We start from the raw sequence: 144,179 nt of genomic DNA on the forward strand, positions 1-144,179 counted from the left end.
CACACGCAGTAACAGTAAGGTCTGTCCCACAGAGAGTTGAGCTCAGCTAATTCAAAAGCTGTATGGTACGGCAGAGGTTCTCAAACTTGAACGTCCATAAACATCCCCTGGGAAGCTTGTTAAAGCCCAGATTGCTGGGCACTAGCCCCAGAGATGCTGATTTCGTAAGTCTGGGATGGGGCCTGAGAATTTGCGTTTCTAAGCAGCTTCTGGGTGATGCTGATGCTGCCGTTCTGGGGACCAAGCTTTGCCTGGCGTAGAGCGGGGTGTGCCTTTGCTGTGAGTGAGAGGTGAAGAGGTTCCACATTTGAACATTAAAATCATTAGCTTCCTGAGACCAATGTCATGTCTGTGTTCCTGTCTCCAGCTTTGCCCTCCCCACCCTGTTCCTTTCCAGGCCCCACCCTGTAGCATATGGTCTTTCAAAAACAGGAGTCTGATTACATCACTCTCCTTCTTAAAAATGTCACTGGTTCCCTAGGCCTTAGCGTCGTAGGTGAAACCTTCCAGAGCCCTTCTTACCTCTTTAGTCCCTCCCGTTCTCCTTTATAGGACACCATATAGGTCCCTGAAACAAACCACATTGCCTTTGACCTACATCTGAAATGCCAATCTCCCTGGGCCCACCTCTCTTCATTTGGTTAAATTCCACTTCGCCTCCAAGTGTTATCCTCGAAATCAACTCCATGGGAAGGCCTTTTAAGACCTTGGGCAATGCCCCTCGAGGGCCTCTGTAAAGTGCTCTTGCACCGTATAGAAATGGTCTGGTGACAAGGCTGAGCTCTCCACTAATCTTGGGACTCCTTGAAGGCAGACACTGAGTCTTGGCACTTAGTGCATGAATAAACAAGTTGATAAATTACAATTGAACTAGTGTCATTTCAGACCCAGCAAGAATTAACCATCATACCTGTTCTTCCTGGGGTAAAGGATTATGTGCTTTCTTAGAGTCTGAGCTACCATGGGAAAAACTCACTCACAAATAGCATAAGGAAATGACAACATGCCATTAATAACCCAGAAGAAGCTGTATCTGTTTTAGGATTTTTCCATCTGGGCACTACAAACCAGAAAAGCAACTGTTTTGCCTCCACAAAGAATGTATTTTTTTTTTAACAGCACACTTTCCAAAAGGACACTCCTTCTGCTGCATTTTGATCTAACCTGATTTAATTTAAAGTTTGGAGATGGGGTCTGACATTATCTATCAGTGGCTGAGCCGTTGTCTCATGGAAATATGGTTTGAAATTCATTAATAGGGTAGCCTGTATATTGTAAGTTAGAAGCTCTGGGTTATCACTGATGCTTGCAATTGCTATGGAAACTGGGTTCATATGCACCTTTCAAAGAGTCTGCTTTAAAAAAAAAACGAAAAAGAAGGCTCCTTGCAAGAATAAGATATTATTACCCAGCATGCATAGGCAGGTTCAGTGATGCAAATATGCTCTGCCTACACAATGATAAAAACAATTTTTTATATTTTTAAGAGCTAATAATGTATAACTTTATATTAGAGAACTGTGTTTATACTGGTGAGAAAAAACGCCTAAGGCAGCTTTCCCCCCCTCAGCCCACCACCCCACACCCCTGCCACAAACACAGACACACACCAGCAATTTTCAGTTTTCCCCAGGCTTTTTGCAGCCTGTATCCTTAAATCTTCCAAAAGCCCCTGCACATGCAGCTTCAGCTGCTAAAGCCCAAGCGGTATGGACACTGGCAAAGAGCTCAGCCTCTTCTACCCCCATCCCATCGCCAACGAATGTGTATAAATGCTGCATCCTGTAGCTTATGGACTGACTTTTCTATCTTAAAATGGTAGCACTAATTTGATCAAGTTTCTTATCAAAGATTTCTGCGTGTATTCTTCCTTACATTTGGGTTTTGCAGGTTCCATCCCTCATCTCTCTCCTTGCCCACATTTCTCCCTAATAATCCTAATCATCGAAGTATGGTATTGTGTTGGGCAAACGATTGTGTGAGCAGTCATCAGAACCCCTGGGGGAAAGTGTAGGCTGCTACCTGAGACTGGGGGACAAGGAGGCACACAGAAGTGGTTCCTGGGGATTAGCAGATACACACTACTATATATAAAATAGATAAACAACAAAGACCTACTATATAGCATGGGGAGCTATATTCAATATCCTGTAATAAACCATAATGGAAAAGAATATATATATATATTTAATTGAAGTATAGTATATAGTTATATAACTGAATCACTTTGCTGTACACCAGAAACTAACACAGCATTGTAAATCAACTATACTTCAATTAAAAAGAAAAAAGAAGTGGCTCCTGAGTGGTGTGGTCCTACACGGGACATCACCTCACTCCCCTGTGACTCCTAAATCATCTTTCCAGCCACCTCATTTCGTCTGCATTTGCTCTTCCCCACTCCTGCCTTCTGTCTCCACTTGCCAGCCTCTCTCCAAGGGGGGCCCTCCCCAAAGACCTGATTTGTCACCAGGGTAGCAGAGGGGTGGCAGGACTCTTAGACCATTTGTAAAACAGACAGGAACTGGCTCAATGGCCCAAGAAAGCGACATAAAATTTTAACACAGTAGAAAAATCCAAGAGGTTTATGGTCTTGAATGCTGTCATTACTTTCTCAATATTTCCCTACACACCTGGAGTCTTTCGTCCCCTTTTTTCTTCCCATTCTCCTTTCCTTCTGTCACGCTCCAGCCTGACGTGCCTCTCCTGCTGCCACTCTCCTGGCCTTCCTCCACACCCCCTCCCCAGCCATCTGGAGGAATGAAGGGATGAGGATATGCACCTCTCTCCCCACAGCACATACCAGCACCCTCCCTGACCCACGGTTTCAACAATGGCCCCAGTGTTCCAGAAAAGGACAATACAGCTGCATAAAGCATGAGCCAACAAAAGGAAGCATGGTTTACAGTCCACATTTTACATAACTGCTTCGCTTCTGAGACAGAGTATCTATAGTTCCTCATTCCAATAAGATAAAAACAAAACTCTCAGCATTGTCTAGTGGAAAAGGATTCTTCAAGAATGCAATGCAGAACCCTTTGTTACTCCCCTCTATGTCCTCATCTTTCTCTGTTTACCTCCCCACATGTGAATCCTTCTATGGTTTGCCCCCAATCCCTTTTGTACTGCACTCCTCCCCAAGCCCAGCCAAGTGTGAGCTGGGCCTCCTCTACTCCTGAACCAGATCAGGTCTCAAGGGCTAGGCTCCCTCTGTCCTCACCTTCAGACAGGAGGACCTCACAAGAGACCAGAGCTCCTCTGAAGGCCGGTGCTCTCTCTGCAGGCGTTTGGAAATCACTTCTTTGCTTTCAAGCAGTTACATGATCTAAACCAGGACTCGTCCCTCTTTTAATACAGGCATCCTCTTCCTCATAAGGCTTCATAAATGATCATTTCAGAACCATACAGGTCTCCCCCACTAGACTCAGACCTCCTTAGGGGCAGAGGTTGTATTTCATTCATCTTTCTCTCCCTAGCCCCGGCTATTGCCTCTGACACATGGCCGTACTTGGTAAATGTTCGTTCACTTGAAAGCGCAATTGACAAATATGCTTTCACCCAGTGGCGTCTTTGTATGAGTGAATGTCTCAGGTTCCTGGCTGAGCACAGGCTCAGAATAGGGCATGGGAGGACCTGGGGCTCGGGGCAGTGTGTCAGAGGGCACGGGCAGTTCCTAGATTGGAGAACATTCTCCTTAGACTGGTTGTACTTCTCAGCTGTACAGGAAAGCAGCCCCTCCTACACTGTCAGGACAGACGTGTGTGCTTAGGGGAGGGTGAGGGGGGGCCTTCTATCACCATCAAGGACCTGCATTGAGCCAGTATTGTATGGTGGGGAAAAGACCATGCCTGAGTCAGCCAGACAGGCCTGGGTGTGAATCCTGATTCTACCACCTAGCAGCTATAGACTTGGGCCAATTACGTAATTTTAATTATTTGAAATTTTCTCATTTCTAAAACGGGCAAAATACTGTTTTAAAGGATCGTTGGCATCATTGAATTTGATAAGGCTTTCAAAGCCCTGGTACCGAGTCTGACACATTGCATATACTCAATAAATGGCAATTAGTAGTAGAGGCCATGGTAGTAGTATTGCTTTAATTATTTGGTTGGGTGGAGAAGAGAACTATTCTTTTCCTCATCATTTCTTCACTAAGATTTTGTGTCCTCTTGATGACAGTTCAGAGTTAATGACTCACTGAGAGCTAGTCCTGACTTTTAAAGCTAGTGAACTTAAACCTCCATTCTTTTTTTTTCCCCCCTCATTTTTTTTCTCCCCTCCCTTCCCAACTCTTCACTTCCGGGTACCTCTTTCTCTCCTTTCACTTTTATAATCCCCACCCCCAATCAATATGCATACCATGTTCTTCATTTACTCTAAGGTGTGAAGGGCTGATAAGTACTGCAGTGTTACTCCCAGGTGATATTTGCACACAAAGAACAAAATCCTTTAAGTGAAAATATTAAGACGCTTTGAGTTCAGTGTTTGTCAAATTGAGGTTGTAATTTAAAGGAACCAATTTAGTGGCTCTTACTATCATTTTTAAAAATAATATCGTGCCTTATTACAACATGTTATTTAGTGTACTAACGTAGAGGGAAAAAATGGAAACAATTTCAAAGTCTAGGGGGAAAATGCATTTGCTTTGACCTTCAAGTGGAAGTTACTTTTTTTTAGCAATCCATTTATACCATTTTCTGTCCCAGGTTTTAAATAGCCAGCCTGGCTGAATTTCATACTTAAAAATGAGTGAACAAATGGTAACATCAAAGGGGTTAAGCAGAGGAGGTGATGCTGATAAAAAGTTGAAACTGGAACTGAACATTTTCAGATTCCTTTTTCCAAAGGAAAATCGAACAAATAATAAAGGTCCATTTTCTATGCATCCGAATACCGTGCCACTTAATTAGGAAATCATGATGTGGAAAAAAATGTCTTTCTGGATTACATTTGACTAGGGTACCAAAAGCACTATGAATAAAAGGAAAAACTGATAAACTGAACCACATCAAAACTAAAAACTTTTGCTCTGCAAAAGTGTCTGTAAGAGGATAAGGTACAGATTGTGAAAAATTTGCAAATCAAAGAACTCTCAAAACTGAACAGTAAAATAATCAAAAAATGGGCAAAAGGCATTTCACAGAAGAGGATATACAGATTGCAAATAAGCACATGGAAAGATGTTCAACATCATTAGCTATTAGCGAAAGGCAAAGTAAGACATCAGGACACATTTATAAAAATGACTTGAATAAAAAATAGTGACAACACCAAATGCTGGTGAGGATGCAGAGAAACTGGAATGCTCACACATTGCTGGTGGGAATGTAAAATGGCACAGTCACTCTGAAAAACAGTTTGGCAGTTTCTTAAGAAACTGCAACTACCATGTGAGCCAGCAATTGCACTCCTGGGTATTTATCCCAGAAAAGTGAAAACTTAGTTCACACAAAAACCTGTACATGCATGCTCATAGGAGCTTCATTTGTAATACCAAAACCTGGAACTAGTCCATATGTCCTTCAGTGGGTGAAAGGGTGAAAAAAACTGGTACATCCCAGAAGGTTACATGCTATATGATTTCATTTATAGAACATTCTTGAAATGACAAAATTATAGAAATGGAGAACACATGTGGCTATAAAAGGGCAACATGAGGGATTCTTGTGGTGATGGAATGTTCTGTATCTTGATTGTATTGACATCAATATCCTGTTGTGACATTGTACTATCATTTTGCAATATGTTACCACTGGGGGAAACTGGATGAAGAGTACACAGGATCTCTGTGTATTATTTCTCACAACAGCATGTGAACCCACAATTATCTCAGTAAAAATTTCAATGAAAAAAAAATGGAAATACACACAAAACCTTTGGGCTGATGTCTGTCTGTGTACATTCAGGAACTATAATCATGTCACTGGTTGCACAGGAGTCAGTTGTGAAAAAAAAAACCTCACTTGTTCTCTAAAAGCTAATTAGGACAAATGATGAACCAATAATAGCAAATTATTTAGCAGGCTGTAAACCAAAAAGGTGTAGAAATGTAGCAGTTGGATTCTTTTTCCTGACTATAGCACTTCTGCTATTCAATCTATTTTCTCCACATATTAAAAGCCTGAAGAGGCCATGATGGTTGAAATAGAAGTGACATTACTGCAACAAATAAAAGAATATTTGAGAGAACGAAGAGTTTCTAATATTTTGACAATCTATGATACTCCATAAAGCCTTGTGCTGTGTATGCCCCAGGAGGACTGAGGAAACAAAGGGTGGAGAGGGTAAGACAGGTCTAAGGAACTACTTAGATGATATTAGACTTTTACAAATAATTGATATCAAATCTGCCCATCAAGTGCACAAAAACAAAATAGACGTTGGCACCATTTTAACCTGATAATCCATGGAAAAAGGACTATTTTTTTGTTGAGAAAACATTCAGTCATTTCCTTATAAACACACATATATGGAATCTAAGGAAAAAAAAAAGGCCATGAAGAACCTAGTGGCAAGACGGGAATAAAGACACAGACCTACTAGAGAATGGACTTGAGGATATGGGGAGGGGGAAGGGTAAGATGTGGCAAAGTGAGAGAGTGGCATAGACATATATACACTACCAAACGTAAAATAGATAGCTAGTGGGAAGCAACCGCATAGCACAGGGAGATCAGCTCTGTGCTTTGTGACCACCTAGAGGGGTGGGAGGGAGATGCAAGAGGGAAGAGATATGGGAACATATGTATATGTATAACTGATTCACTTTGTTATAAAGCAGAAACTAACACACCATTGTAAAGCAATTATACTCCAATAAAGATGTTAAAAAAAAACACTGAAAGCAAATAAAGGGAAAATTTAAAGGTAAAATGTAACAATAACTCTTATAATATATCCCCTCTCAATTAAACAGGCCAATCACCCTAAAGACAAGTATTTTCAGCCTGAATATTTATCAGACTACATAACCCACTGTACCAATTGCATTTAGATTTTGTAACAAAACCTATTCTATAAAAGTTAGTACAGCTAGAAGTGAATATAAATCAGTCCCCCTTTAAACATTTAACACATCAAAAGCTATATGCTATGTACATTAACCAACAGTTTTCTCAAAGTAATGGGGCATTAGACGAATATCAGAATCGGTATTTGTGGCAAAGAACCAGACAGAATAGCAAGCAGGGATTTTTCCAGTTAACCTATTATTTTCTAAGTTTACCGTTTAATTATCGCAGTACAATTTAACTGATAAGTATTTCAGTACTTGAAACATGAGCTCTACAGAACAAGAAGCCGTGGGTTATAGTAACAGGGTTTGGATCTGACAAACAATTGCAGCGTTGATCAAACGTTGTCTTCTCGTCGTAGAATGACTGGGTCTGCAGTTCCTCGTCGCTGGTGGGGCCTTCCTCTGATTCCTCCATGGTGGTAGTCTTGTCTTGGCTGGTGGCATGCCAACTTTCTTTGTTTTCATCCTCCTCGTCCTCACGTTGTAGATCTTTGGAAATCAACTGTCTGGCCAATTTGATGTTCAGTCCTTGGTTGTAGTGAAGCTTCCTTTTCATTTCGAACTGCCGCTGTTTCTCTTGTTTGTCCAGGAAGATTTTGTTGGTGTGCACCCCATCCTTCTCCGGCTCCTGCACTAGATAGTTGAGCTCCGAGGTATCAGTGGTGGCTAATTTATTAGCTAAGCTGTCGAGGGTCATGGCTTCTTTAGTTTCGAAATCACTCTTTGCACCTCCTTCCCGTCCTCCTCCAGACCAAGCTGGCGAGTGCTGGGCTCATTCATCTTCATGAAATCGTTGTCTCTGTACGCTGGGCGGTGGGTCGCCAGGATGTTCGACTAATCCCACTTCTGGGACTTCCCGGCCCCGGTGTCACAAAGTCGAACGCAGGTGATGCCACAGTGGTCCCCGCCGCCATCCGCGCCGCCGTCAACGCCTGGGGGGCGGGGAAGGGAGGCCAAGAGGACCCATGTTTTTGTTTGTTTGTTTGTTTGTTTAATAGTGTAAGATAGGAAATCTGCCTTCGTTGCACATGAAACGGAGAAGCACTGTCTTGTGAATTTCTCTATCCCGTCTGTGTGCGGGCGGACCGTGTAAAACGTATTTCTCCCTGGGGGTCACAGGCCAAAGTTTCAAAGCCACTCCTTGGGTTGGAAAGATTGGAGGCCTAGGGGCTAGAGGACCCTTCCTACCCTGCCCCTCGGTTAAAGGTCCCAATGCCCAGCCACTTACACTGGCTGGGAACTCCTCCCTCTGCCCCTCCCCAATCCTCCATGATCACATATTGTTTCTTCTCCTATCCAGCCCTTCGCTACTGGCTTAAATATTTCAAGAAACTCCAATTCTGCCGCCACCCTGATTCAAGTCACCACCATCTCTGGTCGGGGTCACCGTCACAGCCTCTGAACTAGCCCTCACCCCCATCACCCCTCCTGCTGCCTTCCGACCTCTCATTCACCCTCTATTCAGTGTGGTCTTTTAAAAAACACCGTCAAATCTTGTCACATCTCTTTCAAACCCTTTAACGGTGCCCATTTTCTTTCACATAAAGACCCAAATCCAGAAGAGGCAGAAAAGCAGCTCTAGGATGGGCTCCCCCCGCACCCCAATTCTCCGCACCCTGCCTCTAGCTTTCTCTGCTGGCCCTTCGGTTCCAGGAGCACTCGCCTCCCTTCCTGTCCCAGAGTTTTTCCCTGGGTTCTTCCCACAGCCTGCAATGCCCCTTCAGATTTCAGCTCAGTCATGACTGCCTTACAGGAGCCTGTTTCCTGACCTCCAAAGCAGATAGGCCTTCCTGTGCTTTCATGGCCTCTCTTATTGTCCTTGACAGCACTCGGAGTTGTGGCAATTATGTTTATTATCTGTGTACACTAGATGGTCAATTCCAAGACACAGGGGAAGGTGTCTGTTTTTCTCAGTATTGTCTTCAGCTTCACAACAGGACGCTGTAGCTGGCATATAGTAGGTATTACCACAATATTTATGGAAAGAAGAATAAATGATAGGTGACAGGTAATTGGAAGACTGAGATTTGTGAGTGGAGAAAAGGGGGCTCCAGAGTTTTCACTGTCAGTTACAATTTGTTCAGTCAGTCACGTGAGAAAAACACCCCACATGTGGAAGTTGGGGACCGTCCCAAAGAGTGACTTCGGAACATTCTGTCTTTCACAGGCCTCATATTTCATAGGCAGTGACATTCTTCTCAAAAACAAAAAGGAAATTAAGATCCAGTTTCACATTTTCCCCTCCAGGTAGCATTCACAAGAGGTTTTTTTTTTCCCCCTTCTGATAACATTTTGCTTCCTCCTCTCTCCCTCAACGTCTTTCTACATTTTAGAACACAAAAGCAAAAGCATGAAAGAACCATAAAACTTTTACAGGGGTCTTAAGTACCTTAAGTTCAAGTTGTCCTGTATTCTCCAAAGTCCTACTAACTTCAGGAGCTCTGCAATCACTTTAAAACTGTGTTATTCATCTCAGAAAAAGAATTTCCTGATACCAGTACTCTTTGAAAAAAGCTGTATTGTGTGGTAAGGGCTTTCAGGGATTCAAAAGCCGATCTTCAAGTCTATAGGAAAACCCTCCGGTATGTGAGGGGGAAAAAAACCCAACTTTCATTATTCAGAAATACTCCAGGCTACTCTTTTCAAAAACCTGCCTGAAAGGCAGCACAGACCCGCACAAACGCAATTGGTCCTGGCTGGTAGGCACAGTGGGTCTGTGCGTGTTTAGCTGTAAACAGGATGTTGAGGGAGACGCTGAAAATCCAAAAGCAAAATCCAGTGCATTGGGATTTTGCTTTTCTGTGTACACAGCACCCACCCCACATACTGTGATCTGAATATACAAGCTGTTCAAGATAGAATGAGTCAGCCCTCCCGAAGTTCTTGAGTTTTCTGAAGTGCAGTAACACATTGGCGGTTCATGCTAGGGCAAGAGTACCGTGATTGTGACCTTCTGACCTGGGCCACAGACAAAATCTTTTAAAGAAATCACCAGGTATTACAGATCTCAGTTGCACATTATTTAAAAGTAATCTCTTTCACCTACCATTGGCTAATTATCTGCTTCATGAAAGTTGCCCTAAGAAAAATCCAAATTTTGAGTTTTTGCCATCAAGCTAAAAGCTCTCAATCTAGTCAACATTACCACAAGCCGAAAAGTTAGAAAAGATCGGCACCCTTTCCAACATTCCTCTTTACACGATTCACTTGTTATTGCCCTAGGACAAGGGCTGAGCAGATAGGTCTGTGGTTCTACCACACACACACACGCGCACACACACACACACCCGAGACTGACAAAAACTTTCCCAGTCAATGACACGTTATATGAAATTTAGATACAGACCTAGAAAGCCCTTCTTTCAACAAATATTTAGTGTGACCATTGACTGTATGTCCAGAAGGAGAACCTTCATTCTGAATGCACAAAAGTGAGGTTGTGCTTCAGTGGTCTTCAATGGGTTAATATTTGACCAATACATCTAAATATGCATGCTGTTCTATCATCACAGTTTTAAAATACATTTAAAAAGTCACTGATATTTAAACTAACTGATTGTTAAGCCTGACGGTAGATCACTCCATGGTTTCGTTTCTTCCACTAAGAATCATTTCCCTTCCATGCAGCCCTTCTCCAAATGCGGTAAGTACAGGAATTGGTTCAAAAGGAGAGCTAAGCCAGGAACCAAGAAATTCTCAACCAAAGGTTGGAACACCTAAGAAACCAAAAGCTACCATAAACAAGGAAGGTATCCCAGATGTCCTACTGGGTGCCATTGGTGAGAAATTAGTAAAACAATGAGAAGCAGTCGGCTTTTTTGGGACCAATCATGCTGCCAGAAGTGGAGATTAATACTAGTTCAGCCGTGTAGCGTCTGAAGGTGTACATCAGTCCACCCAAGGATTGTCCACAGTACTTGGAGAATTATGTTGGATATTGTGTAATATAAAAATAAAAGTGCTATTTGGTTTTGAATCTATGTTTCTCTCTCTCATATTCCAAACCCAAATTTCTGATATTCTATTAAATATCCCTGCCTTAGATTGGGTTCCCTTAGAAGCTGACCCTGAGACAAGGACTCGAGTGCAAGTAGTTTACTCAGGAGGAGATTTGCCGAAAATACTGGTAGGGGATTGGGGAAGTGAGACAGAGAAGGGCAGGAGGCAAAGGATGCATTAGAAAAGCAGTTCCTACTGTAGGCAACTAGAGCTTAATGCTCCTGAGAAACTCTAGAAGTCAATGAAGAAGAGTTACCCCCATGGCCTACCTCCACCCCACTGGCGAAGGAGCTAGAGTATATTTATACATCAATTGCTGCCATCTTGACTTCAGGCCTGCTGGGAGAGGGGAGGGGCATGAATCCCTCACACTCTGGATTCCTGATGGAGCCTGGGGAGTGGATGGCCAACTTACTGATGCATGCAGACTCGTGTTGGCTTCTTTCCTTCCCTGTTTCACAAGCCCTGTCCTGCTATCCTGCTCCCTGGGATCACAGTCCCAAATGAAAGCCTTTTTCTCCAGCTCTGCTTTTGTAGGAGGAACCCAAACTAAGAGAAGGATTGTGTACTTCATCGTTAATTCCTAAACAGTCATTGGCGCATGTCCATATTCTGTGGCAGATGTCCATATTTCTGCAAAGTGGGTGAATGAACTGAGGGAGGTGAACAAAAATCTTTTGAAAGGAAGAGCCTAGAAATATGGGCAGATCTAGAGAGGTTCAGTGAGACAATGGTTTTCCATCTTTTTCATTGGAAGTTTTAAAGCAGTAAATTTTTTTTAAATTTTATTTATTTATTCATTTATTTTTGGCTGCATTAGGTCTTCATTGCTGTGCACGGGCTTTCTCTAGTTGTGGCGAGCGGGGGCTACTCTTTCGTTGTGGTGCGCAGGCTTCTCATTGTGGTGGCTTCTTTTGTTGTGGAGCACGGGCTCTAGGCTAGCAGGCTTCAGTAGTTGTGGCACGCGGGCTCAGTAGTTGTGGCACACGGGCTTAGTTGCTCTGTGGCATGTGGAATCTTCCCGGACCAGGGCTCGAACCCGTGTCCCCTGCATTGGCAGGCAGATTCTTAACCACTACGCCACCAGGGAAGCCCAGCAAACCTTGTTTTCCAAATTAAATATTACATGGAATTACAGAATAAAAATTAGTAAAATTGGAGCTAGGAAGCAATGGAGTTTGTCTGTGTGGAGGTAGGGACACCAGAATTCTCACTGCTTGGGATCTCAGAGGTGGCTCCTGAGGCATCACAGGGACTTGGGGAGGGGGCGTCAATTGGAAAATCACTGCAAGAGTCGTTGCCCAAAGCAATTTATCCCAAGGGTTGATTTTCTGAGTGATCACTTGTTTTGAGAATGGGGGTGAGGAGATTTTCTACTGTAGTGATTCAGACCAGCATATTCACTGAGTGCAGGTCACTAAGGAGACAGGACATCAATGAGAATTTCTGACGTTACATAGTAAACATCAACTTTGCCCCCTTCCAAGAGGATAATCTAGTTTGGGAATGTTCAGTGAAGAAAAATGTCATCAGTGGGAATGTCTGCCAGGAGTTATATAGAAAATAATGGCAAAGATATCAGAAGGCAGGCCTTGCAGAAATGGGCTGAAAAGAAAAAAGAAAAGAAACGGGCTGAAGAGTGTGTAGTATAGAAATGTTCTTCCTGCTCCCTAAAGGATACCAAGATGTTTCATGGTTAGGGAAATGAAAAGGTGCTCAACCTCTTGCTCTTGACCCTGCTTGGTCAGGGAAGGAGCTATTGATAAAACAGAACTCACACTTATCAACTATTTTTTTATTTTTTATTTTTATTTTTTTATTTTTTTTAACTCCACCACCCATCCAGTTACTTTTATTTATTTATTTTATTTTTGGCTGTGTTGGCCCTTTGTTTCTGTGCGAGGGCTTTCTCTAGTTGCGGCAAGCGGGGGCCACTCTTCATCGTGGTGCGTGGACCTCTCACTATCGCGGCCTCTCTTGTTGCAGGGCACAGGCTCCAGACGCGCAGGCTCAGTAGTTGTGGCTCACGGGCCTAGTTTCTCTGTGGCATGTGGGATCTTCCCAGACCAGGGCTCGAACCCGTGTCCCCTGCATTAGCAGGCAGATTCTCAACCACTGCGCCACCAGGGAAGCCCCAATCAACTATTTTTTTATTTTATATTTTAATTGAAGTATAGTTGATTTACAATGTTGTGTTAGTTTCAGGTGTACAGCAAAAGTGATTCAGTTATACACACATACACACACACACACACACACACACACACACACATATTCTTTTTCAGATTCTTTTCCCTTATAGGTTATTACAAAATATTGAATATAGTTCCCTCTGCTATACAGTAGGTCCTTGTTGTTTATTTTATATATAGTAGTGTATATATGTTAATCCCAAAGTCCTAACTTATCCCTCCCCCCCACCTACTTTCCCTTTTGGTAACCATAAGTTTGTTGTCTGTGTCTGTGAGTCTGTTTCTGTTTTGTAAATAAGTTCATTTGTATCATTTTTTTAGATCCCACATATAAGCAATATCATATGATATTTGTCTTTCTCTGTCTGGCTTACTTCACTTAGTATGAAAATCTCTAGGGACTTCCCTGGTGGCACAGTGGTTAAAAATCCGCCTGCCAATGCAGTGGACACAGGTTCAATCCCTGGTCTGGGAAGATCCCACATGCCATGGAACAACTAAGCCCATGTGCCACAACTACTGAGCCCGCATGCCACAACTACTGAAGCCCGCGAGCCTAGAGCCTGTGTTCCACAACAAGAGAAGCCACCGCAATGAGAAGCCTGTGCACCGCAACGCAGAGTAGCCTCCACTCGCCGCAACTAGAGAAAGCCCGTGCACAGCACCGAAGACCCAACACAGCCAAAAACAATCAATTAAAAAAAAAAAAGAAAGAAAATCTCTAGGTCCATCCATGTTGCTGCAAATGGCCTTATTTCATTCTTTTTATGGCTGAGTAATATTCCATTGTGTATATATATCACATCTTCTTTATTCATCTGTCAATGGACATTTAAGTTGCTTCCATGTCTTGGCTATTGTAAATAGTGCTGCTGTGAACATTGGGGTGCATGTATCTTTTTGAATTATGGTTTTCTCCAGATAGATTCGTTAAAAAACTAAAAATAGAGCTACCATATGATCCTTAAAAGCTTATCAACTATTTTTATTTATAAACATTATAAAATTAGAGTCCAGAAAGTATTATTAAGGCTTAGATGGAAATACTGAAAGTCAGATCATCCAAGCTCTTACTGCCTGGCTGTGAAAACTGAGGACCAGAAAGTTATGGTAACTTGCCCAGGGTCACACAGGTGGTTAGTGGCACAGCCAGCACTAAAAATCCAGATCCTCTGGGACTGCTCTGGCAGCGCACTTTCCTATTTGCTACCTGCCGCCTCTAGAAGTGGTAGGAGTCAGGGGTCCCAATGTGGGTCTTATATTCCAATCAGATATTGACATCCCTGTCTCCTTGGCCTGTGCCACTCTCCAGTAGCACCAGCACTTTAAAAGAAGAAAAGAAGGAGCAAAACGGCCATTCTCAGAAGTATTAAAAACCTGAAACTCGGGCCCTCTGAAGCTCAAGTTAAAACATGAGGGGCTAGCAAGTTCAGCTGGAGGCACAAGTGAAAAAGTTTTTGGGGCAAGGTATCAATAGGCCAGCTGACCAAGCTTTGTAGCTCTGGATAAGCCTTAGTCAAATTAGAAAAGCAATAATGTGATCTAGGGCAGCAGAATTCAATTTTGCCAACAACACTGAGGTTCCTTGAGGCAGCCCTTTAAAGACGACATTATAGCAGGATTATTTCCCATGTGTACAAATATGGCTGGGGAGAAAAACACACACACACAGATATAACCCAACGTGTGATCCATTCTCTTCTGGAAACAAATTTTCTTGTTATTATACATCTATTTTTTAGAAAGAGTATTATAAAAACAGCAAGAGAGTGTAATAGAAAAAGAAATTCTACACTGCAATTCTTTTTTATGATGTTTCACACACAAAAAGAAAAATAACTCCCAGAAACATCAGATTTCTTAGAAGATGCAGTAAGTATATTATTAGCATCCCCACGACTCACTAACAAGATGTTATGTGCAGGGAGGTGGGGCAGGAAAGCTGTCACCAAATTCCAGTCAATGATTTATAGTATTTGTGACTACCACATGCAAAGAGTGTCAGCTGGCAATTTATTCTGGCTGATGTAACCCGACAGAATCTTTGTTTCTGACAGCCGGTCCAGTAACTAAGGTTAACACATTTCAGCTCTAATCAACAGAAGTAAACCTAGCCGTGGAGTTTGGTGCTATCTTAGTCATGCCGACGTGTTGGTTGTCAAACTTCACTGAGCATCAGAACCCCCTGATTCAGTAGGGCTGGGGCAGGCCAAGTTCCGGAAGTTGTATTTTCTAGCAAGTTCCCAGGTGATGCTGATGGTGTTGGTCCAGGAGCTGCCATGAGAACTACTGGAGTAGAAGATATCCTGCCCCATCTGGCAAGTGACTCAGACAAGTCCAGATCCACAGCTGGAGGCAATACTCCCTATTCTCTAGAAAGCCAAGCAAGCACAAAATGGAGTGCAAAGGGAGAGAAGTTCATTCTGCCTGAGGGGGACCAAGAGAGCTTCGTATATAGGTCTCTTTTTATACTAGGCGCTGAGGTGAAGAGGGGCCAGGGAAGGTGACATCAGGCAGAGGATGGTGAAGGTGGCCCATCGCAGATGAGTACAAATGGTTTGGGGGACTGATCTGTAATATGCGGCAGCACTAGGATTGCTATACCCTTTATAACGATATACAAGAAGGGGCCCATCACTCTTTGTTTAATCAAACATTCACATTGACGACTTGTGGTGATTGCACGTGTAGAAAGAAAAGTAAAAGAAGGAATCGGCAGGGTGGGTTCTCTGGCATTCCCTCCAACTGATGCTCCGCTGTTGTCTGCACTTTCTCAGTACAAATCAGAATCGCATGAATAATTATTCTGCAAAGGCAGAGTAAATTTCTCTTAGCTGATAGCTTTCCCCCAGGGAATTGTCATTGTAACAGGTTGCATAGACCTATACATACTTAATAGGATGGCGGGTTGGTGGTATTTTAGGCATCTAAATAGCGGTTGCAGGATATGTTCTTTTGGACAATGCAACTTTCTTGACACCCCTGAAATCTCATCTCCCAGATGGTCCCCCACAGGTGAGACTGGCCATATTTGTCCAAGCATCAAACAGCCAATCTTTCAGTGGCTCTCATGGCTCACTTTTTACAAGGACTCCAAATAACAGTAGATGGAAAGTATGTAACATGTAGATATCACGTTTCTGATGTCCTATGTGTCCCCCGTAGCTGCTAATGCACACAGGAGGGGCTTGAGAAATGCTCTCATTAGTAAATAGCAGGGATCAATGCAGGTGGACCCATCAGACAGTCATTGTTTGGGGTTGTCCCAGCTGAGGGCTGCCTTAGCCTTAATAGAAAATCCTCCTACAGTGGATGGACTCAATTCTTCAAAGAGATTAGCCCCCATCCCACTGAAAAACGGTCACTTTCGATAATTGTGCTCAAAATGACATATTTTATCATCAGGTTTTTTGAGAAGTATACACTTAAAAAAAAAGACAAAGCAGAAAATTGCTTCAGGGCTCAGGCAATATATCTCTGTCTCTATTGTTTGTTGAAGTCTTATTAGGGTCAGTTGTGCCCTGAATTATTCCATTTCCTATTTCTCTGTGCCATTATACTCCCAAATATTTCAGAAATAAAGTCCCTTTTCTTTTTCATTTTACTTTTTCATGGGGAAGTATTGAATATGACAGAGCCTGCCATCATCTAATGAGAAATGGCTCTTGGGGAACTTATAACTATTATTAAGATGACATTTTCCCCTCTGAGTATCAACAAGAAACTGAGATGCATGGACTCTAAAAGAAAGCCATGAAGGACCAAAGAGAAGACAATAGCCAAAGAAAAATAGACGAATCAGGTTTACGAATTTAGGCTTGGTCTGGTAACATTTTCCAAGGTGTTTGGAAAATTTTTCCTGTAGAGAAAAACAGATTAAGGCAAAGAGACATGAGGGAAATGAGATTCAGTATATCGTGAGGTTTATTATTTTTCAGTAAGCTGCTTGTGTTAGTGACCCAATCTTCTTACAAAGAAAAAAAGAAATCCCTCCCTTTGTCTGTTCATCAAGGAACCTGTAGTAGAGAAAGTCTTTTCCAGATCAGTTCCAAACTACAAGATAAAAATCATTCGTATGACATGTGTATATATGTAATGCATTGCTACAAAACTGATACTGGGTATCACACTGGAGACACGAAGTCATGTATGAGAAAACCACCGTAAAGTACTGAATACTTATAAACACCGATTTTCTTTTTTGACAACATAATGAAAAGTTTCAAAGCACTCTTGTCTTTCAAATTATAGTACCATTTTGTTTTATGGTTTTATTTTCAGATCGATCTTTAGATATGTGCCAGTAGTCACGGGGGTGAGGGTGGGTATGAAGATGAAATCACAAACTCAAAACTGTTGCACCTAATGCTTCGAATCTTGAAAGTCAGAGCAGATGCTTGAGTTATGAATTGCAATTGTGTGTGGAAACAATCTGGCAGCAACTTAATGCTGAATAGCAGCTGTTCTCCAGAAAATAGTTTGTCTCCTTTGGTAGCATGGTTATGCTTGAAGGATGAAAGGTCATTTGAAATTTTGGAAGCATGGAAGCAGGCATATAGAGGGTTCGATTTTATTGCAGGGGCTGAGATCATATCTGATCCTGTCACTTTTACCTAGATTTCCCAAATCTCTGAGTTGGAAGGAACTCAACATTTATCTAGGCCAGTGCTTCTCAAACTTTAATGTGCTTGTGAATCATATAGAGATCTTGTTAAAATGCAAAGTTTGATTCAGCAGGCATGGAGGAGGGGCCTGAGATGCTGTAGGTCTAATAAGGTCCCAGGTAAGGCCAGTACTGCTGGTCTGTGGAGCACGTATTGAGCAGCAAGGTCTAAGACCATTTTTGTTTGTTTGTTTTACTTTCACTTCTCTGACATTCTAGTGTTTTGTAATTACGTCACAGGTAATTTGTTACCAACACTAGTGAAACCACAAAGGTTTTTTTTTCCCCACTGTATACAAGTAGCTGTATCTATTGCATATTTCTGTCTCTGTCTCTATTTACATCTGTATCTATGAATCAAAGTCATTTAAGGTTATCCTCATAATAATGTTATTCTCCTTGACATCTAGCTTCTGACACGCTATCCTTAGTAGGAGAGAAAAAGGTAGATTCCTGCCAGTGAATTACACATAGGTCTGGTTATGCCTTTGGGAATGTGTTATACATGTGAATGTCACCTGCCATGAGTGGAGAAATGATTGAGAATTGCCATTCTAGTTTAATCTCTCAAACGATGATTTGAAAATCAGGTCACATTAAATAAATCTGTATTGGATATCTTTAATTTACAAAAATAATGTACTTCCATTCAACAAATTTAAGCAGTGAATATCTGTGCAAAGGAAGAAGTAATCAATTCTATGTATTCCCTCCAACCCTCCCTTAACTGTTGTGTGTACTTCCTGATGGAGTTTTTCTATACTTATATAAACATACTTTTAATAAAGTATATCAATTTCTCTGCAAGTTGCTGTTCTTGTTTAATATTTTGGACACAACTATTGCAGGTCTATTAGAAAAATGCAACCAAGCATTCTTCTAATTTTCTCAAGTAATTTTCTTGAGCTTTAATTCCACTTTTGTGATCCATAACTAGTTTTATTAAGAGGAAGTTGAATACTAATCAAAGCGTTTTCCTAGGACAGTAGAATGTAAGTTCCATGAATGCCAAGATCTTTGTCTGGATCGGATGTATCCCAAGATCCAACAAAGGAGCCTGATACATAGTAAGTGCCTGATAAATATGTATTTAATAAATCAACGTCAACCAGACAGTATCAGGACAATTGGGAAGTGGGTGGGGGAATAGACTGTCAAGGGAAGGGGCTGAGGCATAACATATCTATTAAATGTTTGCCCTTGACAACATCCGGTAAGAATCAACACATTAGTTGGGTAAATTTTGTCTGTGTCTCAATTTTGTTTAAGGACTGGTCACATAACAAAATGGTTCTTCTTGATCCTAGAAATGTGATAAAGTAGATAGGCATTTTACTTGCCTTTTTAATGTACTAAACCTTTATATATATATATATATATATATATATATATATATATATATATATATATATATATATATGTTTTTGCCCCCAGTTCTTTCCAATTTTCAGAAAACATTCATTCATTCATTGGACAAATATTTCTATCCTTAGCACCAGGACCTAGGGGACATGTATATAGATCTTGGCAGTAGAATTAGAGAGTGAGGGCAGGATGGAAGAAATACCAAGAACCCTCATCCTTAGCACAGAATGCTGGAAATTTTCACAACCAGTCAGTAATTATCATGCTCAACCTCCAAGTAAGAGAAATCTGAGTATTCATTTTGTGAATTGGGAGAAAAAGAGGCTTGGCCATATTTTGTACTGTGCTGATAACCCTTAAATGCACTCTTCCATGGATGTTGGCTCCATCTGGGGACAAAAAATCATCAAGTGATGTGGTTTTCAGATGATCTAGGACATTCTAGAATTTTGAAGTTGCTATGCAAAGAGGAAAACAAAGACTCCTTGCTTCAGGGGAATTAGTTATAAAGATTTACTCAAGCTTTGAACTTGTTTGTATGCAATTCTACATCTTTTAAGATGCAAATCATTGGGACTACCCGGGTGGTGCAGCAGTTAAGAATCTGCCTGCCAATGCAGGGGACACGGGTTCAAGCCCTGGTCCGGGAAGATCCCACATGCCGCGGAGCAACTAAGCCCGTGCGCCACAACTACTGAGCCTGCGCTCTAGGGCCTGCGAGCCACAACTACTGAGCCGGTGTGCCTAGAGCCTGTGCTCCACAATAAGAGAAGACACCACAATAAGCCCGCGCGCCACAACGAAGAGCAGCCCCCGCTCATCGCAACTAGAGAAAGCCTGTGTGCAACAAAAAAGACCCAATGCAGCCATAAATAAATAAATAAATAAATTTATATTTTAAAAAAGGTAGGGAATCTTTAAAAAAAAAAGATGCAAATCATTCTGTCAGATAAACCAGAGGAGATCTGTTGAAAAACTATTGTGGACTTTGGCAGTTTAGTAAAAGGCCCATTTTCAAAACATTGCCTTGTGTAGTGTGGGTCATGTCAGGTGATCTCATTTTGATGCTACTTACAGTTAATGAAGGGGCAATAATTTCTGACAGTTGGTGTTGCAATTTAGTGAATGCAGGAAGGATGCAGGAGGCCAGGTTCTATCCTTAATTTCTGTAGCTTAGAATCTTTGTGAACCTAAGGAAATTATTTAACCATACTGAGCCTCTATTTCCGCATGTACACAAAGAATACCTGGTAATATCTTCTTGACAGGGTTGTAGAAAGGATCAACTGAGATATTGTGTGGAACGTTAGCGCAACACCTGGCGTGCAGTAAGTGGTCAACAAGGTTAACTAGTATTACTACTGATAAGAATAAAACAGGGGGGAGGGAGACATTAGGAATTTGGGATTAGCAGATACTATATACAAGATAGATAAACAACAAGGTCCTACTGCATAGCACAGGGAACTATATTCAGTATCTTGTAATAAACCATAATGAGAAAGAATATGAAAAAGAATATATATTTATTATATATATATAACTGAATCACTTTGCTGTACACCAGAAACTAACATGACATTGTAAATTAACTATACTTCAATTTAAAAAGAATAAAACATACATTTTAAGGATGAGAGTATTTGTACTAGTTTGTTTTACTGTAAATTCCTTATGCTTCCCTATTGGAAAAGGTCTAGCCAACATATGGGCTCAACTTCCTGCTATTCAGCCAGCACTATAGTTTACTTTTAAACTTTTATTTTGGCTGGAACTTGAGTGCCAGAAAACTTGAAGGAGAAGAACACAGGAAAAAGAATATTATTTTAAAATTACACTTTCTTGCAATCTACCCTTGAACCTATTTGGTCAGATCAGTCCAGTGGTGCTGAAGACATCTTTTGCCCTCTCACTGGCCTAAGAGCTGTCATGAATTGGTTTCCCCATTCCACTTTAACAAGCCCACTCTGAGTCATTATGGTTTCTTGGTTAAGCACTTCTGAAACACATATTCTTTAATTGACAGGTTATTTCAGCTCCTTCAGAGCCTTTATATTCAGAGCATCTATATGCTGAGCAACCTTAATATTCAACTGTCAGAGAAAGACAAATATCATATGATATTGATCTCATGTGGCTGTAGGGTGGCTGCGGCATGTGGCGGCTTGAAGCAGGATCTCAGTTCCCTGACCAGGGACCGAACCTGGGCCGCAGTGGTGAGAGCGCCGAATCCTAACCGCCAGACTACCAGAGACTGACTAGTGGCTAGAAGCAGGGCCCTGGCTCTTGTCTGCTTTGAAGAAAAAAATTCAGCAAAGAGACAAAAAGCAGTGAGACTAGTAAAAGTGTTTATTAGGAGAGAAGATATGTGTGGAGAAAGCATGGGCAGGCTCTGAGAGAGAGAGGGAGAGAGAGAGAGAGAGAGGGAGAGAGAGAGCCATGAGCTTTTGGGGTGGATTAAATCACTTATATGGGGGCAGTTCTTCCGGGTTCCCTCTGGCCAATCATCTTGCTTTGTCTGGCTTTGAGTCTGGATCTGGTCTGACTCAGGCCCTCCTCTGTGTGCGTGCACATCTTTTAGCCAAGATGGATTCAAGTGCAAGGGTCTCTGGGAAGTTGACAGGACATATTATGGTCTGGCGCCTCCTCCCCTGAGGATCCTTTCTGCACATGCATAGCTTGGGGGTCTCCTTGACCTCAAGAATGAGAAATATGTGGTCTCTTTATCTTTTATTCAAGCAGGACTCGGCCCCTCCTTGCTCCTGCCATTATCCTTATCTTGAAGTATCTGTTCACAGGGGACAGATTCTAGCTGCTCAGCCTAGGGCCCATCTATCTCCTGCCTCAAAACATGATACAAATGAAGTTATTTCCAAATAGAAACAGACTCACAGACATAGAAAACAAGCTTATGGTTACCAATTGGGATAGAGGGTGGTGGGGAGGGGAGGGATAAATTAGGAGTTTGGGATTAACATGTACCCCCTACTGCATATAAAATAGGTAAGCAACAAAGACCTACTGTGTAGCACAGGGAACTATACTCAATATCTTATAATAACCTTAATAACCTACAGTGGAAAATGATCTGAAAAAGAATATATATACATGTATATATATATATACACATATATAATATATATATGTATGTATATATATACGCATATAATATATATGTATGTATATATATACACATATAATATATATGTATGTATAATGGGATCACTTTGCTGTACACTTGAAACTAACACAACATGGTCAATTAACTATACTTCAATTAAAAATATTCAACTGGCATTAAATTAATATGTATACACATAGTACAAACTGATATGAAGAAAAATTACTGCACTAAGGCTTATCATAGAAGAGCAAATATTTCAAATCTATCATAGTATGACTGTGTGGTTTTAAGGAATGACATTTTTGATGGATGACTTAGTAGTCATAAGCTTGCATCTTCCTAAAATAACATAAATTGTTAGTCTTGTTATTGTCCCCCAAACATACATTAATCCCTTATTACTATTGGTACCGGAGGAAACGAATGAACTTTGCCTTCAGTTCATTTTCTCTAGTCTTTCCTGTTTGTTAGGTCTATGCAGCTAACCTGAAATAAACAAAGAAACAAAGAAGCAAATACAACTGTGTACAACAGAAATCAGACTACTTCTGTCCCTTCGAACACTCATTCACTAGGCAGGAGCCAGAGTGATTTTTTAAAAAAGGAAAATGGATCACGTTATTCCCTTGCTCAAAAGGTTTTATTGTCTTTCCACTGAATCTATAAAAAGAATCCAAATTCCTCCTTCAACAGGTGTATTATTTTGATCCTACCTCGTCCCTCTCTGGCCTCATGTTCCACTGTTTCCCCTTGATCACCATCTTGCTGTTCTTCTAAATGCACAGTTTGCTTCAGCCTTGGGGACTTTGCATTTGCTCTTTTCTCTGTTTAAAGTGCTCTGTCTCTAATCTTTTGTGTTGAAAAGCGTTTATGTCTCAGCCCAAAGACCACTTTCTCAGTGAGGCCTTCCTTGACCACCCTCACCCTCCACTCTCTACCCTTCTGTTTATTATTATTATTACTGTTATTATTTAACACAGCATTCAGCACCACCCAAAATTAGGTTTATCTCTATTTTCTCATTTGCTGTCTGTCTTTTCCCACTAGTATGAAGGCAGGATCTTATGCATCTTATTCCTTGGTATATCCTCAGTGCCTGAACCAGTACCAGACACAATAAATAAATAAATAAACCAGTACCAGGCACTCAATAAATATTTGGATGAATCATGTGGTGATGCCTCAGAGAGGTGGTATGTCTTTCTTTGGCGCCTGATAAAGTGTGTTATTATCCAAAGACAGGTTCTCCTTCAAGTTCTGCATTTATTTAGCCGTGTCATCTTAGACAAAGTATCCGCATTCTTGAGCTGTACTTGATTCATCATGAAAATGAGAAGGATATAGCAGGATCTTTCAAACTAGAACCAAAAAATTAATAATGGATACACTCTATTTTTAATATTTCAAGAAAGCTGATGAAAATCTGATATTTTATCCATATTATATTTGTAGAGAGCAAACATAATATCAATTTTTTTGGCTTTGTCTAGTATTCTGTTAGTTCACAATAATTAGCAGTTTGTGTCTTTTGTTTATAAAAAGGGTGAACAAGTCAAGGATAATTTTGTTTTCTAGTAAAAAATTTTCAAATGGGAAAATAAAAGAATGGGTTATTAGGGCTGAAAAGGCTTTGGAGAAAATGAGCTCTAAGTGTCTTATCAACTTCAAAATTCTGTGATTCTTCTTATATAATTCAGAATCCCTTGTTGTAAGCAACAGAGTCCATTCTAGCCAGTTACTACAGAAGCCAATTTAATAAAGAATGGCTGGTACCTCATAGAGTCTCCAAGGCAGCAAGTAGCATTGACTAAACACAGCTTGGGATTGCAAGATAGTACTACTCTATCACTGTCAGATTAAATTTTTACACAGAATTTCTTGGTTAAAGCATATACATTATTTATTTTGATAAGTAATACCAAATTTATACCCACAAATATATCTCCACAAGTCATATGACCAATAACGACGAGGAGAGGAAGCCCTTTTCCTCATATCCTTGTCAAGTGCCAAGGCATTGCTGGATTGTTGGCCATCAGTCTGTGTACACTTCATTCCTCTCTGCATGGCCCCTATATAACCATTTGCTCACCTCGACTTTGTGGTCACTCTGGGAATCCAAACAGACTTTTAGAGTATAAATCTCTTTGCCCTTTGGTCCTCCAGCTTCCCATTGGGTCTTTCCAACTCCCCAGAACACTAACCCAAAAAGAAGGGCCCAGAATTATTCCAGCCTCTGGCCTCAGTCTCCTTGCTTCCCCTCTGTCTCTCCTTCTTCCCCTCATCCCAAGAAATATTTTTCCAATCTGAGTAGAAGTGGTGCTTTACTGTCACTCACACAATTCTTCCAAACATTGTCTATGCCCCGGTCTACTTTAATTTCCCTAAAGCAGAAGTCACAATACGGTTGTCAAGAGGCCACATTTGACCACAGATTAGTTGTTTGCCTGGCTAGTATTTTTAAAAGAAATTAAATTTGAAAGATTTTAGATGGGTCAGATCATTTTTGACCCATAAAACATTTCATCACAGAAACAAATAAAAACCCTCCATAAATGTTTACAATTTTTTTCTCTACTTGTGCATTTTCTTTCACCAATTGGCAATTATTGGAACCTTCTTCAAAGCTCAGTGCTAGGTTCTTCTCTCTTTTCCTCTTTACTCTGTCCCTAAGTCATCTCATCCATGCTCAAGGCTCTAATCCCCATGTATATGCAGTGACTCTCTGCATATATTTACATCTCTGACCCAGATCTTGGATTTCCAGCTTCTTAGCTGTCATTTCTATTTCTATGTCTTAAATATTTTCAAACTCAACAATTTCAAAGCCAAATTCATGATCACTCCTCTCTGGCTTTCTTCTATTGTGCCCCATTTCAGTGAATAGTACCATAGTCCTCCTGGTAGTACAAAATCAAGCAAAAGCAAGGAACCAAACAAGCAACAAAGGCTGGAGTCACCCTTGACATCTTTGTTTTTTTCATCCCCTGTATCTTATCTATCATTCCTAACTGTTGCCAACTCCTTTATATTGTCACCTCCAAAATAAAATTAGTATGTCCACTCATCTCCATTTCTACTATGGCCTCTCCAGTCCAAGCTACCATTACCTCTTGCTTGGACAATCTCCTAAGTGATCTCCTTGCATCCATTTCTTTCCCTCTAATTAGTTCTCCACCAAGAGTCCTGATTGAGCTTGTCAAAATGCAATTCTGAGCATATTAGCCAAGCTTCTTCTTCCCTAATTACGTCAAATAGTAGAAAGACTTTCTGTAATTCTTAAGGTGAAGATCACAATCTTCACAAGGTCTACATACCCAGATGGCCTGGCTCCTAACTTTACTGTCTCATCTTGTGCCATGATGCTCCTAGATTTCCCTGTTTTAATCACACTGGCTATCTTTTGGGTCCATCCAGTAGTCATATTCTCTCCTATCTTAAGACCTTGGCAATCCTCCTCACTTCCAATCTCATTCCCAGGCTAGATAACTCCTATTTCTCCTTCATATCTCAGCTCAAGTATCTCTTCCTCAGGGAGACTTTCTCCAACTCCCCAGAGTTGGAATTAGAGTAGAGCACTTTAAACTTTCATTAACTAATCCTCCATAGAATAAGTGCACACTTAGCACTAACATTACTTAATATCAGCACTAATATGTAATGGGTATTCAATACATGATTTATATAAATTTAGGGCTATAAGGCAATTTGCCCTGAACTTTATTTCACAGAGAAGGAAACGGAGATCTAGGAAACAGAAAATGATTTGCGTAAGAGTAGACTATTAAAGAGAGGTCTAGTTGGGATTCAAACTGAAATTGTGTTCACTGCACCAAATGAGATTGTGTGATATACTGAGGTCCCTTGTATCATTTGCAAGTTGTGAGACTAGGAGAAAGTTACTTTTTCTTTCCATGCTTTAGTTAGACAGTCGATAAAATGAAGGCAATATTTGCCTTTAATATTTGTGATAAGGATTAAGTTATACAATGCATATATCTAAGACACCAGTAAATGTCACTGGCTCTTGCTCTTTCCTTAAATCTTTGATGGCATATTTAGGCATTCGAATGCATTTCTTATTTGTGACTTTCTTTCAAGAGCAATCACTAAACACAGAAAGAAAATTTCTATAAAAAGAGATTCCCAAGAAGAATGTAATGTAAGGAGGATTATGGATACTTTAGAATTCTTAAGAATAGATTTTTAGGACCTAACTGCTGACCGATTCTTAGTTGAATTGACTAGAACAGCTAATTTACCCTTAGAGCCCAAGTTGCAGAATAACTCAAAGCTAACAGACATAAAAGGTAAAGATTTAGCAGCTTGATTTTTACCCTTAAGTATTTGTCAAGAAAAGCATCTTAGGGAATTTAGTCCTATCTTTGTCCCTCGGGATAGGAAATTATAATTCTATAATACTGAGTAAATGTCATAGTGCAGAAATGAATCATAAAAATGATAGTTTAGAGATTTCTGTCAGCAGGCCCCTTAATCTTACTCAACACAACACAGAAGGAAAGAAAAGATCATGAACCCTGAGTGACATAACAAAACTTGTCATACTTACAGAAAGCTAAGACAGAGAAATAAGGAGGCCTTGGGGACATTCATCATAGGCAATGAATGAATGAATGAATGAATGAATAAATAGAAAAGTATTTTTTTGCAGAAAATTAGTCTCGGACACCAGCAGGCTTGTACAACGATGTTCACTGTTGCACTGTTTATAAAAGAAAACAAAAATTAGAGAAGAGTCTAACTATCCACTGATAGGTGAGTGATTGAATAAATTGTAGTGCATTTATGCTCTGAAATATGACATGGTAGTTAAATACAATGATGTGGGGTTCCTATGTGGATACTATAGAGAATACAGATATGTCCTTAAGTTGAAAAGCAAACTGCTATTTATGTTCAAACAAGACAAAACAGAAAATTATTTATTTCAGCTTTATTTATATAGAAAAACACCTAAAAGCCTGCACACAATAATGACAGAAGTGATTGATAACCTCTTTTATGTTTTGGAGGGAGACAGTTCTGTGATTGGATGCAGTGGACAAGAAGGGTTTTAACTTTATCCATATCGTGTGCTTTTTAAAAAATATAAAGCATATTCATGTTAATTATTAATTAATTATTATGATAATTTGGTTGGAATGGAATTCTACTTGAAAATCATTACTTAATGGTACTTTGAAAAGAGTGCTAGGCTTCCCTGGTGGCGCAGTGGTTAAGAATCTGCCTGCCAATGCAGGGGACACGGGTTCGAGCCCTGGTCTGGGAAGATCCCACATGCCACGGAGCAACTAAGCCCGTGAGCCACAACTACTGAGCCTGCGCTCTAGAGCCTGCAAGCCACAACTACTGAGCCCACATGCCACAACTACTGAAGCCTGTGCGCCTAGAGCCTGTGCTCCACAACAAGAGAAGCCACTGCAATGAGAAGCCCGCTCATGGCAACGAAGAGTAGCCCCTGCTCGCCGCAACTAGAGAAAGCCCGCGTGCAGCAACGAAGACCCAATGCAGCCAAAAATAAACAAATATATTTATTAAAAAAAGAGCGCTCCATTCTCTTCTGAAATCCAATGTAGATGATGGTGTTAGGGTTATGGTAATTCTCACTTTTATGGAAATCACCTATTTTTCTCTGGAAAATTAAAAAAAATTTTCTTTAGTCTCACTATTTTCAAATCCCCCAGTGTTTTTAAATTTCACATGGTGGGCCTTTAAATTAGACCTCCCAATTAAAGAATCACCTCTCTCCTCAGGTTTTGGAAAGTTTCTTATTTATTCACCAATGTTATCTTCTGTACTTTCTTTGGTATATATTTCTGAAATTTATAGGTGATTTCTACACCTCTAATTTTATTTTCATAATTTTTTTCACTTTGCCTTTTAGGGGTCAATAATCTGAACTTTACCTAACAACCTTTTTTTGAACTTCATACTCCAGTATTCATATTTTTAATTTCAAAGAGATCTTTATTAATCTTGGATCATTCCTTCACAATTGCATCCTCTTCTTGTTTTACATATGTATTAATGCCACAAATCTGTTTGTACACAGTGCTTTTCTCTCAAGTTTTCATATATGCCTAAAATTATCTCTCTTTCTCTAGACAGCTAGTTCTCTGTTTATTTTAATTTTTTTTTCATTCATGCGTAGGTGTCCCCCCAAATGTCTAAGACCCTTGGCTTTTTTTTTTTTAAATAAATTTATTTATTTATTTTTAGCTGTGTTGGGTCTTCGTTTCTGTGCGAGGGCTTTCTCTAGTTGCGGCGAGCGGGGGCCACTCTTCATTGCGGTGCGCGGGCCTCTCACTATCGCGGCCTCTCTTGTTGCGGAGCACAGGCTCCAGATGCGCAGGCTCAGTAGTTGTGGCTCACGGGCCTAGTTGCTCTGCGGCATGTGGGATCTTCCCAGACCAGGGCTCGAACCCGTGTCCCCTGCATTGGCAGGCAGATTCTCAACCACTGCGCCACCAGGGAAGCCCAGACCCTTGGCTTTTAATGCAAATACAAGAATTGGCATTTATAGGAAGGCAACTGTAATGGTTAATTTTATGTGTTAACTTGCCTGGGCAACTAGGCAAACATTATTCTGGTGTGTCTGTGAAGATGTTTCTAGATGAGATTAACATTTGAATCCTTAGACTGAGTAAAGCAGATTGACTTCCTGAATGTGGGTGGACCTCATCCAATCAGTTGAAGACCTGAGTAGAACAAAAAGGCTAAGTAAGAGGGAACTCCTCCTGCTTGACTGTTTGAGTTGGGACATTGTCTTTTTCCCAGCCCTCAAACTTAGACTGAAACATCAGCTTTTGGGCCTTGAGCCCACCAGCTTTTGATCTGGAACTTAAACCATCAGGTCTCCTGGTTCTCAGGCCTTTGAACTCAGACTAGAACTACATATTAGCCCTCCTGGGTCTCCAGCTTGCTGACTGTGGATATTGGGATTTCTCAGCCTCCATAAGTATTGATACATGAACCAGTTCCTTATAATAAATCTCTCTTTATATATAAGGGATCTATATATATATATATGTATGATATTATTAACAATTGGTTACTATATATAACAATAGGATGTCATAAATATATTTAATCCTCAATTTCTACCATTTCTTATTCATCAGATGCCAGGTGAGAAACTGCCCTGCTTACAATTGAAACCAGATTTCCAAACAAAATGAGACCTTGATTTATGTATGAAACAATGCCATGCTTCAAGACTTCTCTGGTCCCTTCTGGGCAAGGAAAATAAATGCCTTACCCTCAGTGGTCATGATCTGAGAGGTCAAAGTTAGCCTTTCTTTTCACATTTCATAGATTTCTTGAATTTTAGAGCTGAAAGGGCCCTTACAATACTCATTTCACAGATGAAAAAACTGAGACCCAGAGACATAGTAATTTACTCAAGGTCAAGTGTTTAGTTTGTCAAAGATCTGGGTCTACAACTATTACACTCAGTTCTTCTTTCATAATAATCAAAATAATGCTAACAGTAAACTACTATAGTTACCAAGTGCCAAGTTTACATTTGCACTTATGTCTCCAAGGTATGTACGACTATTATCATCCCCACTTGACAGATAAGAAAAATGAAGGAAAGAGATGTTAAATAACCTATCCAAGGTCTTACAGCTAGTAACTTGCAGACCTAGAATTCTAAGCCAAGCAATCTTTTTCCAGAGCCTATATGCTTTGCCATTACACTATTCTGCCTCTCTACATGGTGAGGCTCTCTTTTTTGGTGGTGGCTGTGTTTCTAAAATGAGGCTCTTCTCACTAATTTCCAGTGTGATAAATAGTATAAATAACACTCTAAGCACAGAAGTACTTCACCCGAGGCTTTGTCAATGATAAATTGGGCAGCAAAACCAAGAAACTTGGATAAGAAAATGACAGAGGAGAGAAATTAGGAAGACTTCCCATTTGAACACAGATGTAAGCTGAAGAGACACTGGAGCACAGCTGGGACATTGCCATTGGAAAATGAAATAATCAAACATGGACAGAGTTACCTAGAGTTGCAGAGCTTTTTGTATTCTCCTTTTCTCACTAGGCTTCTTGTCAGTTGCTCTTGAAAAAAGCAGGTCATGTCTTCTGCTGCACTTTCAGACTCTGTACATACTAACATAAACCGGAACTGGGAAACATTCATCATTGTAAAACTCTGCCTCGCAGGCTCAGATGAAAAACTTGGCTCCGACTCTCCTTGTAAATATAGGTCCATGCATGAGCCTGAGACTGTAAGTCCAAGCAGTTCAGTCTTGTAAGGGTAGCCAGCTCCCAGCCCCAGAAAACTTTACCAACAATAACTGTATCATTTATCTGTTGCTGCGTAGCACACCAGTACTTAAAGGCTTTAAACAACAAGCTATTACTTCTCATGATTCCATGGGTTGGTTGGGTGGGTCTTACGTTGGTTTTGCCTGGAATCACTTATGCCACTGTATTGAGCAGAAAGGGCTGATGGGGGCTGAGTTCTGTTAGAATAGCTGAGAGGACTGGACTTCTCTTCCCAGGTGGTTTTTCACTCCAGACTTTTTGCAGCATGATCGTCTTAGGTGTCCAAGAGAACAAAAGAAGAAGCTGTAAGACCTCATAGGTCCTTAGTCCAGAGCTGTGCAGAATCACTTCTTTCACATTCTATTGGCCCAAGTAAGTTATAAGGCCAACCTTCATTCAATGTTAGAGGAGGCTGTACAAGTCCACGAATTCATGGTGGTATGATTTATAGGGGGCTATTTTGTAGTAATCTAACACTTAGGCCTGTTTCAAGCCAAACCAGTCTTTCTCTTGTGTGATTGGCTGGGGGAGCAGAAACTTAAGGAAAAAGAGAAATAAGCATTCATTATTGAGGTCCCCTTACATTACAGAAAAAGGCATCATGCCAAGGGAAATGTAAGAAATATAGTTATTTATCGAGTCTTCCCTATTATAAATGATTCTCGTGGCATCTAAGTGACTCTGAAATGATCACAGCCATCAGAGGGTGGGTCAGTGTGGATTTCACCCCAGGATGTAATGGAGTATTTCTGGCTTAAAGTCGGTTAGAGCTGTGAGGACGGAAGGAAGTTGTGTAGAATACAGTGCTGCCACAGGGAGCAGGTCAGAGTCTGGTCATCAGGCTATTTCTGCTACATTTCTTGCTGATATCCATATCTGAAATATGTACCCAAGTTCAGGATATTCCATAGGCCCCTATTAAAAAAATGCTTGGTAACCATTTGTAGTAGTTCTACAACTTATCTCCTCTAAATGGAAGGTTCTTGAATGTTGGGAGTGGGAGAAGACATTTTCTGGAAGAAAATATCGTATATAAATTTCACTTCATTTGTATTGCCTATCAATCCACCTGAGATTAATCCCTAGACACAGAGGTGGCTCGGATCTGTCAAATGGATCTTGAGGCCCACTGTTCAGGGCTTCTTGCTTGAAAGAAGATAAATCAGTAATCTAACTAATGCAGTCCACATATTCTGTTGTCTGCCCAGGTAAGAGAGGCTCAAAAGTCAATAAGGAAAAGAAAAATCATACATGTTTTGCACAGTCTCAACAATACTTAGCAGAACAGTAACACTGATAGTATAGAGTTAGGAGTGAAGACAGAAGGGAAAAGAAGTAGATTGAAACACATCTTAGATTCAAAAGTTAATGTTTTTACTTTTCATTAAAATTTTAGTAATTTACCAGATAACTAAAATGACGAATTATGAACCTCCTCATGAAGTAATCCTGGATCCCTCCAGGCACAATTTCCTCCGTGCTTTTCTACTACTTCATACATGTCACTGCTACAGGACTGATTGCATTATTCATAAAGATTATGAGCTACTGGGATTCAGGAACCATGTCCCAGCACTTAGCACAGGGCTTGATGCATATGTTTAAAAAATACATTTGAATGAATTAGATAAATATAGTGCAATTTGTGAAGCTTCTATATTGCTATCTGAGATTAGTATGTAGTGATGAGATCTGGTAAGAATCAGAAGATAATTCATTATTTTAGAGTAAGAATAATTTGGTCAGATATCATTCAAAAAGATTATAAAATAACAGTTCCTTTAGTGAGAGAACTTACCAAAGGAGAAAGACAATAGTGGGATGATAAATGAGGATATTTTAACATTGATGCTATTTATCAACTTAGGAAAATATAATAGGAGAACTTTAATACTTATAGAAATACGACAAAGATCAAATAACGTATACATTCTTACAATCAAAAGATAAGATGACAGAACACAGTGGGAGCCCAGTTGAACAGCAGAAAATTTTATGTGAATGCTACCCTGTCCAAAACCCATGCTTTGTTGTCCTGGTTATGGCTCCTTTCCTCATGTTAGTAATGAGAAAAGCTGCATGTAATCAGGGCCAGAGTACCAGTGGTCTAGCTAGCTTCAATTTGGGGAAGGACTGGGGAGAAGTTTGGGAGAGCATTGTGTTGTATACAGAGGATTCTACCACAAGGGGAATTGGGTGGTAATAAAAGAGACTGCCAGATCTGTAGACTGGTGCCAAATTGAGGGAGAGAGTGTGATATTAACAGATGAAGGAGAAAGAAAAACTATTCAATTACCATTGTGTTGCCAACATCTTTCAGAGATTCCTCTTCAAGCAGGAAAAGTGCAGAGAAATGATCATTTAAAGGGAAACTGAGTCTAACATGTGTAAAGAGACAATAGACATTTAACTAATACTCCGGATCACAGGTAATTCACATTCACAAAAAAAGACACTAAACAATTATTTCTATTGAGTAGAAGCAAATGGGTAAATGAAAGAATGAATAAAAATAAATGAACAAGTGAATTTCATCCTGGGGTATTCAAAGAAACTGCATTGAATCCATAGATAGCTTTGGGTAGTATTGCTATCTTAAATTATTAAGTTAACATTATTAAGTCTTCAAATCCATGAACACAGAATGTCTTTCCATTTGTTTAGGTCCTCCTTCATTTCTTTCAGCAATGTTTTATAGTTTTAAGTGTAGAAGTCTTTCACCCACCTGCTTGGTTAAATTTATGCCTAAGTATTTTATTCTTTATGATGGTCTTGTAAATGGAATTTTTAAAAAATTTCTTTTTCAGACCGTTCATTTCTAGTGTATAGAAATACAATTGATTTTTGTGTGTTGATCTTGTACACAGAAACTTTGCTGAATTTGATTTTTAACTCTAATAGGTTTTTTTGTGGTTTCTTTAAGATGTTCTATACCTAAGATCGTATCATCTCTGAATAAAGATAAATTTGCTTCTTCTTTTCCAGATTAGATGCCTTTTATTTACTTCTTTTCTATTCGCCTTCCTCCTTCCCTCCCCTCTTTCTTTTTCTTCTTTGCCTAATTGCTCTGGCTAGAACTTCCAGTATGATGTTGAATAGAATGGCAAGAATAGACATCCTCGTATTGATTCTGATGTTATTAAGGAGAAAGCTTTCAGTCCTTTACCATTAATTATGATATTATCCGTGGGTTTTTCACAGATTCTCTTTTACAGGGTGAGGAAATTCCTTTTTATTTCTAGTTTGTTCAGAGTTTTCATCATGAAAGGGTGTTGGATTTTTTCCAAATACATTTTATTTTTTGCATATTGAGATGGTGATTTCTTTAATGACCTTAATTCTATTAGTATTGTGTAGTACACTGGTTAATTTGTGGATATTAAACCAATCATGCATTTCTGGAATAAATTCCATTGGTCATGTTGTAAAATCTTTTTCTATGTTACTGGATTTGGTTTGCTAATATTTTGTCGAGGATTTTTGTGTCCATATTCATGAAATATTAATCTGTAGTTTCTCGTAATTTCTTAATCTGCTTTCTTGTGTTTTCTTAATCTGATTTCATTTGATTACTGTGTCTGGACTCAATATCAGGGTAATTCTGGCCTTATAAAATGATTTGGAAAGTGTTCTCTCCCCTTGAATTTTTTGGAAGAGTTTGTGAAGGATTGGTGTTAATTTTTTATTAAATGTTTGGTAGAATTCACCAGTGAAGTCATCTGTTGCCGGGCTTTTTCTGTGAGAAATTTAATTACTAATTCAATCTCTTTAGTTGTTATACATCTATTCATATTTTCTAATTCTTCTTGAGTCAGTTTCAGCAGTTTGTGTCTTTCTAGGAATTTGTTCATTTCTGCTAAGTTATTTAATTTGTTGGCATGCAGTAGTTCATAGTATTCTCTTATAATATTTTTATTTCTATAAGGTCAGTAGTAATATCTCCTCTTTCATGCCTGATTTTAATAATTTGAGTTTTCCCTCTTCTTATCTTGCTCAGTATAGCTAGTTTGTAAATTTTATTGATCTTTTCAAAGAATCAACTATGGTTTTATTGATTTTCTCTATTTTTTTATTCCAATCAAATCTGTTCTAATCTTTATTTCTTCCTTCCTTCTACTTGCTTTGGGCTTAATTTTCTCTTCTTGTTATAGTTTCTTAATGTGAAAAGTTAGGTTATTGATTTAAGATATTCTTTTTTAATATAAGTGTGTATATATATATATATATATATATATATATAAGTGTATAGATATACACATATATTTCCCTCTAAGCATTGTTTTTGACGTTTTAGTACGTTGGCTCTTCATTTTTGGTCATCTCAAATTATTAGATCATTTTCTTTGCAATTTCTTGGTTATTGGTTATTTAGGAGTGTATTGGTTAATTTCCACATATCTTTATTTTTCAAAATTCCTTCTATTATTGATTTCTAATTTACTTCATTGTTGTTGGAGAACATATTTTGTATGATTTCAATCCTTTAAAATGTATTAAGTCTTCTTTTATACTCATCACTCCAATCTTTTTTTGGATTAGGGCCCATTCTAATCCAGTATGATCTTATTTTAACTTGATTACATCTGAAAAGACCTTATTTCCAAATCAGGTCACATTCTGAGGTTCCAGGTAGACGTGAATTTTGGGGAGATACTATTCAGCCTAGTACAGCAGTTAAGTCACGAAATGTAAGAAACCATCACTGATGCTCACAGCTTTCTGTAGCAGCTTGGCAAAAATGTGAGCCAAGAATATTCTATCCAATCAAATTGTGTTTAAAGTACAAAAGGATAAAGACAAATAGCTTTGAACGTGCAAGAGCTCAGGGAATATCATTGCCGTGAACACTTCCTGAGAAAATTAATGGAGGACAAATTTAAGACATAAAGAGATTAACAAAGAAATTATGGAGAAAGAATTCACAATGAATTTTTAATATATTTAACAGTAGAAACAAGCCTAAAACACATGTGAGGAAGAAAGCACAAAACAGAATGTAAAAGTTTTATATAATAATAATGGAGAAATGATGTAATATGTAGGGGGACTCTATTAGTGTCCCATTTATATCACTGCAGCTTTACCACTTCAGCTTGTCCTAGCTGATTCCATTTAACAATATATGTGTCTTTTTCCTAATGGCCACATAAAAGAAGTACCAAGGAATTAAAATCCCCCCAGGAGAAGCCCTCAACAAAGGATTGATAGAATTTGGTGAATACATACTCCAGATCTCGGAGAGACAACTCTGAGACGTGTATTACAATCTTTCCCAGAAATTCGTCACAATATTAGGCTTTAGTCACCCACAGAAATAACTGGCATAATAATTCTTTTATTGGTTGCTTTCCCTCTCCTGTGTACTTCCTTACTTCCCTACTGGCATTTCTTATTCTTCACAAATAAAGAAGTTACACTTGAATCATTGTCTCATGGTCTGCCTCTGAAGGAACCCAAATTAAGACAATATAACTAGTCAAAATAGATTGAGGGGGGGAGAAAGAAACTATACTATTGCACATATCTGCTTCATCTGTAATTGCTGGAAATCCAAGGAGATAATTTAAAGTTGCAAATAAAGTCATAGAAGCATAAGCATAGTTAACTATGAATGATAAACAGAAATATAGTATAATTAACTAAAATTGAGTGGTAGAAGTGAAGCAAGGAAATAAGAGGAAAAAAGAATATCCTAAGCTTATCATAGCTCAGATAATAGATACTGCTTAAGAAATGGAAGATTAAGGGTATTATGTAAATTCATAGTTATAAAGTAAAAATGGCAAAGTAAGGCCTCCAAAAATTCTCTCCATAAAAGCAATGAGAAAACTGGCAAAATTGATCAGAATCAGCTTTTTTAATACTCTGGAAATTAACTAAATGCTTGTAACAACTCACGGAATGTTTATTAAAGAGAAACAGTTGGAAAATCTTGGTGAAAACAGCAAGCTTTGGAGCATTTTAACTTTTCCTGGTCCCATTCTCTGCTTTCCAGAAACACAGTGGCCTTAAAATATAACAACCCACATTGATGGTGAAGATTGGCAACTATGGGAGAGCAGAATGGGGCTGGAGCTCTTTCAAAGCATCATTCCCCAAAATTGTCAATTTGTGACCTGCCTGGTGGTCCCCTAGAAGACCATATTTGCAAGCTGTCTGTATCTTACCTGACTTGCCCAGTGTGAAAAGCCTTATCATCCAGGAACATTTATCAAAAAGCAATTACAGACCATTGTTGAATTTCATGGCTGCCTGTGGCATGGGATAACAGTTGAGGCAAACAATACACTAACCTAAAAACTTGAAAGCAAAAGCTGGGGAATGAAATTCCATAGGGGCTTTCAAAATCTCTGATATATTCCCGGAAATCTATAAATCCTGGCACATGCCTAAGGCTGTTTGCACACCGAAGGCTATGCACATTCACATGAAGGATCTAAGGAGGCCTTAAGCTCTCACCTCTGGCTGACTTTGAGAGTCTGTGCAGGTAGGAAGTGAAGGCTAAGGCAAAGTTTTAAACTGCCCTGCATGAGTATTGAAGGCATACCCGAACACATGCACAGAGCCCCTCAGCAAAGACTGGGAGAGATTTACTCGTCCCAGACATTTAAGAAAATCTCTGTCCAATCATTAGCTGAGTACTCATCTAACCAAGTAAAATCTTCAGTGGCCACATATGACAAAGATACAGGCTTTACAGAATTAGTTCAGAAAACTTACTAAAAAACAAACAGCAAAAACTACAAGTAAACAACAACATAGGGAGAGGAAATAATTTGATTTTCAGAGTGAGCATATTATATTACTTCAAATGTCCAGTTTTCAACAAAAAAAAATAAATTATGAGACATGCAAAGAAACAAGAAAACATGATCCATACACAGGAAAAAAAAAATCAATCCATAGAAAGTGTCCCTGAGGAAGACCAGACACTGGACTTACTAAATAAGGAACCAAACAGAACCCTGCAGGGGCCCCTCAAGTAAAAAGGCCCCTCTTTGTCCCCTGCCTCTTGTTTGTAGAAAAGCTGAAGTCTACAGGCCTCCCAGAGTCACAAAAGAGCAGGCTCAAGCAGTTAATGATGAGGATGATAGAGTCACAAACTCAGTGTCTGATGCACACTCCTGAGTTGTTTTACAGATACTATAACTGCCACCAGAGAGAAAAGGCCAACTGCATGGTGACTAGACTGTAGCCATGACATAAGCTACTCCATCTTGAGCAGTGCTGAATCTATGGCTAGCACAGTTCCAAGAACTGGCCTCAAGAGAATGGGATTAACAATATTGCTCATAATAATCTATATATTTGTGGGCATCAAAATAATTGTAGCTTATTCTGCCGATATATGTAATCAGGCAACTAAAACTGTCAGCAAAGAGATGCTACAGACCCATGTCAACATCTTCCACTCTAAGAATACAGCACCCTATGTCAGCATGAAGAAGTTACAGAAGACAGAGCTTCGCCCCTAATATCATAGATATGGAATGATGCCTGACAAGTGGGGATTTGTAAGGAGCTCTTTTGCCTCTTTCCTGTTTGCCTATTTCTGTTCCCCTTAAACCTTGATTATAAAAATGAGATCATTAAGGAATGTTTAACCTAACTCCTGACTTATGCTCTACTAAATGCACACAATACCTAGCCTAACCTGTTGATTCTTTCCCTAGATTAAAAGAAGAAGGAATGAAGAATTAAGTAGTTAAAGAATGAGTAGCTCTCTACCCCCAACGGCCCCCTTAGCAATCCTGCAGGCAGACCACTTGGGCAATATAACATCTGAAGAAATATCATGAGGGGTCAGCCAGCCTGCGTGCAATGGAAAATGATGTGAACCTAACCTTCTACCTCAATGATTAACTGAGATTACTTCCCCTTTTTCCATTTAAAAACTGTCACGGTTGAAAGGAATCTTAGGCGTTGGTTTTGGGGCACATGAGTCCACCTTCTCCCCAGATTGCTGGCTTTCTGATTAAAGCAACTTTCCTTTCTACCAACATTTGCCTCTTGAGTATTGGTTTTTGAATAGTGAGCAGCCAAACCTGAGTTCGGTAAACAAACAAAAGACTCTAAATTAGCTATTTTAAATATGTCCAAAGAGCTAAAGGAAACCATGTCTAAAGAATTAAATGAAAGTTCAAAAATGATGTCTCACCAAGTAGAGACTATCAATAAAGAGACAGAAATTGTAGGAAGGAACCAAGTAGAAATTCTGGAATTGAAAAGTACAATTACTGAAATTAAAAATTCATTAGAGGGGCTTAACAGCAGATTTGAACAATCAGAGGAAAGAATCAGCCAACTTGAAAGTAGGTCAATTGAGATTATCCAATCTGAGGTATAGAAAGAAAAAAATGATGAAGGAAAATAGAGCCCCAGAGACCTGTGGGATACTATCAAGCATACCAACATACAGATAATCAGAGTCCCAGAAGGAGAGAATACAAAGGGGCAGAAAGAATATTTATTTGAAGAAATAACAGCCCAAACTTTCCAAACATGATGAGAAAATATGAATCTACATATCCAAGAAGCTCAACAAGCTCCAAGTAGGATAAACTCAAGCAGGATTAACTCAAAGAGATTCACAGTAAGACATATCATAATCAAACCAACTAAAGCCAAAGAGAGAGACTCTATCAGTAGAAAGCAGCAAGAGAGACGTGACTCATCATCATCACATACAAGAAATTCTCAATAAGATAAACAGAGAGAGTATTTTAATGTCTCCCTCCCTGTTGAGTTGTTACAAGTTAGCTATAGCCTTCTACTAAAACTCCTGTCAGGTGGCCCTGTTTTTTTTTATTATTTTATTTTATTTTATTCTTTACATCTTTATTGGAGTATAATTGCTTTACAACGTTGTTAGTTTCTGCTGTATAACAAAGTGAATCAGCTATATATATACATATAACCCCATATCCCCTCCCTCTTGTGTCTCCCTCCCACCCTCCCTATCCCACCCCTCTAGGTGGTCACAAAGCACAAAGCTGATCTCCCTGTGCTATGCGGCTGCTTCCCACTAGCTATCTATTTTACATTTGGTAGTGTATATATGTCAATGCTACTCTCACTTCGTCCTAGCTTACCCTTCCCCCGCACCGGGTCCTCAAGTCCATTCTCTATGTCTGCGTCTTTATTCCTGTCCTGCCCCTAGGTTCATCAGAACCTTTTTTTTTTTTTTTAGATTCCATATATATGTGTTAGCATACGGTATTTGTTTTTCTCTTCCTGACTTACTTCACTCTGTATGACACACTCTAGGTCCATCCAGCTCACTACAAATAACTCAATTTCGTTTCTTTTTATGGCTGAGTAACATTCCGTTGTATATATGTGCCACATCCTCTTTATCCATTCATCTGTTGATGGACACTTAGGTTGCTTCCATGTCCTGGCTATTGTAAATAGTGCTGCAATGAACATTATGGTACATGTATCTTTTTGAATTATGGTTTTCTCAGGGTATATGCCCTGTTCACATATTATCTCTATCTCAAGTTCTGTAACCACTCCTTCTCCTTCACCTTCCAGCCTATATGTGGTAATGGCACCCCCCTCAAACATTTGAGTTACTGCTCTATCTCTTGTGCTTTCCCTCTATACTCTGCCTATACCATTGTGTATCCCTTTATTAAACTACTTTCAAGTTATCCAATTTATGTATGCCCCACCTGTTTTCTGATGATATAAAAGCCAAATGCAATTAAGAAGATAGATCTAATACACACATATCAAACTCTATCCTGAAAATACAGAATTAACCTTTTTCTAGTACACATTAAGCAGTCATGAAAAACAAAAAGACCTTGTATTGGTCTATGAAGAAAAACAAAACAAAACAAAAAGCTCAGTTAATTCCAAAACAAAACAAAACCAAGAAACATTCTCTTATTCTGTTGCAAAAATACTACAAATTAAAAATATAATCAGAAAAAAAGCTATCTACTGGGAATTAAGAAAAATAAGTCTTGTTAGTTGAGTCAAGGAGGAAATACAAATTAAAGTTGCATGCTGAGTCCCAGGCAGAATTTTTAAAAAGCTCAATACCTAGACACAATGTAATACATGTGTAGAATACCAAAGACAAAGAGAAAATTTTAAAAGCAGTCAAGGAGAAAAGAGAGCTTACCTAGAAAGATAGACAGCAAGCTTTTGGTCAGTTATGACAGAAGAATAGCATTTCCAAATTGTTGAGGGAAAATATTTGTTACACTAGAATTCCATGTCAGATAAAGGCATTAGAGTTACATGAGAACCAGGAAAGTTTACTATTCACAGAACCTTGCTGAAAGAATGAAAGTGCTTCAGCAATTATCCAAAAAGAACATGTAGAAATAAAAAACCATGGTGAGCAAAGAAATGGGTAAGCATGATAGTAATTCTAAACAATAATAGAATAATTGAGAGAATTGAGAGAAAGAAAAAAAAGACTAACTTTGGTGTGTTTAAAATAAGAGGGAGCTAAAATACAGTAACATGAAAATGGGAGAGTAGAGTACAATTTTCTGAGTTCATTCTATTCTTTGGAAAGAAGCTAGGGGATGATTTTCGATTTTATTTTGTATGCAAGTTAAAATTGAATTGTAAAACCAAAAATGCTAATTTACTTAGCATTCAACTGACATTTACATTTGTATTACAGTCAGGTATTAGTAGATACCCAACAAGTAAAGGAAAAATAGAGGTCAGCCCATCTTCTGAGCCATACCTCATAGAATAGAAGAAAACAACACCAAGTGATATTGATACCCATGATGCTCATTTTTGGCTCCTGTGGAAGAGTGATTTTATACATCATACTTTACTAAATTTCTTCTTTGGTGACTTACTAGGTGTCAAGGTCAGTGGTGTAGGGGAGCAAAATTTGCCACCTCCAAATTGTGTCTCTTTGGCATGAGGATTAATTTAGGATGATTATTTTTAAGGCTCAAAAGACTTGAGAAGAACCTTTGATCTTCTAGTAGAAGTAGATAGAGGGCCTGTTCCAGGAAGGGAGCAATCACCATAGGTAACTATAGTATGAACTAGGTATGGTAGACAGAGAGGAACCTAGCAAAGTCTGTTAAGATCCCTCTCTGGGGGCTTCCCTGGTGGTGCAGTGGTTGAGAATCTGCCTGCCAATGCAGGGGACACGGGTTCGAGCCCTGGTCTGGGAAGATCCCACATGCCGCAGAGCAACTAGGCCCGTGAGCCACAACTACTGAGCCTGCGCATCTGGAGCCTGTGCTCCGCAACAGGAGAGGCCGCGATAGTGAGAGGCCCGCGCACCACGATGAAGAGTGGCCCCCGCTTGCCGCAACTAGAGAAAGCCCTCGCACAGAAATGAAGACCCAACACAGCCATAAATGAATAAAATTAAAAAAAAAAAGAACGGTGTGCTCTGACATATCTCAAAATGGTTCCTTTTAAAAAAAAGATCCCTCTCTGGGTCCCACTGTCTCTGCATGGCCTAGCAAACATTTGCTTTTCTATCTCTGTGTGAATTGCCTCCCCCTCTTATAAATCCCAAACCACTACCCCCAACATCCTCTTTTGTCTTTAGCTGAAGATGGTATTTAAGGTGAGGGTTTGGGCCATTTGGGGAGTTACTCAGTTCTCCTGGGTCTCTCTGATGTACACATGTTATTAAACTTTTGTTTGATTTTCTCCTGTTAATCTGTCTCATGTCAATTTAATTCTTAGACCAGCCAGAATAACCTAGAAGGGTAGAGGAAAATTTCTTCCTCCCTGACAGTGGCCTGTGTGTCATTGGTACATTCTCATTCTAAGCATCTACTTTCAGAATGAAATGAGTATAAATAAATAAGCAGCCTTGTTGAAAAGATTCAAAGTGACCAAACAAGTATTTGGAGCCTTGAGACATAATAGACTGCTTTCTAGTATAGTGTTGTCTGATTGTAGCTTACTTTATGATGGTCTTTATTTCCATGTTATCTCATAGCTTTTTTTTTTTTTTTACTAGCTGACTTGGTTGGCTAAGCAAACTTGTGTAGTTCCAGAGACCAAAACATGATGAGTGTTCTGTGTAGCAGTCCAGCATGTTCTAGCCTTGGGGAAGAAAGGCCAAAACCTGTATTAGATGTAGCTTCCTTCTATCCTAAATGAGTATTTATCCAACTATCCTGAATTTCAAAGGCCGCGAATGGCTGGGAGCTGGTGGAAATTTCATTTGAAGAAAACACTTCCACTGTTTTATAATAAGATTAATTGTCTTGCCCCCAGGTATAGATGCCACATTTTATCTCTAGAGCTTAAGCTGGAACTGTCTTCATTTTAAAACTAGCCTAGGGTCCCAGAAGTTCAATGCTCAGGCTTACACAAATTGGAAGGAAAATCAGGGAAATTCCCTGTCCATGTTTCACTGCTTTTTTTTCAGATTCCTGGGATTTTGCTGAGTCTGCTGCTGAGAAGGCTTGCTCATCTCCCACACCCCATCTAATTAACCTGAAATTAACCTTCTCATTAACCCACAGATGGGGAAGACCAGCACAGATATTTCAGCATGTGTATACTCATATGGGCTCTCATTGGCTATGATTAAGAACTAAATTCCAGTTGATATAGGCAGGAGGAATAGTTAGAAGCTATTTGAATTGGAATTTTCATTACAAAAATTGATGGCCAAAACATGTACTTTTTTATATTAACTATGAGTCCACACTTGGAATATAATTGTTAATCGAGGAAAGTATTGAGTCGTCTCAGGAAGCTGATCCAAGTTTCTATTGATTTTGCCCCATCTTATGGATCTAACTTATTAGCAAACAACATATCTAATCTGTTGCATGCAGGTTGGCTTCCTCACTGCCTAGGGAACATGGGGTCACCTATAAATCCATGTCTATAGTGAGGCCCTTACTAATCCTTTCTGTGTTCAAGCTCAATATTCACCCCTTCATCAAGCCTTACTTAACATTGTAGCTCTATTTATTGACTGTCCACTGTTTGTTATTTTTTGGGGGGGGCACTTATTCTATGGCAATCTCTGTCTTTTGATGAGTCCCAGGAAAACCTGCTCCCGAATTAACATCCATGCCCCAATTTTCTCTCACTTTACCTACTGTTTTGGAGTCTTACTGTCAAAATCCAAGTATAAAGGCAAAAAAAGCAGACAATGTGTTTCCAGTTCTATGCCTGTCTTAGCAATTCTATGAGAGATGTTTTGAAGCTCCTCTTGAAAAATCTGTGCCAAAGACCTGGTAATTGTTTTTCATGGTTCTCCAATGAAGTGTGAAGTCCTTCTAATAGCTGTCAATAGCTTTCTCTTCTCTGTAGCTGTGAACTCTAAGAAAGAGGCCTTTAACAACCATTTCTGGGGTTTTTCTCTCTCTCTTATCATCACTACTTTGGTCTGATGTCTGCTTAGAGACTGAACAGTTGGCATTATACCCTCGAATAGCCTAAGAAGGGTTAGAGGTAGGTAAAATCAATCATGTTGGATACCTACTGAATTTCAAAAGAAAAGAAAATCATCACAGGCAATATATATCCAGTAGTTTACTTACAAAAAAAAAATCATGGACTTTGACTCTTCTGGGGGCATATTGCTAAGGGCTGAGGATAGGTGGATAAAGAAAGGAGGTTCTTGTTCTCAAGTAACTCCCAGCCTAGTTGGGTAGAGAGATATGTAAATGGGAATGCTGCAAGATCCTTGTTCTGAGGAGACAGGTAACCAGAAGAGGCGACTCTGAGGACTGTGAACAAAGGCATGTTCTATCATCACTATGTTTCTAGTACCTAACACAGGGCCCAACTTTTAATAGACATGTGATAAATGTATATTGAATTAAATCGTATCACCTTACTCTTATTATGGCATCCTTAAGGACAGTGAAATAATCTTCAATACATTACTATTGCAAAGTTTATTAAAAGAAAAAGAAAGGTATCTATTTAAGCCTTCCTAGATATCTCTTCAAAGGGATGTCAGCAAAACCATCTCTTAAAAAGCCCTTTGATTTTTTTTAAGAAGGCACATGAAATTATTGTTAAGTAAATGTTTAATGTGAGTTATACTTAGCATGATAGTTTAGGTCGAATTCATGATTCATGAGAGCTGTAGTTTTATGTGCTGTATGTACTCTTTACGGTACCTTGGAGTCCCTTTTGTATAGTCAATGTGCACAATATATTTCTGCGCATTACATAGGACTTGACACAGAATTTTACTGTGTTAAATTGCTATGGAGGTTTGTAGTTGTTTGTAGTTGTTACATCTTGGCTTCTATAACATACTGTTGTTCATGTTTATAATTTATTTTGTATCATATTCTTGGTTAGAAACACAATCCCAATTATTACGTTGTTCCTTAAGGAGAAAGATGACCTATTTCAGGACTATATGCTCTGTTCCTAGAAATGCAATGCATTGTGGTAGAAATTGGTGACCACCTGTGCAGTCATAGATCATGTGTTATTTTCTCACAGGAATGTTAGAGTTCCTTCCTCAATCTGAATGTAAACCCTTTGAAGGAGTCATTATTTGCCCCCAACTCCTCTCTCCTAAATTTTCCTTCACCTGTCTAGCTTCCTGTAACCATTGGCAGGTTTTTCTTCTAGGCAAAGTTTGGTCTCAGGCCCTGAGGCAATCCCACATGCCATAAATATCTGAAGCTCCAGCTGGACATCAAGAAGAACTTAGAATTAAGTTTTAATGCAATACACTAAGGGTAAGGTATGCTAGGGTTGTGTGTTCTCCCCTAATCCCTACACAATAGCCTGGCCAAAGTAGCCCCACAGTTTCCCCCTAAATCTACCTACCACTTACCTGGGTTGAGGTCCTGCTAAATTCTTGTCAAATTCTTCTCTGGAGTTACTAGACCTCACTCCCTATAACCTCCACCACTACCTGAGGTCTGCCTTTGAATGGACAGCATTCGGAAACATGATGTCATCAATTTTCATCCAGCTAACCCCACCACCTGATTTCCAAAGACTTTACCTATTTTAAGACTGGTCCTCCAAAGTTAGAATGCCTTGTCAGGGAGGAAGAAATTTTCCTCTACCCTTCTAGATTCTTCTGGCTGGTCTAATAATTAAATTGACAAGAGAGAGATTAACAGGAGAAAATCACACAAAAGTTTAAAACATGTATACCTGGGAGAGACCCAGGAAAACTGAGTAACTCACCAAAATGGCCAAAATTCTCACCTTAAATATCATCTTCAGCTAAAGACAAAAGAGGATGTTGGGGGTAGTGGTTTGGGACTTCAGAGGGGAGAAAGGCAATTCATATGGAGATTGAAAAGCAAGAGATTGGTAAATAAATGTTTGCTGGGCCATGCAGAGGTACAGTGGGACACAGTGTGGACTCTGATCTTTAGGCCCTGCCTAGACTTTCCCCTACTGCACCTAGACCATATTCTTGGTAGAAATGTTAGCTCTATTCCAGGTACAAGCCCTCTATCTTCATTCTTTTAGGCAGTTAAGGGGAAGGTCAAAGTTTTGTCATGAGTTTTTTGGGCCTTGATTGTTTTCAGCTTGAAATATTCCTCATGCCAAAGAGATATTTTGGGGTGTCAAGTCTTGCTCCCCTACAGCCTGAATATGCTACACCCTTAGGACAATCAGTTTCTCTGTGTAGCCGTCCTTGCTAGGGCAAGCCTCTGTAAATTTTCCAGACTTACCAGTCCTACTTTTGTCTCCTTTTTCACTAACTAATGCTTCTAAAGTACCACAGTAGCACTGTCTCACAGCAGCACTGATTGGACCTCAGTTCCACAGATATGAACAACATTCTATTAACCCTGCACCCTGCACAATATCTATCATGGGATGGAACACACAGAAATTCCTGCTGAGCAAATGCCTGGGCCAAAAAGGGAGAGCTTGTCTGCAGATCCTAGCCCTCACTGGGGCAAACAAAGGCAGAGAAAATGTAAATTAAACATCTCTACCTTCATGAGTTTATAACTTGATGGGGAAAAGAAGATCAACATACAGGAAATAAGAATGAATAATGCAGCCTGTCTGGTTCCTGTATTTTCTATGGAGATAAATGTTGCTTCTTCCTACTCAGTTACTCAAGCAAGAAAATTGAACACCTCACTGATTTCACCCCTACTCACATAATTGGTGATCAAGTACCACCAACTCCTCATCTTTAATATCTCTCATATTTATCCCTCCTTTCCACCATCAATGCTACTACCTCAAATGAAGTCATAACTGCTCATTTGGACTATTGTTATAACCTCCTAGTTGACCTCTTTGCCTTCAAGTTTTTCCTATCCAATGTATTCTTCACTTGGCTATTTCAATAAATTTTTATACCATTTTAAAACTAAACATTTTTCACTATTTTTTTAACTGAAGACAAGTGTTATTCTTTTTAATAATATAGAATGGCAGGAATGGAAAATAACTCTCCTTGCCTCCTCAGACGCTCATTTCTTTCCAGTCGTGATTTCAGAATACAGGAGGACTTTACTCACCTCCCACTCCTTTCTCCGTCCACTCCCATCTGACTTTTGGTCCCATCATTCAACTAACAAGGCTCTTACTAAGGACAACAATAATATTCACGTTTCTAAGTGCAAAGACTTTAGACTTGCCATCTCAGCCTCACGTGGCACTGTTGGCTACATGTTCTTTTAAGAAACTCTCTTATTGGGCTCTGTGTTAGTTTCCTACTGCTGTAGCAACAAATTACCACCAACTCTGTGACTTAAAACCACACATATTCGTTTTCTTACACTTCTGGACATCGGACGTCCAAAATCAGTTTCACTGGGCTGAAATCAGGGTGTCAACTCTACAGGAGAATCTGTATCGTTGCCTTATTTTAACTTCTGGAGGCTGCCTGCATTCTTTGGTTCATGGCCCCTTTGTCCATCTTCAAAGCAAACCATGAATCATCTTCCTTCAACAAATTGCCTTCTTCTCCTACAGTCAAATCTCCTCCTGTGTCTCTTTATAAGGACACTTGTGATTGCATTTAGTGCCTATTGGATAATCCAGGGCAATCTCTCCATCTCAAGATCCTTAACTTAATCACATACGCAAAGTCCCTTTTACATATAAGGTAGCATTTCACAGGTTCCAGGGATTAGGACATGAGCGTCTTTGGGGGCCACTATTTAGTCTACCACAGGCTCCATGAGACAACACTCCCAGTTTTCTCACATCTCTGTGACCACTTGTTCTCGAGTTCCTTTGCAGGCTTGTCTTGCTCCACACAAAAATTAAATATCGGATTTTCTGAAGATTGATTTCTAGGTCCTCTCATCTTTATAGGCCACGTGATCGTTAATGTTATGTGTCAACTTAACTGGGCTTAGGGATGCCCAGATAGCTGGTGAAACATTATTTCGGGGTGTGCCTGTGAGGGTGTTTCTGGAAGAGATTAGCATTTGATTCAGTAGACTGAGTCAAGAGATCTGCCCTCAGCAATGTGGGCAGGCATCATCCAATCCCTTGGAGGCTCAAATGGAACAAAAAGGAAAAGGAAGGGCTAATTCTCCTCTCTCTCTCTTCTTGAGCTGGGACATCCATCTTTTCCTACCCTCAGACATCAGAGCTTCTTGTTCTGAAGCCATAGGACTCAGACTGAATTATACCACCAGCTCTCCTGGGTCTTCAGCTTGCCAGCTGCAGGTCCTGGGACTTCTCAGCCCTCATAACCACGTGGGTGAACTTCTATAATAAATCTCTTCTTATACATATATATCTCTTTCTCCGTCTTATTGGTTCTGTTTCTCTGGAGAACCCTAATACAGGTTGTGTTCTATTTATTTATTTACTATTTATAAACCATAGTTCTTTTGAGAAAGCATATTTTTAAATCAAATCATCTAATTGAATTTTAATACATTTAAATTAAATAAGTGTATTATTCAAATAAATAATCCTTGTGAAACATAACATAAATATCTAGCTTAACAAATTATTAGAACATTCAGATGTGCAACTACCACTCAGATTGAGAAACAGAAACTTGTCAGCAGCCTAGAAGCCCTCCTTGGGCCCCTTCCCAAGTACGTTCCCCTCCTTATTAAATTTATTCCCAAGTGTTTTGATTTGGATCATGTGAGATCGTTTATTCCTCTTGAGCAGCAGTCCCCAACCTTTTTGGCACCAGGGACTGGTTTCGTGGAAGACAATTTTTCCACGGACTGCAGTGGGGGGGGGGCCGGGGGGGATGGTTCAGGCGGTAATGCAAGTGATGGGGAGCCGCAGATGAGGCAGATGAAGCTTCGCTCGCTCACCCGCTGCACGCCTCCTGCTGTGCGGCCTGGTTCTTAACAGGCCGCGGACCAGTACCGGTCTGCAGCCAGGGATTGAGGACCACTGCTCTTAAGAAAGAGGAAAGCAGCCCCTGACATTAGAGAACTGGCCCGGGCCTTTCCTGTTGAACATCAACAAAAACAATTTTATAGAACACTAACATCAGACAAAGCCACTCTGTAACCCTGACGGATCAAGACCAAAACTAGACCACTCCGTAGTTATGTCTGAACACAAACAAAAACATGAACTCTTCCAAACCACAAGAATGACCCCTCTCTCAGCTGACATGAGTGACTGCTGTTTCTTTACCAGTGAGAGCTTTGGCCTCACTCTAATCTGCCATCTTTCTAGGGAAGATTTATGAAGATACTCAGTCACAGAATTGCCCTCGTTTCCTGACAGCCTGCAATCCAAAGCAAAGTCCCACTTGAACTCTTCCCTAAAGCACCAGACATAAGCCCAAATCCTGTAATAAGTCCTTTCTAACACCCTTTAACCGAGATGATCCCTTGTGGCATGCACTCTCTCTCATAGTGATAAGCGATATACCCAACTTGTTCAACTCTAGGTGTGTTCCTGGTGGTCTGACATTTTGGATTTTTCAAGTGATTCTTATTTGTATAAAGATAGCTAACATTTTTTGTATATTAATTATAGTAATTTTGTGAATAGTCTTCTCAGTGATTTTTCTTATTGCTTATGGTTTCAAAAATTACATTCATAAAATTGTGAAGGGAATTCCCTGGTGGTCCAGTGGTTAGGACTCGGTGCTTTCACTGCCAGGGCCTGGGTTCAATCCCTGGTTGGGGAACTAAGATCCCAAGAGCTGTGTGACACTGCCAATAAAAAAAATGTGAAAAAATTTACCTTCTCTTTTCCAACATTTATTCCTCTGATTTCTTTTTCTTATCTATTTGCACTGACTAGTACTGGCAGAACATAATAATTTCTGGTGATAATGGGTATCTTTGCCTTGCTCTTGCTTTAATGAGAATTTGTTGACTTTCTCACTGATAAACACGATGCTGGCCTTTGGTTTGAGATGTATATCGTGTAAAGAACTATCCTGGCTCAAATTCTGGCTCTGCCACTTACATGCTGTGTAATGTGTTCTTGTTTGGGCAAGCTACTTAAACTTTCAGCACTCATTTCTTCATCTGAATATTATGGCAATGATAACACTACCTCAAAGGGCTTTTTCAAAATTAAGTTCATTAAAATATGTTAAAAATATGAAAAAATGCTTAGAACAGTGCTTGGTTCATAATACTTGCTAAATAAATGCTTAATTATATAATACCAGTATTATATAGCATAATATAATACAATATGATAGTTGTACAACATATAATACAATATAATAAAAGCAATGATATTTCATGTATTATATAAGTGCTATTTATTATTACTCTATTACAATTTAATTAAGAATTTTATCGACATTAGAGGCTGGATTTTATCAAATGCCTTTGTGGCAACTATAGTGATGTTTATATGGCATTTCTACTTTCATGGATTCATTTTTCTTCAATACCCATCTGATCATGTCACATCCCTGTTTGAACTCATCCTACTTGCATAAGATGATGTGTAATTCCTTAGTAAGACACTCAAGAACTTCTATGATATAATCCCTCCTTTCATTTCCAACCTCACCTACTTCCTCTCTGTACCCTCTGCTCTGGATATATTAAAGTATCTGCTACATAAAAGTACCAAACTCTACAATATTTTTAACATGTGGCTTTGTTTTGAGGATTAAGTAATTTATGCATTCAAAAAACATGTGAAATGTACATAACGGTACCTGGCACAGAACAAATGCAATATAAGTGTTCCTATGATTATTTTATTATTTTTTCACTAAAAGTTTTACCAGTGCAAGATGTTGAATGTTATCAAATTCCTTTGGGGAATCTGTGGTGATATCTGATCTATGACATCAGCATATAGACTCACCACAGACTGCAAAGCAAGACATTCTGGACCTTCCATGATCTAACCCTACTTTTAGAGACTTGACTATAGTCCTGTAAATAGCTTTTAAAATTTTCTCTTAATTTAAAACAATTTTCACCAGGCTGTGAATTTTCAACTTCTTTCTACTTTCTCATGTCTCTAGTGTGGGTGCCAATTATAAGACAAAAGCATAGCATTGTAGGTGTTGGAGTTTATTGCTTGAAAACCTTTTAATTTATTGGAGCAAGTTCTTGCCAACCTTGTGTTCCTTCTTTGGGGCCCCAGATGCCACTTGGTTAAGTGGTCATTAGTACGATTTCTATACCACATATGTAAAAATTCTACATGTTATTAAAAAAAGTCTTCCATCTCAATACTTATGTCTCTGTTCTAGGAGTTTCCTATTTACTAAGCATACATTATAGTCAACTAAACAGTATTTGGAGATCCCCTTAGGGATGCCTGAAAATTCAGAGATATATTGAAATCATGTCAACAATACCTTGCCCTTTCATGATATATTATGCAAAGGTTTATAATCTCTCCTAGGGAAACAAAATTAATTTTTCGATGTTCTTCCCTTGTGAGAGAGGAGAGCATAATAAGTACTCCTTCTCTGTATCTTTGGAGATAATTGGCTGGAAAAAGATTGGGTGAAAATTGTTTTCTCAGTAGAGGTCACTCTGCTGCACATTAGCCCCACTGAGGAATGCTTCTGAATACCAGGAACATGCCCTTCAGACAAAGATTAATTAGACGCAAAAGTTAAAAGAGAGAAATAGATGAATCCTCAGCATGGCGTTCAGATTATAAGTACAGTCCATGTTAATGGCTGAGCTAGTTTTCAAAGCTAGCCTTTTGAACTCATCTTATTCTGTATCTAGTTTAAAAGGCTTGTATTCCTATTAATAATGAGATTTAAAAATGAAAGAGAGCCATATAATGATCTAGCATTCATGCAAAGGAAATAATTATTTACCATAAAAGAATTAATTCACAAAAGTCACCTGAGGAGCCAAACTGAGGAGAAACCCCTGCTTTGTTTATTGTCTTTCATCTGATTGCAACCTTCCATGGCACTGGAAAGGGCTGCACTGGGGTTGCAAAGAAGAGTATCATGTGATCCCACTACTTGATGACAACTTAAGAGCGGCAACCAGGACAGAGACACAAATCATCTTTGATGCAAGGTAGATGTTAGGCCCCAGAAGAGACATTTGAAAAGAGGGAAAGATCACATTCCTTGTTTTGCTTCTGATTTGTTTTGCTGTCTCATTTTATCAAAACTTGTGTAAGTTACAAGCGTAAAGAGATATTGCATAATGATGAATCAAATAATACAGAGGCATATAAAGAAATAGTTTATAATCTGCCCCTCCATCCCTTCAAGGTAACTAATGTGAAAAAGTTCAATGTGTAACTTCTGTACCTTTGTAGATTCTCATATTAAAATATCCAAACTTTTAAAATTCTTTGACCAAACAAGGCAATAATCCTACGTATCATGCAACCTTTTGTTTTTTTTTTTTAGCTTAAAGTATAAGGAACTAGAGATGCCAATGCAACTCGACGGAGGAGATGGGAGTCTTTTTTTTTTAATTTTTAAAAAATTTTTGGCTGTGTTGGGTCTTCGTTTCTGTGCGAGGGCTTTCTCTAGCTGTGGCAAGCGGGGGCCACTCTTCATCGCGGTGCGCGGGCCTCTCACTATCGCGGCCTCTCTTGCTGCGGAGCACAGGCTCCAGACACGCAGGCTCAGTAGTTGTGGCTTACGGGCCTAGTTGCTCCGTGGCATGTGGGATCTTCCCAGACCAGGGCTCGAACCCGTGTCCCCTGCATTAGCAGGCAGATTTTCAACCACTGTGCCACCAGGGAAGCCCCTGGGAGTCTTTTCAATGAGCAATAACTGAGTGGGTCTGGAGCAACTGAATATTGTATGAAAAAAATGATTCTTAACCTCTACCTCCTACATATATAAAAATTAATTTGATATGGATCATAGACCTAAATATTAAAGCTTAAAATATAAAGCTTCTGGGAGAATGCATAGGCAGATATAGCGAGTACATGAATATATGACCCTGGAGTCGGCAAACTCTCTCAACACAACAGAAAAAAAAACTAATCATAGATGAAAATTTATGATAAATTGAACACACACACACACACACACCTCTGTTCCAATTTCTAAAGTAAATTTACTAATTTATACTTTCATCAGTAGCATAAGAGGGTTCCAGTTGCTCCACATCTTGGTCAACACATGATATTATAAGGTTTTTAAACTTTACTATTATTGTTGTTGTTCTAATTTTAGCCATTCTGGTTGGTATGTATCTCACTGTGGTTCTAATTGAGCAGCTTATCACTGGCTACTTGGATATTTTCTTTTGTGAAAGGTCTGTTAAAGTCTTTCATTCATTTAAAAAGAAAAAAAAAGAATGGGGCGTCTGCTTCTTACTGATTAGGAGGCTTTTTTTTTTTTTTTTTTTTAGTTTAGACAACAGAAGTTTATTTGCTCACAGTTCTGGAGGCTGGAGGTTCAAGATCAACATGTCAGCAGGGTTAGTCTCTTCTGAGGCTCTCTCCTTGGCTTGCAAATGACCCTCTTCTCCCTGTGTCCTCATATGGTCTTCCCCCTGTGTGTGTCTGTGTCCAAATTTCCTCTTCTTATAAGGATACAATGAGATGGGATGAGAGCCCATTCTAGTGACTTCCTTTTAACTTTATCAGTTCTTTAAAGTCCCTGTCTCTGGAGGCATTTAAAAAATATATATTCTAGACATGACATATATATCTTTCAAATATCTTCTTCCAATCTGGGCTTTGCTTCTTCACTGTCTTTTGATAAAGAGGAGTCCCTAATTTTAATGGATTGCAATTGTCCAATCATTTTCTTTATTGTTAGTGCATTTTGTGGAGCCTAGCTATGCAAAGCCCAAGTCTGTAGGGCAGGCAGCTGGGAAGGCAGGATCATGAGCAGGCTGGCTCCCCACAGGCACGGGCTGAAGCTCGTTCACAGGCAAGCAGGTAGAGTGGGCAGATCGCCAGCAGGCTTGAACAGCACAGCATGAGTCAAGTTTATTGTCCACAGGCAGCAGTTAGAAAGGAAGATCCAGGAGGAATGGGAGAGCCATTGTAGACCTGGGTGCTATTTGGAGTCTCCGAACTCAAGAAAGGCCTAAGCCCTTCACTAAAGCTCTTCTAACTGATTAAATCAGGTCCACAAAGATAATGTCCCTTTTGATTAACTTAAAGTCAACTGATCCAACAAGGACCTACTGTATAGCACAGGGAACTATATTCAATATTTCAATATTTTGTAATAACCTATAAGGGAAAGGAATCCAAAAAAGAATACATTATATATATATATATATATATATATATATATATATATATATATACACACACACACATATCTATGTATGTATAACTGAATCACTGTGTTGTACACCTGAAACTAACATGACATTGTAAATCAACTATATTTCAATTTTTAAAAAATCAACTAATTATGAACTTGAATCACATTTGTAAAATCCCTTTACAGGAACCCTCCTACACTGTTGGTGGGGATGTAAACTGGTACAACCATTATGGAGTACAGTATGGAGGTTCCTTAAAAAACTAAGAATAGAGCTACCATGTGATCCAGTAATCCAACTCCTGGGTATATATTGGGAGAAAACCATGGTTTGAAAGGATACATGCACCCCTATGTTCACAGTGGTCCTATTTACAATAGTGAAGACATGGAAGCCACCTAAATGTCCATCGACAGATGAATGGATAAAGAAGATGTGGTACATATATACAATGGAATATTACTCAGCCATTAAAAAGAATGAAATAATGCCATTTGCAGCAACATGGATGGACCTGGAGATTATCATACTAAGTGAAGTAAGTCAGACAAAGACAAATATCATATGATATCGCTTATATCTGGAATCTAAAAAAAATTATACAAATGAACTTATTTACAAAACAGAAACACTCACAGACTTAGAGAATGAACTTATGGCTACCAGAGGGGAAGTGTGGAGGAAAGGGATAGTTAGGGAGTTTGGGATTGACATGTACACACTGCTATATTTAAAATAGATAACCAACAAGGACCTACTGTATAGCACAAAGAACTTGGCTCAATATTCTGTAATAACCTAAATGGGAAAAGAATTAGAAAAAGAATAGATATATGTATATGTATGACTGAGTCACTTTGCTGTACACCTGCAACTAACACATCATTGTTAATCAACTATACTCCAATATAAAATAAAAATTTTTTAAATAAAAAAAAAAATCCCTTTATAGCAGCACCCAGATTAGGCCTGTGTATGCTACAAAATGGCTGTCGCCTCCATTCCATTCCCTCACGCTTGCCAGAGAATCTCCCTTGGAACTGTAGTTCAGCCTGGTCAAGTCAACACATCCAATAGTTATCACAGATATTCTTCTATGTTATCTTTAACTGCAATGTTCAATATGGGAGCCACATGTGGCTATTTCAATTGAAATTAAATAAAATTAAGAATCCAGTTTCTCAGTCACAGCAGCCAAGTTTCAAGTGCTCAGTAACCACATGTGGATACTGTGTTAGCACAGAGAGAGAATATATCCATCATCTCAGAAAGTTGTATTGCATAGTGCTATTTCAGAAACTTGATTGTTTTGTCTTTAACATTTAGGCCTCTCCCATTTGGAGTTCTTTTTTTTTTTTAAGTTTCTATTATTTGTTGGAGTTCATTTTTTAATATAGGATGAGGTAGGGGTCAAGATTTATTTTTTCCCATATGAAGATCTTGACCCAGCTTTATTTATTGAAAAATCCACCCATTCTTACTACACTTCAGTGGCTGGCATCTTGGTTGTAAATTGGGTGATCTGGATGGTCTGTTTCTTGGCTTTTTATTGTGTTCTATTTGTTTATTAGTTGATTCTTATAACAATACCACGCTATCTTAATCCCTGTGTCTTTATAAGTATTGACATTGGTAATGAACACTTTCCAATTGTTTTTCTTCTTCAAGATTGCCTTGGCAATTTTTGATCTTTTGCATTTCTACATGCGCTTTAGAGTCAGCTTGTCAATTTGCACACATCATTTTCTTGGGTTTTCATTGGGATTGCATTAAATCTATAACTTAATTTGGGGGAAATAAGCACTTTGCTTTGAATTTTAATGCTATTAAATACTGTCCAGTTCGTCCAGTTATGTTCTTAGACACATTCCCATTAGCAATATGTGAAGTGTTTACTTCCCTGTGTTCTCATCACCACTAAATATTACCAATCTTTAGAAATACGTATTATCTGATAAATGAAAATATCTTGTTTTAATTTGAATTTTCCTAATTTCTCATGAGGCTGAACATGTTTTCATATCCTTCTCCATTTGAATTTCCTTTTCTGTGAATTGATTTTTTTACTTAAATGTATTGGTGCTAATTCAAATGTAGGTCTCTTTGTATATTACGGCGGTAGTGAATACTACACTTTGCCACCCAGATGCCCTTTCAGGAAAGAATCACTTATTCCACCATCTGCCTCAACTGTTGGCTACTGACAGGCCACAGCTGTGCCCCCTCTGGGCCTTACCCTTGGCCAGAGAATGCTGCACCATTCAAGGTTGTATTTCATGATTGGTTGATGCTGTTGTTCAGAGGCACCGTTTCTTTGTCTTAAGATGGTGCATCTCTGAAAGGCCATCCCAGCTTCAGAGTTCCCCCACTGGATTAGCCAAAGGTGCCGGTGCGACTGTACCATAGTTCAACCTCTCCCTCTACCCATTCTTGCTTCCCTTGCTCCCCCACAGGTATTTTGGTTCAAGAATATTCCCCAATAACACTCCTTCCCGCATGCAAATCTGTTGCCCTGGAAATGTGACCTGTGACAGTTCATATAAGAAGTGGTCTTAGACAGCAGATTCTAAAATGGTATAGATGGATCATCTGCAGGCTGGCTGGCAAAACAGACTCCAACACTGGTGGCTTTCCTCACTCCACCTACCAGTGGTAAACTAGTGTGGGATATTGGCAGAGTGGAATGAACTGGTGGGTACAATATCTCAGGCATTTGTGATGTTTGGAGAGGTAGTAATTTTAAGAATTTGGGGGACTTCTCTGGGGGGTCCAGTGGTTAAGACTCCATGCTTCCAGTGCAGGGGGCGCGGGTTCAGTCCCTGGTTGGGGAATTAAGATCCCGCATGCTGTGAGACGCGGCCAAAAAAAAAAAAAGAATTTGGGATTGGACAGCTGTTGTTTAGGGCCATTGCATTTGATAAAGGAAATTCAATACTGAAATAGATTAATCAGTGATTAAAAGCTAAATGTGTAAGTCAGATGGTATCCTTGGCAACATAGAAAAAAGCTATCCTTCTAAGCCATAGGGCAGAAAAAGTGGAGAATCTGGCTCAGGACTTAATTATCAGAGTAGCAAAGCTCCACAGGAATTTGAATTCTCAGAAGGGCAATATTGGAATGACACAGATCAGAGATCCATGGGAATTTTTAGGAGGTGAGGTTGAAACCATCATATATTTAAACATTCATGACTATAACTTTTAGCTCTCCCATTTGATCTTTTCTGACCCACTAAACAGGCATTATAGGTATGGAAATCAGGAGAATTTGACTATATTACCATAAAATTATTTATATTTTGATATTTGTAATTGGAATGCCAATTCCAGTTTGGTCTTCTCTTACCATTTTCCTTCATTTCTTTAATTTTTTTTTAACTACCTGGAAAGTTTACTACTTAGAAAGTTTATCCAATTCAATTATGCAGTTTCTGAGATGTGTCAGGAATACCTGGAGGATTAAAGATTCAGGAAAATCTTTCAAAGGGGTCAGAGTAAAAAAAAGTTTTATAACTCAGAGAAAACAGAGCCCCCTGATTTTTCAATACTAGAAAATCAACTCACAATAATGGAAAACCTGAAAAACAAGAAAATTCATTTGAAGGACCAGTGCATGTGGAAAAAAGAACAACATGGAATTAAGAAAAGGAAATTAATATTAAATAAAAGGTAAAATGAAAGTGTCTAGTCATCAGAGTTCTGGAGCTAAGGCTGCTTCATAGGACACCAGCCTAAATTGAAATGAACAATTTCCTAAAAGTCAATATTGACAGGATAATGGAAAAGATTGCATTTACTTGCCTCATGAGTGCAATGCAAGACCTTTTCATAATCACACAAGTCAGAAAGATATTGCTTCTTAGTTTTCCATTGTCCTCTTTTAAAATTAAACCAGAAATACAGAGATGCCAGTAAAAACTAATATTGAGAATCCTTCATGGAATTGTATTTTTCTAAATGCTAACCTTTCAGAAGATGAAATGACAAGAAATTCCTAGGACATTGACTCTGCTGGGACGGAAAGATCATATGAGAACATAGTTCTGTTCCTATTTGGTAGAACTTCAGGGTGAGATACACACAGTATGCAGAACGTGTTCCTGCCTATGAAAGCCAGATGAAACTATATTCAAATATTCACTAGCCTTTTTATTTAAAAAGAGAGCAAAAATGATATCTAATCTTATGTAACCAGATTGTAGCAGTGAAAATTCCAATATTGATGAGCATTGTGCTATATTCAAATGTATCTGAAAAAGACCAAATGGTCATCATTTTTCACTCTACTAATGTGTATTTTTCAGTGACTTCACTGAATATCAGAAACCTCTGCATAGAGTGATATCAGGTGGAAAATATGACTCTCCATTTAGAATTTAAAATGATCTTGACCCCAAAACTGTCGATTATTCTCTACAAACTTTCCAGAGTGTTTACGATAGCTTTTTAGCTGCATTTTATTCATAGTCCAGCTTTGAAAAACATGTGTAAATTAAAATCGGAATATAGGTACCGGAGCTGGCTTTATTAATTTATTGCAGTCAATTTGTCAAGCCTGGTGCATCATTGCCATTCCACTGGGTGCTGTTCTTCCTGTAACGTTAAGGCCCTGAGAGAAGTTCAGGTGCTTCTTTTATCAAGTCCTTCCTTTCCTCCCTCCTGCCTCACTTCAGCTTCTGATGTTTGAAGTCCCGGGAAAATTGTCTGAAGATGGAGGCGTGTAGGAGTTGCCAACTGAGCTTTGTATTTGGCACTGTCTTCGCCTGGCAGTTTTTCAACATTTTGTGAAAAATAAATGGGTCAATTAACTGCATTTCTGTGAGTATTATGAATCCAAATGATCTTCTTTGTAAAAATCAAAACGCTAACTGATATTTTCAGGCTGCAATACAGACTCATATTAAGATAATTTATCTTGAAATAACCCTTCCACAGGATTTTAGTGAATGCTGGTGGCAGATATTCAGGGCATATCCTTCTCACAGGAAGTTTCCAATTTCAAGGGAGTAGCTAAATACATTTACAGTGAACAAAACAAGTGCAGCTGAATAGAAATGTTAGAAGATAATTAGCCAGTCAAACTTTAGCGTGAATCGGAATCACTTGGAAGGCTTGTTAAAACATAGATGACTAGATCTACCCCACTGTTTCTGACTTAATAGTCCTGGGGTGGAGTCTGAGAATTTGCATTTCTAACAAATTCCGAGTTAACATTGATTCTGCTGGTCCGGCAACCACACTGATTGCAAACAAATTCTGAGAATTTACTATAATTAGTGATGAAGACCTGATACAGAGAAACCCGCATTTACAGGGGACCGATGAGTGGCAAAACGAGTATGAGTCAAGCAGGAAAAAATGAATAGAACTTTTGCCAAGCTCTTTCCTGTGAACATCTTGAACTTGGGTGAGTTAAAGGAGTTTAAGTAGCGTCATCCTCATTTTATTGATGAGCAAAGAGAGGCTAAGACAGGCTAAGTGACTTATCCAAGATGGCGCAGCTAACACAGTGCAGAACTACTGCTCCAACCTAATGCACTCGGTATTAGTCCAGTTTTCACACATGTCTGTGCAGAGGAGTGTTGTGATGAGAATGCTGGGAATAATAGAAGGGGAGTCCTGGAGGAGATCAGGCTTCCAGTGAAATTTAAAGGATAGTAAGTCGTAAATGATAGAAAGCACAGTGTGAATGCCTTGGGCTGCCATGGACAAAGATGCAGTGGTAAGAACGTAATATCTATATATAAGAGAGGGCAAGTAGGGATCTCTCTGACTATGGATGTAGCAGGAGATGGAGAGAGTCAGGTCAAAAGTAGCTAAGGAGGGGCCCTAGGGACCTAATTTCGTAGATGCAAATTATCTGGATGCAAATGAAGAGACCCTCTCAAATGTGAAGCAGAGAGGAGGTGGCCAAGGAGCAAGTGTGGAGGCTTCTTTTATCCTTAGTCCTGGGACGCAAGGGCAAGGTTTCAGTGCAGACCCACAGAAAGGTCATTTTTATAGTCCTGAGAGAGTCACTGAAAAAGAAGACCTTAAAATTTATCGACAGTTCAATTAAGAACCTTGAACTAGTAATGTCACAACTCTAAAAGTAGCAGGTGTGAATGGGGAACCCCCCTAAATTGCTGGAGGAGCTGGAGTGTCACACAGGAAGCATCTAAAGTTTTTTTTTTTTTGCGTTCTATACAACTGAAGAATCTGTCCCTAGATTGGGGCCAATCTGGAAATTACTGTTGCTGATAAAAAACAGAGGTATTTACACTACTGCCCCTAACCCATTACTCTACTGAAGCAGCAAGAAGTACTTACGAAAGGGGCCGAAGGGGGAAAAGCCATGAAAATAAATAGCTAAACCATTCTCAGGATAGTGAGTGAATCACAGAAAGTGTGAAGAGTTTTCAGAATAGTCTTTAGAATTGATTGCCTACGGTTTCTGAAAACTTGTTGTAATGAGTGATAAAGGTCTGATACAAGGAAACCTACATTACAGATAAGGGACCAATGTGGGTCCAAACCAGAAAGAGTCTTGCAGGAAAGAATAAGTAGAACTTGCACAATGATAGGAAAAGATAACTCAGATGGAAAAATTCTGCCAGGGATTTCACTGCTCTCTAGATGGAAGGAATGCCCTCACCCTCACTCCAAAACAATGTAAATATCTTCTGGCTAAAAAAGGCAGTCACGTTTGATAGTCAATTCTTCTGGGAGGGTTTCCTAAGATGTTCACTGACTTGAATTTAGACATCATATCTATCAACAAATGTAACTACCAACCTACTACATCTACCTACCTCCTTATCATCCATCTATGTCTTTTATGATCAAAGTTGGCATTTGGTAATAGCCACTTTGAAGAGTTTTAGGCAAAAATTCCTGCATGCATATTCTATGCTATGAATCTTGATTCTCAATCACCTATTATTAATTCATATGGAAGGGAAGACCCAAAATTATTTTGTAGAAAATCCAGAGACATCTCTGCGTATAGTTTTTGACTACTTCTATGAGCAGCTGGGCACTTGCTTTCATTTGGTTGCACAATTTTCACATTTTAATTTTTAAAAAATTTTTAGATGTTCATTTCACCAGCAACTTAGAATATATGGACTTCAGATACATTCAAGAAGTATAACCTTGAATTCACTCTTGACTGACATGACAAAAAAACCACATTCTATGAATAGAGGACAGTCAAGAGACATGCAAACACCCATTTCTCTAAAGACACTAAAATGTATCCTTTGATTAACCTAGACCTTCAGAGGGCCACACACCTGGATCATGTTGGGTTTTTTGTTTGTTTGTTTGATCTTATTTTTTGGACCATGTTGTTTTTGCTTGTTTCCACTCTCCCCCCTCCCCCTGCCAAATCCTGTTTTTATTGAATCACACTTTGACTTTATGTCATTGATCTATACTGAGGGACATTACAAGGAAAAGTTCAATAAAAGTGGTTCTGTTGTATTTACTGTACAATGTTGCTGAAGAAGTTTAGATATTTTTCGTTGCATTAAATATCTCTTGTTTAGATGACCCCATGGAAGAAATTCCTATCTGACCTCTGCTGTACTACCTCCAAAGCCCTTTTTGCTTTTATTTTTTGGTCACATTGAATAACTATTTTTTTTCTCTTTGAGTTGATGTAGAAAGCTTAGAGCCAAATTCATGACTCCTGTCTTATGAGTGCATAGGTCTTTACACTAAGCATTTTGTTTCCTAACCTCACATCTGGCTTCAACTTGCTTTTATTTTGTACATGTTCCCCAACTTCCTCTTTTTCTCACTTGCTTTATTTATATTTATTATATTTACTTTATTTTCATTTTTTACTGATATATATATTTTTTAAATCTGCCCAATTGCTTCTAAGTGTGAGTTCAAGGCTGCTTTCTGCCTCCCTCCCTTCCTCCCTCCCACTAAATTCATCCTCAAGAATGAAGAGTGCTGGAATGGATCAGGGCAGGCAACACCACCATGATCTTGGAATTATACTGTATGTAATTTTTTTGGTCTGGCTTCTTTTACTTAGCATAATTATACTGAGATTCATCCATGATATTGTATGCATCAATAATTCATTTCTTTTTATTACTGAATGATATTCCCTTCTATGAAATACCTCAATTTGTTTATCCATTCACCTGATAATGGACATTTGGGTTGTTTCCATTTTTTGGCTATTACAAATAAATTTTTGTTTTGTTTTGTTTTGTTTTGCTACCACAGATAGTTTATTTCAGTAACTATCTTAAGAGAGAAATAATTATAGTTAAATGTTAACAAATATTTTTTTTTTAATTTAATTTTATTTATTTTATTTATTTATGGCTGTGTTGGGTCTTCGTTTCTGTGCGAGGGCTTTCTCTAGTTGTGGCAAGCAGGGGCCACTCTTCATCGCGGTGCACTGGCCTCTCACTATCGCGGCCTCTCTTGTTGCGGAGCACAGGCTCCAGACGCGCAGGCTCAGTAATTGTGGCTCACGGGCCCAGCTGCTCTGCGGCATGTGGGATCCTCCCAGACCAGGGCTCAAACCCGTGTCCCCTGCATTGGCAGGCAGATTCTCAACCACTGCGCCACCAGGGAAGCCCAACAAATATTTTTAACATCTATTTTTTTCCAGTTATTGTTCTAGACATTGATGATTCTTTTTGTTCTATTCTTTTTTTTGAATTTTATTTTATTTATTATTTTTTATACAGCAGGTTCTTATTAGTTATGTTTTATACATATTAGTGTATATATGTCAATCCCAATCTCCCAATTCATCACACCAGCACCACCCCCCCCCGCCCCTTTCCCCACTTGCTGTCCATATGTTTGTTCTCTACACCTGTGTCTCTATTTCTGCCTTGCAAACCAGTTCATCTGTAACGTTTTTCTAGATTCCACATATATGCATTAATATACTATATTTGTTTTTCTCTTTCTGACTTACTTCACTCTGTATGACAGTCTCTAGGTCCATCCACATCTCTACAAATGACCCCGTTTCATTCCTTTTCATGGCTGAGTACAAATAAAGTTTTTATGAACATTTGTGTACAAGTCTTTGTGTGAATATATGCCCTCAGGTAATTATTAATAGAAGTAATTATTAATATCATTATTATTAGGTAATTAATATAGCCACTCCAGCTTTCTTTTGGGTAGTGTTAGCATGGTTTATCTTTTCTCATAATTTTCCTTTTATCCTGTTTGTGCTTTTACAATTGTGTGTTTTTCATAGGCAGCATACAGTGGGATCTTGCTTTTTATCCAATCTGACAATCCCTGCCTTTTAATGGGGTGTTTAGACTATTTACACTTAATGTGGTTATTGTGTTCAGATTACATTTACCATCATGCTATTTGTCGTCTATTTGTCTCATATGTTCTTTGTTCCTCTTTTTCTGCTTTCTTTTAGATTTATTATTTTTTATAATTCTATTTCAATCCTTCTGTTGGCTTATTGGTTATAACTCTTTGCCTTGCTCTTTTTGTGATTACTGTAGGGTGTATAGTGTACATTTTAAGTTGGTCACAGTCTACCGTCACTTGATAGTACATCACTTCACGTGAAGTATAAGAACCCTAAACAGTATATTTCCAACTCTCTCCTTCCTGGCTTTGTTCTTTTGTTATCATACATTTTACTTTTACATGTGTTATAAACCCCATGCTGCATTATTTTTACCTTTGTTTAAGCAGTCATTTATCTTTTAAAGATATTTAAATAACAAAAGTATCATATATTTCTACACAAGTAGCTACCATTCTGGTGTGCTTCATTCATTTAGTAGCTCTAGATTTTCATTTGTATGATTTTCTTTTTGCCTGATCAACTTTCTAACATTTCTTGTAATATGATTCTTCTGGTGATTAATTCTTTCAGCATTTTTATGTCTGAAATGTCTTTATTTTACCTTCAGTTTTGAATGCTATTTTTGCTGACTAGAGAATTCTAAGTTGACAGTTTACTTATTTTAGTACTTTAAAGATGTTGACCTGCTGTCCTTTTGCATTATTTCTGATAAGAAACCTGCTGTCATCCAACATATCTTTTTTCTCCGACTGCTTTTAAGATTTTCTCTTTAGGACTGGTTTTGAGAATTTGATTGTGGCATGCCTTTGTTTGGTTTTCTTTATGTTTTTTGTGCTTCAGGTTCATTGACTTTCTTGGATCTCTAGGATTTTAGTTTGTGCCAAATTTGAAATCTGGGGGCTGTTATTCTTCAAACATTTTTTTTATTCCCATCTGTCTTTCCTCTCTTTTAGGTATATCAATTACATGTGCATTAGGTATATGAAGTTGTCCTACAGCTCTCTGGTGATCTGTTCATTTTTTAAAACTTTTTTCTTTTCTGTGTTTTAGTATCTGTGTTACAGATAGTTCTTAATACTATGTCTTCACGGTCACTAATCATTTATTCTGTAACATTGAATCTGCCTTTCATCCCATCTAGTATATTTTTCATATCACACACTGTTGTTTTTATCTTTATAATTTTGATTTAGGTCTTTTAAAAATATTTCTTCAATTTTTACTTAACATGTACAATCTTTCCTCTGACTCTTTGAACATATGAAATTGAGTTATATTAGCAGCTATTAATGTCATTGTCTGCCAGTTCAAATATCTGTGCCAGTTCTGGGTCTGTTTTCATTCATTATTCTCCTCATTATGAGTTCTGCTTTCCTGCTTCCTTGCTTGCCTGGTAATCTTTAATAGACTGTCACACATTGTGAGTTTTACCTTGTTGGATGCTGGATATTTTTGTATTCTTATAAATATTCTTGATCTTGTTGTGGGATGAAGTTAAGTTACTTTGATCCTTTTGGGTCTTGCTTTTAAGATCTGTTTCTGAGGAATGGAGCAGCATTCAGTCTAGGACTAATCATTCTCCACTACTGAGGTAAAATTCTTCTGATGACTCTACCCAATACTCCATGAATTATGAAGATTACTAGCCTGGCTGGTAAGGACAGACACTGTTAACAGCCCTGTGTTATTACCAAGTACTGTTCCCACTAATCCTTTGGGATGGTTTTTTCCTTGGCCTTGGGTAGTTTCCTTACATGCACGGGTAGTTTCCTTATATGCACGTGCTGATGGGTACTCTGCTGAATACTTGAGAGGGACTTCTATAAATCTGCAGAATTTTCTCCCTCTGTAGCTCTCTTTTCTCCAGGGCTATGTTTTGTTAACTCTTAGCAATATCTCAACTTCGGGAGTTTGATTCATTCCACCTGGATTTGCCCTCAACACACCACGGCCTGCAAACTGTCTCAAAGCAGTAAGCTGGGGCAACAGTAGGTTCCCACCTCTCAGGGATCATATCCTTCATAGCCTGATGTCCAATGACTTAAAAACCACTGTTTTACACATTTTGTCTAGTATTTTATTTGTTTCAGATAAGAAGATAAATTTAATCCCTGCTACTGCATCTTGGTTAGAAGAAGTTCCTAGTCTTTTCTTCAGCTTTAGGTTTTAGGTCTCTTTTGAATTGACTCTCTGAGGATGTTTCTTTCTCAAGTGCATGGGTGGTCAGCATACGATAGCTCTGATGTTGTCTCTGAAGGGAACAGCTATTTCTCTTTATATCCTTTGCCTTGGATTAATGCTTCCTTAGATTTACTTGCCATCAACTGGAAAAACGCTGAGGCTCAAGATTAGCAATTGAACTGGGAGCAAGGGGCCCTGGAGGCCACCCAGTCTCTTCCAAAGTGTGGCCCTCATACAGAAGCACAAAGGGCAGCTTGTATTCAGTCTAGCTCAGGACAGATCAAGGTCCTCACGTTGATCTGCCTCTCATGACACCGACAGTTGGCTGAGAATTTAGATAGAGTCAGTCCCCTACATATGAACATGTTCTGTTCTGAGAGCGCATTCATAAGTCCAATTTGTTCATTAAGTCCAAGAAAGTTAGCCTAGGTACCCAACTAACACAATCGGCTATATAGGACTGTACTGTAATAGGTTTATAATACTTTGCACACAAATAATACATAAAAAACAAATAAACACAAAAAATAAAGAGAACCTTTTTAATCTTACAGTACAGCACCTTGAAAAGTACAGTAGTACAGTACAACAGCTGGCATACAGGGGCTGGCATTGAATGAATAGGCAAGAAGAGTTACTGACTGGAGGAAGGAGAGGAGGTGGGAGATGGTAGAGTTGAAGGATTGTCAGCAATAGGAGATGGAGGGCAAGCTGCAATTTCACTCATGCCTGACGTTGATGGCACAGGTTCTGGTTCCTGGCTGGATTCAATTCTACCTACCTTCTTAAAAAAACAATCCAGTGATGTCTGGGTAGTAGCTCTTTTTTTCTCATCATAGATGACACAGTAGCACTGGATTGCATTCTGAACGGCTGCTGCAACCTTCGTGTACCATTTTACATTCAGGTCCTGTGCCTCAAAAACTAACAGTGCCTCCTCAAATAAAGAAAATCCCCTTGCCATTTTCTGTGTCGTGAATCTCTTTGGTTCTTCAGTTACTTCTTCTTCCTCTTGTCTCTCTTCATCCTTTCTCTGGGCCTCCAATTCCATCAGATCTTCATTAGTAAGCTCCTCGTGTTGCACAGCAAGGAGTTCAATGAAGTTGTCCTAAAGTAAAGTACACAAAATCACAACCACCTGTAGAGGATGCACACACGTGACAATGTACGCCAGACATGTGAACTAACTTACGTGACTGGACATGTGAACGCATGTTTGCATCTTTGAAAATTCGGAACTTGAAGGTTCATATGTAGTTGACTTACTGTATTAAGAATTCTGTACCTATATCTTTTCATCTCCTATGACTAATATGGTAACTCCACTTTGGAATAAAGTGGAAAGAAAGAAAGAATCTATACTTAAATTCCAGAATTAGAATTCTAATTATTTATATTTTGTTGTATATTTTTATATTAAAGTTAAATGAATATAGTTTTCTCCCCCGGTGTATATTGTTTTTCTCAACTAATCTTTATTTTTTTAGAGCTTTAACTAAAGATCCCCTCAATATCTGCTTTTATGTAAGTACTTAAACTTGGTGAATCCAGATGATAATAATTACAGTTCAGCTGAGCAGTATGTGCAGACAAGGTAAACAGTCTCTTTGCAAGTGACTAGAGCCAGAAACTTTCCTTTCTGCACATGTAATTCACACTAGTAAACCTGAGTGCGCAGATACTTACTGGTCATGGAAATCGAGCCCTGAAAAATTTAACGAATATCAAAATTTTATACTTAAAATTCTAGTCTTGCTCATGGGAGTACTTAGCCTTTACCCAGACAGAGATTATCAAGCAATTTTTCTTCATATACTTACTCATCATTTATGGCAAGAATATTTTACTGTATTGGAAAATATCCTAATGGGAAAAAGGTTAACTCTTTTATGAGACTATGACTTTAGGGTCAAATGACTGATAATATTCAGTCTTGCTTTCAAAAACAGGTAATAACTAAAAATCAGTAATAAGTATTCCTTCAAAACCAGGCTGATAATGACTTTTCAAATACTTGGGGTGAATCATTGGAAGGCAGTGATTGAAAGTGCTTCTTTCCCCATCCTCCTTCCTTGGCAACAGAGAAAATCAAGTCATTGGTCTATGAACACTCTATTAAGAGGAATTATGATCCAGTTGGGAAGTCTTAGTTAGATTGGTGCCGCTGAAAGACCACTACCAGAAATTTTTGTATTTGAGCCCAGATCAGCCATGAAAAGATATGAGTTTTAAGAGATCATTGGCCAAATTTACAACTCCTTATTTGGTAACATTCATGGCAAAGAATGAATTTTTCATTTATTAAGCAAATATTTTGTGAGCACCTCCCAATTATCATATACCATGAACCCAAAGGAGAAATGGCAAAGGTGAATGAGGCGAGCTTTGTCCCAGGTGCGCTCAAAGTGAAGATCATCACAGTCATACACTTGACACATTCCTTACAACCTCATGTTCCTCCTTTGCTGCTTGTTTGGTAAAGGGCATTGATGGGAAGGAGAAAAGTACAGATTTTATGATTATAACTTTGATTAAGATGGATTTGTCTGCCTTTTGTACTTTATTGCATTTGTCCTTCTTTACTAATTAACAATCTCTCCAGAGATAGGATTTGTGTCTAAGATAACTTTTCTAATTCTCCCCTTTTTTTCCCTCTCCACTGGAACCATAGATGGGAGACTCCACAAACCATACCAAGCAACTATTTCATAGGTTTCAATAACTCGAGCTTCTAGAATTCTCCATTATATCAAGTAACATCAGGTATCTCCACTATATTTGAGAGACTTTATATGATCCTTATCTAGTTTAGAACTATATATTTTTGGAGCAGAAAAAAAGGCCTGCTGCTTAAGACTGAGTTCTAAAACTGTGGACATTTCCAAGTGAAAGAAGCCAGGCTTAAAAGGTTATATACTGTATGATTCAATTTATATAGCATTCTGAAAAAGGCAAAACCATAGGGGCAGAGAAAGAGCGGGAGAAGGGGTATTGACTCCAAAGGGGTAGGAGAGAATTTGGGGGAGTTATGGAAATGTTCTATAAGATAATGGTGGTTACTATGTGCACTTGTCAAAACGTACAGAACTGTACACTAAAAGGGTGGATTTTATTCTATGAAAATTATACCTCAGTAAACCTGGGGTGGGGAGAAACTGGGTTCTAGGGCCTGGTCGGTGTCCTTTAGGACCTATCACCATGAGTCTATGAGTGTTGGGGAAATGCTTAGAGCGGGGAACTCATACAGGGATGCAATATTTCGGGTAATATGTATTTCTACTGAAGGCAGGGGCTAGGGGATAAATTGCAGCTATGACTTGAATTCTAGATTGGAACAGTTCTTTCCTAATGTTCTGACTAAAATTCTCTATTAGAAAGGCAGTGAAGTGGAGTGGATAAGGGCCTGACTTCAGGAACCAGACTACCTGGGTATGAATCCCACCCTTGTCAGTCAGTAACTGTGTGACCTTTGGCAATTTACCTATTAGAAAACTACATATTCGCTTATACCCAGCTGTATTAGCCAGCCAGTAAAAGGATAAGTAACTGTGTGTGTGTGCGTGTGAGTGTGTGTATGTTTTCTAATTAAGGCAGTAAAGGAAAGCTGTACTGCTTGAGGTTAAGGGATAAAAATGATGATACTTCTGATAAAGCTGACTATGGACTGGGTACTCTTTTAAGCATATTACATGTATAAATTATTTAATTCTCACAACGCTATGATAGGTACTATTATCATCATCCCTGTCCTACAAATGAGGAAACTGTGTGGCACAGATAGGTAAATTGCCAAAGGGCACGGTTAGTGACTGATGAGGCTGGGATTCAAATCCAGGCAGTCTGGTTCCGGAAGCCAAACCCTTATCCAGTGCACTCCATCGCCTTCCTAATAATTAGGGAATATTAGTTACAGCATTAGGAACTAATTGTTCCCATCTAGAAATCAAGTCAAATTTAATTTTCAGGATCACTTGTAATAAATGAAGGTCAGGGTCCTCCCTACCCAAATCCAAAGGGGAAATCAGTCAGTGTTCACAAAGTTGCTCATTCCCAGCCATATTGTATCAAACTACACAGAACTTCGTTTTTGACAGGGAAGTGAAAAATAAGACAATATTTTGGAAAAAGAGGAAGCGATTTGTTTGTGCGAAGGTCAAAAATTAGGCTATGTCACAGTTTATCATGAGTGTCAGCTATCTACAGAACTGCTCCCCCCAACTTAATTTCTTACTACATGACATTTTCATAGCTGTAATTCATCCCTGTTGCCCCACATGTCCTAGCATTACAGCAGTATCTTTTTTTTTGACAGTTGATTTAATTTTATTATTCAGCTCTCTTGAATAGGATTATATCAATGGAGTGACTCTCTCCTGTCAAAGGTACATAAGCAGTGTGGAGATGGGGAGGGGAGATAGGTTGGTATAAGTTCAAGTTCAATTTTACTTTGCTTCCGTCTAAAACTCCGGTAAGGCCTGGTGAATCTCATTTCTCACCTCTCAATGATTATCCCTTAGAGTGCTGTCTTGTCTCCCTGAATCTGACTGAGCACCATTGCTGTCCTTTCTCAGCCAGGCCTTCAGCCATGTCTCCATTTGGTCTGCAACTGTGAACAGGGCTTGGGTCTTTCCTGTAGAAACTGTTTCTCAGGAAAACATTGGGAGATATCTAGTATCTCCCGGTATTCTGTGATTCCTTTTTTTTTTTTTTATTTTAGAGTAGTTTGAAATTTATTGCAAGTTGCAAAAGATGGTACAGAGTTCTCATATACACCTCACCCAGTTTTCTCTATTGTTAACATCTTACATCACTATAGTACATTTGTCACAGCTAAGGAACCAGTGTGGGTGTGTTACTATTAACTAAATTCAATACTTAGATTTCACTAGCTCTGTGATTCTTTTTTTTTTCACACACACACACACACACTGTATTTTATTTTTACAAGAGATAAATAAACTGACACTAATCATTATAAATGGATGACCACAACAAAAGCAACAATGATTACAGCAGTATCTTTAAAACTGCAATCCAACAGCAAAAGCCTTGACTCTACCACGGCACAAAAGATTCTCAGAAATATGTTCCTCTCCTTGGATTCTATGTAAGGAAAAATTTGTAAAAAATAAATCCATTTGGATATTATTATTTATTTATACCCTACCTTGTTCCAAAAAAAGATATGGGGTATGGTATTTTTTTCTACAAAGTCCATAAACATACAATTTTAAAAAAATCTATATTTCTGCAACCTCATAATAGATGATATACTGACGAAATATGCTACATATTAGAATTCATATTGGACATCACATTCATCTTCAAGCTGCAATCTTTTCCCATTTTTCTTTGTCAAAGACTTCTGGAAATGTTATGCTAAAAATAACAGACTTTTAATGTGAGTAACAGGTTAACAAAATGAAAGTTGCTATAGTAACAGAATGCACACTTCAGAAAATGGCACTGCAAGGAGAAATGATATTTATCAGCTGTAGTAAATTGGTGAAAGCTTGTCCATATGTATCCCGTAGTCTGTTTCAGATAGCTGGGTAGCTACTAATAGCAGTATTTCCCAATATTTTCCTGAGTTTTAAGAATGTATGGAATCAAGGATTTTCAGTCAAGGGGCATGGATTCCTGTACTTCTCAGCATAAGCAAAACTAGCTCTATTAAGGCAGGGCCCTCATGTCTCCTTTAATGCTGTGTTTTATTTTGATGTCTTAACCATTAGTACTTGCAGCATTGTCAGAATTATTCATGTCAACAGTGGGGAACTCCCGGATCTCTGAGAATTATCATTTACGTGGCATTTGGTGTGTTTGGTTTGCTCTAAGTCATAAGCTGGCAGTGTACTTAAGCAAAGCTTTAATGATTGGATGTCTTCTGTTTGACTGCAGTGTTAAGGGATATTTTATTTATTATTGCTTTCCAATTGCAACTTTTGACTGACTGTTGCCATGTTTTCACTGTATTCTATTAAAGAGGAACAAACAGCCATTTTTTTACAGCATGCACCACTCTGCTTTTACAGCCTGCATTTTTCATGCAGTAAATCCAGACACTTTACAGTCATTAAGAATATGTAAGAAGACTGGGCTCCATAACATCCTGTCTCCAGAGTTCAGCCTGTGCTATAAACCAAGCAACCACAGAAAACGTACATCCAGGCTCAGCTCTCTACAAGCCAAAACCCCCTATCTTAAATAAGTTATTTCTGGTAGGAAAATTATAGAAGGTTTGTGTTGAATGTTTTGCTACCTTTGATCCAAATGGCTATTGCTTCTTTCTTGCTCATCTTCTTCAAATTACAATTTGCCCTCTTTCTCAGCTCATTAATAATGTAGCCTCTGGTAGATGCACCAGCCTCAAATGAGATGCCTATATTGCATTTACTAGGACCCAGCTGGTTTCTGCACTGAGGTTATTCTCATCCTGTCTCCCCAGTACCTGGCTTCTCCTCTGTGAAAGAGCAGCCATGGTAACAAATGGGGCTGTTTGGGCTAGACAGAGAGAGGATAAGCAAATAGGCCAAGACTTAATTGCTTTCTTACCTGAGACTGCAATTTCCTCCAAGATATGGGAATGGCTCTCGGGAGAAAATGGAACCAAGATAGATCACGGTGATTTTCCAATATTATGGAATTCTGGACTGGGAACAGTACAAATGGCCTTTCTTTCTTCCCTTGACCCTCAAAGGGTGGCCCTGACAATAAGGAAAGGTCAAGTTTAGAAGCAACAATACCTGACGAAGATTGGGCCACAGTGGCGCATAGGCACTGTTTATTGAGCTTCGACTATATGCTGAGCTTTATCTCATGCTTTAGCTTATTCCATTTTTACAACAGCCCTGTGAAGTAAGATTTATTCTTATAATGGTTAATCAATTCTTTTTCAGCACAATTCTTTTGAACGCTGGTTCTCTTTCTCGCTGAACACAGAAAGAAGTCAGAACTACTGAATTTCCTTGTTCCTTCTGCCGTTTTTAAATGCTACATCTTCCTCAAGCAGGGATCCTAATTTTTTTCTTCTTCATAGTGTTACTCTAAAAATAATAATTTTAAACCTCTCTTTTCATGGCATTTATCTTTCAGTTGAATTCAGGAGTCAGTATGGCAGAGCACAGAGAGAGGTCAGCACATTTTATCTATAAAGAACCAGAGAGTAAATACTTTAGGTTTTGCAGGCTATATGGTCTGTCTCATTGACTCAACTCTTCTGTTGTAGTAGGCAAATGCAACATAGACAACACATAAAGGAATGGCTATGGCTGTGTTCCAATAAAACTTAATTTTCAGAAACAAGAGGCCTGCCTATGAGCCTTAGTTTGCTGATCTCTGGATTTAAAAAACAAAAAAAGTGGCAGGAGATGGGGGGAGGGCAAAGCAAAAGGATAGTCTCAAATAACTAATTTCTAGGATCATGTTATTAGCTGTGTGGCCTTGGGCAAGTTACTTTATTTCTTTGAAACTCAGTTTCTTTATCTGTATAACAAGGGTAATAGCTTCCTCATGAGATTATTGTGAGGATTAAAAGAAACGCGTACTCCTGAACTTTCCACCTCTTTTAGTTTGGTTAACACTGTTTGATGGTTTATAATATTCCAGGCACTTGTTTAAATGCTGATGATGCAACCGTAAGACAAGGCCCTTGTTTCCCGCACCACCTCTTAGGAATTCAAGGAGCATTAATCCTGCCTCAGAGGATAAAGGAAGGCTTCTGATGGGAGGTATTCAAGGTCCATCTTGGAGGATGAGTGGAATATTTTAGGTTGAAAAGCAAGAGAAGGACATTTCAAGTAGAGATAACAACCAGAGCAAAGAGATAAAAGCTTTGTAGAATTGCATTGTATTTCAGGGAACTGTGAAAAATAATCCAGTGTAGCTAGAGAATAGGATGATGCATGGTAAGGTACATACTAATACAGCCTACCTGATATCCATTCCCCCTTCTCCCTTACTCATAGGGCCATGATTTTGTCCAGGGCAGAAAATGTACCCAGCTAAAAATACTCAATCCCCCAGTCTCCCCTCTAGCCAGAGGTGGCCATGTGACACAGTTCTAGCCAATTAGATGTGGGTTGAATCTCTGGAAAAGGCTTCTTTTTCTGAATAAATAGAATACAACTGTATAGGAGAAGGCTTTCTTCTGATCTGGAAAGTGGATGTAACACTTGGAGATTCAGCAACACTTTTGCAATCATGAACAAAAGCCACATATTGACAGTGATAGGGCAGAAAGACAAAAGAAGTCTGTGTTCCCTGTGGCATTGTTGAGCCACTACACCAGCCCAGTGACTTATTTCCAGACTTTGGGTACACGAGAAACAAGTAGCCCCGTTATTGAAGCCACTGGGAATTGTGTTTTCCATTGTTTGCAAATGAACAAAATACTAAATGATACACAGTGGAGCTGGAAGTGGTAGGAAAGATGCTGAAAAAGTAGATTAGTTTCAAATGGTGAAGAGTGCCAAATGTTATACTCTGGAGTGTAGACTATCCTGTAGACAAGTGAGAAACAGCAAAGGTTTTTAAGTAAAGGAGAGATATAAAAATTTATTCAATAGCAGATAATTAAGATCTAAGTATATGTCAGGTCCTGTGGGAACTACACAGACAAACAAAACAAAACAAAATAAGGAGACACCTAGCAAACATAATTATTACAAATAATGATGTCTCATGAAGAAAACAAATGATTTTGCTAAAGAATAGAGCGTCCTACTTTAGATATGGTAGGAAGGCCTCTTCGGAGCGGTAACAATAGAGCTGAGACATAAAAGATGAGAAGTTGGTCATGAGAATACTGATGAAAATAGCATTCTAAGCAGAAGGGCCAGCATTTGCAAAGGCCTGAAGAAAGAAAGGGTTTAGTAGCTTCTAGGAACTTTAAGAAGCTCAGTGTGACTGGAGCTTATTACCCAAATTGGGAGTTGATGGTTTGGGATGAGGTTGGAGAGATAGATAGGGCTTTGTAGGCTACGACCAGGAGTTCAAGTGAACAGGAAGCCATTAAGGGGTTTGAATCAAGTGATGTGACCCAAGTCATACTTGAAAAGAGTGTTCTTGATATGGTATCGAAAATGGATTAAGGAGGAGCAAGAGTAAAGAGGTGTAGACCAGATAGCACTTGTTGCAGTAGTCTAGGTGACAGATGATGGAGGGATGATGGTGGCCTAGTCTAAGGTGGTGATTATGGGGATGGAGAAATGTGAATACTTGAGGTGCATCAGCATGACTTGATGTATAGATTGGATGCTGGAGGTTAGGGACAAGGAGGAATTAAGGATGACTATCTCTGAACTGAGCTTCTGGGTAGAGTGCGATACTAATTATTGAGATGGGGAAGATTGTGGGAAGGGATACATTTTGGGTGGGAAATGAATTGTTCTGTTTTAGACATGTTAAGTTTGAGATACCTATAAGACATCCAAGTGGAAACGTCGAATCGGCTGTGTGGGATGTGTGAGTCTGAGATTTAGAGAATTCCTCTGGCTGGAGATAAAGTTATGACTCATCAGCAAAATTATGATTTTTGAATCCAAGAGAGGAGATGAGCTCACCTTGGAATATTGTGTAGAGAAAGAGAAGATATGAGGTCTGTTTGGCAAAGGTAGGTGGAGAATGGATTGGAGAGAAGAGAGATTAGGGACATGGAAATCAGCTCAGAAGTTGCTGGATTAGTTTTGAGTGAGAAGTAAGGGAGGTCTGACCTAGAGTAGGAACAGTGGGAATGGAGAAAAAGGAAAGGACTTAACAGATAGTTTACAGGAAGAATCCACAGAACTTGGATTCTGATTGGATTGCAAGGGTGAGAAAGAAGCCAAAGATAGCTCTGAGATTCTTCTATGCTTGATTGACTGTATCTTGATGTTCTCAACTGGTGTGGGATACGTAGAAGGAAAAGAGAGTTCCAGGGTGAGATAACAAGTTTGACTTGGGTGCTACCAGGGCAAACATCAGACAGGCTTAAAGCCTGGGACTGCCAGGTAATGCTTTTGAAATAGTACCCTCTCTTCATCTAAACCTGAAGCAAATGCTCAAGAATGATCTATAATTGTTTTGAAGCCAGTGTGATGGTAGACAGTGTCCAGAATAATTATGAGGGTCGTGGAGGACTTTTAGAAGTCCTCCATGAGACTAGCAAGGGGAATGTCTTGTGCTCAGTGTAATCCTTGGTCCATGTTGGTTGTGTCATCCATAACTGAATGTCCCTGTAGGGAACTTTGGGGAGCTAGAAAACCTTACCTTCGCCCAGGGGGTGTATTGTGGATCTTCTACTTCATTTAACCATCTCCATAGAAGCTTCACATTTCTAGATGTGTCCATTGTTGTCTTTCTGTGGATCATATTACTGAATAACTGTTAAATGGAATTGCTGCAAAGTCCTTGTGTTCTGATAGCTGAGTTGGTAAGAGGAACTAGAGAAACCACAAAGGTGTTAATACCAGAATTCTAAGATATCAAGTGAACCATCTTTGTTGCAAAAAAAAAAAATGTGGCTAGGAATAAAGGAAGAAGTGTTTGTCAAGTATGTCAGTTGTCTCCCTGACTCCACGCAGTTTGGCATCCTGGATTGAATATTGGGAGTGGTCACAGTTATAATTTCTTGGCTGCTTCTGTTGCTTCAAGCCTAAGGGTAAGAGATATCTGAGGTATTATAGCAGAAAATGAAATTACAAAATCCAGTCTGGGTAGTAATGAAAATTGAGACCAAAGCTGTTTCTCAGCAGAAGTTGGATACTTCTGGCATTTCAAATACAAATGGGGCGGGGGGTGGGGGTGGGGGTAGTGAAATTAAGCAGAGAAAATTCTTTGCCTTTTATTTTAGATTTTGTCAGAGGCAGCAGATTTTTTAGACCAAGAAGAATTTAAGAAATAAGAGGTTTTAAATGTGGGAGGAAGTGGCAGCAACGATGACAGAATTAAGTAAAGCTCAATCTTCACTGACCTTACCTGAAAAAGTGGATAAAGAATACCTGGGTCTGCATTACGGTTTTAATTATGAATAATTATGCTTTAAATTTTGTGAATTAATCTCTCCTTTACTGTCAGCTCTGACCTTGCAGCTCTGTGATTTTTGCAGACTAATTGGGGTTTTTAAGATGTGTCCCGAGATAGCCACTCAAAAATAATTTTCTCATTGGACCAGACACTTCAAGTGGAAATCACAAGTGTCTCAATGAAGTATAAAGCATCCATTGATTAAAGTGTACAAGAAGCAATTCCTTCTTGAAACTTCTGTTTGAAGATAAATGTTTTGTTGCATAGAGGCTGGCCAAGAGGTGCTTTTTAAAATATGATTGAAAAATAGATAGCTACAAGTCCTCATTTCCAAGATAACCCACAGTCACCAAGTTGACTAACTGAAATGGTACTGTGATGATGCAACTAAAATGGTAAATAACTGACTTTATAATTATAGGTATAATTTTGCTTAGGAAAAAACAAGCTTCCTAAACTAAGAAGGGGGAGATTGGCATCTTCAAAGTTACAAGTCTTGGGGCTGGCAGAAGGGGACACGTGTATATATTTTCAACAATCTCAGAGCTAGGAAATAAGGATTTGACAAATCTAAAACTTTAGTAAAAAAGTTAATGAATGATAAATACTATAAACACTTTATTTTTAAGTTACACAAGGTGGGGGTGGGGGGTGGGTCTTAAAGAATAAGTGGACACTAGTGAGAAAAACAGATGTCAAAGTGAGTTAATAGAGGGTCAGATGCTCTTGCACAGGGGCCTGTATTAGTCTGCTTAGGCTGCCATAACAAAATGCCACAGACAGGGTGGCTTAAACAACAGAAATTTATTTTCTCACAGTTCTGGAGGCTAGAAGTCCAAGATCACGGTTCTGGCTGATTTAGTTTCTGATGAGAGCTCTCTTCCTGGCTTGCAGACAGCCACCTTCTATGTCCTCATGTAGACTTTCCATAGTGTGTTCCTGCAGGGGAGGTGGGTGGGAGATAGTACAAGCTCCCTGCTGTCTTCTTATTAAAGACACTAATCCTAGCTGATTAGGGCCCCATCCTTATTACCAGATTTAACCTTAATTCCTTCCTTAAAGGTCCCATCTCCAGGCACACAAGGGATTAGGGCTTCAGCATATGAATTTGGGTTGGGGGCACAGACATTCGGCCCAAGAGAGCAAGTGAAGGAGCAGCCCCACTGGGAGACTGTAGGGGGAGGGGGGGGCCCAATCCCTGTGGAGACCCAGCCCAGACCTCTTCAGGCTGCACTGGTGTGCTATTAAAAACTAGAAGCCCTTTTTCCTACCCACCACCCACCTGGAGTAAGAAGTCTGAGAGCTGGGGGTGAGGTGGACAGCAAGCTTAGATCAGAAGATGCCGTGAGGCCAAATTGTGGCCTGGCTGGGCCCCTCTCCCACCCCAGGGCTGACTGAGCCTCAGGCCAGGGTGTAATACACCACCCACCTGAAAACCAGTGTTACTTTGAAAAAGACAGGGAAAAGATCTTGGCAGGACGACACAGAACCTTGAGGTAGGAGTGTTTCCACTCCCTGAGTGAAGATCTAAGAAGACAAGCAAAATGCAAACCTCTAGAAGTGCCAGTTCCTAGGAATCACTTGGGTGGGAGCTATCTGGGGTATACCAGGCCATTTAACAGTGTCTGTAGGTGCTGTTAACAAGGATGCAGAGCGTAGCCTAAAAGGCAGGGTTTCTCAACTGCACGCATCCTGGGCTATACAGTTCCTTGTTGGGGTGGTCTTATGCATTGTAGGATGTTTAGCAGCATCCTTGGTGTCTACTAACTAGATGCCAGTAGCACCTCCCCCGCCACCAAGTTGTGACCACCAAAAACGTCTCCAGACACTGCCAATGTTGAGAACCACTGGCCCAAAGAGATGGCTGGTGGTGGCCTAATAAAGACAATTTGTGCTTCAGATTAAAAGGACAGTAATTCGTACAGTTAATGGAAACACTGAATAAAGGCATAAATCTATGATAATGCTGAAAAGGAAGATGCAAGATAATATACCACAGGAAAAAGTCAAGCCAATGTGAGTCAGTTGATTGGTACTCAGTTTCTCACAACACTGGGAGATCTTAACAAATTGTTCAATTAAAGAAAATGTTACATTTAATTAATCACTTAATCTTGCAATGCCATCATCTCACTGGCTAGTTCAAGAAGTTATTGTAGTCTGCCTGAAATGTCAAACATCTACACACTCACACTCATCAATGTGATTTGATACTGCAAATATATCTTAGGTCACACACTCATAAATGTAGTAATTCGATACTGTAAAAATATTAAAACTTAGGTCAGTGTATGGATTTAAGGGTATAACTCAGAGGATTTTCTTGGGAAATTGATCTTCACTTTTTCAGGTGTTGCTGGAAACATTCACGTGTGCTCCGGTATTTTTATATAATGTATTTATACCTGGTGACAGCCAGACTTTCAAAAGTCAAGCAGTAGTTGGCCAGGAAGGTGTAAACCCAGTCAAGGAGAGCTTCTTGTGCCACCCCTCCTAAGTTCCATGTTTCTGTGGGGAACTTTGGGAGACCTGGGATGTTATGCTCCCCGCTGGATGTAGTTCCCACTTTCTGTGGGCATCTCCATAAGTTTTCACGTCTTTTGCCATTGAAGAAACTTTCTATCTTCTAGAACAGTGTCTCTTGGTGTCTTTTTGTCAATCACGTCACTGCCCTGTTGTGATGACTGAGTAAATACCTTCTGAATTTTCTATGCCTTTTTTCCATCCCACAGTGTTGTATATTAGGCATTAGGAAACGTAGAAATGAAACTGGCACCAGTCTCCCGTATTTCCCTTTGAGTTTTTTTCTCCTCCTTTTATCTTTTGGGTGCATGAGAAGACCTCTGGGTAGTCACACTGCTTCCTTTAGATTCCTCCTCGTTTTTATTTCTCTTTAGTCTAATTTCTTATTACATTGTAAGAATTTATAGAATCTCTCATCTCCCTTGAATACATTTTAGAAACCCTGATCATGAGGTTATAACCACATTCTATCTGACTTTTAAGAATATGATGTTCTACGAAATAATGCCATTTGTAGCAACATGGATGCAACTAGAGATTATCATACTAAGTGAAGTAAGTCAGAAAGAGAAAGACAAATACCATATACATTCCCCTCATCAGCTGCACAGCCAGACCTCAGCAGCTTCCTAGAGCGCCCTTCCTCTTACATCACACTTCATGTGTCTGCAGTCCTTACTAGACTCAGGCTTATCACTCTGGAGTGTAGCAACTCTATTATTTTTCAATCCGTAGCCTGCTATTCAGTGCCCAGCACACTGTAAAAGCATTCACTGCGTGGTGGAATAAATTTTTCCTTTTATAGGGTTGGGTTTGCTGTTGGTTTTGTTGTTTTAGCATTGGTCTGCTTCTGAAATAGATGTTCCCTTTCATACACAGTTCTTCCACTAAATATAGACTTTTAGGCACATAAAGGCATAGCTGAGACTCCTAGGTCCAGAATCTGTGAGTTTGGTGCCAGAGAATATGTGAGCATGGGAAACAATTCTGATCCAAGAAAGAGCAGGGGTATTGATGGTGTTAGAGAAAGCCTTTTTAAAAAGTGGTTTGGCACAGGATAGCAAAGTTATAAAAATGTTACAGATGATTATGTGTTCGAATAGCGTAGTATTGCTGGCTAACTAAAATGGAAGGTTTGGAGCATTCAACAGTGAACTTTTTTTTTTTCCTGTTTACATTTCAAGTCTTATTTACTCAATTTTTTAAATATTCTTTTTCATATTTTTTTCATTATGGTTTATCCCAGGATATTGAATATAGTTCCCTGTGCTCTACAGTAGGACCTTGTTGTTTATCCATCCTATATGTAATAGTTTGCATCTGCTAATCCCAAACTCCTAATCCATCCCTCCCCCACCCCCCTCCCCCTTGGCAACCACAAGTCTGTTCTCTATGTCTGTGAGTCTGTTTCTGTTTCATAGATAAGTTCATTTGTGTCATATTTTAGATTCCACATATAAGCGATATCATATGATCTTTGTCTTTGTGTGTCTGACTTACTTCACTTAGTATGATAATCTCTAGGTCCATCCATGTTGCTGCAAATGGCATTATTTCATTCTTTTTTATGGCTGAATAGTATTCCATTGTATCTATGCATATATATATATACGCACCACATTTTCTTTATCCATTTGTCTCAACAGAGAACTTTTAACCTAGTCAACACAGCTCAGATTGTGGAATGAAAGCCAGTTAGGTTATACATGCAAATATTCAAGTATAAAAATGTTGAGAAGTATAGTATGGAATCTGGCTGATGAAATCATGGGCTAAAGAAGTGACTAGAACACAAATAGAAATGACAGAAAAAAAGAGAGATATATCCATCCACTGTTTTAGTAAACATCTGTTATAATCTTATCTTCCCACTATCTTTTAAAAAGCTTTTCTACATTTGGGGAAAACCCTACCTCATGAGTCCTGCAAAGTTGAAGTCTGAACTCAGATCCCCAGCATCCTTTGCAGCAAGCATGCTGTCATATGACGTAGGCTGCATGAATTTGGAGATAAGCAAAAAAGGAGAAAATCCTGGTATGGAGCTTCTGCTTGTGCCAACACAAATAATGACCAAGGCATTTGGCTTTCAAATGGCAGTGTGTTCTAGTGCTGCTAACTTGAGTTCCTGATGCAGAAGTAGCATGTGGCTGGCAGCAGTAATGTTTCGGTGGAGTCAAATTCTTGGCATTTAGTGCTTGGCTGGGACAGCAGAGGTGGTTTTATCTCAGGCCAGTTCTGGGATATGGGTTTGACCATTTCTCTAGGAAATAATTATTTGAGCTAACACCTTGGCCCTTACCTGTAATCTGTTTTTACCGTGGAAACCACCAAATTAGATTCTGCTGTTTGCAACTGCCTAATACAATATTACAAATATCCCTCACTTAGTTTTTCTTCTAAGAGGCAAGTAATCAACAATTTTGAAGCTATCAAGAGATAAGAAGAGTAAATACAGCCTTGAAGAAAAGTAAACACATAAACTCAAATGGAATACAAGCCTTCTTGGGTAGCTCATAATTCATTTGACTCCTTGGTTCTTACCTCACATCCACTTTGAATTCAGAGTTGGCCTTTCATAGGAGTTCCCCCAAACAGAACCAGCTCTACAACACATGACTGGAAGTGAATATTTTCTCTGAGGATTTCAGGGACAGATAAAGGAGACGTCTCATTGTACCATCTTAAAATGGTACACGATGTTCCCATTAGGCATCTCTAGTCCTTTCCTAAAGTCCTTATCTGGGTGATAGAAAGGATAGAAGAGGCAGATTCTGATATCAAGAACACAGGAATTTTTCATCATATTTTAAAAGTGGACAGTACCTTGAAAATACACTTTCCATGGAATGGGTACCATATACTTACACATCCTTTTCTTTGGGCTATGTGGACGAAACTCTTAAAACTCTGTATCAATTTTCAGGGGTATTAACTCTCTGGAGAATATTTTCTCTTATTTTCATTTTTAACTGGGAATATACATAACAATAACTGTGGAGAAATGGTGGAGGAGAAAGCAGAAATCGTTCTTTGTTGTCTTTTTTTCAGTTCATCTCGTGTGTGTGTGTGTGTGTGTGTGTGTGTGTTTGTGTGTGTTATGCAGGGATAAAGAGGTTACATAGATGCATTTAAGTGGCCATGGGCTAGTGTGAATTCTCCTGGCGTTTCTCCCAATTATTTAAATATTCCATGCTAATCGGCTTGCCCATCACAGACCTCAGGACAAGTGGACCCTGGTCCTTTATAAGAGCCAGAGAGTGTATCTTTCCCCATAGCTGACTGCCTCTATTTGTTTTCATTAGTGTAAATGAAAACAAATGGAATTCCTAGGTGCCCCAGGCAAAGGGATGCTATGCCCCGCCCCCCCCCCAATTGCTACTGCCTGCAGCCTCCTGAGCTCATTCAGAAAGCTTGCCAGGAGAGGGGTGCTTCTGCAAGGGCTCTCCCCTTCAGAAGCTCGGGGCATATTATTTTGAATTATTTCAGAAGAGGAAACTCTCGGCCAATCAAAATGCAGCACTTGTATTAGCTTATTTTCAAACGAATGATAGCTTTGTAGAATCAAAGTCTGCTCAGATCTCACCATTTCTAGGCTGCTTGCTTCCTCAGCCTGAAGTTAGCTGCCATCTTCAGAACAGGGCATCTCTGTTGCTGTCTTTGGAATCTGGCATGAACAAAGGATCTCATAAAAGAGCTGCAGTGAATTGTTGGAATTTGTGTTGACAAAAGTTCCTTTCCTGTGTTGCAAACTCAGGCTTGGCCTCTGCAGTGTTGAAAAGCTGCTTCCCCTCAGCAGATGTTCTGACACTCACTGGCTGTGTTCTTGTCTGCACTCATTTGTCTTCCCCTGCTCTCCACTTGCACGACACAAGATAGCTTGGAAACGCGATTTCTCCTCTCCTCTGTACAGCCCTCTCCACCAGTGACTTGCCCACTGCTTCATTCCACAAACCACAGCTACTGGGGTCTGCATCACCCTCTGTGTTGCAGTTATTTCTGCCTCCCTGGCTTTTCACAGTTGGACACAAAAAGCAGTGATGACTAAAGCCTTCATTTTATTTCTCCTGGCACCATCTCCCTAGGCTTATGCTTTTTTCTCACAGTGGGAGACAGGACCACTATAAAAATTCAGTTGGCCATCAAGATAGTCTTAGAATAATATTTGACCCTTTCCTTTCTTTTGTTTCTTTAAAGTAATCACTACAGGCTGCAGAAGCAGGTTCCCTCTAATCTTTATCACCTTATCCATTATGATAGTCAAATGTCTGGTCCTATCTCTAATCCAAGCTCTTAGAGTAGTAGCCTCACTGATCATCACCTTTGGGGCCTTAACAAATGTTTCTTGGGAGGTGAGGAAACATTTACTGAGAAGTTGCTTCTGGATGTAGACACCCTTTTTGTCCGTGTTCTCAGGCCCCTGGAGAAGTGTGAAGACCACAGATTTTCGTTTTACAGAGAGGAGTAACTCTTTTCCGATTTCCTCCAAGTGGTTGCGTGATTGGACCCCTCGGGTCAACGTGGGGGTCAAAGTTTGGAATGAGAAGAGGATGAGCATATGACTTAAAGAGGGGGGTGTCCCACCCAAGTACTAACCAGGCCCTAGGGGCACGACAGGAATAAAGACGCAGACCTACTAGAGAAAGGACTTGAGGACACAGGGAGGGGGAATGTTAAGCTGGGACGAAGTGAGAGAGTGGCATGGACATATATACACTACCAAATGTAAAATAGATAGCTAGTGGGAAGCAGCCACATAGCACAGGGAGATCAGCTCGGTGCTTTGTGACCACCTAGAGGGGTGGGATAGGGAGGGTGGGAGGGAGGGAGACACAAGAGGGAAGAGATATGGGAACATATGTATATGTGTAACTGACTCACTTTGTTATAAAGCAGAAACTAACACACCATTGTAAAGCAATTATACTCCAATAAAGATGCTAAAAAATAAAAAAATAAAAATAAATAAATAAAGAGGGGGGGTGATCTGAGACAGGTCCTAGCTCTGGGACAGGTCAACGATACCTGGGCATCAGGGAAGTAAGCTTACCTAGGTCAGGTTGTGAAATTTGACAATGTGTTCTAAATCAAGTATTTTCTTCGGTTAATAAACTGTCTTCATATATTCTGTGCCAACCACTGTGTGTGAGGCTGTGGGAGAAATAAAGATGTAAAGATGAGGTTTCTTCCTCTACTCACGTATTGCATGTTCCCACTCTGACCAAGACCTCCTCCCTCTCTAGCACAGATAAGCTACAGCAGCTGCAAGAAGGGGCAGAGAGTTAGGAGGGCAAATGTGGCTCCCCAAACTATCCACTATAGATGTCAATACCTCAGTGTATCTCCATCGGCCTCTTCCTCCATGGGTCTGAGCGATTCTCAAACCTGGGTGGACGTTAGAATTACCGGGAAACTGAAAAAATAAATACATCTAAAAATGGTCAAACTGGTAAATTTCATATTGTGTAGATTTCACTTGAATTGAAAAAAGGGTAGTAGGTCCTCTAACCTCAAGGAGGTGGAATGTAACTCTCCACTCCTGAAGCAACTTTCTTTCAAAGAGGACAGAGTGGAAAGGCAGAAGAAAGTGTAACTTTACGGTGGAGAAACCTGACAAACCTCAGCCAGGTGATCAAGATCAACATCAACAACGCTAAGTCATGTTGAGTGCATGCACTGTCGATATGGTGTGATGAAAATGACACTTTACCTCTGTGGTTTTTCTTGCCAAAATCTATAACCCCAGTCTCATCTTGAGAAAAACATCAAAACAATCCCCACTGACGGACAGGCTACAAAATACCTCACCAGTAATCCTCAAAATCGTCAAGGTCATCAAACACAAGGGAAGTGTGAGATACTGTCACAACTCAGAGGAGCCTAAGACATGGCAACTAAATATCATGTGTTATCTTGGATGGGATCCTGATACAGACAAAGGACATTAGGGAAAAACTAAAGAAATCTCAATAAATTATGGAAGTTAGTTAATAATAATGTCTCGGTATCGGTTCATTAATTTTCACAAGGGTTCCATACTCATGTAAGGTGTTAATAGGGGAAACTGAGTGTGGGGTATACGAGAACTCTCTGTACTATTTTTTGTAATGATTCCGTAAATCTAAAAGTCTTCTAAAAGAGAAAGTTTCCTAAGTAGATAAATATGCTTGGATCTTACCCCAGAGTAATCCATATCTTTGGTGTGTGAAGTCTGAGCAACTGTAGTTTTACAAGCTTCCCAGGGGATTCTGATGCACGGTGAAATTTCAGAATCATTGGTCCACCCAGCCCTGCCCTCTGCAGGTCAAGATTCTGATGTTAGCTTGCTGTCTCATTTCACCCACCTTTGCCTTCCCTCAGCTCTTATAGCCAGATTTATCGACGAGCTACATCTCTTGGCCCAGGCTCAGCCCGTTTCCTGGGTCAAATCTGAGCAGGCAGAGATCCAGCTTATAATGGGAGTGAGTTTAAGCTGGGGCTGGATATTTTTTTCCTGTACTCCACCCAGACTTGGGATGATGTTCAATAATCTCTGGCTCCTCCCAGCCAGCCGTGACCCAGTGTGTGGGAACATGTTTCCATGTCACTTCCTTTTCTGTGCTCTCTTTGGGCAACTGCTCATATCAAGACTTCCTCTTGGGTACGGGCCTCAGCCCTCTTATATGCAGATCTAACCTTTCTTAGTTTCCGTCATTGAAGACTTTGGCTCCCCTTTTCAGTCACTGATTAGACACTGATGAGGGTAGACAGAGCCTCTAAAATGATGCTGCCTGATTGCTGTGTCATTGACTTTCAGTTGTCTGAAAGTTCCCCCTACCAGGTACCATCTGCCAGGTGAGACCGCCTGAGCTCTATGTCATGAACTTCCCAACTTCCTACCCTAGGCTCTGCAGGCTCTAGGTAAGGGTCCCCAGGCCACACTTGGAATGTTAGAAATGATCCTAGCTCAGCCTCATCTTGGAGGCCCTGTTTTGCTCACCGTAACACGCTAAGACTTGAGCCCATTAACAACAGCCCTGTCAAGCCAAACCTCCCTTTCTCCTGCTGTTCAATTTATACCTCTGATCAATCTGCCACCTCATTATCCAAATACTTCAGTCTGGTAACAACATTTTCACGTCTGCTCTCCACTGAAACTTCATCTTCATCCCACATTCACTCACTCCATTCTGCTGCATTCCATGTATATATTCTTATTGCTCTTTTTTTCTGCCATTGCTAATGGAATTCCTTAAATTCTCTGCCCCACCAATATCACCAGACATTTGAAGAAAACCTGTAATTTGAAAGATAGACAGAAAACAAGAAACAGGAAAAAAAAGAGAAATTTAGAAAAAAGCAGAGACAATGCAGGAAGTAGAAGAAAACTTAAAAGGAAAAGACCTATAATTATTTTCCTAAAGAGAGGAGTAAAAATAGTTCATCTATGAAACAGAAACGGGATCCTATATTAAAATCTATAAAACTAAGAAAGAATTCTTGGAATTTAAACTTCGATATAGAAAATTTAAAACATTAGTGGAAAAGTTGTTTGGCTTGGTTTTTGCTTGTGCTTTTATTTCTGGGCAGGAAATTGATACGTGTCCTTGAACTTCTTATCTCCTTGAAATGAACAAATTAGGCAGAGGCTTCTTTAGCTTCTGCTATTGGGTATATGAGGTTGCTCTCGGATCCTTAACCATGTAGCTGGTTGGATAAATGGACATAAAGTCTGCCTTGCTGGGCCATTTATGTCTCTGCAGGGCCACCTGAGCAGGCAGGTCCCAAGATCAAGATTTAGGTCAAGCACCAGAAAGTTCTCTTTCAGAAGTTTCAGGCTTAGATCAGATTGTTAATCTGGATCTTATCTGAGAACCCTGTACTTGGTGGATATTTGGGGATCAACTGTCCAGCTATTAAGAAAGTCCTATTTGGACCCCATCCAATTCCTGATGTTTGTGTATTTGCTTAAACAAACAGAATCCCAGACGCCATCAGGGGTAACCAGAGCCCTTGACATATACTTTTCCTTCAGTAACAGAAAGAAGTGTCAAAAAACTAAGACATGTATCAAACATGGATATTTAATGAACTTTTACTGACCAAAAAATAAACAAAACAGAATAAAAAAATATATAATAAGTTTCAAGCATTATATCACGATATTCATGTGCCTCTATAGTCTACCTCCTCAGAGGGCTTATATTCTCTACCCTCCCATCCATTGCTCTTTTCAACCAAAACAGTAACAACAAAAATAATAGTTTTATGGAGTACTTGCCTTGTGCCAGGCACTGTGCTAAGTACTTTACAAATGCTATTTCATCCAACCCTCATAAAAATATTCCAAGAGGCAAGCACAATTATTATCTCCATTGTATGGATTAGGATAACTGAGGCACAGAGAGACCAAGTAAATTGCCCAAGATATAGTAAAAGAAGGGGCTCGTATTAGAATATAGGATGACTGACTTCCAGGCTATATTCTCATTTCTAAACTTACTGTTCATGGTGCCTTAGTGAAATACTGGTTCTTTGCCCAGAGGTCTCCCTTCCATCTCTCTACTGAAAGCTTGTTTGTTTACTCAAAGACCAACTTAAATATCATTTCTTCCATGAAACATTCCCCTCTCCAAATTCCTCTGCCTCTCCTCAGTATTCTCATCCATTTAAAAAAATACCTTTAAGACTTAGGTCAGGTTCCCCAGAAGCAGACCCGAAAATGAAGTTTTGTGTGTGAGAGATTTATGAAGTAAGTGCTCCCAGAAGAAACTGGTAAGGGAGTGGGGAAGCAGGACAGGGAAGGAGAGGAAGCCAAGAAAAGGGGAGATTTCAGGCAAAGCCCCAACTTCAGTCTGATTGAGCAAGGGAGCTCTAGAGTATAAGGTACACCTCAGAGTTAATCTGGACCAAAGGCAGGGGAGCTAGATTTTTCCCTTCATCTGCCAGTCATTGGATATGTGCCCCTCATCCCAGGAAGATATATATAAACTCCCAGGCATTTCAAGCTTTCAGTATGTCAAGGCAAAGGGGCTTTAATAGCCAAGGGGAGTTTTCTACTAAGAACCTGGACCCTTAGAAACAAAACCATCCAAAAACTGGGAAGAGGCTTGCAGAAATCGTAAAAGTGGTCTGAGGGTATCTGAGCAGAGCCCTAACAGTGTTTAATAATCTCTGTGATCAAATTTATGATATGACTACATCTGCCCTATTTTTTTTCAGTATGCATTTTCTTTACTACACTACTTGATGACACGTCCTGCATCTTTTTATTTGCACCTAACATATTTTATTTGGATTTAATTCGCCTTAACTGTGAAGAGAGGCCATGACCCGACTTGTGAATTCTCAATTTATTTCTTGGCTCCTCTGAAAACTCCTCCCTCCCTTCCACCTATGCTGGGTCCCATTCTTGTTAAAAATTCCCAAAGACATCAACCTCTACTGAAAGTTCCTTTTTAAATATAAGGGGAGTGTGCAGAGGACTTAGCTAAGGACCACTTCCAAGAGCTATTTTTATTAAAAAAATTTTTTTATTGAAGTATTGTTGATTTATAATATCTTGTTAGTTTCAGGTATACAGCACAGTAATTCAGTTATATATATGTATTATATATATAATTCAGATATATATATATATATATATATATATATATATATATATATATATATATAGGCTAACTCCATTTTAACAGAGAACTCCTATTTTTAGTTTTAATAGAGAATTACTGAACAGCCAACTTAGCCATTTGATCCTTCTAGAACCAAAGAAGTTTCTACCCTCTCCACACTACCCCTTCCTCTCTTCCTAATCCCAATACTGACTGAAGAAAATTTGAGGGTGACTTTGTAGGAGACATAAGGTAAAAACGGCTAGTACAATCATCATGTGCGTAAATGAACACCTCATTTCACAACATCAGGATAGAGAGACAGCTCTGCCTGTCGAGTTGCTGCCATGGCCATTGTGAATTGTGGATCACTGTCTGTGAGACAATCAGCTGAGAGGCTCAGAGGCTCAGAGAACCGTTCCGCGTCAGTGCCCGCTCAGGGCTGGAAGATGACACTAACGCAGAGCCACTTGGTTTTCACAGAATACAGACAGCAAGAACCAAAATGAAGAGGGATCCCTGAAATTACCTGTGTCACCAAGTAGAAACAGGAGGTCACTCTTTATCAAATTTCTGCATAATAATGTTCAACATTATGGAGCACTTACTGTCAGCCGGCCGATACGGGAGTGGTAGAGAGGTGTTATCTAGTTTATTCTCGTAACTACCCTTTCATATAAGCTCATCATCCCTATTTTCTAGATGAGGAAAATGAGACCTGGGAACCTAAAGCACATGCTAAGGTCAGACAGCCTAGAAGCTGCAGAGAGCTGGGATCTGAGCCCTGGAAAAAGTGACTGATGCAGCATCTGTTCTCAGAACCTTCTGCCCCCAGGATCAGAACATGGGGCTCTTCCTTCAGGCTCTCTCATGATCATCCAATCATTTTGCAGGTTCCACATTGACGATAATGTTCCTCCAAATCCAGTCTTAAGGTACCCGAACAGCACTGAGCACAGACCCCTTAGATCCCTCCTCAGAGCCGCCTGAGCATGCACAGCCCTGCTGAAGTTTATGTTAATTATAAATAGAATATTGATGTGTAAAAATAATAGGAAGAAGAATGCAGGGAAAGTATTTATCCTATTAAACAAAATGACTTGGTGCACATGTGTTTGAAAGCATTGGAATCAAGTCGTGTTATTTACTAAAGTTGAAAATAAGTAGACGGACCTCTGTTCTAGAAGATGTGGTTAGCCATTAATCCATATTTGTCTACATGTAGGGAACAACACATATATAATTCTATGGTTTAGACCTTTCATTATTTCAAGCTGGTTTTACCTCTAACAATCCTATTTAATTAAACTTTTAATTAAGTAACTTTCAATTAAACTATTAATTAAACCGTGTGCTATTTTTTTTCTTAAAGCCATGATGATTTCTGGTAGGTACAGCTGTTGCAGGTAGAGAGAGTTTTACATTTCATTCGATATTTTCAATTCTGTCTCATTCTTTCTTCAGTTAAATATAACGACCAATAGTCTAGGGCAGAAAATGTCGCATGCCTGTCTTTCTTATGGTATCAGGGTCACACTGGGAAACAGATGGCATGTTTAAGTTACAATATTTGAGGAGGGTTTAATAAAGGGACCATTTACAAAAATGTAAAAAACGTAGATGGGGTCTAGGGAAGCCAGAAAAGATGGCACAATACCTAGGGCTAGTGACAAGGGTCTGGGCCCATTACCCATTACCTACTCTAGGCCCAGAAGGTCATGGAGAGGAAGCTTGTTGTTACCAGGACCTGGAGACCTAGTGGGCTATGGGGTAGGGCTGCTGACACGCTAAAACATAGATGGCTTGATGTGGATCTCCTCCCTCATTCCGATCTCCCCCCACTAGTGGAACCCAAAGGGAAACCAGAGGGCAAGGGAGTCTGTCAATGGTCCACCCTGGTCCACCTCCCAAGGCACCTCCCAAGGATATTGACACACTCAGGAAACAGAGTGTCCCTGCAGTGTGGGCCCTGGGTTCCCTTCCTCTCTGTATCCCCTACACATAGCAGGGGCTTAGTAAAGAGGGACAAGAGTGATTCTTCTCATTGTTGGAAAAGAGCTCATCAGGGTAATCTGTGGAAAATCAAAAGAATAAAACCGGAGCTTTTTGTGTTCTTCCTAAGTACCTCAATCAGATTTACTTCAAAACCTACTAATTTGATGCTTTCTTCAAATAAGAAAATGATGGGCCTATTCACGAGCATTTCTGTCTTCTGAGTGAAGTTTAGAATCAGAAATGGAGTTTATTAATTGAGACATTTTTTTCCTTCACTTGTTCTGACTTAAGTGCCCACTTTTCGGAGCTGTGCACCAAACTAAAGTCTCACTTTGGAACTTTGGTTTTGCCTTTTTCTTCTTTTCACAGTTTTCTTTCTTTTTTTTAAAAATTTTACTGGGGTATAGTTGATTTGCAATGTTGTGTTAGTTTCAGGTGTACAGCAAAGTGATTCAGTTATACATATACATGTATCCATTCTTTTTCAGATTCTTTTACCACATAGGTTATTACAGAGTACTGAGTAGAGTTCCCTGTGCTATACAGTAGGTGCTTGTTGATTATCTATTTTATATATAGTAGTGTGTGTATGTTAATCCCAAGCTCCTAATTTATCCCTCCCTCCGATGTTTCCCCTCACAGATTTCTTTCTGTTTCTCCATCTTCTCCCCTCTTTGCCTCCTTTTCCTTTCCCATTCAGTGGTTGAGGTCCTAGAGCTAGAGGATAACTCACTTGGGACAAAATCCAAGAAATCAAAATCCATTTCCTTATTTCATTCTGGCCCAGTTAAGTGATAACCGCAGGTCACTTTTTTGTTCCCAGGTCTATACAATCTCCACATCCTCAGCCCACTATGATTTTCTCTCACAGAAGCAAGGCAGCAGCCCATCAGAATGCTTGTGTGATACATCCCATAGCCCAGATACAAATTCCCTGATGCTGGAGAAGAGTGGGTCCAGTGACCTGTGGTTCAAGTTGCCTTCAAGTCTTTCATCTTCTTTGGGGCTGGATCCAAAAGGAACATTTGCTGTCCCTTCACAACGTAGTTGGTCTTCTATTTTTTTCTCCCCAATCCCCTCTTCCCTCTTAACTACTTCCTGCAAATAGTCCTTGCTCTGCCCGCCTTCTTCCTGTCTGTCTGTATCAAAACTTGTTGAATAAGTATCCACTGAACACATAATTGGGTCAACCACAAATAAAGCCTCCTTCTGGCCTAGCCCCCTCCTTTCACACAGCACAGCATTTCCTGTTGCCTAGAGTCTCCCATTCCAACCCACCTCCCACTGTACTTGCCAGAAAGCTCTCATCTTCTTCCTGCCCACAGAATTATTTTCTCACTCCCTTTGAATCCAGTTCATATTCTTTTCTTAACCTTTCTTAATTTGTATCCTCCCCCGTCCTTCTCCACTCAGTCCTTACAGATTCACTCTTAGGTAATTTCCTTTATGCTAAATGATTGTACTACAGATAATTATTTTATTTGTATAATTCTCCTTACGGTCATGATTATCATCAGTGTAAAACCAGTGTGTGTGTTTCATCCCTAAAACTAGAAAATGAGTTTCTGGTGTGTTTTATACTGAAGGAATACTGAAGGGACTATCTTGCCTGCTTCCTGAACCCTGCAACCCAACTTGGTTTGTAGGATTTTCTTCAGCACACATTGTGCATTGAGGACACAATTAAGCATTAAGTGCTCTGTAACATGTGAACAAACCACCTGAGTGAGGCGTCGCTGACTTACAAAAGAGCTATATAGACAAACTACTGGGAAAAACAGCAAATATTTAACTTTGTAAATTAAGTGTTTATATTCTTATGAATGTAAGCAGTAAGATGATAAGGCAAGTGAGGGGATAATTATGACTTGTTGGTCCAGGACAAGGAAAGAAATCACAGCCTCTCACTCCACGTATGAACTAATAGTTTCATGGGGGAAGTAGGGTCAACTTCTGTTTAGTAAAGACATCAAGCCAATGTACTCACTCTCTAGACAGACTGGTTCAGTTCAGCCAATCGTTATATTAATAGATCTACTTGGTGAGAAATGGAAATGTCAACTTACTTCCTGTTTAGCCTTCTTTGTCTGCCTTCCAAGGCCCTCTTGATGATGGTTCTTCATGTGACCTGTTTAGAAATGAGGTAGCTTCACTGAGATTCATTCATTTTGTTTAGAGGAAGTACATGATTATACATCACTTTATAAACAAGAGAAAGTCATGGTAAAAATGGATCGAGCTCAGGGTTCTATATATTGGAAAGTTCCTTCCCATGACGAATGCCATTTTTCAGGCTATGGAGTGCTTTGTTTGAAAATGAGCACAAACAGTTCTTTGACCAATTTGGTGCAAATGCCAAAAGAGAAGAATACAGTCTACAAAAGGAATATGGAAAATATCAACCATGCACCTTTTTGTTGGTAAGAGGTAGGGTGTCTATAAATTTTAAGAATATCATTGAAATTAAATTGTTTACTAAAGAGATTCAAGACAATTACTTTTTCATATAGATGTTTACATACTACCTAAGACCTGGGCATTTGATTTTTAAAATCAACATCATTATCATCATCATTACTCATCATTAATTGTGCTCATATCGTGAATTTGGCTCTTCTACTTGCTAGCTGTGTATTTACTTCTCTATGCCTCAGAGCCCTTATCTGTAAAATGAGGATTAAAATAATACACACTTCATAAGGCTGTTGTCAGAATAAATGAGCTAATACATATAAAGTGCTTATAACAGTGCCTGATGTTTATTGCTCTCAGTGGCAGCTGTTATTTGAATAACTGTTATTATTATTATTATCCCTTTGCTTTTTCCATGTTGGTGCATTCATGAAGATTAAATGAACTACTATTATTATCTTAGTTTTACAGGTGAGGGAAATGAAGCTCTGGGAAGTTAAGCGACTCTCTCAAGATGATACAGCTGGTCAGATAAAAGCCTGTCTGAACGGCTGGCTTAGCAAGTATAATCTGAATTTCATTAATATTGGGTTAAGTGAAAACTTATTGCATTAAATATGTGGAAAAGAGATTGTGAGAATATGAAAAAGAATGTATATATATATATGCATAATTGAATCACTTTGTTGGACAGTAGAAATGAACACATTTTAGTTTCTTGTTTTTTTTAATTTTTTTTGCCCACACCACGCAGCTTGCAGGATCTCTGTTCCTGCACCAGGGATCAACCCGTGCCCCCTGCAGTGGAAGCTCGGAGTCCTAACCACTGGACCACCAGGGAATTCCCATAACACAACATTTTAAATCAACTATAATAAAATAAATTTTAAAAAAGAAAAGAAAAGAGATTGCGTTTGGTGCATTTACTCACTGGCATTTTCATCACAGAAAGATCTCTGCCTCCAGGCTTCCTTGGCCCCATTACTTTTTGCATCCTCCCATCCTAGGCCCTCCCTCAGCAATCAGAGGGTGTAGAATGGGAGAGAAGAGGGTAGGGTTGCGAGTAAGCAGCAGAATCAGGATGGAGGAGAGGGCTGATGCTCTTTGTCCATTTATACTCAGAACTCAAATGCTCAAGTCAGCTTCAGCAGCAGTTCATCTTATAAATCAATTTGGCAAGGCATCAGCTTTAAAATCCATTACATTGAATCAGGAGTGGAGTTTACAGCTAATATGCCAACAGGACACCTGTCCACGGCCGTGACCTTGTAAGCTGGCGTCAACCAGTGTTCTTGCTCGTTTCTCCCTCTCTCCATGACACTGAGTCAGTTATGTTCCTGCCTGTTACTTCTTACAGAAAGAAGGGCTGAAGTGTTGACTCTCAGTTTTTTTAGAAAATTAGATATTCGTAGAACAGTGACATTGTTTTTTATTCCAGAAATTCTGCTTACCATCACAGCTGTCACCGCATCATTTTTCGTAATGGGAAGTTTAATGTCTATTTTTCTTTTCACTTCTCACTCATTTATCAGTTACTTAAAATCTGGCTTCCCACACCAAAACTTGACAGAAATTGTTTTCTAGAAAGCCACCCATGATGCTCTGATTACCAAATACTGGAACTTCTTTTTCTTCTTACCTTTTTTTTTTTTTTTTACTTTTTATTTTATATTGGAGTATAGTTGATTTACAATGTTGAGTTAGTTTCAGGTGTACAGCAAAGTGATTCTGTTATACCTATACATAAATCTACTCTTTTTCAAATTCTTTTCCCATTTAGGTTATTACAGAATATTGAATAGAGTTCCCTGTGCTATACACAGGTCCTTATTGATTATTTATTTTATATATAGTAGCATGTATATGTTAATCCCCAAATCCTAATTTATCCTCCCTCCACCTTTCCCCTTTGGTAACCATAAGTTTGTTTTCTAAGTCTGTGAGTCTATTTCTGTTTTGTAAGTAAGTACATTTGTATCTTTTTTTTAGATTCCACATATAAGTGATATCATATGATATTTGGCTTTCTCTGTCCGACTTACTTCACTCAGTATGATAATCTCTAGGTTCATCCACTTTGCTGCAAATGGCATTATTTCATTCTTTTTTATGGCTGAGTAATATTCCATTGTATATATATATACCATATCTTCTTTATCCATTCATATGTCAATGGACATTTAGGTTGTTTCCATGCCTTGACTATCATAAACAGTTGTGCAATGAACATTGGGGTGCATGTATCTTTTTGAATTAGAGTTTTCTCTGGATATATGCCCAGGAGTGGGATTGCTGGATCATATGGTAGCTCTATTTTTAGTTTTTTAAGGAACCTCCATACTGTTCTCCATAGTGGCTGTATCAATTTACATTCCCACCAACAGTATAGGAGGGTTCCTTTTTCTCCACACCCTCTCCAGCATTTATTATTTGTAGACTTTTTGATGAGTGGTGTGAGGTCAGCTACTCATTGTAGTTTTGATTTGCATTTCTCTAGTAACTAGCAGTGTTGGGCATCTTTTCACGTGCTTTTTGACTATCTGTATGTCTCTCCTTTTGTAATGCTTCTCCAGCATTTGATCATATGGACCAATCTTTCCTTCCTGAAAATCTCTATTCCCTTCGCTTCCACAGCATTCCAGTATTTTGCAATTTTGCTCACCTATCTGGAGACGAGTCCGTATCAAGCTCTTCAGTCTCATAAATAAGTCATGAACTTGTTTTACTAACTTCTGTGGTAGACAGAATATGGCCCCCCCAAAGATATCCACATCCTAATCCTCAGAACCTGAAAATATGTTACATTACATGAAAGGGGGAATGTGCAGATGTGATTACATTAAGGATCTTTAAATGGAGAGATTATTCCTGAATTACCCAGGTAGGGTCCAACATAATCATAAATGTACTTATAAAAAGGAAGCAGGAGAGTCAGAGTCAGAGCAGGAGATGTGACTATAGAAGCAGAAATCAGAGAGAGTGAGAAAGAGAGAGAGAGAGCTAGAACGAGAGAGAGAGAGAGAGAGAGAGAGAGAGAGAGAAATAGGAGCCACAGCCAAGGAAAGTGAGTGTCCTCTGCTTATAGAAAAGGCATGGAAATGGATTCTCCCCTGGAGCCTCCAGAGAGAATAGAGCCCTGCCTACACGTAGGATTTTGACCTCCCAAACTCAAAAATGATAAATCTGTGTTGTTTTGAACCATTAAGTTTGTGGTGACTTGTTACAGCAGCGATAGGAAACTAATAAAAATGCCTTTTCAATTCTTTATTTCTCACTCTGAAAATTCTCCCAAATTTCAGAACTGACTTTTCAATTGTCTTCCGAACACCTTTACTTGGATACTTTGCCAGTATCTCAAATTCAACTAGTCCAAAATGAAAATTATTATCTTTCTCCAAACAATGTATTCCTCCTGTGGACTTTTCTGACTGCATTCATTTACTCATTTATTGATTATTGTATTAATTTATATATTCATAAACCAAATGTTTCATGAGTGCTTACTATGCCAGATACTGTTGAGACTCTTAGAATGCAGAAGTGAACAAAAGATAAAATCTCTGCTCTGATGGGGATCACATTCTAGGGAAGAAACAGACAAAAACAAGAAACAAATAAAATAATTCCAGCTAATGAAAGTCTTATGAAGTCTTTCAAGCAAGGTAAGGAGAGAGAGAATAATATGAAAGAGGGTAGGAAGGGTGGTGATGGCTATTTTAAATAGGATGATGGGAGAAGGTCTATCTGCAGATGTGGCATTTGAGCAGAGACCTGATTGAAGAGGAGCAAGAAGAAGAATAGATGGAGGAATATCATTCCAGGCAGAAGTTACAGCAAATAGAAAGACCCTGAGGCAGGAATGAGTTTGGATTGTTCATGTTCAAGTGATTACAAGAAGACTGGAGTAGAGTGAGCGAAGAGGAGAATGTAAAGAGATGAGGACAGAAAGATGGGCAGAGACTTCTTCAGTCATAGGTAGGAATTCTGATTGTTTTCTAAGTGTGATGGAAAACCTTTAGAGAATTTTGAACAAGGGGGTGATGTGATCTGATTTATAGTTTAAAAAAATCACTGTGGCTGCTCTGTAGAGGACAAAATGAAGGGAGAAAGAGGAAGTCCAGTTAGGAAGCTAAGTAATGAAGGATAGTGGCTTGGCCCAAGGTGGTTGGGGGGTTAGTCAGAATCAGGACATATTTTGAAGGCAGAGCTGATAATTACTGCTTAGGATTGATGTGCATAATGAGGATGGGAAAGAGACAAGGACGGGAAAGAGACAAGGATTAACCCGTAAGTTTTGAGTAAATGGAAAAATGTAGTTGTCATTAACTGAAATGAGGAAGACTGCAAGAGTAGCAGGTTTGGGAGCAAATGCCAAAAATTTGGTTTCTGCTATATTAAGATTGATATGCCTTTAGACCTCAAAGTGGAGATGTTACATAGGTAGTTGAATACTCATTTGTAAGTTTGTTGCTCAAACAGGCAGTCTGGACTGAAGACAAATTTGGAAATTATCAGCATATAAAGGATGTTCAAAGCCACAACACTGGATGAATTCACTTAAGGAAATGCTGAAGATAAAGGAGAGAAAAGGTCTGAGGGATGAGCCCTGGGGGACTGTAATATAGAGAGATAAGAAGTGGAGGATAAGCCAGCAAGGGACATTAAGAAGCAGCCAGTGATGCAGGAGGAAAACCAGGGGAATGTAGCTCAAACGCCAAATGAAGAAGGTATTTTCAGAAAAGGGAAATGGTCATCTCTGTTAAATGCTGTTCAATACTTTTGTAAAATGAAGACAGATAACTCAGCACTTGATTTGGTGATATGGAGTTCCATTCACCATGACAAAAGTTGTTTCCATGCAATGGAGAGGGAAACTTTTGGTTAGCATGGGTTAAAGAAAGAAAAGGAGATGAAGAATCTGAGACAAAGTATAGACAACAGTCTGCAGAATTTTGCTCTCAAATGGAAGGGAAAAATGAGATCATAGCTGGAAGGAGACATGAGATAATGGTGGGTATCTTATTTAATATTGGAAATATTATATCTAAGGTTAAATATTTTATAGCAAGTTTATATGATGATGAGAATGATCCTGTAGAGAGAGGATAATTTCCAGAGCAAAGGCCTCAAGTGGTACAGAGAAAGGGGATTCAGTGTATAAGTATAGGGGTTATCATTACTCATTCATTTTTACTGGTAGCAGAGAAAGAATATCAGTTATGATAGAATAGGTAATAGATTTGATGAGAATAAAGAAGAATGTAGATATGTTAGAGGGTTGGAGAAGACAAAAAAAAGGTAGGAAATAGGCATCTTAAATAGTAGCACAGCAACTTTACAAGCAAGACGAAGCATGTTTGCTAAGCATCAGTGAGGGCCCACTTGCCCAATGGGTAGGAATCCTGATAAAATTTAAGAATAGATGGAACAAAGGTACTAAATTAGTGATTTGGAAACAGAGAAGGCTGTGATGAGAGCTTGTGATGGTTGAAGTTAGGATTAAGGATATCCTTCATCATGAATTAGGCTGAGTGACCAGGAGTGCAATATATGACAACTTCTAATAGAATGAGCCAAGTATTGTTAGGTCTGGGGTAATGCAATTCAAAGACCTATGGTTTTTGATAAAGAATGGAGGTAAAGGGCTTCCCTGGTGGCACAGTGGTTAACAATCCGCCTGCCAATGCAGGGGACACGGGTTCGAGCCCTGGTCTGGGAAGATCCCACATGCCGCGGAGCAACTGGGCCCGTGAGCCACAACTACTGAGCCTGCGCGTCTGGAGCCTGTGCTCCGCAACAAGAGAGGCCGCGATAGTGAGAGGCCTGCGCACCGCGATGAAGAGTGGCACCCGCTCGCCGCAACTAGAGAAAGCCCTCGCACAGAAACAAGGACCCAACACAGCCAAAAATAAATAAATTAATTAATTTTAAAAAAAAAGAATGGAGGTAAAATAATTGGGAAGCAACTGGGACACCTACCCTGCCTCAAGGTCCTATAAGTAGCATTTAAAAGGGCTGCAAAGGAGGCATTGTCCTCAGGAAAGAGCCCGATTATGATTAGAACAAGAAGAAGGTGAAGGGAACATTAAGAGATGAAGTAAAGGATATGGGGGATTTTGCTGATAACAAACCATGAGTCTCAGAGGATGTGGAACTGCAGATCAGGAAAGCGTAGGTGAAGAGATCAGACTTACCGCATACAGATCTGGATGGGGAGAAAGTCTGGACAATGATGGATGACCTGAGAGATTCGGATTTCTGGTAGTAGCTGATGAAAACAGGGATGGGAGGGAGGTTGATGGGATGTGAGAAGAAAGGGATTATTTAGTCCTAAAGTGGTCCCTTAGAAGAACGTAGGGCATCAGTTCTATTGAGACCAATAGTTGATATCAATGGCCCTGACAATGTCAAGTTATGTTGTAGATATCGTCTTACCTAGAGCACCCTGAGCCCTGTGGACCTATTTTATAGACTACAGAGAATCGTGTCAGGCCCAGAGAAGGAATTTACCAGAAACAAATGCTCTTTAGGCCTATCTTGAATCCTGCTGTGAATAATGGTGTTGGGGCCAAGGGGTAAGGGTGATCTTACTGGGTCCTCTTGCCCAGACTTGTTCTATGAGTCCCAGGTCCACATGTCCAATTTACTACTCAACTTCTCCATTTTGATGGCTCAAAGATATCTCAAACGCAACAAGTTCAAAAAAATATTTATAACCTCCGAACTCTACAGCCCCAAATTTGATCCACTTTTAGTGTCTCCTCTCTTATTGAATGGTATAAACCGAAAATCCAAAAGTCATCCTTGTCACCCACATCAAATCTGTCCGCTAGTCCTGCTGACTCTACTCCCACAATATAGCCGCAATCCATCCACTTTTTTTACTTCCAGGACACACAGCCTTTACAAATACCACCCTAGAACAAGCCACTAACATCCCTCCTCTGTTCTATTATAACAACCTCTCAACTGGACTCACTCCTTCCATTCCTGCTTCTACTATAACTATCAGATTGATCTTTTTAAACTTAAGTCATATTATGTTTCTCCCCAGCTGAATACCTTTTCATGACTTTCCAATGTATTTAAAATAAAATCCCAATTCCTTATCATGATATTCATGGCCCAACATGAACCAGTCCCAGCTCACCAAACCCCAGTTACACTGGCCACTCTGATCTTTGGCCATAATAGGTTTATTCCAAACATTGGGCTTTGGCATTTGTTATTCCTTCTGCCTAGAACTCTAAGCTCCAGATTTTTTTATTTTTTTTTAATTTTTATTTTATATTGGAGTATAGTTGATTAACAATGTTGTGTTAGTTTCAGATGTACAACAAAGTGATTCACTTATACATATACATGTATCTATTCTTTTTCAAATTCTTTTCCCATTTAGGTTATTACAGAATATTGAGCAGAGTTCCCTGTGCTATATAGTAGGTCCTTGTTGGTTATCTATTTTAAACATAGCACTGTTTACATGTCAATCCCAAACTCCCAATCTATCTCCCCCCACCCTTCCCCCCTGGTAACCATAAATTCGTTCTCTAAGTCTGTGAGTCTGTTTCTTTTGTGTAAATAAGTTCATTTGTATCATTTTTTTAGAGTCCACATATAAGTGATATCATATGATATTTGTCTTTCTCTATCTGACTTACTTCACTTCGTATGATAACCTCCAGGTCCACCCATGTTGCTGCAAATGGCATTATTTCCTTCTTTATAATGGCTGAGTAATATTCCATAGCTATATATGTACCCCATCTTCTTTATCCATTCATCTGTCGATGGACATTTAGGTTGCTTCCATGTCTTGGCTATTGTAAACAGCGCTGCAATGAACATTGGGGTGCATGTATACTTTTGAACCCAGTTTTTCTCTGGATATATGCCTAGGAGTGGGATTGCTGGATCATATGGTAGCTCTACTTTTAGATTTTAAGGAACCTTCATACTGTTCTCCATAGGGAAGACTAGACAGCCACATGTAAAAAAAATGAAATTAGAACACTCTTTAACACCACACACAAAAATAAACTCAAAATGGATTAAAGACCTAAATGTAAGACCAGATACTATAAAACTCTTAGAGGAAAACATAGGCAGAACATTCTCTGATATAAATCGCAGCAATAACTTTTTCGCTCCATCTCCCAGAGTAATGGAAATAAAAACAAAAATAAACAAATGGGTCCTAATTAAACTCCAGATTTTTTAAATGGCTGCTCATTTCTCATCACTCAGGCCTCGAAACAAATGTTACCTTCTCAACACAGCTTCATCTTAACGTGTGATATAAAGTAGCCAACCCTCAACCCTAGCCTGCTTTAGTCACTGTTGCATTACCCTGCTTTATTTTCTTCATCAATATTGGAATTTATTTTATTTACTTGTTTATTGCCTGTTTCTCTATTCTAGAATATAATCTCTATGAGGGCAGGAGCTTAATTATACCCCTACAATATGCTCAATGCCTAGAAAAGTGCTTGGTAAATAGCAGTCATTCACTAACATTTATTGAATGAATGTCAAGGGTTTTCTACTGTTAAATAATTACACTCCCCATAAACTGAGTATCTTCAGCTTAACAGGATTACCAGTGCAAATTTTTATCATTATTTAATGTGCAACTATTTAAATCTCCTTCAACTCTTCTTTGGGTTGACATTTCTGCTTTTGCTCTTTTGCAAGAATGAGGCTACTCATGATTTTGAGGGTGCTAGCAAAAGATTATCATAATAACTTCCTATGTCTATTCTGAAAAGCAACATGCTTTTTAGTATGCAAAATTATTTGAATGAAATCATATTTAAGGTTTAATTGCCTCTATTTACCACTGACATTTTTCAGAATATTTACTTAGATCTCTTTAGGAAAAAAAAAACAACAAGATCTCTCTTTCTTTCATTCTCTATCTATCTCTATCTACATGTATACAAACACACACACACACACACACACATTCTGCTAAACTAGCTGATTTTGAAAGTCAGTGTACATTGCAGAAAACATCTGTTTCATAGTAATAGCCATTTATTAGAAAACGATCTGTTTTTTTCTAAAGGATTACCCTTTTGTCTTCCAGAAAAAAAAATATCAATAACCATTGGAGTATATAGAAATCTTTACCTTCTTGATTTTTTCACTGCACTACTGGATGTGATTTGCTGGGGAGGTTGGAATAATGGCTGGCAAGAGTTTGCATTTCTAAAAGAATCCTGCTGAGGCTACACGGAAAGATTAGTAATGGCTAAGAATTGCGGGCTGCTCAGTTAATTGATTTTTTTCTATCTAGAGGATAGCCATTCCTTTATTTTCACTGTAGTTGGTGTATAATAGACTGATCTCAAGGTGCACAACTGAACTCTGCTGTTGTGGGAACATGTGCTTTTAAATGGAAAGCTTGGTACCAATTTAATAAAGGAAATTATATGGGCTGACATTAACCCTTCCCATTATTTTCCTGGGTGTAGGTTATCAGCATTCTCGTGGCATAAAGCTGACCCACAAGACAAATAACAGAAGGACAATAAATAAGTGTATTTATAGCAAGTACCACATGCCTCTTTTCTTATTATATGTAGATCTTTTTGTTCTTCATACAACTAGAAATAAAAGCTCCTTTTGATCCCATTTCTAAAGAGCATAGATAACATTTTTCTTTGAAACTAATCATAATCATCATATCTGTAAAATACTTTTCATTTCTGAATCTATATGTCTTTATAAAGATTAATTTTGAGAGCTCCACTATGAAGCAAGAAAGGTTGATCCCCCAAATCAGGTATTCTACTTCCTTGTTGACAGGACACCATGCAGAATTTCCACAGTTGGAGTTTAAAAGAGTTGTCCTGTCTTATTTCATCTCCCTAAACGGTAGTTACCTGGCAGTTTATGGAGAAAACATCCTATTTTTTTCTGAAATAGTTCAACCCTATTGGCAGATCTGCACTGACTAAGATTTCATTGCCAACAGGGTAATGAATTAGTTATAATTAATACATTAGTTGTAACTAAAGCAAGTTTGAACTAACTATTTCATCTTTGAGATTCTTAGTTCAATTGGACTTCCCAGATCAGGTACAACTTGAATGAGAATGTAGAATTTCCAAGTCTCCTGGCTCTGAGTATGGTCAGAAGATTAGGATTAATGGCATTTGATTCATAAAATATGTCAATAATTCTTTTTTGTATTCCCCCCAAAACACTTATGTAGGTGTTGAAGTAGGAGAAAGGGACCATATGTTTTGCAGAAAACACAATTCCTTGGTATTCTCAAAAAACACAAATACTTTAGTGTATACTAAACAACTCTTCTCTGATATAAAGGAGAAGGATAATTTGTGAAGAAAAAGTTTCATGTGCAGTCATGGAACATATTAAAATGCCAGTTGAAACTCCCAGTAGCTGGTCTTCCCTTCAAAAATACTTCAATTTATTTTGTATTTATTTGGGGGAAACCAACATTTTAATTGACATCGTAAATCTGAAAGGTGGCTATCAATTGAAAAAGGGAAAAATAACCTATGTTTCAGATACCAAACATATCAGTTAGCTTTTGCTGTGTAACAAACTACCCTAAATCTTGGTGGTTTAAAGCAGCAACTATTTACTGAACAAATAATTCTGGGGGTTGACAGTTTAGCTTATGCTCATCAGAGCAGTTCTTCTGGTCTCTGCCAGGGTCATTCATGCATTTGTGGTCAGCTACTGTGTTGGTTATGGGCTGGCTTTTCTCGGATGACCTCCTATTAGACAGTATACCTCTCCTCCATGTGGTCTCTCATACTGCAGCAGGCTTCTGGGCAATGTTCCAAGAGGTCAAGGCAATGCATGCAAGTTCTCTTGAGAGCTAGCCTCGTAACTGGCATAACATCATTTAACCTATATTCTACTGGTGAAAGCTCATCTCAAGACTAAGTGGTGGGGACTGGTAAGTCAGAGAAAGGAAAGTCAGAGATGCTAAAGCGGATGTTTCCATGGATAGAGATATTACCTGATCAGTGTACTAGAGTGTCATTTACATTTCTTATTATAAATGGGTAAATTGGCACTCAGCTCCATTTAGCTCTGCCTTCCCCATCTTTTTCTCTTTTCTCCCTCCCATTATAAAAGTAGCTTCTTTCTTCCTCTGAGCCCTGGATTCTATGATACCCAGATATTGGAGGTATGGGTTCTGTTCTAGCACAGGCTCCTTGTCTCATGACACCATATATCATCTCCCCTGCCTTTGAGGGCAAAGACTGAGCCACCATCATGTTTACCCTAGAAAGAGCCACAGTGGTTTTAAGACTCAGGTCTGATCACCCGGACACACAGAGGTGCTGCCTTCTCCAGTGACTGTCTAGTGGCGTCAGGTGGGGGTGTTAATGCCCCATGGGGTGAACTTTGACTAATGAGACAGGAGATAGATAGGAAGTGGCAGATAAATTGCTTGCCCTTCCTCTCTTTCCAACAAAACCAAATGGTTCAGGAAAGCAGGGGTTCAACACATCCTTTCTGAAGATATCCTACACGACCAATCATCAGCCAGTTTTCCTGTACAGCTATGAACATCTTGGTAATACATGATCTTGTATTACTTTTTGCTCCTTCCTTGACTGAAATTCCCTTTTCCCTCATTCTTCATTCACGAAGAGTGCACCCTACCTCAAAAACAAGCATGTCAACTTCATGCCCTCATGCTCTGTTTTTTAGGGAATGCAGGGTAAAACAAAACATGGAAGATTGTAACTTTTCATGCATTTGTTAATTTTCTACTCAGTAAGTATGGAATTAGGGGATTAGTTTGTTTTGAGTTTTGACCAACAAATCAATAATGGTACTATTCGGGAATGACCCTGATTGGCTGGAGCATGTTGTAGTTCATTTTGCTGAAGCATAACTCTTCATCTCCCATGGTTTGAGACAGATGAGTGGAGTCACCATAGTTAGAGAATGAAGGCAGCTTGCCTACAGCAAAGCCATACTGAGATGGAGACAGTGAGCAGTGTGGGTGAATTAGGCTCTGCATGGGCATCTTTTTACACTTATGAAGTGAAAAGAAATTTTTTGCTGACCCACAGTAATGACAGAAACTCTTTTTTATTTTATTATAATGGCCTATAAATATGTATCATGTAAACCTAAGAATGAACTCCTTATGCTATTATCCCTTATACAATTATAAAACCTAAATTAAAAGTTGAATTCATCACATTATACAACCAATAAAATTTAAATAAACAACATTAATTTTATATAACAGATTATTTTTTGTTGAAGCCAAACTAGTGCTCACAATTGATATAACATATGCAAATATAGTGTGCCATACGATGGCTGTTTTCTTTGTTTAAACAATTTTGAGGCCTTTTATTTTACAGTTTCTTAGAATATCATTTAGTCCTTTCATCATGTGAATGGGCCATTCACATATTAATTCTGCCTCTGTCTTTTTCCATGAGCCCAAAACAATTAACATAGAACACTGCTCCAAAGCACAGAGTTGTTTTCAGGACGTCAGATGTAAATATGCAGCTTAAGTCAAAACTGAATACTTTCATAGACTAATGCTTTTTTAAAGCAAGAGCCTAGGGTTTTTTCCCCTCATAATTGTTTAAGGAAATCAATATGTACACAAAGGTGTTAGAAAGTTGTCATTTGTGGCATTATGAAAGGTGAAAAAGAGCAAAGAATGTGCTTCCTAGCATATTAGAACTTAAATGCTGTCACTTCATGATCCTTTTGGGCAAAGTGGTCACCTAAGCAAAATACAAATATGTGCACTGAAATAAATTAATGTTCAATTATAGGATGATCAACTGCATTATACAGAATATGCTATTCATATTAATTTCAGATATAGTTTGAATGGAAACTCACACATGAAAAAAAACCTTGCGATAAACTCATGGACACACAATACTCTTTCCACGGACTACTAAAAAAATGAAGTCTTCCACTGGGGAGACATGCCCTACAGCTGTGATTTGTAATTTATTTGCCATCTCTTCAATCAGGTAAAAAGCCATTTGTTCTCATCCTAGAAAAATTTACCTATGTGTACACAAACAATATTTTGAATACAGTTTCAGTAAGTTTATGAATGCCCTGATGCCAATCCAAGGACTAGTATAATTACATTATTTCATTGAATTCTTCTAATTACCTTGGTAAGTAATATCCTGTAGAGAAATCTCAGAGTAGCATAATTATTCTCCCTTTTGCATGTTGATTGTTTTTTCTAAGACTCCCTTAGGATACTTTTTTCTTAATCTTTGAATATCAAAGCTTCACGAGGAAATTTTCTGAGGAAACAGTCAACCTAATTTGATCATCAGAGTCAAGACTTTTATTTCAAAACCACTTCTACTAAAATTTTGAATACTATTTTTTATCTTATCTGTTCCCCTTTTCTTTCATCTCTACATATCTATCATATTTTATAAAAATTTTATATATTATTTCTTTGCGATTTCATTTTGTGTGATTTTTTTGAAGCTTGAGTTCCACGTCCCTGACTGTGGGTCCAAATATTGTTTACTATAGTTTTGGTGGCATCAAATGTAACATTTTCCTCTGAAACATTTTCATTTATTTCTAATATTTTTTTTATTTGTCATATTTCTTTTTACTGACTGCTTATTTTCCATCTCCTGCTTTAAGTCTTTTTTTAAAACAAGATTGCACTGCCTGTACATATTTTGAAATTACAGACAATTTTGTTTTTAACTTTTAGCCTTTAAGTCATGCTTGATGTTATTAATGTTTAAATTAATTAATGTGATGTTATTAATTTTTAAAAAAATTTTATTGGAGTGTAGTTGATTTATAATTTTCTTTTTGACAATGTTTTTTCTCTCTTTGTTTTGTGATTTCTGCACACAGGTCAAGTAGTTTTCTTTTAGTTGGACCAGGCATTAATGAATTTAAAGAGCCCTTCTTACTAGTCCTGTACCCCCTACCTCCAGATATTTTTATGTGAGAGAATAAAACTTTCAGCAGTCTTAGACTAATATTAGGAAAGATGTCTCTGTTATGCAAAATAAAACATAATTTCTAAGTAATACATGTTTAATGCAGATGTAACACCTATGAATATTTGTATACCAGATATCATTTTTTATCATAAATAAAACAAAAACTACAATAAATATAAGGAAAAAATAGAGAAAATTAGATTAGTATTAGTGGGCTTTGATGTACTTTTCCTAGTTCATATTAGATCAACTATACAAAATTATAAAAGATATGGAAGAAAAAAATGCCATACTTAAATATTTTGAACTCAAATTAAGGATGGAAAAAGTAGAAAATAGGCTGGCAAGTCTATAGAAAACTTGAGTAATGTAATTCGTAAGCTTGGCTTTTCAGTAACTGAGAAAGGTGGATTAAAATTTACTACAATTCTTTTGAATTTGGCAATGGCTTCATTTTATCCTGTATATTTGGGGAGTATGTTATGAGACACATACAAATCTAGAATTGCCATAGTTTTCTGGTGGATTAATTCTTATATAATAATAAAATGTCTCTAAGGAACGCTCTTTGCCTAAAAGTTTACTTTGTCTGATACTAGTACAGCTACATCAGCTTTCTTGTGGTAAGTTGTTGTATATATATTTTTCTGACCTTTACTTTCAAAGTTTTTTCATTCTTATATTGTAAATAGAATATAGTAGGGCTTTGTTTTTTATCCAGTCTGATCATCTTTAGCATATTTATATCATTTGCATTTAACGTATTCAATAATTACTGATATACCTGTATTTAAATGTACCATCATGCTTGCTTTTCTACATAGTCCATATATTTTATGTTCTTTTTTTCTCTCATTTGTTTGCTTTCTTTGCATTGATAAAATATTCTTTTTACTCTATTTCTCCTCCAATTACCTTATTACTTATATGTTCTTTTACTCTCCTTCTTAAGATTACACTAGAGATTAAAACATGGATCCTTATTTACTAGGTTCTAATATAAATTAGATGTTTTCCCACATCCCAGAAAAATATAAGGACCTAGAACACATTAATTTCATTTATACTCTGTGGTAGGTTGTATTTTTTTCAGATTCAAAAATATGTTTTGATTTCTGTATTCTTTATAAAAGATCATATAATCCTGCCTGACGTCACATGATTTGAAGTACCTCCCTGTGGTGATTCTTCTTGAGCATTGACCCAAATCTTGGCTATATGACTTATACTGGCCAAATGAATGTAAGTGGAAGTGATTGTATGTGATGTCCAAGCAGAAACGTTAGAGCCACTGGATAATTCTGCCATTGTTCTTTTTGTTCTACCATTAGAATAGTATGTTCCAAATAGTGGTTACTTCTATTGTGGATATTGAAATGAAGACAATATATGGAGAGAAACCAAAGCCAACCCAGAGCTACCACAGCCAATATATAATGTGAGATAAATTGTTTTGTTAATCCATTGAGACTTTGGAGATTGTTTGTTACTGCTGCATAACCAATGGATGCTAACCAAAACATCCCTTATTTTCTTTTGTGATATCGTTGAAATGTATTTTAATTTGAAATATATATAAACAGTCTTGGACATTAACATTAGAGTTTTATGCATTCTATATTCATTTAGAATTACTTACATGTTCACTTTTTTAAACTCTATTTCTTCTATATTCTAGTTTTATAATTTTTTCATTAGCTACATCTAATCTCCTCTTAAATGTATCTATTGTGTGCTTAATTTTAGATATTGTATTTTTTATGTTATAAATTTTCCATTGGATTATTCTTTATTTATAGTTTCTAGTTCTCTACTGGAATTCCTTTCAATATTAATAACATTTATTTTAAAGCAGTGTTTGATCATTCCAATATCCGAATCTCCTGAAGCCCTGTTTCTACTGTTTAATATTTCTCCTTATCTATTTGCCTGCGTACTTTTCATTGCATATTGTTCACTGTGTATGAAAAACTGTAGAGGCAATTTGAAGCTCTGGATTGTTTTCTTCCTTCAGTGAGGATCTGACTTTGTTTCTGTAAGGCAGTTACAGTTGGGGCTTATTACCTTTACCAATCAGGTACTGAGCTGTTTGAAAGCTGGATTTCAGTCATTCTGAGGGAAGGACTATTTGCCAGTCACCATTATTTCTTGAATTAGAGGTTTTTGGGAATCCCAGCTTAAAGGCTGTGGTGTTTAGCAGGGTCTCTCCTGCACAGGCTCTGAACTTTAATTACTCCCTCAATCCTATAAAACTTCTAGAAGCTCTCCTCAGCTTTTTGGCTTCTCAGCCCTCAGCATTTGCTTAGCTTGTTTTCTTTTCAGACCCAATATTTTGTTCAGCTTCTCAGCCTCTCGGAAGGCAATTTTGGATTTTCAAATGCCTATAACTATGTATTAATTTGCTATACTGGCTTAAAATAACACACATTTATTATCTCAGAGTTTCTGTGGGTCAGGGGTCTAGACCCAGCTTACCTCAATTCTCTGTTCAGGGTCTCACAAGGATTCAATCAAGATGTTGGATAGGCTATATTCTCATGTGGAGTTTTGAATGGAAAAATCTGCTTCCAAGTTCATTTGGCTTGTTGGTACAATTCATTTCTTTCAGATTATATGATTGAGGGATCCATCTTTTTGCTGGCTAGAGGTTGTCTTCAGGTCCTAAGGTCACCTGCAGTTTCCTGCCATGTGATCCTTTCCATGGAAAGTTTACAACATGTCAGATTGTTTCTTCAAGCCCAGAATGAGAGTACTGTATATCTAAACAGCTAAGACAGAGTCTTATGTAACATAATATAAATAATAATGGGAATGACATCCCATCACCTTTGCTATATAACATAACCAAATCAAGTGAATGTCATCTCATCTCCTTTTATATATTCTATTTCCTAGACGCCAATCACAGGTCTCACCCACATTCAAAGACTTGATGGTGGCATGAATCTCTGCAATGCCTCCAGGGATGAAGAATTGATACTGATTTACTAACTTTATAGTTAGAGGCAGTTTTAGTGGCTTTTCCTCTTGGCCTTTCCTACCACAATAGTCCTCTCTCTATGTGTCAGAGAACCAATGTGGTGATTCAGAAAGTTGCTGAGTACATCTATTCAAATTATACATTCTGAAAATGGAGATATAACTCCATGATGGTTATGAGTACTCACTGGGACCACTGTGACATGGACGCAAGCCAAAACTCCATTGATAATCTGACCTTTGACCTCTGTAAGTCTCTACTCTATGAAGGCAACAGTAACATTTTTGGTCTCTGGGAATTGGTGTCAGTTCAGCACCAGTGTCCACTAATTCCCCCAAAGTCTGATTATTTCCCTTTCCCAAATGCACAGTCACCCTAATAAATGGTAAATGGCTGCAGGTTCCTTTGGGGGAGGCTAGGAAGAAGGTTAACAATATAGGTATTTGCCAGCATAGCAGGAAATTTTCTCAAGGGGACATAGTCTCCCCTTCATTCAAAGAGTTGTAGGTTTGTGAACTGGCTCAAATTTGGGAATTGATTGAGGGGCTATGGTATTTTGGGGATTCAATTTAGACTTCTGTTCACTAGGTCTAGAACTACTAGGCTCATACAGATCAATTAAGAATTTAGTAAACTGCCCATCTATTTCTTTTCTAGAGACACCATGATCCACTAGTCAACACTAATGATCTCTGTGAGTCAGACTATTCTGATTACTGCTTTGACACTGCCGTCCATTACAGTAACTATGCCGTCTTGTCTTTGGCAATCATATTAGTTTCCTAGGGCTGCTGCAGCAAAGTACCACAAATTGGGTAGCTTAAGACAACTGAAATTTATCCTCTCACTGTCTGGAGTCTTAAAGTATAAAATCAAAGTGTTAGAAAGGATTTCTCACACCGGTCAAAATGGCCATCATCAAAAAATCTACAAACAATAAATGCTGGAGAGGGTGTGGAGAAAAGGGAACCCTCTTGCACTGTTGGTGGGAATGTAAATTGATACAGCCACTATGGAGAACAGTATGGAGGTTCCTTAAAAAACTAAAAATAGAACTACCATACGACCCAGCAATCCCACTACTGGGCACATACCCTGAGAAAACCATAATTCAAAAAGAGTCATGTACCACAATGTTCATTGCAGCTCTATTTACAATAGCCAGGACATGGAAGCAACCTAAATGTCCACCAGCAGATGAATGGATAAAGACGTGGTACACATATACAATGGAATATTACTCAGCCATAAAAAAGAATGAAATAATGCCATTTGCAGCAACATGGATGGACCTAGAGATTATCATACTTAGTGAAGTAAGTCAGACAGAGAAATGTAAATATAATATTATGTCACATATGTGGAAGCTAAAAAATAATACAAAGGAATCTATTTACAAAACAGAAACAGACTCACAGACATAGAAAACAAACTTATGGTTACCAAAGGGGAAAGTGTGGGGGGGGGTGGATAAATTAGGAGTTTGGGATTGGCAGATGCAAGCTACTGCATATTCCTCGGAGATGGGTAGCATGGGGAGCAGCTAGAACAATGCAGATTCATCCATAATCCCTTTCTGCTGTTCACCACCACCCATGATCCATCTGTGTAATTTTGGAACAGTCAGCGATTCCAGGTTTTAAATAGTTTGTAAATTTTCAGTTTCTACACACTTTATCATCCACTCGTGATTTTTTAATTAAAGTGTTTTAATTCCTTTCTCTGTTCAGCTGTTAGTGCTGAGATCCATATATAGTTTTTTTTTAACATCTTTATTGGAGTATAATTGCTTTACAATGGTGTGTTAGTTTCTGCTTTATAACAAATTGAATCAGTTATACATATACATATGTCCCCATATCTCTTCCCTCTTGCATCTCCCTCCCTCCCACCCTCCCTATCCCACCCTTCTAGGTAGTCACAAAGCACCGAGCTGATCTCCCTGTGCTATGCGGCTGCTTCCCACTAGCTATCTATTTTACGTTTGGTAGTGTATATATGTCCATGCCACTCTCTCACTTTGTCCCAGTTTACCCTTCCCTTGCCCCGTATCCTCAAGTCCATTCTCTAGTAGGTCTGCATCTTTATTCCCATCTTGCCCCTAGGTTCTTCATGACCTTTTTTTTTTTAGATACCATATATATGTGTTAGCATACGGTATTTGTTTTTCTCTTTCTGACTTACTTCACTCTGTATGACAGTCTCTAGGTCCATCCACCCTGCTACAAATAACCCAGTTTTGTTCCTTTTTATGGCTGAGTAATATTCCATTGTATACATGTGCCAGATCTTCTTTATCCATTCATCTGTTGATGGACACTTAGGTTGCTTCCATGCCCTAGCTATTGTAAATAGTGCTGCAATGAACATTGGGGTGTATGTGTCTTTTTGAATTATGGTTTTCTCTGGGTATATGCCCAGTAGTGGGATTGCTGGGTCGTATGGTAGATCTATTTTTAGTTTTTTAAGGAACCTCCATACTGTTCTCCATAGTGGCTGTATCAATTTACATTCCCATCAACAGTGCAAGAGGGTTCCCTTTTCTCCACACCCTCTCCAGCACTTATTGTTTGTAGATTTTTTGATGATGGTCATTCTGACTGGTGTGAGGTGATACCTCATTGTGGTTTTGATTTGCATTTCTCTAATGATTAGTGAGGTTAAGCATCCTTTCATGTGTTTGTTGGCAATCTGTATATCTTCTTTGGAGAAATGTCTATTTAGGTCTTCTGCCCATTTTTGGATTGGGTTGTTTGTTTTTTTGTTATTGAGCTGCATGAGCTGCTTGTAAATTTTGGAGATTAATCCTTTGTCAGTTGCTTCGTTTGCAAATATTTTCTCCCATTCTGAGGGTTGTCTTTTCGTCTTGTTTATGGTTTCCTTTGTTGTGCAAAAGCTTTTAAGTTTCATTAGGTCCCATTTGTTTATTTTTGTTTTTATCTCCATTTCTCTAGGAGCTGGGTCAAAAAGGATCTTGCTGTGATTTATGTCATAGAGTGTTCTGCCTATGTTTTACTCTAAGAGTTTGGTGGTGTCTGGCCTTACATTTAGGTCTTTAATCCATTTTTTGTTTATTTTTGTATATGGTGTTAGGGAGTGTTCTAATTTCATTCTTTTATATGTAGCTGTCCAGTTTTCTCAGCACCACTTATTGAAGAGGCTGTCTTTTCTCCACTGTATATTCTTGCCTCCTTTATCAAAGATAAGGTGACCATATGTGCATGGGTTTATCTCTGGGCTTTCTATCCTGTTCCATTGATCTATATTTCTGTTTCTGTGCCAGTACCATACTGTCTTGATTACTGTAGCTTTGTAGTATAGTCTGAAGTCAGGGAGCCTGATTCCCCCAGCTCCGTTTTTCTTTCTCAAGATTGTTTTGGCCATTCGGGGTCTTTTGTGTTTCCATACAAATTGTGAAATTTTTTGTTCTAGTTCTGTGAAAAGTGCCAGTTGTAGTTTGATAGGGAATGCATTGAATCTGTAGGTTGCTTTGGGTAGTAGAGCCATTTTCACAATGTTGATTCTTCCAATCCAAGAACATGGTATATCTCTCCATCAATTTGTATCATCTTTAATTTCTTTCATCAGTGTCTTATAATTTTCTGCATACAGGTCTTTTGTCTCCTTAGGTAGGTTTATTCCTAGGTATTTTATTCTTTTTGTTGCCATATATAGTTTTATAAGCTTCTCCCTGTTTGTTTGTTTTTGGCTCATGAAATTTTTTGTTTGTTTGTTTGTCATGGAATGTAAGAGTGGAATATTAATACATTTCAGTTTCATTCTGTAATGTAAGGAATTTTTCAAAAAAATTAAAAGATGGACTGGAGCTTTTTCTTTGTGAATAGAAAGTGGATGCCACAGTTTTTTAAAAACCAAAAAACAATGAATAAATAAATAAAATAGAAATTATGAGATTTGCTCATAGAAACTATCTGGGGTGAAAAGGAAAGAAGGGAGTCGGGTCAATGCAATTGCTAAAAATTTCATGTTTAACTCTCTCTCTCTCTCTCTCTCTCTCTCTCTCTCTCTCACTCTTGGTTTCTTTTCTTCAATAGAGTCATCTTTTATGTCCCTCCAAGCATTCAGCACCCTAACACTAGTTTTTAGCTGCCTAAAGTACTTACCATGCCCCCTAGTCCTACAAATGCAGCCTCCAATCCAACTCTACCACTTTTACTCTTGACTTTTTCCTATAAAACTCCTCTGCAGCACCCCCTTCCTGCCTGTTCCCTATTCAGTGCTCACCCTGCCATCTCATTCAAAACCCCTAAGCCCTGAGACTTTTTCATTTATGTGTTAAGCAGGAAGTATCTGATGTAATTAATTTATATTCAGATAGAAATGACTAATAGCCTGAATTAAAATAGTTTTCTTCTCAGGGAAGTTATTTTAAAGAGCTTAGAAATCACTCAAATGATTCCTTTTTTTTCTGTGGTGAATACTCTTAAAGTGGTGACGGTTCTATGATTACCTTCAAATTACACTTAGTTGATGGCTGCCCACCACCCACGCGGGTCTTATGCTGACTTTCTCAGGGCTCAGGCTTTATAAAACAGGAAGGTACGAAGAATTGAATCATAATCTTTAAAGAGCAACTCCATCACAGCTTGCTTATCATTGTTAATAAATGAAGAAAAGAGGTGAAAATGTGAAAAAGCTCATAAGAAATGCTGAGATTTTGTCCCTATTTGAAGCTAGCAATTTTGAAGTCCCCTGACAGCAGCCTGTCTTGGTATAGGTGCCCAGGGAAAGGCTCAGCATTTAACCTGCTATATCATCTGAGTTGGGGTGATATTAGGATCTCCCTTCATTTTGTCACCTTGAATTATCCATTGACATGGCTGCTGTTTACTTTCTATTATTCTCTTTTTGTAGAGTAAGTGTCTTGGTGGGGGTGGAGTGGGGAAGAATCTGGATATTTTCATGTCAAATCTGGCTTAGCCATATATATAGATAGATAGATAGATAGATAGAGAGAGAGAGAGTTATAGTTATTTAAGGCAAAAAAATCATAATAAAACAAAAAACTAAAAACAATCCTCATATTACTTGCTGTCTCTTTTCATTAGGGAAAATATGAACAAATAAAATCTTAGAGGTTTTGTAACTGGATTCAGGTATCCACTGAGTAACTAGACATAAAAGAGCTAGAGGCAGTTTCATCCACTTCAATTCTGTCATAGCAATAAAAGCATGTATTCTTAGAACCACACATCATCTCAAATGGAGGGTAGTTGTTAGAAGAAAAGTGCTATGTCAGATTGCTGGTTGCCAATTTAATATCCACTCTGACTTTCTCTCTTAGTTACAAATCCCCAAATTTATTTGGGGAAATAATAGAGCTAGCCAGAAAATAATATTTCCTGGCCTATTATGCTTCTAGGTTTGGCCAAGTGACTAAAACCTGCCCAATGAGAAATAGATGGAGTTGTTGGGAGGAAATTTTAGAAAAGCTCCTACAAAGGGAAACAGACAGCTTGTGAATACTCCTTTTGTGTTTTCCACTTTGTGCTGTTCAACCTTGAATTTAATGAAATTACTAGAGCCCTAGCAGCCATCGTTGATCACAAGGCAACCTTGAGGATAGAAGCCATTTGCTAAGGATATCATAGCAAAAGAGAGGCGGACACTATATCCCTGATGATTATGGGTCCTCTATGCTAGTGCTGCACTGACTATTTTTAGACTTCTTTTATGAAACAGAAAGATAAACTTGTAGATCTTTTAAGTCACTATTATTAAAAGTCACTGTTATGAGCAGCCGCATGTAATTCCTAAATGATACAATGATTTACAGCATACTAACTTGTCTTTGGAAGCCAAGAAGACTTTGGCAAACCGTAATAAACTAACTAAAATGTATATTTTTCAGCTTCCTTCCCCAGCTACTCCTGCCATTGCCTAATGAACTCATGGACAAAGTGGCCATGGTGGCAGAGATGGAGGTTATGCATAGGCTCAGCAACATGGACTTCCACTCACCCAGGCTGACCTCAGCCCCTGCTGAGTGCCCCATCTGTCAGCACCAGAAACTACTGAGTCTCTGATAGGCACCATCCCCAGGGTCATCAGCCAGCTATCTGGTGGCAGGTTGATTACATTGGACTGCTTTCATCATGGAAGGGGCAGTGTTTTATTCTTAATGGAATAGACACTTACTTTGGGTATGGATTTTTCTTCTCTGCACAAAGTGCTTCTAGCAAAACTATCATCCATAGGCTTACAGGATCCCTTATCCACCATCACGGTTTTGTACGCAGCCTTGCTTCTGATCAAGGAACTCACTTCATTGCAAATAAAGTGTGGCAATGGGCCCATGCCTGGAATTCACTGGTCTAACCATGTTCTTCATCATCCTGAAGCAACTGGTTTGCCAGAACGGTGGAATGGCCTTTTGAAGATGCTATTATAGCACCAGCTAAGTGGCAATTCAGCCGGCCTTCCATATCCATTGGTTTAACATTCGTGGATTCAATGAACTGTGGATAAAAGATATTCAAAAAAAATTCCAAAAAGTTCCAAAAAGCAAAACTTGAATTTGCCATGCCAGAAACTATTTATATAACATTTAGATTGTACTTACAACTATTTTCATAGTATTTACATTGTAGTAGGTATTACAAGTAATTTAGAGATGATTTAAAATATACAAGAGGATTTGTGTAGGTTACGTTCAAATACTATGCCATTTTATATAAGGAACTTGAGCATCCGTGGATTTTGATATCTGCAGGGGTCATGGAACCAATCCTCTGCAGATACCAAGGGACAAGTGTAACTTGCAGGACAAAGCAAAGCCCTCCACGAGGCTGTATGTGCTCTAAGTCAGCATTCAATATATGGTGCTGTTTCTCCCTTAGCCAATATTCATAAACCCAGGAATGGAAATGGGAGTGGCTCCTCTCACTATTACCTCTAGTGATACACTAGCAAAATGTTTGCTTTGCATCCCTGTGACTTAAGGCTCTGTTGGTCTAGAGGCCCTAGTTCCAAAGAGAGGAATGCTTTCACCAGGGAACCCAACAACGATTCCTCAGAATTGGAAGTTGAGACTGTTGCCTGGCCACTCTGGGTGCCTCCTGCCACTGAATAAGCAGGCAGGCAATGGGGGTGGTTTACTCTGGCTGGGGTGATTAGTCCTGATCACCAAGGGGAAATTGGGTTGCTACTACCATACAATGTGGGTAAGGATGAGAGTGTCTGGAATATAGCAGATCCTCTAAAGTACCTCTTGGTGCTCCCACATCCTATGATTCAAGTTAGTGGAAAACTACAACAGCTTAATTCACACAGGGCTCTAATAGCCCAGACCCTTTAGGAATGAAGTTTTGGGTCACTCCACCAGGTAAAGAACCAAAAGAAATGAGGTGCTTGTTGAGGACAAAGGAAATAGTTTTAACTATCCACTATGGCCACATGACCATTGCAGAAATGAGGACTATATGACTTATGAGTATTTCTTCCTTATTTTAATATTTTTATTTAATAGTTTAATTATATATATAATGTAATAATTTAATACTTTAATTTCTTTTCCTCTGCCATCCCCTTATCATCATCTAACATAAGACCTGTTAATAATTGTTAACTTTATATCATATTTGAGCTACATGACACAAAACAGGAAGTATGAATCAACAGGGGGAAGAATGAAAATCAACCAAAGACACTAAAGAAACTCCGTCCTCTCCTGGGAAAAGGAGTAGCATGTTTTCAGTTTTATGTAGCATAGTCTTTATTCGGCAATTAAGTATGGTTCAAGGAGATGTACTTGAGTTCAAAGTCAACAAGAAAGGACTCTGGTAGCTTTGTAGTGTGTCAGTTAGGCTAAGTTCAACTACATTTCCCAGAATCCATTCTCTTGTTTCTGGTCAGGTTGGGCCACAAGTATATTCCACATCAATTGTATCAATTGTCTACTGTTGTAACTCAATCCTTAATGTACCTATGGTTGGCAGAAAAATGGAGACCCAAGGATGTCCATATTCTAATTCTTGGAATCTGTAATATGTTATATTACATAGCAAAGGGGAATTAAGACTGCAGATAGAATTAAGTTGCTAATCAGGTGACCTGAAAATAGGGAGATTACCCTAGATTATCAGGGTGGGTTTGATGTTATCACAAGGGTCCTTAAAAGTGAAAGTCAGAGGCAGAAGATGAATCACTGTCAGGGTGATTTGATATGAGAAAAACTTGACCAGACATTGCTGGCTTTGAAGGTAGAGGGGACCATGAGTCAAGGAATGTGGGTGACCTCTAGAAACTGGAAAAGGCCAGAATATGGCTTATCCTCTAGAGCCTCCAGGAGGGAATTCAGCCCTGCTGACACCCTGATTTTACCCCAGTGAGACCCATGTTGGATTTCTGAACTGCAGACCCATGAGAAAATAATTGTGCTGTTTCAAGCCACTAAATTTGTGGAACTTTGTTACAGCAGCAATAGGAACCTAATACAGTATACTTTATTGATAGTCCTCCATTTTGTGCCTCACTATTCAGATAAGCTAATTGTACCCAAATCCTTGTCTCAGGTCTGCTTTCAGGAAATCTAAACTAAGACACTCCCCCTCCTCAACAAATTCTACTAAAATGACCAAGGATATGTAAAAATAGGATGTAATCTGTATAATGATTGGGAAATAGGATAGGTATTATTAGTAACAGGCCAAAAATGCATTGTGCAAATTGGCTTAGATTGAGGGAAGTAATAAATACCACAAATACCACACATTTCAACAAAATTGACTAGCAAGTAAAAGAAGTAAGCAATTACTATTACTATTACTCCACAGAACCAGGAAAATCTCCTCCTCTGAGAAGGAGAGGCTATAAAAAAAGGGCTTCCAGGATAAAGTAGGTGTGATGAAAGTCAAAGTACACAAGGATTCGTTCGAAAATTCTTCAGAAAGATCAGCTAAATATAGCATTCATTCTCAGCTTTCTCTTGGTGCAAACAAAAGAAAGTAAAAATGCTATTATATGTATTTTTTAATGTATTCTTATATGGATGAATCTCTCAGAAGGAGAAGGCTGGGCTCCCACAAAAATTAAAACAAAATAATTCAGAGAAGAAACAGTTCCATTTGTTTTAAGTTGACTTCTTACTAATGGTATTAGGGTTCTCCAGAGAAACAGAAGCAACAGGATGTGTATGTATGTAAGTGTATGTGTGTATATATACATACATATATATACACACATACACACACACACACACACACATATATATATAGAGAGAGAGAGAGAGATTTTATGGAATTGAGTCACATGATTGTGGAGACCTGGTAAGTCCAAAATCTGCTGGGTAGGCCAGCAGGCTGGAGACCCAGGGAAGAGCTGCAGTTTGAGTCCAAAGGCCCGTCAGCTGGCAGAATTCCCTCTTGATTAGGGGAAGTCAGTCTTCCGTTCCATTAAAGCTTTAACTGATTGGATAAGGCCCACCCATATTATGGAAGGCAGCCTGCTTTACTCAAAGTCCATCAATTTAAATGTTAATCTCATCCCTAAACACCTTTACAGAAACATCCAGAATAATGTTTGACCAAATATCTGGACACCATGGCCCAACCAAGCTGACACATAAAATTAACCATCACAGCAGTTCCCAAGCTGCTTCCTGCGAAGGAAGTTCTTCCAGGGAAAATGGAGTCTGTCCTGACACAAGACAACCATGTTCCCGGTGTGAATGAGCTAGACTCTGGAGGAGGCTACTTGAAACCAATCTAAATCCTACAAAGGCTGTTGGAGCTGAATCCATCAGGACTCACACATACAGCCACTGAAAAGTAACTATTTGGGAAATCAATTAACTTTCCTGTTATGAGGCTTTTCTCTCCATAGCTCACTCCCCACTCCATGTAGACAATTTAATTCAACCTGTAACAAAATATAGCTACAGCAAATAGAAGTACTTTCACGGTCCCACTTTCTGGGACTAGAAGATTTGGATTCTGACACAGAATCCATCTGAAATCTCAGTACTCAAAGAACTTGGAGTTCCTTGGTAAAGCTCAGGCTATAAAGAAAAACCACTAGACTTTTGAAAAATACTCTGAGCAAAATAAAAGAGCCACTTGGGGATTCAGAATAAATGTATCCATGTGAAACTGTTTTATACCAAGAAAAGTTAAGTTTAAAAAAAAGTTTAATTTGCATCCTCAGTAAGACTTGTTGGAATTCTGTACTCATGGAAAGAACATAATATAACATTAAGAAAGATTGCATTCAGATAAAAACTAGGATTACTACATTTAAACATGTAATAGAGGCAGTAAAGAGCAGATTGAAAAATGCAAAAAGAAAAGAATAAATGGTTTTCAGAACAATTAAGAAAAGGATGAAGAGATGAAGAAATAAAGCTTGTGACTAAAATGAATAAAAATATAACGATATGTTTTCTCTTATATTTACCCCCAAATCGGATGATGCAAATTAAATGCAGTAGAAATTTCAAGCAAATATTCTGTTTGCTGTTTGCTGTTCCAGATCCACTTTTTCCACCCTGCGCTTTTTCCTAGGAGGCTGACCTTTACAGATGGCTTCCAGGGACTTCTCACTGGGTTCAGTCTAGGAGAGGCACTGGCAGGAGATGGCAATGTGGGAGGAGAGGGAGGCCCAGATATCCATCCCTCCAGCTGGCCATTAGTTAGCAGTGGCCTCTCCCAGAGATACTGACCCAGCTGTGCTCCACAGCTCTTTCTAAGTCCTGGAAACCACTCCTTCCCTCTACCTTTTCAGCCCCAGGGGTGATAATGAATCCCCAGCTGTTTTACTCTAAGTGCTTCACCATCCTTTTGGTTTTCTTTAACCCTTTCTATACCTTTGTAACTCATTAAACGCCACTCAGTTACCTTATTTGAGAATCCCATCATTTTTACGATGCTGGGATCCTGACTGATATAAGCGCTAATTAAAAAAAATAATAATAGCAAGAATAGAGGAAAAACTTGAGGCTTTAGATCAGAGTGGCCCATCTAGTTGGAGAAGATAATGAAAGAGATTCTTGTTCTGAAATGAAAAAACAATTCCCTAGGATAGAGCAAAGGGCAGGAAAATAAGTTGATAAAGTAATTTTAAAAGGTCAGGCTGGTATCAGATCTTTCTTCTGTAATACTAATTGTCAGAAGACACTGAAGCAGCATCAAAAAATTTTTGAGAGCCTACCTAAGCTACAGTTCATGGAACAGAAAGTCATTTATGAACATGCAAGAACTTAGAAAGTGGACCATCCACAAATAGCTCTGAGCAATGTTTTCAGAAAAAAGATAAATTCCAACAAACCAAAAAGCAAATCACAATATATAATTCCAATTGAGGGAAATGTGATTTAAAAGCAATTGTAGTTACTGCTGAGATCAGTAATATTTATGTTCAATGTTGAAATAATCGTTAACATGGTTGTGAAATGTAACAATTGTCAACCAATTTTGGAAAGACAAGATACACAATTATAAACTAAATTAACCTAGTTCTAATATCACAGATTATTCCAACAAAAATGGCAAAGGAAGGGATAAAACTAAAATGTACTAGTACTTCTTTATTTTTTCTGTTTAAATGAAAAAAAAATTGAGTCCATTATTTTTTAGTTGTTTCAAAGGAAAAGTATATATATGTAGATAATTACAAAAAAAGTTAAATAAAACTTCTAAATCACTAATGATAAGAACGACCAAGTTATAGTAAAAAATCTGAAAGAACATGCGGTAAAATATTGATAATGCTTACTCCTGAATTGTGACATCTTGGAGATTTTTATTTTTTGCTCATCTATATTTCTATTTTTCTATAACGCACATATATCTACTAGTGTAGAAACAAACCCTTATACAAATTTCCATATCTTACAAAATGAAATTAAACTCTAATGCTTTTAATTTCTTGAAATTTGTTTATCTCCTGTTTTTTTCTCAGACATATTTGACATATAGACACTATTATATAAAAAATAGATCACCAACAAGGACCTACTGTATAGCACAGGGAACTATACTCAATACTCAATATTTTGCAATAACCTATAAGGGAAGAGAATCTGAAGAATTATATATATATGTATATATGTGTGTGTGTGTGTGTGTGTGTGTCTGAATCACTGTGTTGTACACCTGAAACTAACATGATATTGTAAGTCAACTATACTTCAATGAAAAAAAATGCAAACAAACAAACAAAAAAGAAGTATTTCAGGCAGTTAACAAATGGACTTAACACGTGAGTAAGACAGATAATGGGTCTGGATCAAATTGGGCAATTTTTTTTTTTTTTGGACATTCCTGGGAACTTAACAGCAAGAAGGAATCCCAAGTATAAGTAAACATACTAATTAAGTAATAGAATCATTTCAAAATGTATGAAAATGTCCTAGAAATAACTAAAGTCAACAAAATGATTTTTAATAATCAATAACCCCAAATGCTATTTAACTTGAGAGACCTTAGTAGTGTACATCTTTTGAGTTTCTACTCAACTCTCCCTTTTCTAAGAGTTTCTCTCCCCTCATACACATGGTGGCAGTGGGTGTGGCCACATGCCATGTTGTTGCAGGGGTTACCTGAACCTAGCTGGGATTCTAGACATGGGTCTGAGAGATCCAGACCACCCTCTCTAGTGGTTTTACCTGTTAAAAACACACTGTTGGGACTGTTGGTGGCCATGTTCCTCCTTGTGGATTGTGGAGCTGAGGGAGCTGGTTTGCAGAGATAGAAAAGAACGAAGAGAGGCAGAGCAGAGGTGAAGATAATTGATGATATACTAGCTTCTTGCTCCAGTTTTTGCCTGCACTCCAGCCATGTTCTTGTCCTTGGGATCTCAGAGTCACCTTAGTATCCTGAGGTAGTATCCTGCAGTAGTTCAGATCATGGGCTGTGACATTAGATTGCCTGGATTTGAATCTTTGTTACTAGCTATGGGACCATTTGCAAGTTCCACTATCACTTTAAGCCTTGGTTTCTTCATCTCTAAAAGGGAGATATTAGGCCCTATTTTATAGGATCGTGGTGTTATATGAATTAATACATTTTAAATGTTTGATATAAAATAAGTGCTGAATATTAACTATTTATTATATTAAGGGCTATAATATTAATAAATTATGCTAATATTATATAATATTAATTATGATAACTATTAATTAACTATTTATATCCTTATAATAAATTTATTTTTCTGCTTAAATATTTACTATCAAAGGCCCATCCAGATCTGCAATTCCTTTTGGGAAGAATGATTTCAAAACTTTGGGCTGGTGATGAGGGGGAGGTGGAAGAAGAAGCAGCATAGTAAATAGTTAAGAGTATGCGCTTCTTGGTCAGTGAGCACAGTATTTAGGTCCTATTTTTGCCTTTTACTAGTCATGGGACCTTAGGAAAATTACTGAGCATTAAATTCCTTATTTGTAAAATTTGTGTAATACATCTGGCTCATAGAGAAGTTGTAAAAATTTTTAAATGAGACTATATGCCAGGTATCTGGCACACAGGAATACCAAATAAATATTTTATTATTTTAGTTATTATTACTAACTCCACATGCAGGTGACCAACACATCAAGTGGCCAAGTTAAAATCAGAGAGGTAAGGGGTATACAAAGACTCATACTGTCAACTAAAAAATAATGCAGGAGGCTGCAAATAAGAAAACAGTTTATTTGGGGTTTTAAGAATTGCAATTCAGAAGACACAGCTTCGGGTAACCTGGAAAGAGTGTTCCAAGGATGTGTTCTAAATGGCTCCATTTTAGAGAGCTCTCTTAGCCATACCATACCAACTCCATTTTGATTTTCCTTTCATAACACCTTGTCAAGAGACATGTGATTAATCAGCATGCACCTTTTCCCTAATTCAGAATGTCCCAGCCACAGTTTGCTCTTCTTACAAATGTATTACTTTAATTTCTTGAGATCTTAGATTGTTATTGGGTATAGTAATAAGATTTCTGCTTCAGTGATATCTTAAATCCAGTAGGGACTACTGAAGTTAATTTTAGCCAATTGACAAGTGTTATGTATTTAAAGTGAGGACCTAAGATCCACAAAGCAAATTAAAAACCTAGAAGCCTTACTATCTTCTTGTTTAAAGTCCTTATATTTTATAAGAAAGGAGTTGAAGAGCTGCGTAAATATTTAAAAATAAACGTTATGAAGCTTTACTTTGTTTTTCTGCTAGCAGACTTTTCCAGGCCCCTACTGAAACTTTACCTTAATAGGTGCCCCAATAAATATTTGCAGAATGAATGAATGAACATATTATTATCAGAGCAAACCAAATCAATAAACATGAGGTCAGTGAAGAAATATCTTCAATCACTGGTTCATACCTTGGTTGCATCACAGAATCACTTGGGAAGGCTTTTCAAAACATACATTTCCAGGCTCCACAGGCACCTTAGTTGAACCAGCGCTTCCGGGTGGTGCAACCAGGGAACCTGTATTTTCAAAAACCTCTTCAAGTGATTCTAAGAAGCACCTAAGTTTAGGAATGTAAGCAATTCCTTGGCTGAAAGTCCTCAGAAATGAAATTACTCACTTGAGTTTAAGTGTACTCTGGAACCTGCACCTTTTGTTCTACCCTGATTCTATCTTTGAGGCTATGTGTTCTGACTGGGGCCCTCTTGGAGGAAGGAGTCAGAATGGCCCAAAGAAGCACAGAGGTCTATAGGAAGAGCATCTTGTTGAGCACTCATTCAGCATAAAATTGGAAAGCTGGCATTATTACAAGGTTTGACATGGCCTCAATTCTATACCCTTCCCTGTGTTCCTGGCGAATTTAAGGTTCTTTCTTCAGCGCGAAAGAATTTGGAGACAAGCAGAGAGTTTAAGAAAGTAAAGTGAGAGTTTATTTAAGCAAGGATACGCTCTCAGAGGGAGAGCGGGCAGACAGGTGAGGGGCTGCTGCCTGAGTTTTTTTTGGCAAGCCGGTTATGAGGGGCATACAAATGAAGGGGTGGAATATTCACTGGGGAAGGAGGATTTTGGGGGTCGTATTCCCTGATTTTCACCCCAGCTCCATTTTCCCAAGAGGAGGAGGGATTTTTGTCCTTATTACGCTTAGATCAGAAGTGTCATGGCGTCGTTGCATGATGGGTACTTCTTATCTGTAAGACTAATTTTATTAGCCTTACAGGTTATATTCGGACACAGGAGATTCCCGTCTTTCCCCACCTTTGTCTGCTACCTGGACACCTATCACCTAAAATGTGTGGTTTCCTGTCAGTCTGGAGGTTCCTGCTTTCCATTGTCTGCCTATGGACCTCCGCTGTTTACAAGATGCGTGATTTCCTGCCACCTGGCCCCTGCCCCCATTTCTCTGCTCATACCTAGCTACCTGCCTGCTGTAACACCTGTATCTATGCTCTTTGTCCTTATCTTTGAAATACCCTCCCACTCTATGTAGGGTGTTTGCCCTACTCCTTGGCTCTGGGATCAGCCACATGACTTGCTCTGGTCATTTAGATTTTAGAAATATGAAACAGGCCGGGGCATGGAAAAGTGCTCCATGTGTCTGCGAGTTCTCTCACTCTTAGGCCTTTGCCATAAGAACATAGCCTTTGGAGAATGAGATATGCAGATCATATCCTAGGGTTATGTTAGATAAACTGATGATCAGCCAACCTCCAGAGCCTAGCCAAAAGATTAGAGCTGCAAGCCAACATACAGTTTACTACAGATGCAAGAGTGAACCCAACTGAGATCAGAAAAACTGTCCTGCCCACTTAAGGTTTCATGAGGTAATAAATCTTTATTGTTTTAGGCCACTGAATTGTGGAATGCTTTGTTACACAGCATTATTATAGCAAAAGATAATGATACACAAGGAAATCAAGGTATTCATGATCCCAGGGGTCATGATCATAAGAATTATGTAAATTTGAAAATCTCCTCAATGGATGGATTTTTCTGAATCCATCTTCTTCTCTGTATCTTAGGAGGTATTATCAATAAAATGCCTAAAATTGGTAGGGGCCTGTGAGGGGCAGACTTAGGGAGAAATTAATATGAGTGATGTTGGGGAGGAACACAATTCTTTTTCCCTCTGTCCATCTTAGGTTCATTGATTGGGGCCAGCAAGTCAAACTGATAAAAGACAGATTAACAAGAGAAAAAGACAGTTTTAATTAATACATATGCAGGACAGGAGTTTCACAGACACACAAAAAATAAGAATCAAGGAGGCAGCAGGATGATAGAGGTTTATATACCTCTTAAGCTAAACAAAGGAAAAGGGCTTTTGAGCTTCTGGGTGGAGCAGGCAAGTTATGAGAAGGTGACCAAGAGAAGGATGGTAAAATAAGGGTTGTTTAGTAAGGTTTGTTAAGTAGATTTAAATCGTTGCCTTCTTCATTGGTAAGAGTAGTTAAGAATCCTTCTCTTTCTGGTAAGGACAGGGAGACACCCCTACAAATGGAAATTTTGTTTATAAATGGAAATTTCCTTTTCAAAAGGAAAACTTGTGCCTCCTTTTCCTGGTGTGCAGGTTCTCAATGGTCTTTGGCTCAAAATAATCCACGTGCCAAAGAGACATTGGGGTGGGCATATTCTTCTACACTTCATTAAAAACTTCTCTAAAGAAAAGAGGAAATTTGTGGTTAGAGAAAGATGTAGAAACTAGGGCAAGAAAGAAAGGAGAATGTAGGCAGCAGAATGAAGCATGAATAGTGGTTCTGAAAAATAATAGTTAAAGAATCTGTAATGAAACATGATTTTTCAATTTGCTCTTTAACCATGCACTGATTACTTCTAGAAGTGATTCACTCAGCTACTGCTACAATTTCACAGATTCTAGTGTGATCCCAGATTGAGATCCTCAACTGAGCCTTCAGTCTGAGTCCCCCCAAGTCAGTTCTTTGAGGAAGACCCTTTAACGTGTTCCCTTGCTATACTCCAGCTGTAAGGAAGACTGTGTACTCCTGTTGGAAACAACAGCTGTGCACATATCTAGATGGTTTCAGCCTGTTTGACCTAAGTCCCAACCCTTGCTTTTAGGGAATAATAGCAAGTTGAAATGAAAAAATAAAAGGCATTTGTTTTAAAATGCCATCAAAAGTGCTCTGGGCTATAGCCTTTCCAGAAAGCTGGATTCTGATTCCTTACCTCCTTATGATTCCTTATGATTTTAGGAAAAATCACAAATAATTAGAAGACGGTATAAGTGTGTGTATAATACTGGTACATTCTTAATGGCAGAATCGATAAGGAAAAATATCAAGAGAATAAGAGATCTGATTAAGTAAAAACTAAAAGTGGTTGCACTGCAGAAAGAAAGAAATAAATCAAAATGAAAAGCAAATAACAAATAGATAAAATATTTATAACATATATGACAGACAAGGGTTTGATATCTTTAATATAGAAGAAACTCTTCTAAAGTAATGAGAAATGACAAATTGCTATAGTAGAAAAATGGGCAAAACATATAAACTGTCATTTCACATAATAAGAAATATTATGGCCAACAGGCAAATAAGATATTCAAACTCACTAGTAATAAAGAATGCAAATTAAGACTTTTTGCTTCTGGCCAAGATGCAGTAACAGGGACTGAATTTACCCTTACACCTGAAACAATGAAATAAAAGAGAAATAAATATGCGAAATGACAGTTTTCAAGACACTGGATACCAAGTGATGAAGGACAATGATCCCTATGAGATGGGAAACAAATGAGGTGAATCTTGTGATTACCAGGTTACTGACTGAAGAGAGTTTGCAGGCTGAGGCACATGGATGGGCAACCTAGACAGAACACAGCAAACTCCTTGAGTCTAGAAGACAGAACTGAATGTTCAGGGAGACCAGGATGTCTAGAGTTCACAGGGCAGGACACTGGAGAGGAGAGAAATTCTCAGAGAGAGAACTCTAGAGACCCAGAAATCTGTAGAGGGCCCTCCTTGAGTATTCAGCAGAGTAATCAGACCATGTGTGATAGGAAACTACACAAAGCCAGGGAAAGAACCATTTGGAAGGATTAAGGTACTATACAGTACTCATGCAAGGCTGGGAATAGTCCCCTGAAGCAAGTCATAAGACCCTCATGTGAAAGGTACCTTCCTTTCACCTGGAGGAAAGGAGCACCCTTATCTCCAAAGATGGAGGGACGTCCAGAGGAATCTGAATGAACAGGTCTCACTGTTTCCCCCAGTTTACTACACTCACCTCATACTCTTTTTGTCCTATCACATTTTCCCATAACTTTCCACTCTTCATCAAACCCAGCATTAAAAAATGCTCAGGTTTAACTACTTCTTTGGATCTTCATTTCCTTATGAAAGCTCCCATATCACATAACATTTATATTAAGTAAATTTGTATGCTTTTCTTTTATTAATCTGTCTTTTGTTACAGGGGCTCCAGGGAAAGTTATTTTTTCTTCCTCTGTAGCCCTATACTGAGCCCTGCTCCAGACCTAATAAATTATAAAAACAAAGCATGAGGGATCAAGTGTTTCCAAGGAACATAATTACATACCAGTAGAAAAACTTAAAAATATTTATAAGAATACAAAAATATCCAGGACCCAAGGTAAAATTCACAATGTAGGCATCCAATCAAAGATTTCCAAGCATGCAGAGAAGCAGGAGAACTGTATGAGAATTGACCTATATGAGAAAAATCAATCAATGGAAGATAACACAAAATTAACACAGATGCTGACATTAGCAGATAAGAACATTAAAATAGTTAGTATAAGTATATTCTACATGCTCAAAAAGTTACGTAGAGACATGAAAGATATTTAAAAACTCAAAATGAACATATAGAAAGGAAAACTATAATGTGTGACATAAAATATACACTGGATGGGATTAAAAGAGTATTAGTTATTACAGAAGAGAAGATTAGTGAACATGAAGACACAGCAATAGAAACAATCCTAAATGAAACACAGAGAGAAAAGAAAATTTAAAAAGCAAATGGTCTATATGCAAAAAAAGAACATAGACACATACCTCACATCTTACATAAAAATTAACTCAAAATGGATCATAGACCTAAATGTAAAGCATAAACCTCTAAAACTTCTAGAAGCAAATAAGGCACAGATCTGTGTGACCATGGGTTTAGTAATGAGTTTTTAGATATGAGACTAAAAGCATGATCCAGGAAAAAAATTTGGTAAGTTGGACTTTATCAAAATTAAAAACTTTACTCTGCAAAAGACACTGTTAAGTATATGAAAAACGATAAGCCACAAGCTAGGAGAAAATATTTGCAAATCACTTATCTGATAAAAGATATATATTCAGAATACCTAAAGTACTCAACAATAAGAAAACAACCCAATTAAAAATCGGCAAAAGATCTGAACAGACATTTCACCAAAAAGGATATACAGATGGCAAATAAGCATATAAAGTGATGCTCAACATCACTTGCTATCAGGGAAATGCAAATTGAAACCACAGTGAGATACCATCACACAACTACTAGAAAGGTTAAATGAAAGTTGTACCTGACAATACCAAGTGCTGACAAGTATACAGAACAACTGGAGTTCTCATACATTGCTGATGGGTGTGGAAAATGGTATGGCCACTCTGAAAATTTGGTATTTTCTTATAAACATATACTTATCATATGACCCAGCAATTCCACTACCTCAGAGAAATAAAAACTCAGTCATGTAAAAACCTGTCCATGAAAAAAACAAAACAAAACCTATTCATGAATGTTCATAGCAGTTCTACTAATAATTTTTAAAACCTGAAAATATCCCAAATGTCCATCAGCAGTTTAGAGAAACTGGGGGCTTCCCTGGTGGCGCAGTGGTTGAGAATCTGCCTGCCAATGCAGGGGACACGGGTTTGAGCCCTGGTCCGGGAAGATCCCACATGATGCGGAGCAACTAACCCTGTGTGCCACAACTACTGAGCCTGCGCTCTAGAACCCACGAACCACAACTACTGAGCCCGCGTGCCACAACTACTGAAGCCCGCGCACCTAGAGCCCATGCTCTGCAACAAGAGAAGCCACCGCAATGAGAAGCCCGTGCACCGCAACAAAGAGTAGCCCCCGCTCGCCGCAGCTAGAGAAAGCCTGTGTGCAGCAACGAAGACCCAACACAGCCAAAAATAAATTAATTAAATAAATAAATTTATTTAAAAAAAAAGAGAGAAACTGGTATATTCATATAATAGAATACTACTCAGCTATAAAAAGGAACACATTATTGATACATGCCATTACATGGATGGATCTCAAAGGCATTATACTGTGTGAAAAAAAAGCCCATCTCAAAAGAGTATATAGTGTATGATTCCATTTATATGGAATTTGGAAAAGGCAAAATTATAGAGATAGAAAACAGATCAATGGATACCAGCAATTGGATTAGGAGTAGAAGGAGGTTGCAACTACTTGAGGGAGTTTTTTGGGTGATGAAACAGTTCTGTATCCTGATTGTGCTGGTTGTTATACAAATATGTACATGTGTTAAAACTCACAGAACTGTACACCCACACAACACAATAATATACAACTACACATCCATCAAGATGGCTAAAAGGCAAAAGACTGAGAATACCAAGCATTGGCAAGAATATGCAGCAATTGGATTTCTCATATACTACCGGTGGGATACACATTTGTGAAGTCACTTTGTAAAAATCTTTAACACCATTTACTAAATTTGAACATACGCATATCCTATTACCTAGCACGTCCACTCCTTCATATATATGTAACATAAATGCATACATATATTCACACACATACAAGTATAACAATATTCATAGCTCAAAAATGGAAACCCCTTAAATACCCATCAACAAAAAGTGGATAATAATCTGTAGTATATTAATATAATGAAATATGATACAGCAAAGAAAATGAATAAACTACTGATACATCTAACAACATAGATGGATCACAGAAACATAATATTGAGCAAAAAAACAGACCCACATATAAATGCCAACCATATGATTTCATTTTTAGAATACTCAAAAAGACACAAATCCAATGTATTATAGATATATTATAATATATTATAGATATATAATATATTATATATATAGATAGATACAGTGATTATCTTTAGAGAGGAAGCAAGATTTTTAGAGACAAGCAAGTAAGAATTTTAGGAGTGTGACAACATAATGACACAGGATCATTCCTGTGGTATTGGTAATACTCTATTTAATCTTCTTCTGTCCGATGGTGACTGTTAAAGTATTACATAGCAGATTGTTAGATCTAAAGGTGTTAATGTTTATTTCTCTATGTTTTGGCCATTTGCTTTTATATTAAAGTGAATAAAGTGCAACTGTTTTGCTTTACTGATACTAATAAAATTAAAGCATCAATACTGCCTAGAAATACCAATAATAAATATGGAACATGCAAATTGCCTTCCCCAAAGTAGTGGCACTTCTGGGTTTAGCAAACCTTCACCCCATGCTGGGCTTCAGACATAGTGGGCATGAAGCCCTCATGGAAAGAACTGAGCCAACTGGCATGAATAATTTGAAAACAGAGAATAAAGAACTGGGTTGGAGTTTCTTTCCATTATTAATCCATTTTTGGATCAGTGTTGAGGAAAAAATGTAAGTAGAAGCTAAGGGAGATATTTTCTTAAGCATCCCCCACTTTCTCTTCACCCAAGTGTCCAAAAGCATTTGGTTTAATCATTTCAAGATCTCTATAACTTTGAGACAGTATTTCAAGCCTCTCAGTGTACATATTTGCTTCTTTATTCTCAATGCCTCTCACTGTGCATAGCATATAGCAAAAATCCAATCAATGCAAACGTATTTCATGGAAGAAGGAAAGTAAGATGGATAGAAAAGAAGGAGGGAGTAGTATGTTTCATAGTAGTTTTGGAAGAATTGATGGAATGGTGGTGACTCATTATTTGAAATGATAATAATAAAGTTTCCAAAATTGAAGAAAGACATGGTTCTTCACATAAAAAGGCATTTAAAGTACCAAACAAAATGAATAAAAATAAATTTCCTATAAACATCTAGTGAAACTAGAGAAAGCAAGGATAAATTTGAAAACCTTAAAAGCTACAAGAGACAAAAAGAGAAAGAGGGAGAAAAAAAGAATGCTTTCTCTGTAAAAAAAAAAAAAGGAATACACTTTGGTCAAGAAGGTATTGTAAGAACAGGCTTTAAGCTTCAAGCGCATTGAAGTGATGGGTAAAATATTAAGAAGAGGAAGTAAAAAGATATAACTGAGTGTATGGACAAGATAAATATCTCAAAAACTAAAAAATTAAATAAGAACCAGAATGGTGAGTAGGGCTGAAGCCACAAGCTAGCTGGATCTTAGGGCTGAAACCAGAGATGACCAGGTACTTAGCAAATAAAAGCAACAAAGAATTAAAATCTTCATTTAAGTAGGCAGCCACAATCAAAGCCCCTCCGTGAAACCATCCCTCCTGAAAGGAGGTTGAAAAATTGCTTCTGCCAGTTTCTAACTAAGGCTTCAGCTCAGGAAACACAGCAGGCCTGGGGCACTGGAAGACAAAGATAGAGCTGCCAGCTATCTCTGTAACTGAATTAGCCCCATACCCAATATCACCACAAGATAATTACTGCCAATTGTCACATTTGACCTAGTTCCAGATGGGGTGACTAGGCAGCTTGAGACTAGGAGGGATAAAGGGAGAGAGACAGCAAGAGAGAAAAAACAAATGAACAACCTAAATAGACCTACCATTGTTTGGGTGGGCTGGGGCCATCATCCCCATTGCTGTCAACGAGCCAAACTATGTGATCACTTCTAACATGAGTCCTGGCCTGCAGAGAATAGCTACCACAGAACTCCTTAGTAGCACTGGTGCTCTTCCCAGCAGTGCACACCTGATGGCTGAGGTATATCCTATGCCCATCTGGACCTTCCCATGGAATATAAACCTCTGGTGGATCTTCTGGCTTCACCTAATATACCCATTCCAGCAGATCCACTTCCCTGACTCTTTTCATTCCTTCCTCCACTCTTTGCCATGGCCACTCAGACATTTCCACTTTGTTTCACTGTCACTTAGGACTATCACTTGGGCTCCAAAGAGCCATACTAGTACCAACTTTGCCTCATCCCTTGGGGTTCTTGCCCAGGTATTATTTCTTTTGTCCTGAGAGAGTAGCCCCAAGTCAGTGAACTCTTATTTCTCCTGTATTATATTCTGGTTCACTTGATCAAACACCCTCAAAACCCAATCCCCTGTGTACTCCCCTGGCTCATGCCAGTAAGTGTTAGCCAACTCTTGAAGTTCCTTTTGGGTGCAATCTTTTTCCTCCCTTATTGGGCTCAGCATAACCCCAGTTCATATATGTTAGAACTTAACCCTAGTTTTCAGTCTGGCACCCAGAGAGAAGGTGAGGGAAGCTTCTGATGGGAGCACCTTTTGCCCTATAGGGGAGAGGCCTCTTAAGTATCTTCCCACACAGTGGAATTGCTGCCTTTTTAGCAATACCCCACATACCACTTGGGATGGGATTCTTTTTTTAGCCAAGTAGTAAATTAATAAGTCTCCAAAACCCATCTTAATACATGCTTTCTTGGACCTTTTTAGTAATGCAGACTGGACCACCTCTATATGGCTCCTGAGGGTTCAGGGGAGTTTGCTTAGCCCTAATCCTCGGAAACATCCACCCAGAAGTCTACATCCCATGTGTTAGGGTTCCACGTTTTTCCACCTAGGGTCTTGACCTTAGTGTAACAGACCTACCTTGACTGAGCATGGTCTTGTCTTTGAAGCTCCTCAAACTTCACTAACAGATTCTGATATTTTTCCTCAGCTGGTATATCTGTAAGCTAACACGGAGGACTTCTGGTTCTCATATTTAGTGTTTATCTATTTTTTAAATGCCTTCATTTGCTCATTATCACTCTTTAGGGCTTCAATGCAACTTAGTGATAATTGTCCAAGCTCATTGCCCTTGTATATATTCACCCCAGACCTTTCCAATGCTTGTAATATCACATTGGTCATGGTGTTCCCTTTCATCAGGATGCTTTTCCAAGTCATTGCCAGTGAAAGTTTTAGCAATTGTGCCACCATACCCCACATACCAGTTGGGATGGGATTCTTTTTTTAGCCAAGTTATAAATGAATAAATTTCTAAGACCCATCTTAATGCATGCTTTCTTAGAACATTTATGATAATGAATTGTATCATTTGAAGTCCTTTGTTTAAGCAGATGCTAAGACAGAATTAGAAGTGCAAAAGATTTATTGTGGTTAATACTTTTGAACAACAAGAAGAGAGGGAATAGGAATAGACAGGGAAAGCCTTACATGCTGCAGTAAATATCCGACACCTGATGAAGGAGAGGGGCAAGGGATTATGCAGAAAGAGGCTCAGACTAAAGTGCATCTCTGAGGAAATCACGGCAAGTGCAACAAGGTACTCCAGAGCAAAGACTGCTTCTAGAGGAGTTCTACCTTGGGTAGAGTTGCCCAGGATCTGGCACCCCTATTGTGCTCTGTCTGTGGTTGAACCTGCCTGAAGAAAATATGCCCTTGATTCATATACTGCAGTGGATCTCAAAGGTGCTGCCACTGAAGGCCATCAGCTGATTGTGTACCTCCCAGCTAGTTTTCTCTGAATGGAGATCTGAGGATCTGAGTGACCCACTTTCATGGCTGCCACATGATTTGAAAAAGTAATTTTAAAATGCTAATGTTCAAAATAACAAGAAAACCTATAGGGGAAAAATGGTTAACAAAATATGGGCAAGCTATTCATAGAAAAATTATTATGAAACCTTATAGAAGGACATAAAAGAAGTTCTGATAAAATGAAAAGATGGACCATGTTCATGGATAAGACAAATCTATATAAAAAAAAGTCAGTTCTGCCTGTTCTGATCTTTGAATTAAATGACATTATAATCACAACATTCAAAAAAATTTTTCATTGAATTTACCAAGATAATCCTAAAATTCACATGGGTTTTTTTTGGGGGTGTGTTTTTAGGTTCCAAAAATAAAGTCAGTAAAAGAAATAAAACAAAGTGTGTATACTCACCCTAGCAGATATTAAGATTTATTTTAAAGGTATAGTAATTAGTCACAGTGAGCTATTGTTGCAGGGACAGACAAATAAACCCAGGGAACAGAATAGAGAACCCACAAACAAATGCATGCTTATATCAACATCTGATGTATGACAGAACTGTCATTACAAATCAATAGTAAGAGGTAGACTAATCTATAAATAGTGCTGGGACAACTGGATATTTTAGCAATCTAGTGAATAACAGACTTATGGGAAGAGACTCCCCTTCCCCAGACCGGAGTTTGTGCCAATTAATTTAGGCACAGCTACAGAACTTAATGGAAGTGAGATGGCCAAACAGAGCCAGAGCAGATGCTGCATAAATTGGAATGGCTTTTTCATTTTCCTCTTCCCCTAAATTCATAAAGTATGAATACCTGCCAGAGACAATCTTGGAGCAGAAAATGAACTAATTCTGACTCTGCCATTGCTCTGTTATACTTGAGCTTATATCACTAGTCCAGGGAACTTTCATAAACAACCTGGTGCTTCTGTTTAAGGAATATTCACACAAAAAATGGGGCTGCTTTTATCGAATTGTATTCAGCAGGAACAAAGTCAATCCTTTATCTAGTGAAAGAAGGGAGAATCATGGCCCATATCAATAACTTTGCCTCCTTCTTTCCAGTGTACTGACAGCCTGTTTCTCCACAGACCACCACTTAGCTTTCTTTTAATGTCCTTTTACCTCAGTGGATCTGACACTACATTTTCTCTGTGGGCCATGATCTCAAATTCTTTCCCCACAGGTATCTATATAAAAGTAACATCCAAATATAATAAAAACCTTACAATATTATTTTAAAATAAGTTCCAAATAAAATTAAAACCTAAATGTGAAAAACAAACTACTAGTTTCAAAATGACTAGTAGGAGAATATAAATGTGACTTTAGATTTGAGAAGATTTTAAAAGATAGAAACAAAAAACTTCCTAAGGGAAAACTGATACATTTTGACTAAATATTTAAAAATCTGTATACAATAGACCATTAGAAGAGTGAAAAGGTTAGAGACAAGGTACAGACTGGGAGAAGATTTTGCAATGCATGCAAAGTATTAGCTTCCAGAATATGTAATGATGCTTACAAATCAATAAATAACACAAATACTCAATAGCTATATGGGCATAGAATATGAACAAGCAATCAACAGAAGAGGAAATTCAATGGCCAAAACATTTTTTAAAAAAAATCCTCCCACCTTGCTATATCAGGAAAATAAAAATTTAGAAAACAGTGAGACATCGTGTAACAGCTATCTGGTAGGCAAAAACATGATGTCTGCCAATATTATTTCTTGATGAGGATGTGGAGAAACAGTAACTTGAGTACACTGCTAGTGAGCGTTTAAACTGATAACACTACTTTGGGAGATAATTTATCAATGGTTAGAAAAGTTGAAGATGCAACCCAGTCATTTCATTTCTAATTGTTTTCTAGTAAACACTAGTGTCAGGAAGTAAATATTTTCCTGTTTCTGCACTGTTTGACTTCCTGAGTAAAGAAAATTGACATGCTAGAGAATGTTTCCTTTACCCCAGACCCACTGGCTCCTGACATTCCTAGGGTATTAGACTTGGAGCCATATGCACCCATTCAAAATGTAATGAAACTTATCTCCCTTGGAGCCATGGAGACATTCCAGGCTGAGGATGAAAAGCCCTTGTGAAATCTTCCAGATTCTCTTCCCTACTGACAGTAAGCTTGGAGGGCATGTGTTGATAGGGCAGAACCTCAAGTCAAAGCAGCCCAAATGGCTAAGTTACTGCAGGGAAAACAGTTGCCTTGGAGAGTCTTCTAACCTATAGTGGACTTTGTGTGCATGAGAAATAAAATTTATGTGACAAGCCACTAGGACTTAGAGGTTGTTTATAACAAGTCTAAGCTTAGCTTAATCCTAATACAGTAAAGTTATCCATTTTACTGACTTTTTCAAAAGAATAAGCTCTTGGTTTATTTGTTAAATATAGAGGTCTTATTTCCTATATCAACAATTTCTGCTTTTGCTTCATTTCCTTTCTGCTTCCCTAAGGCTTAATTTTGTGTTCTTTCTCTAACCTACTGACTTTGATTAAGTTATTTTATTTTTTCTTAGTTATTAATATAAATATTTAGGGCTAAGATTTGTTTCTCTGAGTAATGCTTTAATTTTTATCTCATATATAGCATTTATATAATTGTACTTATTTATTTTTGAAATGATTTTTTCCCTCATATCAATTGTTTAGGAAAGAAGTTGTATTTTACTTGTATTTTTCTTTCTGTTTTTGTTATTAATTTCAACTTTTGTGTTATTGTGATCAGGGCATATTTTCTGCTTCTATACATGCCAAAGTAAGTCAACCTTATGTATCATATTGTACAAATCTTTTGAGCCTTATTGTTGTTTTCTTCCCTGTTCTAACTTGACATATATAGAAGATTGACCCCAACAGTGATAGATTGATTGTGCATTACTTACAAAGGCACACAAAATATTTACCAGAAATTACCGTATGTTGGGCCTAAAACAAATATCAAAGGAATTTAATCTTTCAGAGTATGTGGAAGCCAGACATCATTAACAAAAAGATAACCAGAAAATCCCCTCGTGTTGAAAGTTAGCAACATCATTTAAATAGACAATAAGTCAAAGAACCAGTTAAAATACAACTTAAAGAACATTCCAAACTAAATAATAATTAAAATACAAACTAACTGGGCTTCCCTGGTGGCGCAGTGGTTGAGAATCTGCCTGCCAATGCAGGGGACACGGGTTTGAGCCCTGGTCTGGGAAGATCCCACATGCCGCGGAGCAACTAGGCCCGTGAGCCACAACTACTGAGCCTGCGCGTCTGGAGCCTGTGCTCCGCAACAAGAGAGGCCGCGACAGTGAGAGGCCCGCGCACTGTGATGAAGAGTGGCCCCCGCTTGCCGCAACTAGAGAAAGCCCTCGCACAGAAACGAAGACCCAACACAGCCTAAATAAATAAATAAATAAAAATTTATAAATAAAAAAAAATACAAACTAACTTGTGAAATATACCTAAAGCTATGCATGTAAGGAAATTTATAACCTTAAATGCATATATTCCATTTATTCATGAGGATATGTGAAAAGGTTCTCAACCTTATTAGTTATCAAAAAATGCAAATTAAAACCACAATGAGATACTGCTATACACCTACCCAATGGCTAAAATGAAGAATGAAAATGCCAAGTTTGTGAGTCTTCACAGCAACTAGAACCTTCATATATTGCTGGTACTACTGTACCTTTATTTATACAACCACTATTGAAAACTGGGAGTAAAATATTTACCACACAGCCCATAATCCAATAATTTTATTCCTAGATATATGCCCAAAGAAATATATATATATGTGCATCAAAAGTCATGTACAAGAATGCCCATAGCAGCATTATTTCTAATAGCCAAATTCAGTAAACAGATCAGATATCCCTCAGTAGGGTGGATAAATGAATTGAGTATATTTATACAAAATATAGCAATAAAAATTAATGAACTACTGCTATGTGCAATGATACTGATGAACTGCTCACATAACCAAAATGTCAGGCAAAATATACAGACATAGGAGGAGCTTCAAGATGGCGGAAGAGTAAGACGTGGAGATCACCTTCCTCCCCACAAATACATCAGAAATACATCTACACGTGGAACAACTCCTACAGAACACCAACTGAATGCTGGCAGAAGACCTCAGATCTCCCAAAAGGCAAGAAACTCCCCAGGTACCTGGGTAGGGCAAAAGAAAAAAGAAACAACAGAGACAAAAGAATAGGGACGGAGCCTGCACCAGTGGGAGGGAACTGTGAAGGAGGAAAGGTTTCCACGCACTAGGAAGCCCTTTCGCGGGCGGAGACTGCGGGTGGCGGAGGGGGGAGCTTCGGAGCCACGGAGGAGAGCGCAGCCACAGGGGTGCGGAGGGCAAAGCGGAGAGATTCCCGCACAGAGGCTCGGCGCCGAGCAGCACTCACCAGCCCGAGAGGCTTGTCTGCTCAGCCGCCGGGGCGGGCGGGGCTGGGAGCTGAGGCTCGGGCTTCGGTCGGATCCCAGGGAGAGGACTGGGGTTGGCGGCGTGAACACAGCCTGAAGGGGCTAGTGCGCCACAGCTAGCCGGGAGGGAGTCCGGGAACAGTCTGGAGCTGCTGAAGAGGCAAGAGACCTTTTCTTGCCTCTTTGTTTCCTGGGGCGCGAGGAGAGGGGATTAAGAGCGCTGCTTAAACGAGCTCCAGAGACTGGCGCGAGCCGCGGCAATCAGCGCGGACCACAGAGACGGGCATGAGACGCTAAGGCTGCTGCTGCCGCCACCAAGAAGGCTGTGTGCGAGCGCAGGTCACTCTCCACACCGCCCCTCCCGGGAGCCTGTGCAGCCCGCCACTGCCAGGGTCCCGTGATCCAGGGACACTTACCCGGGAGAACGCACGGCGCACCTCAGGCTGTTGCAACGTCACGCCGGCCTCTGACGCCGCAGGCTCGCCCCACCTCCGTACCCCTCCCCCACCCCCGGCCTGAGTGAGCCAGAGCCGCTGAAGCAGCTGCTCCTTTAACCCCGTCCTGTGTGAGCGAAGAACAGACGCTCTCAGGCGACCTACATGCAGAGGCGGGTCCAAATCCAAAGCTGAACCCCGGGAGCTGTGCAAACAAAGAAAAGAAAGGGAAATTTCTCCCAGCAGCCTCAGGAGCAGCGGATTAAAGCTCCACAAACAACTTGATGTACCTGCTGCATCTGTGGAATACCTGAATAGACAACGAATGATCCCAAATTGAGGAGGTGGACTTTGGGAGTAATGATATATATATATTTTTCCCTTTTTCTCTTTTTGTGAGTGTGTACGTGTATGCTTGTGTGTGTGATTTTGTCTCTATAGCTTTGGTTTTACCATTTGTCCTAGATTTCTGTCGGTCCGTCTTGTTTTTTAGTATAGTTTTTAGCACTTGTTATCATTGGTGGATTTCTTTTTTGGTTTGGTTGCTCTCTTCTTTCTTCCTTTCTTTTTTATTACTTAAAAATTTTTTTTTAATAATTATTTTTTATTTTAATAACTTTATTTTATTTTTACTTTATTTTATTTTATCTTCTTTCTTTCTTTCTTTCTTTTCTCCCTTTTATTCTGAGCCGTGTGGATGACAGGCTCTTGGTGCTCCAGCCAGGTGTCAGGGTAGTGCCTCTGAGGTGGGAAAGCCAAATTCAAGACACTGGTCCACAAGAGACTTCCCAACTCCACGTAATATCAAATGGCGAAAATCTCCCAGAGATCTCCATCTCAAGGTCAAGACCCAGCTCCACACAACAACCAGCAAGCTACAGTGCTGGACACCCCATGCCAAACAACTAGCAAGACAGGAACACAGCCCCATCCATTAGCAGAGAGGCTGCCTAAAATCATAATAAGGTCACAGACACCCCAAAACACACCACCAGACACAGTCCTGCCCACCAGAAAGAGAAGATCCAGCCTCATCCACCAGAACACAGGCACTAGTCCCCTCCACCAGGAAGCCTACACAACCCACTGAACCAACCTTAGCCACTGGGGACAGACACCAAAAACAACAGGAACTACGAACCTGCAGCCTGGGAAAAGGAGACCCCAAACACAGTAAGTTAAGCAAAATGAGAACACAGAGAAACACATAGCAGATGAAGGAGCAAGGCAAAAACCCACCAGACCTAACAAATGAAGAGGAAATAGGCAGTCTACCTGAAAAAGAATTCAGGATCATGACAGTAAAGATGATCTAAAATCTTGATAATAGAATAGAGAAAATACAAGAAACGTTTAACAAGGACCTAGAAGAACTAAAGAGCAAACAAACAGTGATGAATAACACAATAAATGAAATTAAAAATTCTCTAGAAGGGATCAATAGCAGAATAACTGAGACAGAAGAACAGATAAGTGACCTGGAAGATAAAATACTGGAAATAACTACTGCAGAGCAGAATAAAGAAAAAAGAATGAAAAGAATTGAGGACAGTCTCAGAGACCTCTGGGACAACATTAAACGCACCAACATTCGAATTATGGGGTTTCCAGAAGAAGAAGAGAAAAAGAGAGGGACTGAGAAAATATTTGAGGAGATTATCGTTGAAAATTTCCCTAATATGGGAAAGGAAATAGTTAATCAAGTCCAGGAAGCACAGAGAGTCCCATACAGGATAAATCCAAGGAGAAACACACCAAGACACATATTAATCAAACTATCAAAAATTAAATACAAAGAAAAAATATTATAAGCAGCAAGGGAAAAACAACAAATAACACACAAAGGAATCCCCATAAGGTTAAGAGCTGATCTTTCAGCAGAAACTCTGCAAGCCAGAAGGGAGTGGCAGGACATATTTAAAGAGATGAAGGAGAAAAACCTACAACCAAGATTACTCTACCCAGCAAGGATCTCATTCAGATTTGACAGAGAAATTAAAACCTTAACAGACAAGCAAAAGCTAAGAGAATTCAGCACCACCAAACCAGCTTTACAACAAATGCTAAAGGAACTTCTCTAGGCAGGAAACACAAGAGAAGGAAAAGACCTACAATAACAAACCCAAAACAATTAAGAAAACGGTAATAGGAACATACATATCGATAATTACCTAAAATGTAAATGGATTAAATGCTCCAACCAAGACACATAGACTGTCTGAATGGATAAAAAAACAAGACCCATATATATGCTGTCTACAAGAGACCTAGGGACACATACAGACTGAAAGTGAGGGGATGGAAAAAGATATTCCATGCAAATGGAAATCAAAAGAAAGCTGGAGTAGCAATTCTCATATCACACAAAATAGACTTTAAAAAAAGACTATTACAAGAGACAAAGAAGGACACTACATAATGATCAAGGGATCAATCCAAAAACAAGATATAACAATTGTAAATATTTATGCCCCCAACACAGGAGCACCTCAGTACATAAGGCAAATACTAACAGCCATAAAAGGGGAAATCGACAGTAGCACAATCATAGTAGGGGACTTTAACACCCCACTTTCACCAATGGACAGATCATCCAAAATGAAAATAAATAAGGAAACACAAGCTTTAAATGATACATTAAACAAGATGGACTTAACTGATATTTATAGGACATTCCATCCAGAAACAACAGAATACACATTCTTCTCAAGTGCTCATGGAACATTCTCCAGGATAGATCATACTTTGGGTCACAAATCAAGCCTCGGTAAATTTAAGAAAATTGAAATCGTATCAAGTATCTTTTCCGACCACAACGCTATGAGACTAGATATCAATTTCAGAAAAAGATCTGTAAAAAATACAAACACATGGAGGCTAAACAATACACTAATAAATAAGCAAGAGATCACTGAAGAAGTCAAAGAGGAAATCAAAAAATACCTAGAAACAAATGACAATGAAAACACAATGACCCAAAACCTATGGGACACAGCAAAAGCAGTTCCAAGAGGGACGTTTATAGCAATACAATCCTACCTCGAGAAAGAAGAAACATCTCAAATAAACAACCTAACCTTACACTTAAAGCAATTAGAGAAAGAAGAACAAAAAACCCCCAAAGTTATCAGAAGGAGAGAAATCATAAAGATCAGATCAGAAATAAATGAAAAAGAAATGAAGGAAACAATAGCTAAGATCAATAAAACTAAAAGCTGGTTCCTTGACAAGATAAACAAAATTGATAAACCACTAGACAAACTCATCAAGAAAAAAAGGGAGAAGACTCAAATCAATAGAATTAGAAATGAAAAGGGAGAAGTCACAACTGACACTGCAGAAATACAAAGGATCATGAGAGATTACTACAAGCAACTCTATGCCAATAAAATGGACAACCTGGAAGAAATGGACAAATTCTTAGAAATGCACAACCTTCCGAGACTGAACCAGGAAGAAATAGAAAATATGAACAGACCAATCACAAGCACTGAAATTGAAACTGTGATTAAAAATCTTCCAACAAACAAAAGCCCAGGACCAGATGGCTTCAAAGGCGAATTCTATCAAACATTTAGAGAAGAGCTAACAGCTATCCTTCTCAAACTCTTCCAAAATACAGCAGAGGGAGGAACACTCCCAAACTCATTCTACGAGGCCACCATCACCCTGATACCAAAACCAGACAAAGATGTCACAAAGAAAGAAAACTACAGACCAATATCACTGATGAACATAGATGCAAAAATCCTCAACAAAATACTAGCAAACAGAATCCAACAGCACATTAAAAGGATCATACACCATGATCAAGTGGGGTTTATCCCAGGAATGCAAGGATTCTTCAATATACGCAAATCAATCAATGTGATACACCATATTAACACACTGAAGGAGAAAAACCATACGATCATCTCAATAGATGCAGAGAAAGCTTTTGACAAAATTCAACACCTATTTATGATAAAAACCCTCCAGAAAGTAGGCATAGAGGGAACTTTCCTCAACATAATAAAGGCCATATATGACAAACACACAGCCAACATCGTCCTCAATGGTGAAAAACTGAAACCATTTCCACTAAGATCAGGAACGAGACAAGGTTGCCCACTCTCACCACTATTATTCAACATAGTTTTGGAAGTGTTAGCCACAGCAATCAGAGAAGACAAAGAAATAAAAGGAATCCAAATCAGAAAAGAAGAAGTAAAGCTGTCACTGTTTGCAGATGACATGATACTATACATAGAGAATCCTAAAGATGCTACCAGAAAACTACTAGAGCTAATCAATGAATTTGGTAAAGTAGCAGGATACAAAATTAATGCACAGAAATCTCTTGCATTCCTATACCCTAATGATGAAAAATCTGAAAGCCTAATTAAGAAAAGACTCCCATTTACCACTGCAACAAAAAGAATAAAATATCTAGGAATAAACCTACCTAAGGAGACAAAAGACCTGTATGCAGAAAACTATAAGGCACTGATGAAAGAAATTAAAGATGATACAAATAGATCGAGAGATATACCATGTCCTTCTTGGATTGGAAGAATCAACATTGTGAAAATGACT

At 38.7% G+C, this 144,179-nt stretch overlaps 1 protein-coding gene across 1 annotated transcript; it reads right to left on the minus strand.

Moving 5' to 3' along the window:
* Positions 1–7,247: 7,247 nt before the first annotated feature.
* LOC132357054 (protein phosphatase inhibitor 2-like) lies at positions 7,248–116,403 on the minus strand. The gene is made up of 2 exons (XM_059910372.1): positions 116,320–116,403; positions 7,248–7,781 (listed from the first exon to the last, which is right to left on the minus strand). Exons 1-2 carry the CDS (start codon positions 116,401–116,403, stop codon positions 7,248–7,250), a joined length of 618 nt encoding a protein of 205 aa, XP_059766355.1.
* Between the last annotated feature and the right edge of the window lie 27,776 nt (positions 116,404–144,179).

The sequence above is a fragment of the Balaenoptera ricei genome, chromosome X (assembly GCF_028023285.1).
Source record: "Balaenoptera ricei isolate mBalRic1 chromosome X, mBalRic1.hap2, whole genome shotgun sequence".
Taxonomy (NCBI): domain Eukaryota; kingdom Metazoa; phylum Chordata; class Mammalia; order Artiodactyla; family Balaenopteridae; genus Balaenoptera; species Balaenoptera ricei.

Excerpts from the sequence above, each read along its gene's own strand:
- LOC132357054 (XM_059910372.1), bottom strand. The coding sequence starts at position 116,403 with ATGGTGGATAAGGGATCCTGTAAGCCTATGGATGATAGTTTTGCTAGA. Across the intron at positions 7,782-116,319 it reads AAGAAAAATCCATACCCAAA|CACTCGCCAGCTTGGTCTGG; the intron begins GTAAGTGTCTAT and ends GAATGAGCCCAG.